General features: G+C 38.4%; 4 protein-coding genes across 4 annotated transcripts in view; 3 read left to right on the top strand and 1 right to left on the bottom strand.

The window, feature by feature from the left end:
* Positions 1-40,377: 40,377 nt before the first annotated feature.
* On the top strand, positions 40,378-49,941 carry LOC140234037 (uncharacterized). The gene is made up of 5 exons (XM_072314118.1): positions 40,378-40,426; positions 42,127-42,293; positions 45,266-45,748; positions 47,607-47,709; positions 49,338-49,941. Exons 1-5 carry the CDS (start codon positions 40,422-40,424, stop codon positions 49,939-49,941), a joined length of 1,362 nt encoding a protein of 453 aa, XP_072170219.1. The 5' UTR covers positions 40,378-40,421.
* A 6,546-nt stretch (positions 49,942-56,487) lies between these two features.
* LOC140234096 (uncharacterized) lies at positions 56,488-116,488 on the top strand. Its single transcript, XM_072314177.1, has 4 exons — positions 56,488-56,955; positions 104,837-105,451; positions 111,422-111,566; positions 113,864-116,488. The coding sequence occupies exons 1-4, from the start codon at positions 56,859-56,861 to the stop codon at positions 114,378-114,380; spliced, it is 1,374 nt and encodes a 457-aa protein (XP_072170278.1). The 5' UTR covers positions 56,488-56,858; the 3' UTR covers positions 114,381-116,488.
* Positions 116,489-120,792: 4,304 nt separating this feature from the next.
* On the bottom strand, positions 120,793-131,873 carry LOC140233779 (cysteine sulfinic acid decarboxylase-like). The gene is made up of 13 exons (XM_072313872.1): positions 131,854-131,873; positions 130,866-131,026; positions 130,481-130,606; positions 129,559-129,649; positions 128,729-128,835; positions 127,570-127,685; positions 126,524-126,603; positions 125,591-125,645; positions 124,632-124,892; positions 124,045-124,247; positions 123,139-123,190; positions 121,810-121,899; positions 120,793-120,972 (listed from the first exon to the last, which is right to left on the bottom strand). Exons 1-13 carry the CDS (start codon positions 131,871-131,873, stop codon positions 120,793-120,795), a joined length of 1,542 nt encoding a protein of 513 aa, XP_072169973.1.
* A 6,797-nt stretch (positions 131,874-138,670) lies between these two features.
* Positions 138,671-144,179, top strand: part of LOC140233778 (aqualysin-1-like) — a 7,272-nt gene continuing 1,763 nt past the window's right edge. The window contains exons 1-5 of the mRNA XM_072313871.1: positions 138,671-138,796; positions 139,196-139,333; positions 141,275-141,425; positions 142,003-142,118; positions 142,675-142,810. Of these exons, the coding sequence (XP_072169972.1) occupies positions 138,671-138,796; positions 139,196-139,333; positions 141,275-141,425; positions 142,003-142,118; positions 142,675-142,810 (667 nt within the window). The remainder of the gene's footprint in view (positions 138,797-139,195; positions 139,334-141,274; positions 141,426-142,002; positions 142,119-142,674; positions 142,811-144,179) is intronic.

The following is a 144,179-nucleotide window of genomic DNA, read 5'->3' as shown; positions in this document are numbered from 1 at the left end:
CGAATGCAGATGTGTATAAATCTATGATGATAAAGTGCGTTGGCAGCTTTTATCTTATAAAACCGACAGTTTCTCGGTTGGACTTTTATTTTTTGTAATCCTTTTATCCATTTATTAATTCCATCCTCCACAGCCATCAACCCTCCTCCCCACCCCCCAAAAAACCAACAACAACCAAATAATAAAATTATTGAAGAGTTTTTATCTGAAAATGAGAAAAGTCCATTCTTAACTTGAAACATTTGCGATTAAACCTGATAAAAAACCTGAAACTAATAAGAAAATACAACATGATTTTAGTAACAGCTTCAAAAATATTCCTTGTTATGTTACAAGTGTTGAATTGCTGGAAAAGTTTTAGTTTGCTCTAGCCGATGATGGACTTACTTTAGAATGTATGAAGATGGCACTTAGTCCATTTTGCAATGAAACTTTCCAAATGAAAAGGAAAATGTGGTTTCATCTCTATGGCTGTCTATGGTGTACTGAATATATAACAGCAGCTCTCAATTCATAAAAACGCAAGGAGCAAGAGCAAATTTAGTTTAGGCAATGCCGCTCCGATTGACCACTCACTTGACGTGGAAAACGGAGCAATTTACAGCAACAATACAACAATATTTCACGCATTTTCGCCAGGAAGAAGATACCACATGTTTCTTCGTCATGTAATTTTGACGATTTCGGTAATTTCGATGTGTTTGATGAAACAATCAGGGTTCAGTTTGGGAAAAACGTTCATTCATAGAATGATTGTTGTCATAGTAATAATAACTATAATGATTTGAAAAGTTATACAGCGCTTGAGACAAACATGTTTCAAGGCGCTTTACAATTATCAAAAGAAAAATAAACATAAGACAACTGCGGATACAAATAATCAACGATTCATTGAAAATGTCAATGGATGTGGGCGGCTGAATATTTATAGGGAGGTTCTTCCAGAGAAGGGGGGGGGGGGGCACAAACGGAGTACGTTTTGAATCTGTGTAGCAGCACTTTACAATTCTTTAACAAATTTCGTAGAAACAAAGCAGAGGTATTGTCTATCCTGCTACTGTGACAGCAGCCGATAGATTTCAAAAGCCAAGGGCACATCTACAACGCGAGGGAGAAGCAACTCCTTTTCTTTGTAGTCTAGGCGATTGCCAAAGAACTTTTTTTTTTTTCAATTTGCTGCTATAAACTTTTTAGATGTCACTGAACACAAATGCAAATAAAAGACCAGACCATAAGAAATCATGATGTAAACTTTAGCTGAAATCGACAGAGCGTATGCAGTGATAGCTGCGGAGTTACGTCTGTTTAGTATTCAGGGAAAGGTATTTTCTTCTCATTTCTTTCTTTAAGACTAATTGAAGAATGATGGCACACTATTTGTTATCATCTGCAATAGCAAAATCCGTTTCCCATTCAGTGATCGCAGATCATCGCTTCATCCTTCAACAAGGAATAATAGACACCAGGCCTAATACTACCAGGGTATCAATTTCAGTCACGATGCTTGTTAGTAGGCGAGGATGGGTGTGTCTCCTAGTGTTGGTGCATCTCTCCTGTTGCTTGGCAACCAGTCCGACGATGTCTACAATGACAGTAACTGTAGTAACCGACACCACAGATGTTACATCGCCACAAGAAGGGGGGACAACAATTACCGATGGCAGAACAACCGCGGCACAGTCGACTAAGGCGCCATCGACAGAGGCACCATCGACAGAGGCGCCATCAACCGCGGCGCCATCAACAGAGGCACCATCAACCGAGACACCATCAACACAGGCACCATCAACCGAGACACCATCTACCGAGACGCCATCAACTGAGACACCATCAACACAGGCACCATCAACCGAGGCGCCATCAACAGAGGCACCATCAACAGCGGCGCCATCAACAGAGGCACCATCAACCGAGACACCATCTACCGAGACGCCATCAACCGAGACACCATCAACACAGGCACCATCAACCGAGGCGCCATCAACCGCGGCACCATCAACAGAGGCACCATCAACCGAGACACCATCAACACAGGCACCATCAACCGAGACACCATCTACCGAGACGCCATCAACCGAGACACCATCAACACAGGCACCATCAACCGCGGCACCATCAACAGAGGCACCATCAACCGAGACACCATCAACACAGGCACCATCAACCGAGACACCATCTACCGAGACGCCATCAACCGAGACACCATCAACACAGGCACCATCAACCGAGGCGCCATCAACACAGGCGCCATCAACCGAGGCGCCTTCAACCGAAGCGCCATCAACAGGTGAGATTAGCGCAACTGTGCCAATTTCCACTGAGATCTAGCCATATACATGATTACTCTTCATTGCCACCAGATCAGGTGTGGGTTTAATTGCCCTAGTATATTTATGAAATGAATAATGTAACCACAGGTTTATAGACATGTAGGCCAGTGTATATGAATATGTGTGTATGAGTGTGTGTGTGTGTGTGTGTGTGTATGAGTTATGAGAATTCCTGCTGCTTAAGAATTCACCGGCTTTAACAAAGCTTAAGGTAGTTGCACTTGCAATCAAAATTTCAAATTTGATTGGTTGAGATTAGGAATTTGTAAAGATCATAATATTCTTTCATAGGTTGTATGTATTCTTGTCCTGCAAAGGCAAACGACACGAATTAATTGACACTCTGAACTAATATCAATAACCCCTACAAAGAATATAAATATAGAATTACTATCAAGTTTCAGGGCATAGTATTGGAAATTAAATTAAAAAAGTATGAATACTTGAAGGAAACCCAGCGCAAAGAAATCAGTCCATTACTTAGAGACGCATTGAACGACAATCCTTTTCTCACTTTGATTAGTTGTATTTATTGAGAACTCCAACCATACAAAGATATGGCTTAGTGAACGTAAAAGGCAAATGCTTACAATGTGGGATTCCCAAGTATATAGGGTACTCAAATGTCAATACCATGGCGTGGGTTGGCTATCAGAATAGTACAATTTACGGTTCGTTTATCTCTTTAATATACTGAATAATGCCGCGAGTATTTTTTTCTACACACACACACACACACACACACACACTGCACATGGAAGGAATTGAAAGAATCATGTTGAAGTCACACTCCTTAGATGAGTGGCTATTGAATGTTAAAGGAAAGTATCTTTTTGTCAACAAACGCTAAATATTCCTGAACGATGTTGAGAACGTTGCTACAGGAAAAGAAGACTTCTTTTCTGGAGACAAAATTGGAAAGGATTTTGTTTTTGCGAGCATGAAGAGATGGTAGCTCTCATTGTCCTTATATTTCAAGTACACAATCAGGCCTTTGAAATTCGCTACTATCAAACGAGGAAATTGTAAAAAGGGAAATCTGCAAAAGGAATAAACACCTGATTGATTTGCTTTGATTTAGTGTCCTTATTGTATTATTGCTTCCCCAATCTGTTGTGTCAACTGACGTTCATTGTTGACAATCATTGTGGGAACTACTGGGTAAAACATCTGGGATGGGAAAAGAAGAAGAAGAAGAAGAAGAAGAAGAAGAAGAGGAAGAAGAAGAAGAAGGAGAAGGAAAAAGAGACATTCAGCAATCGAAAATAACTGTCTGCAAAATAAAGAGGCAAAGTTCACTTCGCTCCCATTTATTAGTAGTCATGCTGTCGGGGATTTCAGTCAAGAATTTAACGCGGCATTCCAGTCAGTGTTTACAGAGATTTCCATATTTTTTGCCCCGAAACTTCCCCTTGATAGTCAGTTTGATCATGCAGCTGCGTCACACTGATATACATGCATGAATGCAGTCGCCAATCTTGCTTGTCGCCTATTTACGGCTATCTAGGATCGGTATTTGAACATTAGCCTAATTATGTATTCAATTTCACATTAAGCTTCCTCATACGTATTCTTAAATATATCTTTGGCTCCTTTGAGTACGAGTACGACAGAAGGAGAAGCAATGCTAAACTAATGAAGAAGAATTGTTTAATAGTCATCATAATAACAATAATGATAATTAGAAGAAAAGAAAGGAGATGGTGAGAGGAGAAAGAGAGAGAGAGAGATGGGGGGGGGGGGGGTGGAGAAGGGGACAGGATGGTAGAACAGCATGATCAACAGGGGGATTCTTATCAGTTGTTCTTGGATGTTACTTTGGGATGAATTTTTACTGATTACTTCTTGTCGCTGAGATTTTGGACAAGGAAGTTTAGATTAAATCTGCGCTTATGGGGGGGGGGGGGGTGCATATATTACCTCTCGTATAAAATCGGTTCATCAATGTCACTGAACTGCACATATCAAGTTAATACTGCCACTAAAATCTACTAGAGTCGGTTTTTTTTTTTTGGCAAAGTCACAGATGAAAAACACTTCATGAAAGATACAGGGTTTTTTCCTCTTCTTTTTTGGGGATTCCATTACAATTGTGTATGTCAGTTTCGTTACGTTTAGAAAATTATACGATTTCAGAGATTTGCGTGTGGCAATTTAAAGGACCTGTTCACCTAGCAATATTTGTAAAACACATCATTGAAAGTTTGAGGATAATCGGACAAACCGTTCAAAAGTTTTTGTGCAGTCACCGCTGGATGAGAAGACTACTGCAGTGTATGATGTCACATGCGTACAACAATATAAGGAAAATATAAAGAGAATTTCACAAAATTTCATCTCTTGAAAAAAGTACACATTCCCCTGACTAGTTACCGACATATGTTATGGGTAATATTATTCCCATTGCCTTTAGAAAGAGGCAAGTCAAGTGCTCTTTTATTATGCGAAAAAAAGTGAAAATATGTTGAATTTTCTTTACATTTTCTTTAGACTGTCGTACTCATATGACATCACGAGCCTTAGTAGTCTCCTCATCCAGCGGTTCCAACACAAAAATTTTAAAAATTCATAACCTTTTCATCGATTGTCCAATTTTCCTCAAACTTTCAATAATGTGTTCTAGTAATATTGCTGCATTCTCTCAATCCTTAAGTTTATGAAGATGAACGTGTCCTTTAAAGGACGGATTTACGAATCTTTAAGAAATACGTATGGTTTAAGGATGATAAAACAAATAGCCTATCCATGTCCCCTTAATTACGTATAACTTTCCTTGTCTGTAAAAGTGTCAGTTATTCAACACAATTTTAAAGTTGCCGCGAGCAGCCATATGAATCGCCATCATATATTCAAATTGGCAGAGTTGATGACGTCAACACCTCCCAGCCTCAAATTGAGCTGTTTACAATATCTTCGGCATTTTTTTTTTTCACATGAAATCAACAAATATAAGCTGCATCCTTCGTGTCTAGTCATTTTAGTTAGTGTTGTAATAACCGAGCAAATGAGACTTTAACGAAAAAGGAAGTTGGTATTGCTAAACTAACTACCAAAACATGATTTAAATGACCTTTTGTGTATAAACCAAATATGGAGGAGGTGAAGCGATAGTATCACCGCTTCCAGTATGCGTGTATTCTGTGAAATCATGTGGAACTTACCATTCCATCGCATATAAATTTCTCATTTCAAGTCAATTTTGATGACATTTTTCTACCATGTCTACAATTCTGTTAGATTTTATCCTATTTACTGAAGTTAATTTTGAACGTGATACAAAATTGTATTTCATGAGTAAAACAATATCAACAGGCCACTGCAGTCAAAACAGCTATAAAAGAATTGGACTGATATGACTGAAGATGCAAAGTTACAAAATAAATTTGATATCATGCTCTGGAGTAGTGTACAATTTTACGAATTTTGCTTTTCCCCACAAGGAAACAAAATGGTAGAAATTCATTGAGCTAAAACATCTTAAGCAGATGACGTATTTCCGGAGCAGGTATGTGTACTACGGGCCAGATTTATACTCTCTGGAGTTTTACATTTTTGATAAGTTAATGAACGGCCAGTATTACTTTCTCAGTCTCACGGCATAAAAAAGAAAAGAAGAAAAAGCAGAGCCATCTTGGCTTATGATACATTGAGGAGCAAACAAGAAACAAAAAGGAATGCACCTAAAACACAGTCATACACAATTTGAATATCTGATATACAATGCATTTTCACATAAACCAAATATGGAGGAGGTGAAGCGATAGTATCACCGCTTCCAGTATGCGTGTATTCTGTGAAATCATGTGGAACTTACCATTCCATCGCATATAAATTTCTCATTTCAAGTCAATTTTGATGACATTTTTCTACCATGTCTACAATTCTGTTAGATTTTATCCTATTTACTGAAGTTAATTTTGAACGTGATACAAAATTGTATTTCATGAGTAAAACAATATCAACAGGCCACTGCAGTCAAAACAGCTATAAAAGAATTGGACTGATATGACTGAAGATGCAAAGTTACAAAATAAATTTGATATCATGCTCTGGAGTAGTGTACAATTTTACGAATTTTGCTTTTCCCCACAAGGAAACAAAATGGTAGAAATTCATTGAGCTAAAACATCTTAAGCAGATGACGTATTTCCGGAGCAGGTATGTGTACTACGGGCCAGATTTATACTCTCTGGAGTTTTACATTTTTGATAAGTTAATGAACGGCCAGTATTACTTTCTCAGTCTCACGGCATAAAAAAGAAAAGAAGAAAAAGCAGAGCCATCTTGGCTTATGATACATTGAGGAGCAAACAAGAAACAAAAAGGAATGCACCTAAAACACAGTCATACACAATTTGAATATCTGATATACAATGCATTTTCACATAAACCAAATATGGAGGAGGTGAAGCGATAGTATCACCGCTTCCAGTATGCGTGTATTCTGTGAAATCATGTGGAACTTACCATTCCATCGCATATAAATTTCTCATTTCAAGTCAATTTTGATGACATTTTTCTACCATGTCTACAATTCTGTTAGATTTTATCCTATTTACTGAAGTTAATTTTGAACGTGATACAAAATTGTATTTCATGAGTAAAACAATATCAACAGGCCACTGCAGTCAAAACAGCTATAAAAGAATTGGACTGATATCACTGAAGATGCAAAGTTACAAAATAAATTTGATATCATGCTCTGGAGTAGTGTACAATTTTACGAATTTTGCTTTTCCCCACAAGGAAACAAAATGGTAGAAATTCATTGAGCTAAAACATCTTAAGCAGATGACGTATTTCCGGAGCAGGTATGTGTACTACGGGCCAGATTTATACTCTCTGGAGTTTTACATTTTTAATAAGTTAATGAACGGCCAGTATTACTTTCTCAGTCTCACGGCATAAAAAAGAAAAGAAGAAAAAGCAGAGCCATCTTGGCTTATGATACATTGAGGAGCAAACAAGAAACAAAAAGGAATGCACCTAAAACACAGTCATACACAATTTGAATATCTGATATACAATGCATTTTCACATTTTCAAAATTGGAGATTTTGATAGTAACGAGTAACCTCCCATTATTCCGTTTAATAAAAGTGAGAAAGTTTTGTTAAAATCGGACAGAAAATTAAAAAGAAGGTTTGGTTATCGTAGTTATAACATTTTCGTATTTTACATGATTTCAGTCGTAATTACTATCAAGCAAATTAGCTGAGATGATAATACCTCTCAAAATTCTCCCTGTTATTGAACATCAAGCATTTTATCTATGATTATCTCTGCTTTGAATTTGCAGATGTGTTTTTTTTTCCCTAAGATATTATAGTAGCTCATTTATTACACCTTAAGAAAACTTTGATGCAAATAATGCATATTTTACCTTTCTATTCATTCACAGGAGGTAAAAAGGTAAAATGAAGACTTCTCAGCTTGTAAAGGGACATTTGTTGGCCATGGCACCATCACTTCGTCTAATTTGTATACCATGTTAATAATAATGATCATGACAGCCATGTACTACTTATTGAGTTCAAGACGTAATCACCGTCTATACGCTTAGCAACGACAGCAACGTTAGAATCAGATAAAATGATAGACCGGCAGAAGAACAAAAATATTGTGCAAACTATGTGACTGCCACATACCACTCTGGGGAAAACAACAACAACAACAACAACAATGTGGAACTTTGAAATTCCATATGGAATCCACATTTTGTTTCAATCTGATCTCAAGCTAATAAAGTTTATACGGAATCTATAAAAGTAACTTGAACATGAAGTGACGTTTCAATTTAAGAAGGTAGCAAAGTATTCGAAGTCGATTTGGCAGATGTCATCATTATCAATTTATTTTTACGTTAGGTTGATTGTCAAATTGGTGAATGTATTTTCCCCTCTCATTAAAGGTGACACAACTGAAGATGCAACAATATTGTTACAGACATCAATGACAGATGGCATAACGTTGCCACCATCGACAACAACAGATGGCACAACGTTGCCACCACCGACTACGACAGGTGACACGGTCACAACGATGTCCGGTACCACAGACCGGCCATCCACAACAACTTTACAACAGACCGAAGGTGCGACCGATCCACTGGATAACTCAACATTTACAGCATATTCTACTATAATCTTAACGTCGATTGCCGACGAAGAAGGGACAACTGATGATGTAATATCAGGTTCAACCAAATTGCCTACCACAGCCGAGGAGGTGAATTCAACAGAGGCCGGAGACCGAACAACTCTGGCAACACCGAGTAAGTGTCAGAATGCACTGTTTTGTAATAGCCACTTGAACCTATACCTGTCTATATGGTGTCTCGTGAGAAAGATCCAAGGTGTGCACTTAATATAATGCAATCTTACTTTTAAGATCAAGACATAACCATGACAAAAATGCGGAGGAAGAGAAGTCGTTCCTGTAGTCTTCCAACCCCTAACGTAGTTGATGGTGATTATTGTTTAAAGTTAAGCACTTTGATAAAAGCAGAATTAAGCAAAACAAAAAGAAACATGCAAACATCTCTTGGGACTCATCCAGGAAAAAGAAATCTAGCCAAGCTTGCTATTAACATTATTCATTCGTCTAGTTACATACAATTATATAATATTGACTGGCCTTGAGGGAGATACCAGGAGATACCGCACTGAAAGAATATTGCCCGAGTCGAAGACGAGGGCAATATTCTTTCAGTTTGGGCTATATTTTCTGGTATCTCCCTTAAGGCCGGTCAATATCATAATTATTGCCTATCCCCTAGGTAAATTAGGAAAATATGTGAATACGGCTATACACTATGATATAGATCAAGCCACATTTGACTTACCTGTAGATCATCACCAACATGTCGAATAGTTGCAAAATTGTTCTTCAATGTACATCATTTACCTCCAATTTCCAAAATACATCAAGGCGAACTTCAAACCTCTGAACTATTTACACTTTGTTTTTGCTTCTGTTTCAATTTGGAGAGTTGTAATAACTAATGGCCACTGTGCTGTAATTGAGCACAAATGGACTCATCAATGTTTGACGCGTAGTGCTGCTGGAAGAGGTCGACCTTGTATGAGTTGATTTATTGGCGTTCTTCTGCAGTGCGTGTGTCCCGGATTTGTGAATGTCTCCTCTTTGTGATTGACCGGAATGTTTACATGTAAAGTGAATGGCGAAACCCGGAAGAAGGATGATACCCACTAATATTGCCCGCTGACCGATCAAAATACCAACTACAATTGACCGCAAAACTACCTCATATAGGTAATAATTCTGGATCTTGACCAGACCTGAACGAACGTGCACGGACTTGGTCCGGTCCACATCCGGTCGCAGAGCCGTAACAGTGCGCGTAGTGCTCTTTAATTTCGTGCTCTGTGCTCTGAGATGAACGATATTCTGTTTTGACTCAATAAAAAGATGAGTGATTGTCAAAAAGATAAATTGCTTTCTACCAGGCAAACGATTTGTGAAAGACAAGTAATTCGCAATAGGAAAAATGGTTGTAAAAAGACAAACAGTTTGTACAGAGATGACTAGTTATAAAAAGATTAATAGTTTTCAACTGTATAGACGAATGGTTTATAGATGACAAATGATTTGCGAAAGGGAAAATTATTATGTATAAAGACGAATGGTTTGTGAAATGATGAAGAGTTGGGATATAGGCGAATGAACAAAAACACAAATGTTAAATGAAAGTGGATTCTCTTTCTTGAAAGTTAAATGATTTTAAAAGAAGATATATTATTGATTCACTCTTGGTTTCCCAACCAATCTTAAATAATACTGGGTGTGTTTCATCGTCAAGTGAAACACACACTCTTCTCCTGTTTCCAGGAAATAATCTAGATTTATATAAATGACAGAATTGATATAGAATGCCATACTTTCCCAATAGCAAGAGAAGACTATATTATAATATAGTGTTGATAACCTTGCGAAGTCTCTCGCCATAATCTCGCTACTTCCCGAGAATGTATCCCAACACTTGAATGGCTTGCTTTGCTGTCATTATGCTTAGTTAATATAGTTAATATCATCATTAAGTGCATACTTGCTATGTTGGCTTGGTTGTTTAGGGTGTAGACTAACCTGTATGAAACTGAAATCACAACCAAACTCAGTTGTCATTATAGTTTCACAGTCTCCGACAAACCACTACATTGTAGGCCTACATTCAATTTTGTCGGGGGGTCGATAGCATATCATGTCTGTTCTTTTTGAAAAACTAATTTCAATTAACACTTATCGGAATAAATGCGTAACACCTCATGAACAAGTCTGGACATATCGAAAACCTACAAACCTATAATAAATATATCGTACTGTTTTATCTGCTTCCTATACCTTTGTGTAAGTTCATAGATAAATAATAATATCTTAGATATATTATATATATGAAGGCTTTGTTTGCAAAAACCGATAAGTCCATTTTTGAAGATTTTGAAGTACGATCTCTGTCATAAAGTACAAAATAATACCTTTTGAATGATATATTGGTCACTACATTATAAAGGTATATTTTTGAAGTTATGGTCAAAAGAAGCAAAAATGTTCTTATTATTCTCTTTATTATTCTTGACCTTTAATCACAAATATCTCCATTTGGCAAAAAACGGACTTATCGGTTTTTGCAAACAAACTCTTCATATATATATATACAGTCTATATATATATATATATATATTTACATGTATTATTTTCCAGTGTATTAGAGGTTTATTAGGTGGGTTACGGGTTGTGCAATGCCATCATTTATTTCTATGTGCACCTTTAATTTTCTTACAGCCATACCTTAATCATCTGTCCATTGTGTCACTTTCTTTACCGTAGACACTACCACCGGTGGAGGAGATACAGGTAAGGTGTTATCTTATAATTATGTTTTTGTAAATGGACGATGAAGATAAAAATGGGGTAGGGGGAAGGGGGGGGGGGGGGGGCGAAGTGAACACCAGAGGCGGGGAAACAATTATTGTGTCTCTTTTGAACTATACAAGAATGCTTACCTCCGGAATGCAACAGTGCTGTACATTCAATAATTTTCAATTAATTCATATTCATATCTATTTTTTTTATTAACATGTAAGCATGGCGCAAACTGACCATTTTGAAATTTCAAACAACGGGTAATGAAGAGTACATGATAGCACAGTGGTCAACTAAAGCCAGCCAGTATACAAACCCTAATATGCAATCTGAAGGTAAATGATACTCAATACGGCATAGGAGAGGGAGATTTTAGAAACAAAAAAGATTGAGAAAGTTCGTATAAAAGAAGTACTTTAGCCAGACCATAAAAACAGACAAACAGTGGAATGAACCCAGCCGGACAAATTTTGTTCTCAACATTACGATACGACAAACCTGGTAGAATAATTAATATTGAAAATTCCCCTGTATTAGTAAACGAGTGAAAATATTGTCATGGGAAAAAATCACCCCCGAATCCCCTGTTTTTGTTGTTGTATTTTTCCGCAGCACATACCTCAGTGTCATGATACAATTTTCCAGACAAAAGCTATACAGTGTTTGATGATTTTCAAAGGAACCATAATCTGCTCATGCTTATTCAACAGAACAATGGTTGGTATTTTCCCCGCCCCCATAGGTCCCAAACATGTAACAATGACACTTGGCTATATACAGGGCTTGGAAAAAAATACACATGCAATTCATTCTGTGCGTTTGAAAGAAAAGCAGACAAGTCAGTCTTGGTTTTAATAGATTTCGTACGATGGGAATCGGCCTTGTCCCGACATTGTTAAAGAAGATAGGATTTATTTTCTTTTGTTTTACTTTTCATATCTATTGTAGCTACACCTCTTCACCGGAGAAAAGAATATCTTTCACATCAAATTGTTGTAGAGTTAAAGCGATTTAACAATTAAGACAATGATGATTTCTTAAGGCTTTATACATATGTGGAGTCATTGCTGATGTATCTATGAACAAGCAAAAATACGTAATTGTGTGGTTATGACACCGATATGACACCGTTATGTCACCTCGACTGGTATCACCTGTAGGAGAAACCTAGATTACATAATTTTCGACTTTTTTCATTCGATATTACTTTTTTTGTGTGTATAAAAGCCTGCTGCAACGGTAATGAAAGTTCCCTTTTGAATTCTGCTGGATGTATCGATGAAATGAATAGAAAGAACTATCATGAAGAGTTGTTGTTGACATTGTTACGATGTCATCATTGTTATTATCAAGACTATTATTTTTATTCATCATCTCTGTGTAACGATCTTGTGTACATTTTTTTTTAATGAGCCTCGCAAAATGTCGCCATTCACTATTGTAAATGTAGCATTGATGTAAATAAAGCGACTTGAGAGCATCATGGTGTAGTCTACAATCCAAACAAAACAAGCCTACACATGATAGCATGCATGACACACTAAGGCAGGGTGAACAAAAAGTGCGCCGAGACAGCCAAATAAGTATTTTCAGTCCGTTGATATTGTTGCCTTCTAGTACGCTCAAGTAGCCATTGTCGGGACTGCCGCTACCAATATCATTACAACAGAGTCAGCTACTTACCGCTATTCCCTGGGCTCCAAACCTAGCTACTATATCATATAAATTGCAAATCTGTCTCACAACTGTGAAAGCCCAATTTGATTGCCGAAAATCGATGAACTGGTTGTAAAATGTGATAAGACTTCAATTTTTTTTTAACAATGTTTTCATTGTCCCGCTTTTGTATTTGCACAAACCTATTCCCAAAACCATGCAGCATAAAGGCAGGCTACAGTTTTGAGGAAATAGGCGCTGAAGATGCAGTCAAGCATGCGATGTGTATGAGATTGTACATTAAAACACCACTCTATGACAAGCAAAAACAAAAGCCCCCACTAAAAGTCTGATATTCGGAGACATGTCTAGGCATCAAAATCCGGACCAGAAAAGGGAATTATCAATTTTTGCTATACAAGACTTACTTACACTACTTTACTAGCTTCTGCTAATCATACTAATGCTGCCTCTAACTACAATTACTAATATAAGCTACTCCAACGATCTCTGAAGCGATCTAACAATTCCATGCGATAACAGACCAATCAACATGCTGCCCCAAGCTATTAAGACCTCTAATACATATACAGTGTATTACATATACAACACGTTATGTCAGCGTTAGTCGTTAAACTTTTCTTTTAATCGTTGAAGACATTTCTATTCATCCGCTCTTTTTATATCACGTTTTGTTAATGTAGTGTGCGGGACTAAACAGTGTGAATTTCTTTATGTCAATGACTTCTTTTTAATGCCCCTTCCTTTCTCTTTCCATTTCCCTTCCCCAGAGTTTCAATTCACACCAGCGATCATCGCCGCGATCAGCATAGGGAGCATCATGGCGTTGGTCCTGATCGTTGTGCTCGCTTTCTGTTTGGTGCAGAAGTGTAGGACACCGTAAGTTAACCCCAAAGCCTCGTATTCCCTATATCCATGATATCACTGAGTCATGATATCATGTGCATTTAATCGCTATGGCATTCTCCTGATGTTGCGTTCTAGTTTTTTTTTTCTACCACGTTTAGTAACCCATCAAGTCCCCCAAATGTATTTGTGCGATTTGGTGCTATATCATTTTATAATGTGATTTTAAATATTTATCGTCAGAGCTTATAACACACGCAGTTCACTAGATGAGTTTTCAAGTTTTCATGTTTATCACGTTTTCAAGTTATATTTTGAAAGATCGAAGTCCCTGCTTCTTCATAAAATGGAAATTTTGTATCAATTTATTTCTGAGTTTGAACGTTAAAAATTCAATCTTGAAATTTAATCACTCCCACATTTGATATTGTTCAAATGTATAAAAGATATTATGCAGTGAAATTCACATAACAAGTGACAAGATAATAATCATTGTAGCAGAACTATTCTTGGTGTTGGATTTGATCTGAATAGTACAAGTTGCATGAAATAAATATGATAAATATTTGTAGTTGTATGGTTTCACACTTTCGCTGAATAATTATATCAGTGACAACCGGATAAAGCAAAATAGCTGAGGTGAATGTATCATCAATTTACTGCTCTCTACATTATCTTCTGCGTAAGGATTATGAATAATCATAAAGACCATTTTTAGGGTCTATAAACCTGCAACAATGTTGACATGGGGTTGAACAACGCGTCATCAACGCAAAGTAATCTTAAGGCACAGTATTTTGACGCGAGGGATACAGGATATTGTTTTTGATTTCATGTAAATAGAATAAAATGTGAAGAATGTGAAGAATTGACAAAAAGCTTATCAGTTGCACTTTGGAAGGCATTCATTTGCATATCAATTTGCTCCTATGAATTTTTATCTCGTGAAAAAAGTGAGACTATAAAAATTCCATGTCTTTCTTATTTAGGTGCGATTTATTTTGTTTGCATATCCTTTTCTGCATTTATATATATTAATGACAAATTTAACTTTTATAATGTGGTACATAAGTTGTAGAAAAATAAAAATTAAATCATAAGCAAACAAATTTAGCAATGTACACACATAATTACATCCAATACGAAATCTTGCTTGAAAGAGATAAAAGCAATGAATAGAGTGAGATGTTGATGACACCTTTACCATTCTACTTTAGTTTTGGATATTGATCAGACGTGGTGGACAAAGTAGAGTTTTCATTTGAAAATTTTGATTTGTGAATTAACAGCATTTTTGCGGAATGATTTTAGCTACTTTTGTTTTCAGTTGTTTTCATATTCAGTTCAGCTTAGTTTAGCTCCATGCAATTTATTTCAATCATAAAAAAAAATACATAAAAGTATACATACATCGATTCATGAAATTGAGCAATTTGTAAGAAGAATACAGACCCTGAAGTGAAATACAATATATTATACTATATGTATACAGATAATTATGTAAGTGGAAAAACAATGCCCAAGTTACAACAGTACGCATATTTTCTATAATAGTATTCAGTATGATGTTGAGGAAAGGATTGAAAAGCATTGAACTGAGACTGAATTAAATCATCGCAATATACTACCAACTTGTATTCAGAATATTCTTTAATCAATGCGATTTCTTTAACTTTAGAAGGCATAGTTCAGGACGAGAGTCCGTCATCATGAAGGAGATACAAGACTTCGAACACGAGGACCTCCCGACAATGGGAGGAAGTCCCGATGGCGGCATCGACAATATTCCACTCGTCGAAGTCGAAGACGAAGTCGAAGACGAAGTCGACATCGGAGTGAAATCTCAAGCAAACGGCGACGTGACGAAGAAAGGTGGGTGGGTCAAAAAATGACAAAAATCGGGTCGGGCTGATATTCTCTTTTAGTTAAAAAAAATGCAATCAGCAAATTTTGTAAAACGTTTACATAATTATTTTGATTGATATTACACAGAAATATGAAATAATGATATTCATGGAACCTCAGATTCTCAAACTCAGAAGATCTATTCTTGTCACTGAGAAAAAAACAACAACATTTACCACGTTTGTCGATTGATACACACACACTCTTTCCCTCTCGGTTTGTTTGAACAGGTTGTATGACAGACGAAGTTTAAAAAAAGTTTGGAAGAATTTGCAATTGAATAAAAATTGAATTGTGGACAAAGCATGCTTTCAATGACTGAAATTTACATTTCCCTTATACGAAATGTAATGATAAAAGAAAAAAAAAGTGAAACCTCACTGAAAAGCCTTTCCGGTCTATATATCTTTACTGTTTGTAAGATTATTATCTTCAATGAACTGTTTGCAAGTTTGTAAATTGGTGCTCTTATCATTATTTTACATTTTTATGGAGTATGATATTCTCCATGAAATTTCAGTCATTCAGAACGAGCAGAGCATATACTTCCCTCGCCAGCTATCTGTTTTATCATGGTAGGACATTCAAGCACAAAAGCTGTTGAAAAAACCCCAACAACATACATAATGGTATTTGTTTATGCCAGATGACAAAGATCGACAGGGAAAAACAATGAGTAGCGTCAGCGGGGTGGAGTATACTGATATGGGCCAGGAGGCTGGTGGCGGTGAAACCAGTCAGGGAGTTGAGGACTCGGAGCCCAAGTCGGATGACAAAGCACATGATAAACCAGAGGAGGAGGGCAAGAAAGATAAGGAGAAAGAGGAGGAGGAGGAGGAGGAGAAGAAAAGTGACAACGGAGAACAGGTTGGCAACGAGCAGACCACTGCGGAAGAGACCGCAGTCAAGGAAACGAAACAAGAGCCGGAATCAGATCCTTCGGGTACAAAGGAGGGAGAAACTGTGGAAACACCCTCGAAAGCTGAAAACCTGGAAGGAGGGGAGGAAAACGGCGCCAAAACTCTCCCCGCTAACAGCGAGCCGGCAACAGACGCCCCCAGCGACAAGAAGAATGATGGAGCGGAAGATGAGGCGAAAGGAGAAGATGTCGAGGGCAAAGAAAAGGAAGGGGAGAAGGACGAGAACGAGAACGTACAACCTGACAAACCGTAAGTGACCGCATGATCTTCACTTTCTCTTGCCAAGAGTAAGCATTCCTAATTGTCATGGTCTTTAGATGATTAAAGGAATTTCCACTTTCACTTGAAATAAATGTGGACAACAGTGCTATGTCTTTCTAATCTATATTGCGTGACACAATCAGTAATTGCATTCCCTTGATAATTTGGGCAAAGTGACTGTGTGAGAGTGAATGTGCCAGCAAGAACAAACACCAACAAGATGAAGGATATCAAACGGATAAAAGGATGATATGATGAGTCAACCAGACAGAAAATTAATCATATTGAGTAAGGAAATCTAGCTTTAAAGATAATTTCTTATCGCAAATAGGATTTGTGTTACTATGCTAACATCTTAAAGTCCTATACTAACACCTTAAAGGAGTTATAACAGGCATTAGCCTGAGAAGATATTGTAACTCTAAAACAGTTACTACCGATCAGCATTGATCAGTGCAAACAATCGTAGAAGTCAATGCCCATGCCATATTTTCATTAGCAGGGTGCGTCCAACACCGGTCCCCAAACCGAGGACTGTTCGAACGCCCCAGAGTAGCCTGGCCGATATCCTTGATCCCTCCCGAAAACCATCAACCAGTACAGCGCCCTCACATGGCAACGACACCCCTAAAGAATTTCTGGAAAGCAAGGACGGTAATAAGTCCAGTGAACCAACAACTGCAGAAACTATAATGCCCCAGAGCAGGCTAGCCGATATCCTTGATCCCTCCCGAAAGCCATCAACCCGTACAGCGCCCTCACATGCCAAGGATACCCCTAAAGAATTTCGGGAAAACAAGGACGGAAATAAGTCCAAAGAACCAACAATTACAGAAAGCCTAGCGCCCCAAAACAGGCTAGCCGATATTCTTGATCCCTCCCGAAAGCCATCAACCCGTACAGCGCCCCCACAAAAGGATACCCCTAAAGAATTCCTAGAAATCAAGGACGGTAATAAGTCCAATGAACAAACAACTGCAGAAAGCATCATCCCCCAAACTAGGCTAGCCGATATCCTGGATCCTTCCCGAAAGCCCTCGACCCGTACGGGGCCCTCACACGGCAACAGTGGCACTAATAAGACTGTGGAAAACCGGGACGGTGGTACGTCCAACGAATCGACAGTCCCTGGAAGTCTTAAGTCCCAGAGCAGTCTAGCCGATACATTTGATCCCTCCCGAAAGCCACCAACCACCAAAGCGCCATCACACGGTAGTGTCGGCACAAAGGAAACATCGGGAAACAAAGACGGTGACACGCCCTCTAGCGAAACTACAGATCCCGAAAGTCACAAGTAAATGTGGAACTACAACATTTCTGGCGTTATCACACACACACACACACACACACACACAAAAAAAAAATCAATGTCGTCATCACCATCATCACTATCATCACCATACATATCATTTTTATTCTGATAGTGATTGGACCCTTTAGATTTACACTCTCTAAAGATTTGCGCCAGCACCGAAGCGGAGATCATTGCATTATTAAGGAAGGCGAGAATGACTGAACGAATTCTTTTGTCATTATTTTGCATGCGATTCATTCGTATGATGTATTGCTACTCTTCATATGCCATAGGGCCTAATTGCTATATTTTGCACTGTGTGTTAGAACAACAAAGTCTGATAGAAGCAAAACTAGTTATAACATTACATACTTCTTAGTGAGCCTCAGTACAAACTCGTCATTTTATATCATTGCACATCAATTTGCTACATTTCATTATCACTTTATTTTTATGGTTTTTTTTTTTGCCATGGCATTTAAAAGTATCATCGAAATTTAAAGGAAACCTCCGGATGATTTTCAGATTTTTACATTTGAACAACTATAAATTAGTCATACTGAGGACAGAGTTTCAGAATTTGTGATAATTGGGATGAAGAATAAGAATATTTTCAAAATTTAGAACAAATTGCAATGAAAAAGGATGATGACATAGCAGAGTCACCATAAAAATGCATGAGTTGGGGCTCAAGGAAGCAGAACAAAAGAAGAAGGCATGCATAGATTATACACAGGTGAACTCGCAAGCAATCGGTATTGTAATGGAATTACACTGCTACATTGCTTAAATATGTGAACCTCCTATGTCATCATCCTTGTTCAGTGTAATTTGTTTGAGGTTTTTCAAAGTATTGTTTCTCTGCTCAAGAACCACAATAAATTCCAAAAATCTATACATGGAGTTTTCGATTTATGTACTACATGATGTGAAATTATGAAAATCGTCTGGAATGTCCCTTTAAGTTCATACTGAGATTTTTTTCGGATATATGGTACTGTATTTTTGAATATACATTGCTTTTGTTCCTAGAGTGGTTGATATTCGGGTTCGAATTTCAGTCGTTGTAGCTGACTCTATAGATTATGCACATGATTCTTCAATATAGACGCTATTCAGTTGAGTACTCGCATCACTGATATAGAATCACACTGACTATTTGAAATATCAATAGTAATAAGGAAACGTTGAGAGGCATGACAATCTTGGTGAGACTTTTGAGTCAGGAATATCAAAGCAGTCAATAATTCTTTCATGTTGTCAAAGGTGGATAATAACATTCCAAAAATGATTTGTATGTGTGTCCAGTGTGTGTGGCTGTATGTGTGTGCGTGTGTGTGTGTAAATTGTAATGCATGTCAAGCAATCAAGTATGGAACTCTGCATGAGTTGTTTCAGAAGGCGAACTTTTTGGGATTCATATTGAAAGAATGGTAGACACGCTCACACATAGGAGTTTATAGCATCATGTTGATCCTATTCCTCATTAATCTCATTCATCGTATTTACTGCCATAATCCCCAACCACTCCTGTTCTTATGATTTGTTTGTTTCTATCATCATCAATAATGTCACTATCCTTCTCATAGTATTTTCAAGTCAATTGTAAGTTTTCCCGCCCAATTTCATCAGATTTGCTTTCGATTTTTATAAGACGCGAGATCATTAAGTTCAAACTTGAATGACCACCGAGACCAACGTTCAAGAAGTAAACTAGTTCATTCAATTTGATTTCATCAGCATTCTATGTCATGATTTCCACACATGAAAGTGTAAAAAGCGAGTTCAAATTCAAATTGCAAGCAAGACGCATTCGAATTCGCATCAGCACCGCCATGGTGAACGTTACGGAAATTAAATTCACGAAAAGGCAAGCATTTGCCACATTTGAGCATTTTTTTTGTTTTGTTTTTTTACTCTTTGAAGGAATTTATCTTTTTTTTAACAAATGATGCAAACTTACAGTACTTTGAAATGGGGCATTTAACTTATACTGAAATTCCTCGCTCCTCGGACAAACCGTCATCCGAAACAACAGTTTTCATACGCATACATGCATGCATGCATAGCTGAAGCATTTGACAACCAGCGAAATTGACTGTCGACATTCTTTTGGAAAAAAGCAGGTGTATTCATACAGTTGGGTCGAGCAACGTATAATGTAGATACGAGGAAGGTAAAAATCGACCAAGTGGACAGGTCTAATATAAATATGGATCTGGACGTGTAAAAAGAGAGAGAGAGAGAGAGAGAGCTATGACCATTCCGTACCAAGCGCTATATCCATATTGGCGATAATGAATAAGATGAATCTGGGAGAAAGATTAGAAAGAAGAGAAATACATAAAATGTGATTGAAATTAACTGATTAGATAAAAATTTGTGATGAAGATGAAATTACATAAATCATTTAACAGTGAAAAATAGAAATTTGACGTGTATAAATGCGGTATGAATCACATATAACAGACCTTGTTCAATGTTGATTTAATTCGAATGCTTAGAGTTCGAAGTTGGTACTGGGGACGAAATTAAACATCTACCCAGCTCGCGCGAAATTGAATGCCAACTTTGCGTTGTTAATTTGAACGAATTTCTCTCCAAAACTGAGTGAATTTGAGTCTAAAAGGAATGACATGAAACAAATTAGAATGATCGAAGAATTGAAATGAACTATGAGAAGAGAGTGTTGACGAAAATCGCTTGCATTTGAACGCATGCTCATTAGAATTCAAATCTGATGAAATTGGACGGGAAACCTTTATCAAACTCTTAACAATCAAATTCGTGAAAAGGACATTCAAATGAAACAACTTACACTTAGCTTGTCATGTCTGTCGATCTTTCAAATGTATACGTTCACCAAGCAGCTTCAAAGCCAAAGACAAATTTGAACTCTGATTTTTGCTTGCAGCACACATTCTGTTTACGTGACATATTCAATTGAATAATAACCAATTTGAAATTAAGTCTTATCACATATTTATTCAATTTTGTTTTCATTGTTATTATTACCATGATTGTTATTCTTTTTTCATGCGATGATATAAAGAAATCAATTAAGCTGGGCAGCCAAACACGTTGTGAAGATCTCTCTGTTGTCAAATCCATTATTTCACATGGGCATTATCGTTATCAGTTCTGAATGTTATCTCTGAAGAGTTAATTACGATCGGCATACAAAAATGCACAATATTGATAATGACATATTCCATGTACACTCGTACGTATCTGTGTGTATGTATTTGCATTTTGTAAATAAATCAAGTCAAACCATACCAAATCTATTTTTGTTTTGTTTCATGTATATGTCTGGATTTTGTGAATAAATCAAATCAAGTCATATCAAATCTAATTTGTTTTGATTTCTTTGTTTTTTTTTTCAGACCCAAAAGGCAGGGGACGCGAATTCCACGAGACAACCCGGCGGCTGCTATGCTGGCAAACGTCATGCTCAAGCCGAGATCCACTGACCCGTGAAAGTCGGTGACTTTTAAACGAACGTCTCATGCAACAGGAGCTATGTCTCGATCCTCTAACCCGAATTTAAGACTGCCATCAACTATTATCGGGCTGGATCTATCAAAAAAAAAAAAAAAAAAAGCTCGTTGTGATAACAGTAAAATCATGTCTAATAGGTTTATCTTCGGACATTGATAAAGACCTTTTATGAGACAGCTATTTTCTTTTATCTTCCATGGTTAGATATTCAGATAAATGTGCATTTATATTATGAACAAAAGCCAGAAAACCATAGACTATTCGCAAAATGCCGAAGATTAATGTGGCAGATGTTTATGGTAAACAATACTGCATCATTTGATTTTGTTTTCCCACTTTAAGAAAATCATTTGCTTTTACATCATCGTCGATTCATTGTTCAGCCGTGAATTATCAGTAAGGATTTGATTTCTATTTGATATATCTATCACACTTGGAGTAACGTATTTTCTATACTTCCATGCGTTCATATTTCTTTTGCTGGTATAATTTGTCTGATGATGTCGATTGAAGTATAATTGAGACACTAAGTAAAATTTCATTTAGTTGTCGACATGGTATCTTGCAGGGCGTTTGATGGTTACAAAGTCTGTTTGGTATATTGAGTTATTTATGCTCGAGGTATTGGTATATTTCCATTCATCGTCTTTGTAATCAGCTAATGATGTGATTCTTGTAATTCATTAGTGTACATCCTCATACACAATGTAAGTTTGTTTTTGTATCGTATTGTATTGTATATCCGTTGGGAAATCCATGTAATGAAAAATACACGTTATCATTAATAACGAGAAACGGCTGGATTCCGTGTGAAGCAATTTAAGGAATACAACGTTTTGAACTGTTGATGCATACGACAATTACAAACTTCCAGCAAATAAGATGACGTCATCCACACGAAATCAAGATGATGGATAACTTTATCAAGTCAAGAACTCGACGGCAAGTGAAGTTAAAGTCTCAAAAGACTCAAAAGTATATTAAACTTCTCACCTTGGCTTACATGACATGTTTGGTTGGTTCAGAACAATGGCAAAGACAATGGCCGTATGCCTAAACGATGCTGAGGGTGGAATCTTTGGATGACCGCTGCACAAAAGACATACTGTGACGCCGTGACATCTCCGATAAATGGGGCCATCGAAAATTAATCAATATCTTATAAGTGATAGTCAGTGACATACCCGCGACTGAATCCTCTTCCTCCAACCTTAAAGCAATCTTTAGATTCTCCAGCTATACATTTGCATTCTTGAAGGAGTCTTGCTGTTCAATTAGCAAACTGTAGGCTAACCAATCGCGACGTCCCCTAGGTTCCATCCACCTTTAGCAGATGCATCAGGTGATTTTGCTCTACCATCAGAACGGCCACTTCTACTGGCACATTGGGCGATTGCAGTGATGAGGAATGTCTGAGTTATAGGGTCACCTGTTTCGATGAAGAAAAAAAAATCACAAATTATCAAATTATAGAAACACCCAGATGGCTCGAACCAATCTTTCATCAAGAGCGCGACACAAACTAAGTAACAGCTGCAGATGCCATTTTACCAGAACAGAGTTGTAAATGTAATATTGTTACCCACCGAAAGGGGAGAGATTTAGCTTAGTGGGAATGCTATGTCATCTTCGTAAAACACGCCAAATGATGTCTTTGGCCTCTCTAGTAGTAGCGACGTACAGTATGGGCTGAAGCCAGCCACCCACACCTCCCATTATCATGGAAAAACTGATCAGGAACGGATGCGTCATGAGATCCAGAAAGAGGTAGAGAACCCAGCAACCGTAGAATGATGATGTGATGAGGAAGACCGTCAAGATTCCTTTCCTCGGTATGTGAGTTCGAGATATCCCTCGAACCCGCCACTGATGGCGCGGAGCAGCAGCTTCGTCGGCGATATCTACGCGACGAACGTGCCGCCATGCGAGCCGCAGGAGTGCAGCGTTCACGCCGGTGACGACCACTGTTGCGACAGCGGCGGGGATGGCAATCCCGATCCTCTCGAAGGCGACCAGCCACATGGGGAAGTCCTCCAGCGTTCTTAAACCCATGCAACGGTCGGCAAAGAACCCGTAAAACGGAAGATTTGGCCACGGCAGTTGTACCAGACAGAAGGGCACCCAGACAGAAAATGTGGCTCCAAGGATTAGTTTCACTCTATTAGAGGAGGACTGTAGGAGTGCGTGGTATCTCAGCGGCCGAGTGATCAACATGTATTTGTGAAGACTAATCAGACACAAATTGAACATTGTGGCGATGAGAGAACCGTAGGTTACGAGTGGGAAGATCGCGTTCGTAATTTGGCAAATGTCCTCCCTTGCCGACTCGTACCAGAAGACCAGCCAGATACTCCACGTCGCGTGCAGCGTCATGTTGATCCAGGCGAACGCGATGTGAAGACAACGTGAGAGATACTCGAGCCCGTCCTGTCCCCGCAGGACGGCTAGAAGGAGAGCGCTGAAGGGCAGTGTGAGTCCAGCGTTTATCAGAGAGGCAATGGCGACTGGGTGCCAGTTTCCAGCCGCACTGTCCGCCAGTGACATGCTCGTGTTCAGCATGGCTTGCTGTGACATGGTTAGGTATCAAAAGAAGGCGGTTGAGTCAACTTCAGATTCTCTTCACAAATTGATGGCAGCTTTGGTATTCGTCTGAAAGTGAAAGACTTGCAAGAAAATTTGAATAACTTTTCACCATCAGTAACGCCATTCAGTACTACTGGTTTATGTAACGCGATAATAACTCTGAATGTTAATAACTCGCATGTTAGTCTTGTTATGATGAAGTAGTTGTGAACATTGTATCACATAAGCTGCCTGAAGTTCGTATCCAGCATGCTGTCTTATATACCAGTTTGATCTCTCTTTCCCGATAGCTCTCCTTATACATCTTATATCTTTATATAACGTCATTTTTTTAGGTACATTATATGATACAAACCGACAAATTCCCAGGTTTGCACCCCAATTTCCAGCATGAAAGCGCAGAAAACCTTGAACCTAAAACGAGGCCAATGTAGTAGTGATTGCTACACAATCAATATACTTCAACAGAATAAAAGTAACCCTCACACACACACAAACACACACACACACACACGTAATAAGCCTGACCAGGTAGATTTTTTTTTTTCATTGTAAGATCTCCTCCAGTTGTACTAACTATGAATGCAGGATTACCGCAGACATTTTAAATCTAGCAAAACCAGCCCGAATCATTTTAAGGCTGGAGTAGAATATGATTCATGTATTCATTCCTCCATGAAAGCGACCCAGATATTACTCTTCAGAATTTCAATCAATCTACATTCCCGTTTTTCTCAATCATCTCCAGCATACACGCGACCCAGATATGACTCTTTTAGAGTGTCAAGCACTACACAGTCTGGTTCTACTCGTCACATCTTATCGATTTTCTGTCATTACTTATTGCAATTTTGTTGTTTGTTTCAGTCGGGTAATGAAAGAGTACATATGAATTAAAGAGATTGATGAATAGTTCAAGTCTGGCTTGAACTATGAGGAATTTTAGAATTTTATTGTTGTTTTATGAGGAATCATCTCTCCGGGAAACGTGAAAGAAAGATAGATGTACAGAGTAATATTTGAAAGCATTAATCTTGAAAAGATAGATAAAAATGAATACTCGAATAAATAACGCATTAAATCAAGTTAAGAATGAAAATGAAAGAAATGGCATCATCAAAGGCAAAAGATGAATTAAAGAAAAAAAAACAGATATGGGATGATCATGTTATTTCGGTATAACTGATTTAATCAAATCACATTAAAAAACAGGTTCAATATAAATTGAGAATACTAGTTCTTATGCAACATCCATTGAGTTGAGAGAAGGTTTAAAAGGGATTGTAGAGCGTAAAATTTAACTACATGTAAAGATCAAGTCCTCAAATATTTAAAAAATGAATAAGAGATCAACAACAATTAGAAAGAAAAAGACAGTTGAACAACATGGGAATCATAACTGCGGGCTCTTATTTTTGTTTTTCAATTGACAATTAATCTAATGTGATGTCTATGCAGAAAAACGTTGTGCTATGATCTCTGCTAAAACACACAGACACACAGACACACACATACATACAAAACAGAAACGCATCGGAACTCGTCAAACTCTGTGAGAAAGTCTCGTTTATTAGAAGGAAGTGATGAAGTGATAACAGCTGTGATATTGCGCAATGTTTATATACTTTCTTAGAAGTACACGCTTGCTGTCTATTTACTGGTGGTTTGCGTTGTGATTATTATCATAAATATTATGGTAGTCATTATATATATTTGGTTTGGCAGACGGCTTGCAGTACTTTGCCACATAAGTCATGAATTGCGTGTCGTTGATGTTTTTATTAGACGTATATTAAAAGAGGTAGAGGTATCGAATTGTACTGCTATTTAGATATTATGTTGGCATTGTCTGCGCAATTATGCGTCATCATAATTTTATTATGGAATATTTAAAAACATGTTGTGTGACGTCGCTGTGAACTGCTGTATCCTCATGTATCGTACATGTATAAGCAGTCTCCCCGGTCAAGTACTATATTCACAATCTGCAATCCAATAGGGGCATGTATACTTCGGTAGGCTATTAATCATTGTTATCGTAAGATCATTTTGTTTCTGCAGCCCTTGTGAAATGTAAATATCTGGTTAAAGTTCATAATCAAGTCTCGGCACTGGAGGATCATTTCACGCGTTGCTAATGTTACTTCCTGTCCTCAACGAGTTAAAAATATGGAACCAGACGATGTATTAAATACTTACTCTCAAAACAGGTGTGTTGTATTCAGGTCTGACAGAGACCAAACTAGAAAGAGCTATAAAGGTCGGAGCCGGTCCTCCGACAGATCGTTTGACCATCGTCTTTGACCCATCAAATCCTAGGGGAATATTGCAGCAGAAATTATCTTATCCTCCTCATATCGGCAAGTATGAACTAGCTTAGAATCTGTATCAGACTAAAAAACAATAAACAGTTTGAGAAAGAAATGAAGAGTTTGTTTGCAAAAACCGATAAGTCTATTTTTGAAGATTTTGAAGTACGGTCTCTGTCATAAAGTACAAAATAATACCTTTTAAATGATTATATTGGTCACTACACATAAAGGTACATTTTTGAAGTTATGATGGTCAAAAGAAGCAAAAAATGTTCTTATTATTCTCTTTATTTTTCTTGACCTTTAATCGCGAATATCTCCGTTTGGCAAATATGGACTTATCGGTTTTTGCAAACAAACTCTTCAAATATTATATTTGATCTTCTTACATGTATTGCACTTAAGGAATGTTGCGATAGTGTAAAGTGCAATGGCGTTCGTGTCCGAACAGTGTTTCAACCGCGCAGCATGTGCATGGTATAGGCTTGATCATATCGATGTAGAGAGCACAGAATATATTTTACACTAATAGACGTTGCTATGTTGAGGGCGATTATTACTTATCTACGGTTTTTGGTGGTAATGTGAGCGTTGTGTATCTTTCTAGCTTACACAAACAGATATAAGCACGCTTAAACCAATGATGCACTATGAAGATACATGTGTATTTGCCAATGTCCTCGATAAACAAGTAATATGTATTCAAATTCATGAAATTCTTCCGTCGAGATGTTTTTCATTGCTACTGATTGACAAATTGCCGGGCCTACATCAACGTGAATAAGCACTGAATGATCAGTGTTTTAGTAGTAGCCATGATCACGTCGATGTAGGGCAATTTGTCAATCAGTTGCAATAAAAAACATCTCGACGGAAGAATTTCATGAATTTGAATAATTACGTAGTACCCGCTGCATGCTATAAGGATTAGAGCCAACACTTGCTGTCGGGCGAAAGATCCATGGTCTAGTGGAAATGACGCCTGTCCGGTGATCAGGACATCGTAGGTTCGAGTATGTACGCCCATGATTTTTATCATGGCTACTACTAAAACACTGATCAATTCAGAGCTTATTCACGTCGATGTAGGGCAATTTCATTAATTGTCAATCAGTCTGTCATTTGCAAAGCAATATATAATTATATATAATTATATACAATTATAGTGCATTCTTACTCACGATAGAAAAAAAAAGCATACTTATTATATTAATGTTATTTCTCAAACATCTTTTATGGAGTTGATGGAGATCTTTTATGAAAGTATGAAATGTCAAAAGCGGTACGTACAATAAAATATGATGTTTTAAGATGGATGATCGCTGTGAAGGTTTGCCGTTCTCACTGTCGTCAAAGTTACTGTTTTTCGAAGGGGTTCAACCCAAGGAAAAAACAAACAAACAATGCACACACATTCCATAGGAAGAGTTATACAAAAAAAGCAACAACAACGATTAAGCAAGAAATGCGTAATTTAACTGAAACAGTAAACAAATAACAACATGCGCGAAATACATGTAAGCCAAAGAACTCAAACAACCGAGTGAATAACTCAGAAAGAGAGAAACAAAAATGAAGAAGAAATAACAACCAAACAAAGATAGCAACTCATACAAATAAAATCAAAATGCTATAAACTCAATAATGTAAGACATTCAGTGCTATTGGGTTGATATTCAATTGACGTTTGAAACTCTCTACAGAGGCAAATTTAGCAATACTTAAAATGCTTAAGAAAATAAGAGACATCAGAGACGGGCATGCGACACCATCTGAAAAAAATTGAACCGTGGTTGAAATAACAGTTGTTGTTACCTTCTACTCCAATTGGCGCTTCTAAATCCGGTGTTGGAGATGTTTAATATTACAGCATCTTTATTTTGATGATCTATGAAAATATTTTCATTCTCATCACTGATTCCTCGATGTATGTTGAGGGACGAAAGTGATATGTTTTTGTTTTTGTTCTCATACCATACAGGTTTAAGTTAAAAAATGATTTCCCGTTTTCAATAGACCATGGTATTGACTCATACAGTACAAACTGTACGCGGTTTCAAATATCAAAACCTACATGCGCAGTCACCATTTATTTATTTAAATATCATTGTGTTCAACTTCAATATATAACTATCACTGCTGAGTCCACCTGTTGCGAGTCGCCTTCGTTTCCACGTTCCTGATCGTTCGGTTGTCGAAAAGATGACTCGCGAGCTGTCTTCAGCTCGTCGTTGATGTCATCGTTAAATGCTATTATCAACTGATTATTTTGATTTTGGAAGAACGAATATTTACATAATATGAATATACACTCAAGGCTAATTGTATATTGACACGGACAAACCTTAAAAACATACATAGCAGGTATACCAGGCCTATAGGATAGAGCCGTTTTGAAGTTATACCTCGTCGTGAACAATAATTCTCACACAAAGATGATATGGTCTTGTACGTGGTAAAATATCGCACGTGCCTTTTTATTGTCACTGACTACACCTTTAAAAATGAAACATTAGGGTGTAATCCAGTTTATTCCCTTACCAATTAATTCTGTTTAGCTTAATGTACAATGTTGTTGCGTGAATCTAGTCCAATTGATTAAAGATAGAAAAGAATTTATTATGAACATGTAATATTCAAAATATTTGAACATTAAATGAGAGCAAGAGATTATTGAGCAGAAGGGTGAAGGTTGAGGTGTGAGTTTTCTTCAATTTTGTCTCTTTCTACAAATTTTATGTCAACAAATGTGACCCTGCATCACAAAACCAACAAATAGTCGGCAGACATGGATTTTTAGTTAAGAGCAGATTCTGAAAGAGCAGACTTTCAGGTTATGATGTATAACTCAATTCAAATCGATTCTCCTAATCTATCCTATCTATATGATATTGGAAAGAAAGCACACACTTTTTAAAAGTGTGTACCAAGAAAACAGGGTCTGAAATATAGGGTCTATTCAAGCCCTTAATCTCTACCAAGCTGTGCAATGAATGGGACGAAAACAGGAAGTCAAACTTCACCAACAACAATAAAGGGATTATCAGACTAGGCTTAAATTGAATATGCTTTATAAACACATTCTATCATACCAACTTTCAAAGCAGTAACAGCATCCTTTCAAAAGATATTACAGCTGAAATTGAAGAGTGTGGAAAGGATCTTAAAGAAATCAAAAGGGGCCTCTAAGACATTATGTAATCACATTATTCTACAAAAAGTTCTAAAGCTGCTAAAAATACAATTTCCCACTTGTTTTATGATCATAAACTTTGCAATAATGTAACATATGAATTTCTCTTTCAGAAAACGAAAAACTCAAGATTGACTGGGTTGAATCATTTCACTTATTTTAAGTCCTCACGTACAATCACGGCGTGCGACTTTTTGTTGGTTTTGTGATGCACAGTCACATATGCAAACAGTTTGAAACGCCCTTCATAGAATCGGCATCTATCAGAGCATTGTTATTAAGTTTCCGTTTTCCTAACTTACCCAAAGCAGATTACAACGAACCGCCATTTCCTCGAATTCTCTCGCGGCCCTTTTCTTGGAAGAGTGTACAGGGTTTCCAACAGATGACGCTTCAAATTTCAATTTTGAGGTTATTTCCTGATTAAGGTCATTCACCAACGGAAATTCTGTATATAAAAAAGTGTTGCTGCCGTGAAGTTTTCTTTAGGAGACTCATTTAGATTAAACTGTTACACATTCCTCAATCAATTTACGGTTTTCTCGATTGCAATATTCTTGGGAAAGAAATTATTTTGTTTGTTTGAGGTTTTATTTTCCTTCATCATTTTTGCAGTAATAATCTTTTGTTTCATTATGGGCCAGGTAATTCAGTTCTCCCAGGGCAAGTATTTGACAATGGGGTATACTCTTGAATTATTTTGATTGAAATAAATCATACATTTATAATAATGTACGGATGTCACGGAAGAATTATAGCAAAACGTAGTAAAAAAAGATATGTACAGAGGTACTTTGTAGTCGGTATGTCTGGTCTGAACACATTCTAAGGTAGTAATTAATTTATGCAGCCACTGCAAGGACTCAACCTTAGCGTTATACTTGGTGCCGAGTGAAATTCGCAAGTATCGTGGCCAACAATTTTCGATAACTACATTATGCAGTCAGGCTCGTTGAAATTACAACTGTACCTCCATTTGTTTTGTAAAGGTTATGAGGGTTACTAAAATGTCGATGCCGCAATACCTCATAAAATATTGAAGTGTAAGATACATATGCCCCTACCATTTCCCTTTGGCTTAAGTTATGTATATTAAATGATCCTATTGCTTAGAAACGCATATGGTTTTATATAGTTAACATTGCTGTAATATGAAAATATTTCCAGTAAATTCATTATGCAATCTATTTGTCAATTGCTTGTAGAGCTTCCTTTCCAGCAGACATGCCGCATTTCCATTATCTAAGAGCATGTATAAAGTCAATATCTTTCAGAACACTATTGCTGTTACTTCCGTTTTCCTCATGTTCACACAGTATACAAGGAGATCAAGTGAGAACAAATATTTTTTGACTCTACTTCCTCGAACCCCCACGAATCTCTATTCTATTTTAAAAGGCTTCCAACAGAGAACGTGACAAATTTCAGTTTTAAGGTTATCATATTTCTTTTTTTGGTTAGACATGTTAGAGTTATTCACCTACAAAAGTTGTGAAAGCACGAAATTGCCGAGATTTACTGCTCTATGATAGACTATCAATTAATTCTCATTTATTCCTCAACTAAATTACTTATTTTCTTTATCGCCTGTTCACAGAGACGAAATCTTTTAGCTTTTCGGGGGTTTAGTTTTTTCTTCAGTGACATGATAATATTCAGTTTCTTTATAAGTAATTAATAGGTCTATTCAGAGAATGCATAGAATGCTGGGTTTTATGCTTAAATTCTCTTAATATAAAGATACAAGGAGACATATAGAAGATTAACGAGAGAATAAGGAACTTTTCAATGAAAGACCAGGATAAAATAATAATAATAATAATAATCCCAGGGAAGGATGGCCTAAATGATGATGTTAGCAGGAACAACGCTGATGATCCCCTTTTACCGGTGACACAACCTGCGGATGGGTCGATAGTACTGCAAGATTTAAGACAGAAATTACAATTCTTACAACATTGTACGTATTTTGACTAATTAGCCTTTATGTCAAGGACTCTTTTCGCTGTAGTCACTGCAAGAGGGGCGACCGGCGAGGACAGGGCCTATCACGCAGATATGTCAGGGGCAAGTCCCCAGGAGAGTAGCGGCGAGGTTGACCGCTCTCTTCGCTAATGACCGTCACTGATAACACGGCCTTGAAGGAGGCTATACCCACAAATATTATGTTGAATAACCAAAGACTCTGTTTGAAAATGGCATGAATTCTTATTTCTTTCAGTGACGCTCATTTCAAATTGGTTTACCACCTTTTGAATTCAAGGGCGCGAATTCACGAAGGTGGTTTAAACTTAGACCATGGTACAAATTTAGACCATGGTTTAAAATAAGCGTTAAATAGGCGTACCAATACAATCTGTCATGTGCGCATCAATGCACTTTTTTTTTTTTTTTTTACTGGATGCCTGTTAGCGTACGCAATCTGTCAATCATGAGATCTACGCAGAAGAAATGTACATAAACCATGGTTTAAATTTAGACCACCGGGTCAAGAAGTATAGACATTTTTCCAAATCAAATTAAAGATATTAAATCTGAGCAATCGACTTAAAGGGAAGGTAAACCCAAAGAGCAATGTGGATTGAGTGAAAGCAGCAACATTATTAGAACACATGAGTGAAAGTTTGAGAAAAATCGGACAATCGATGCAAAAGTTATGAATTTTTAAAGTTTTGGTGTTGGAACCGCTGGATGAGGAGACTACTAGAGGATATGAGTGGACAACAATACAAAGAAAATATAAAGGATATTCAACAAAAATTCACTTTTCTAGAATTATGAAAGAGCAGTGGACCAAACGCTTTCAGAAAGAAGGGGGAATAATTGCTACCCTTAACATTATGTCAATATCAAGTTGATGGAATATGTAATTTTCATGAAAAATGGATTTTTGTAGTATTTTCTTTATATTTTCTTGATATTGTAGTCCACTCATACGTCATAACCTCTAGTAGTCTCCTCATCCAGCGGTTCCAACACCAAAACTTTAAAAATTCATAACTTTTGCATCGATTGGCCGATTTTCTTCAAACTTTCACTGATGTGTTCTAATAATGTTGCTGCTTTTACTCAATCCACATTGTTCTTGGGGTTTATCTTCCCTTTAAAAAAAAACCAGTATAAAAGTCCACAAAGATATGGTGTTCAAACAAATGGGGGAATGAATTGTCCCTCGGATAGGGCATAAAATGGAGGTCCCGTGTATGAGAGAGTCACAACTCATGCACGTAAAAGATCCCGCTTCATTCATCCATCGCAAAGAGCAGGGTGTTTAACCCGGTGAAGTGGTCCCACCTCACATCCAACTGGACCCCATGGAAGACCAGCTTAACGTAGCTGAATATGGGCTATCCAGCCATCTTCTTAGATGGAAAATGAACAAACAAACAAACTCCTCATCTGATCAATATTATATATTACTAAATACTCTCTCTCTAATATATATATATATATATATATATATATATATATATATATATATATATATATATATATATATATATATATATATATATATATATATATATACATATATATGTATATATATATTATGTATATATATATATATATATATATATATATATATATATATATATATATATATATATACATATATATAAATAGAGAGAGAGAGAGAGAGAAGGGGTCCCGACCGTGTACCCAGTGTAGCTCCTTCATTATTTATTCAGTGCGAGAAGGTAAGGGCATTCACCGACGTAGCTAGTTCAACGTATAATGTAATTCATTCCCAATCTTTCGGTCTTTTTAAGACCTTCGTCAGGGCTGAGAAGCGATAAATAAAATAACTCACTGGTATGAATATTGCACTCATTAGTAGTATAAATCTAACTAACATGAGTCTATAGTGACCATATAGGATACATACAGTATATATGTATATATGTATATATATATATATATATAGATAAGTAACAAAACTGGAACAAAGTTCATGCTGTATCACCAACGGTTTATTTCTGCACACAAATTTTCGAGCGTCTCGCCGCCCTTTCTCAAGTGTTATATATATTTTTGTGTGCAGAAATAAACCGTTGGTGATACAGCATGAACTTTGTTCCAGTTTTGTTACTTATCTTTTTATCTTGCCAACACGTGGATTACCTAATCAACATGTATATAATTATATATATATATATATATATATATATATATATATATATATATATATATATATATAATTATATACCATATTCGGAGCCACTCTGGTAGGTTTTTAATTCTAAATAAAGAGTTTGATCGCAAAACGAGTTAAGTCCATTTTTGTTAATCGGAGATATTTTCGATTAAAGCTGCTAAGTCCAAAGGAAATAGTAAGAAGGTATTGAATGTTTTTTTTATTGTTCCATATTCCACATTTCAACAAATAAATAAACCATAGACATAACAATACAAAAGCATGGATGAATTGTCAAATACAGCATTTAAGACAATTTAACATGTGAAATATGAGGAACCTTCATAGAAGCATTGCTTGTAGGGTGTTGATTAACAGATGCTGATGTGAGATTAATTCTTACTTGATATTTACAATTGAAAGGAATGACAATTTGTGAATTGGGGAAATATAAACGTCGAAGAATTAAAAAAAAAAAGACAAAGAAAAGACAACGAAAACAATGACCGCAGCACAGAACTTCTAGAGAGTTGCGTGATCACCCGATTTTTAATCATAACTTCAGGAATCTTCTTTGTTATGTAACAAGGGGGATATCACAGGAAATGTTTTAATCTGCTCTATCTGTAATGATTGACTACCAAGAAAATGTTTGAAAATTGCGCCTGCCTCTATAACCCACTTTGCAACCAAACTGTTCAAATTTTTACCAAGCCAACGTCGGGTACTCGTGAACGAGTATGATAATGTTAACTGTATGATGAATAAAATGTACCGATACCAAGCTATGAGCGGTTTGCTTTGGCGAAGTTGTTTCCTCTTCCCGGAAATAAAAAATTTAGTTCTTAAAAAATAAAAACAAAAACAAAACAAAGCAAAACAAAAGCAAACAAAACCGGATCCGATTCTCAAGTGGTCTGTCATTCCTAAAGTAGAGCGAGTCATTGCTTAGTCATCTGGGTTTTTATTTTTCAGCCTCATTAATCACCAAAGTCGACGGTGACGCAGAATTAAAATTGAGGAGAATTAAAAAGATTCTTACACATTATTGACTATGGTGGTAGGATTTCCACTCCCGTAATATTGACATTATACAAAACAGTCATGAAAAGTGCAACTGGTTAAGCCTCGCTAAGACGCATTTTGCGTCAATGGGGAACCCGTGCAAGGTTATCATGGAAAACATTCTGCCTAAGTGTTCAGGTGAGAAATGTGCAGCGAACGCTGTGTGCAAAATACTAGTATTACTTCATTCAGCTATAGAAATAAAAGAAAATAACAGTTACAACAGTAAAGAAGTGAGTATTAGCTCTGAGTTATCGAAGTGGATGGGAAACCGCTATTCTCAGTCTGGCCATGGCCTGATTAAGGATGCCGTGCACTTCATATTCACTACAAGTTCACCTTCATAGACATGTGGGTTGAATGAATGCAGCTATATTAGTATACCCACATCAGTGAGAGATTGAGGAAAATCGGACAATCCGTTCAAAAGTTATGAATTTTTGAAGTTTCTGCTCAGTCACGGCTGGATGAGAAGACTATAGCTTGTGATGTCACATGTGTGCAACGATATAAAGAAAGAATAAAGAAAATTCAACATATTTTCACTTTTCTCGCATAACAAAAGGACACTCGACTTCTTTCTTTCAGAAGGCAGGGGGAATAATATTACCCATAACATACATCAGTGACAAGGCGAAGAAATGTGCACTTTATTCAAAAAGTAAAGTTTTGTGAAATTCTCTTTTTATTTTCCTTATGTCATTGTACGCATGGGACATCATACACTGTAGTAGTCTTCTCATCCAGCAGTGACTGCACAGATACTTTAAAAATTGGAACGGATTGTCCGATTTTCCCCAAACTTTCACTGATGTGCTCTACTAATATTGTTGCCTTCACTCAATCCACATGTATATGAAGGTGGACTTGCCCTTTAACCCTATTAAGCCCAAGGGGGGGGGGGGCACATTGTGCCCCCCTGCCATATTTTCGTTTGCCACTCCTACACCTTTAACTCGATTTCAACCAAATTTGGTGACTTTTCCTAAAATCTTATTGCACACATTTTGATATATAATTTAGCTATGTCCGATATTGCTGGTTGCCATGGCAACCGTAAACTGACAACCATGTTCGTCAGATTTTGCATGATTTTCTGTTCAAATTTCAGTTAACAATATAATAATGGATGAAATGGGGGTTTTCTTGGCTATTATTTGCTGAAGGACCAAAATGTGAAGTTATTATGGTTGTGAATTACCCTGAAATGGTCTTCTTATTATTTCCTTTATTTTTTATATGACATAGGCATCAAACAATAGACATAATAGAAATAATCGAAAATACAGCATTTTCCAAAGACTACCCTTTTATTTTGTGTTATCTTCACACAAGCTTTGCCTGTAATATCATTTCTTCATCATATTATCAATCTGCAAACTCAAAATTTCAATATTTTGGAAATATGGAATATGATACCAATATATGTACCCATTCCAAGCAATACATCATAGGTTTCATATATTTCTTTATATTGTATTGAATAGCGCCCCCACATGTTGACCTTGAGAAATTTCAACAGTAACAAATAGTGAAGGTTGACTTGCTTTTCCTTTGTGGTAAATATGAAAATGATTGATATGAAATAAAAACATATATACTTGGGATAAAGAAATAAAAAGAAAAAACATGATTTTAGCGTATTTCCTATGTATTTCTTTGTATTTTGGTTAATAGCGCCCTCAGTGGATGACCTTGGGAAATTTCAAATGTTGGGTCTTGTAGAGTATGAGTTGCTCTACCCATGTGCCAAATATGACGGTCATACATCATATAATAAAGAAGTTGTATAGGGGGGGGGGGCACAATGTGCCCCCCCCCCCCCCCCCCCCCCCTTGGGCCTGGAAGGGGTCAAAATAGCTTGGGCTTTATAGGGTTAAACATTGAATTGAAAGTTGAAAAAAAAAAAACCGCAAAGGAACAGAACTGCTGAAGTGAAACAGGATGTAACGTTAGAAGCAAACCAAGATTTAAACATGAAAGGTGATCAATTTATGAAGTTGTACACGGAAATAAATATTATAAAAAACAATGTTTCTCGTAAATGAATGAGTAATTTCCCCCTGAACGGCGGTGAAAGGTTGTTACAATACACAGACGCACCCACAGAATATGATCCAAAACACAAAACTTTTTTTTTTTTTTAATCCTGACGGAAGGCTGCGCAATTCCATTACTGTCCTATTTAAGGTTCGACCTCGGTGACATATTTACCTTTCCGTTTGTCTGACTTGAATTCATTTGTCACTGTTAACATGAACATGAATCGCAATTTAGGCCGTGAAATCTAAAAACACATTTCTGTGGTTACGTGTCGTATATCTTTGTAGAATATTCAGTTCTTATTATTTATTGGTTATTTTTCGCATGGTACAAGAGTAAGTATATTAATACTGATATCAATTTACAAAGCGCAAATCATAAGTACATATTCTTCTGCTGCAAAAGCTTCTAATATGCTTGACAATAATGCACATTTAAGTGAAAAAAAAGAGTGTTTTGAGTCTTGATTTAAAGACAGCTGCAGTTGGGGATTTCGTGACTTCTAATGGTAAGTCTTTCCATAGTTTGGGAGCTGTACATGCAAATGGTCGGTTCCCCAATGTTATTTTCGTGTTTCATATCGGGATTTGTAAAAGAAGAGTGTCTTTAAACTGCGCATATCCATATCATGAGTGTGGTTATGCGATTTAAGCACTTCTACTTCCGTCGTAAAACTAGGGGCTTGACCAATGAGTGCTAGCATACAATCAGCAAAATCTTAAAGATGGGCCACCCCTTTTGCATTCCTTCCCAAATAGCACAGAACATGCTATGTTCCACCAGAAAGACAAGACTATTGTAAAGCTATAACATTTCTGTGATATTTGAATGTTGATAGCCGTTAAAATTCAAATAATGCTCCAAACGTTCACCGTAACGTATTCTTCGTATTAGGCACAACTGCATACATTAATCCTCCTGTGGTTGTAATATGATATTTATACTTCGAACAAAAGATATGCATGTTAAAGCTGTCAGAAAAGAAAAATTCACGACCTTCTCTTACTTTGTTATCGATGGCAACTAACAACACACCACTTCCATGAACTAATTTTGCAACTAAGTGCATCACACAGGTCTGTAAAACTAGACTAGTAAGTTTAATTTTGTAATTTTTTCGTAGTACGAAAAAATTATTCAAATCTTAACGGTCAATTTAACTAAACAAATAAAGACCCTCTTGAGTTCAAATTTTTTTAGGATTTATTGCAAACATTTTATATGGTAGGAGCTTTTTCGATACAACTAACCTACACATGTGCATCGGATGTGATATCTTGGAAAAAATTTAAATCACTGCTCCTAAAGGTAAACAGGACCTTTAAAGTACACGGCTGTACACGTTTCCTGGAATTCTATGTTCAGGCCGGTATCATTTCCCCCTGTTTCCGGGAAGAGGTAAAGTGAAAGTGCTCATTCATTATGCTAGAAAAGAGAAAGTTTATAATAAATATATTATGGTGAATTCTCTTCATTTTTTCTTTATACAAGTATCGTTGTCCTGCACTGAGTTGACAAACTATTGTAGTCTTCTCATCCAGCCACTGGGGCACTGAATAAAGATTTTCTTATTTATTGCTGCATTCCTGAAATCCTCATTACGTACTTACGTAGTTGGGTTTCATTCTCCTTTCAGTGGGTTTGTATAGTACAGGGTTAAGGTTTCTGGAAAGATAACTTTGTATCTATAGGAGCAGTAACAATATTGAGCAAATGATTTGGTCAATATGATATTATCGCACCTCCCTGTTCTGTGCGATGCTTCTATTGCCTGTTGAGGTCACTATAAAGCACAAGGTGAATATAGAGTCCCGTTTTTATGCTGGACTTGTATATAGTACGCAGTATGGACGCATGTGGTACACGCCCATATCATATTCAAGTGGCATCTTTGTGCTTCCGTTGTGCTTGCCAATCAAGGGTATGGTATCCAGTAAAAGGCACTTCTCTCTGCGTACTTCATAAAAATCCTGTCGAATAAACTCTGGTAAAGATTATAACACTTTAGATCATATTACCTCCACCCCTCGAGATTAAGCCAGGGTTGTCTTTGCTTCAGCTCATATCTGGATAAAATAAAATTGAATGAAATCTAAATCTATTGTGTGAATGTTTCGCTTTGCTTGGTAACATTAAATTGATTGTTGTTAACGCTGAGTGCAATCTCAAGTTTCTTACTTGAAAACACTCATAACGTGCTCTCGCATCACATTGTTTCGAAGTTAAGAGAGAGAAAAGGAATTGACCGCGTAACCGATGACAGTGTGAGCAGATCAAGTTGTTTGAAATATTGTGTGGAGTTTATATTTCAGCTTCCTTGTTATTGCAGTTCAAGTCATGTATTCTTGGAGTTACGGAGGAATACATTCAATGCATCACAAACGAAAGAGGAAATGGCTGAAGATGAGGAAAAATGCAATAAAATCCCATACACAAACAACATTTAATCCCTTAGATCTGCTTTAAAGGCTGATGGCATGTGCAAAAATGTACAGTATTTTTATAGGCAGGACAACTGTCAATGTGTGCACGCTTGTCTTTAAACGAGTGATTATAAATATTCACTGATAAATGAAAATGGATCAATGAGTCTGTGTGTTCATCGCACGGATTTTTGTCTTTCTCCGTCTGTTCTCTTTGCAAAATAATATTGTGCACTATCTCCATTGCCCAACCCAATGATTGTAAAGAGGAGGATTCATTAGAGGCGCTATGAGGCTTGAAGGATGAAAACACTTTAAGACATTTTAAGACAATTAAGACACTGCCTGGTATACACGATTACATCAAGAAGACTTTAATGGCATATCATAAAACCAATTGTTAATCGTAAAATATATTATTACATGTAGATTTGGTTGGCACGAATGAAAAAGTATGCGTCTGAAGAGACAGATCTACATATTTTTTTATTTTTTTTTTTTTAGAAGCATCGTCATTTCTTTCCATATATGTGAAATCCACAGTATAGATATATCCAACTCATCAATACCTCTCTGAATATACATATGGACATGTGTTCAAATATAAATGCTCACATAATTATGTCCTGTTTGTATGAATATGAAGACAGTGAAGCGCAGTTACATGTACTCTTTAATATATCCTGTTTCAAACATTTGTAACTGATACTTAATACTTAATGAGTCATCGTTAAACGGAGGAAGAGCGCTGAAACATCAGCCGAAGTAAAGAAGTGGCCTGGTTTCTTTTCCTTCAAAGCGCGGGGAGTCATGTGACCAGCTGAGTTTTTTTTTTTTTTTATACCCACGTGACCACGGTTAAAAAGAGTCGATAGATTGTGGTTCGAGGAAGCTACAGACACAGTGCGGCATCCACGACCATCGTCACTTGCACCTCAGGACGCCATACTCTGGATAACTCATCCCCGCGCCGGACGCTCCCCAGACCTATCAATCCAAGACTTGTTGAAGGAGATTTGAAAGCATTCTGTTGGCAACCTTTCCACCAATATGAGGTGAGTAAAACAAACAAACAAGTAAATAAACAAACAAAAAATATTTGAGAGCTAGGCCTTTGCCATTGAGCACTTTGGAAAGCTTAAGATCAAAATGCGAAGTGTTCGTTAACTTAGTATGCCTATAGACGAGAAAGCTGAGTTAGAAAAAACCTTTTTAAGTAATAGTACTTTTACACCATTTTCCCGGCGGCCGCGGCAGCCCCGCTTGCCCGAAACGTAGTGCGCAGTGCATAGATGAGAATGATATTCTCCTGCTTTTCCCCTACATACAGTGACACGTTCTAGTCATGTTCATTCCAGTCCTCGCTCCGATGAACACGTAACTATCAGACGCCGTTCTTACGGCGCCTGATCAGGCTAGACTACATTTTCCGTCGCGTTCCAATACGGACTACCGCCTCAAAGGTTTGTTCCGGCCTATTACATACTGTCATGTTTTGTTGCGTTTATCCCGTTTTAACAAGGTCTACTATAGTTTTCTCGTAAGCACCGGGAAATGCCGTGGCATTTTTTTTTTTTTGACAGTTTAAAATCTGACATGGCATCCATGGCAATCACGGCCTGTGTAACGTTTGCCCATCCCGTCCCACCGCGTTGTCTCACGTCTATCACGTGTATCCACGGTGATGGCCTTAAAACCTGACTGCAGTGGCCGCCATTAATATGGTATAAACGCAGCATGAGGTATTCAGATTATTTAAACATCATACTTTGTTCAACCCGCAATTCAAAGTATGTATTATATGTATACTAGTAATTACCTGTTAACTTTATGTATGATCATACTAAACTCTTGCATAATGTATTGGCTCAATACGTCAATTTCACAGGTTCTCAAGCGTGTGATCTGATGTACCCTTTCGTAAGCTATTCAGATGTGTAGAACGGTATGTCTTTTTCAGCGTGTATGTAACTGAACTTTCTGAACACCAACACATTAAAGGGAGAGTACAGTTTTGGTTGAGACCTAATTTCAGGTTTCTAACATTTTTGGTGAGATAATGAGAAACCTCTTATGAAATATGAAAGAGCATGTAATTCTATGAGGAATTCAACGTTTATTTGATGAAAATTGTTTTGAAATGACTGAGATACCAAAAAAAGAGCAATTCTAATAAGTGTGGGACCCACACTTTATTACGATCGCTTTCTTTTACTTTGTTTTTGGATGTTTCAGTCATTCCAAACCTGATTTTCATCAAATAAACTTTGAATTCCTCTTAAAATGGTATGCTCTGTACTATATCACAAGTGTTTTCTTGGTATTTCTCAAAAAGTTAAAAGCCCAATTCTCATCTCCACCAATACTGTACCATCCCTTTAAACCAAGTATGAGGAGAAATAGTGAGAATGAGAGTGAATGTTAAAGAGAGAGAGGGAGAGAGAGAGAGAGAGGGAGAGAAAGAGAGAGAGATGGAGAGAGGGAGAGAGAAAAGGAGAGAAAGAGAAAGAGAGAAGGAGAGAGAAAGATCTAACGTAATAAAGTTGTGCTGAAGAGCGTGAGAAAATTGATTTACGAGTGCATAAAGATATATTCTCAGATCTCGGGCTACATCAAGAGGGAATTATCACCACGCTGTGTCTGGAAGCATTTACTGATGAGTGTTTAGTTTTCATTTCATCTCTTCGTGTTACCATTCCTTTCAATGAGGCCAATTAATGAATATCTTGTTCGGTTTCTATTTGACTAATATCAGGAGGATTACGCTAAGCACAATCGTCGCCGTGATTTGCACGTCGGGGCTTCTAGGAGTGTCCCCATCGACCGCCGCGACCACCACCGCCGCTCCTGTAAACGATACCAGAACCGTCGTAGTGTCACCACCCCTCACCGAAGCAGTCAATGCATCTTCGACGAGTGCATGTAAGACATTAAAAGCAAAATCAGACAATTTACCATTAAATTTACAGATAAAACAAAAGCCCAGCTTTCGTGCTTCAAATAGTTCTGAAAATGTGAGTTAGGGATAGGAACAATCAATGTAAATTGAAAATGTTGATCAGTATAATCAATGTTAAAGGGTGCGTACAGTTCTGGTTGAGGTGAGAATTTAGGTTTTAACGTTTTGCGAGATATTCAGAAAACCCGGCACTCTATGAGATGTCAAAGAGCATGCAGTATAAGGGGTATCAAAAGTTTATTTGATGAAAATCGGTTTTGAAATGGCTGAGATATCCAAAAACAAGGTGAAACAAAGAGATCTAATAAAAGTCGTGGCCTGTCGCCTTTTATTATTATCACTTTTTTTGGATATCTCAACCATTTGAAAACTAATTTTCGTCAAATAAACGTTGAATCCTTCTTAGAATTACATACTCTTTTATATTTCATGAGAGGTTTCTCATTATCTTACCTAGGAATGTTCAAAACATGAATCTCCACCTCAACCAGTACTGTACAGTCCCTTTAAGTATTGTTGAATATTCAAAATGTGACCAATAGTCATAATAACATTGGTTGTACAATAAACCGTCTACAGCTATAGCTTAGTCAAAAAAATTAATAGTGATATCTCCTCATATTTTAGGCTTTATTGCGAAATTTTTATATGGCAGGATGTTTTCTGATACAACTGACCTACACATAAGCATCAAAATAATGTGATAACTTGAACATTTTTTTTTTTTATCACAGCTTCCAATGGTAAACAATACCTTTAAACTTGTCCGCCTTATATTCATTTATTTATGCGTTGTATTACAGGGGTGATGATTAGGATGCTTGTAAATCAATTGCCGATTAGAGATTCTTTAAACCACACTCATCATTCATATTCATCGTCTTACAGTTCAATTTGGAAATTTTGTAAATGTTGTAAATCTTTTGAATTGGTGATAATTCAATTATTAATTACTCATTTATTTATATTTCTTGTAATCGCTTACGTTCAAATTCGACATAAGCCTAGTTGTATTTACACAACTTTGTGTGAAAGTCAGCTTTCCCATTAGTGACGTTTTATGTGTCCCATTCCAAAACCTGCACTCACAAAATTATTATTTAGATTAACGCATAGTTTGTGATTTTGATCTGTCTTGCTTCTTTATTCAAGTACTAGTATGTCAGATCATGAAGAGGACAGTTGAATCAGAGGATAAAAATGGCATAACCAGAAATCCACCAGCGGAAGGCATTCAATAGAGGTTAATTTTCAAGATTTGTATTAATGAGTTCACAGTAGCTTTACCTTTATTAGATTTGCTTGATATCTTTTTTTTTTTCATTATGAATGAAGTGGGAGGAGGAATGGGTGAACGGCCTTTAGTGGTCATTTGTTTAAAACCTAAATAGTTGGATAAGTCATTTGCATCCTCAGAAAAGCGTAACTATCCACACACTGCGGTTTGACCAATACAATCAATGCCTAAATAAACCTTCGATCTGGAGGGTCATGCAAATACAGACGTACCTCTGACAAGGACAGATACTCGTGACTTGTGTAGTATCCACTGTCACACATATTTGGATTAACCCTTTCTCTGTCAATGAGTCAAATGCGCGCAAATTTCACACAGCTTCCTATGGATAGGGAATTACCGTGGTATGCAGAGGGTTAATCATTATGAATTGCACTCAACTTTATATTTGTGTGTAGAATTTTCAAAGCTATTACTCAATATACGAATGCTTGTCTACATTACATATTTTAATTATTGTTGATATTAAACACCTTTGTTAATTGATAATTTCAGTTCTGTACTGCTGATCAGTCTTGTATACCAATAAATAGCTGATTAACTCAATAAAAAATTAAGTAAGTGCAAATGAAATAGACTGAAATCAAGAATAAGAAGAATAGCATAAGAACAGAGGATTTCTTTAAAATTAAAGGTTTGCTTTTTTTACCGCTATAGATACAATAAATTGCACGTTCAGAACGATTTCAAATGCTCGAATTTAACGAGTGATTGAGTCAACAAACTACTAGTACGTTCGCCATGACTCGAGTGTTAAATTTGCGTTGTTAGTAGTACATAACAAATTGTGTATAATCTATTAAGAATAATATAGTGCATTAGCATCTACACAAATGTCCCATTAAGTCACAAAGATTACCAAAGAATCATTGAATCAGAAGTGTGGACACTCAGCCACGCATAGCATTATTATTATCATTTTTGTTGTTGTTGAAAGATGCAGAACTAAAATAAGCTACAACTATATGATTACATCCTTGGAACATTGTACAGGGAAGTGAGTTCGATCAACACCAAGAGTATCTTGTACACGTATAGGCCAAGATCATAAGAACCATCTGCGCGTATTTCCGTATGGTTTTGGGCGTTTGCAAGCGACGGTGGTAAAAAAAATGTAGTAGCAAAAATGCTGATAATAGGACGTAGGTAGGGAGGTAGGAAGATAGATAGATAGAAAGATAGATAGATAGATATATAGATAGAAAGATAGATAGATAGATAGATAGATAGATAGACAGACGGATAGATAGTTAGATAGATAGGTAGGTAGATAGATAGGTAGATAGATAGATAGATAAAATAATAGATAGCTAAAAAACATAAACAATGATAAAAACTACAATGACACTGCTTTCATAAATGCGTAGCAATGTCAGTAATCTTTCTGGTCTGCTTCATGTAATATTTTAGGGTTAAGGCGATGAAAATTTTCTATGTGGTTTGTTCTAGATCGAAAAAAAAAAAACACGCTACAACGTTAATTGCTCTCACTAGCTGCTCCAACTTTCTCTTGATTTACACCTAACGTTTTACTTGAGAAATGGAAAAGAAATTCAAATTGATATGCAAAAATGACATGGGAGCAGAAAGCATAGTACATCTTCTTATCACTAACATCTACACTTCATTCAACAACAGCTGCAGCAGGCGATGTGACGTCGTCTACGGCGGGATCCACGGGCAGCCCAACGACTAGAGCGAAGGGACCAACAGCAGCAATGGGCAGTACCGAGGGTCCCGGAGTTGTAGTTACAACAGCGACTGCCTATACGACGCCCCCAACGTCCACACCATCCCGCAACGTAAGTTCCTCCACTCTGCTGACGAATTCTTCAGAAACGGCAACGTCATCAACTGGAGTCACTGACCACACGACAACTACGACAACACAAACACCTACCACCGTGACGGAAATAGCGACAACAAACTCATCAGCAGTTGCAACATCAGCGTCAACAACCATGATCCGCGGAACATCGCCGCCTGATTTTATAGAGCCCTCAACATCGAGCAGTATCAAGCTGACTTCGTCCACGACTGATCGAGAATTACCCTCGTCTAGTGCCGGCTCACAGACAACTTTTACTGGAACACAGGCTTACATTTATCCGACTGATAAAGGTATTGAAATGAGAATCCTCTCTTCATGTTTGTTCATGATCAACGTCAGCAGCTGCTGCAAATGAATGTTACGGTATGAGGAATTACTTTCACATATTTTGTGTTCTTGAGGGAGGGGGTGTTAATTTTGGTTTCATTAACTCGTTTCTGATTTAGTTTGGTTTAATCAATGCAGCGATATCATTTTGTTCCTTTGGGTTCACAACTCTGTCGTCATCCCTGAATTCAATAATTATTTGTAATTGCGTTTGACGAAGCTGGTGGCGAAAATAGCTTGACAATAAATGATAAAATGATAAATAATAGATGATAAGAAAAGTAGAGAGAATAATGATTTCATCGAGATGGAAAAAAAAACACCCACAAAAGTTACTGAATTTTAAAGTTTCATATGTTTTCACCAAATACGTGCAGTTTGAAAGAGAAAATGGAGGTCCATGACCATGATAAGAAACGGACTATTGGTTAGAACCGAAAAGTTTTCTAGAGGCCATAGGAAAATAATCATGTGTTCAATTTGATTTGTTTCGCAAATGTCTATGCCGAGTGAATTATAGCGGCAAAGCATCAAAACAACAAAAATCACTTATTCATCCATTCACTTTTTGACTGTCCAGAGTGATAGAAATGGTAGATTAGTGATTTTCTAGTCGAGACGGCACTCAACCACAGTAACTTGTTATAATCACGTGTTCTTTTCGATGCTTACATGAAAATCTTGCAAAATGCTGATTAAAAAAGTGAACTCAGGCTTCCCACAGCTTTACACAGTTGGTGGGTTTGATGACTGTAGTTTGCTCAGATTTGATGTACCTTTGCTTCCCTGAGCTGTGTGTAGTGATGTCCAAATAGATAGAGAAACACTCTGACATGCACAACTTTTGACAATAAAATACACTGGCACCTTCAAGATGTCTTTGAACAATCCCGACAATAATATAACCAGAGGCTGCAAGGCCGATTCTGAAGTACGTTCTGTCACTTCTGTACCTACGGTACATTCGGTCACTCACAAATTGCAAATAGGTCAGTTCCAAGGTATTAATCTGTTTCTTCATAGCTTCAAATTGGTTGGTTTTCTTTTCTTTTCTTTTCTTTTTGTAGCACATTGATGTAAACTGACAGAATTGGGGTGCGGGGCAGCACTTGGACTCACGCTCATTATATGACCAAAAAAAAAGAAAAAAAAAGAAAGAAGATCAATCTTTAATTTATTCATGACGCCTGTCATGTTGTTTGAAAAGGTGTTGTCTTATTGAATTTCACTGGTTACTAGATAATAAACGCGAAACGGAAAGCTTGGTTTGACGAGTTCTTATCCAAGATGATAAGAAAAAATAATAATTTATTTTATTAGAATTTTTGTGGGTGTGTCCAAGTAATCTGAAGAAAAATAGCACAAAAGCAACTTTAAAATTCATGGCGCATATCTAGCTATTCTTTTAACCATGATACTATGCGTGATGATTAGGGTATTATGAATCAATACGAGTCAACATGAATTTGCACTGCGGTGTCCCTCTAAAGGGATGGTGTAGTTATGGCTAATATATGGCTTCAGGCTTCCAACTGTTTTATGAGATAATGAGAAACCTCTAGTAAACTATATAAAAAAAGCACACCATCCTATAAAAGAGGATTTCAAAGTTGCTGATGAAAACTGGTTTTCAATACCGATTTCATCGTATAAACTTTGAAATTCTCTTAAAATCGTATGCTCTTTCGTGTTTCATAAGTGGATTCTTATTATCTCACAAAAAAAGGTGAAAATCTGAATTCCCCATCTCAACCAAAACTATACTATCCCTTTAATATCATAAAATAATCCATTCTGCTTTCGCACTTTCTTTTTCTCCAGATGCCGACAATAGGCAGACTATCATTCTCGCGACATTGTTGCCAGCATTCTTCATTCTACTGGGTGTCGTACTAGTTGTTGCCTACTACAGATCAAGAAAGAGGCAAGTGTTTGACATGTCAAAACCGAACATTCTAAAAATGATCTCTAGGCATCCGCAAACCTTTCTGGCTATGAATATGTTGAGAATGACAACTACAGGGCAGCGATGCAAATGATAACTGTGTGGACGGTCCTGCTGATTTCCATTAACGATGATACTGCATAGATGGCGAATACCATTCTAATATGTAATAACAATGATACTACTGCCATTACTACTACTGCATACTATTCTACTACTACTACTACTACTACTACTGCTACTACTACTACTACTACTACTACTACTGCTGCTGCTGCTGCTACTACTACTACTACTACTACTACTATTACAACTATTACCTACTACTACTGCTACTACCACCACTACCACTGCTACTACTACTGCTGCTGCTGCTGCTACTACTACTACTACTACTACTACTACTACCACCACTACTACTACTACTATTACAGCTACTATTACCACTATACTATTCACTTATGTTATTAGTTATAGGCTATTATTACTACTATCACTTGTAGTATTACAACAACTATTATAAATTGGGTTTTAGAATCTCTGCAATCTGACTGGTCAAATGTCATGCACTGATTTTTACTGATCCACACTGAGACATGCGTCCGGTAAAATCCGAACGCATAGCTCAAGTCTTGTATAGTGTTGTAGGTGTACCGGACGCATGATGGGGGAAAAATAGTTGTATTTCATGAATTTACGGGCCCATTTTATAACAAAAATGATGCACAGGCCTATTTCATGGATTAGTGAGAATTGGATGCTCTCGTTTAACTTTGGAACACTGTAAAACCCACTCGCTGCTCTCGTGGGTTTAAACAGTTCCGAAGTTAAACTCGCGCATCCAATTCTCACCGAGCCATTCAGTCCTGTGCATCATTTGTATACTAATTCATTATGATAACACTAATAATAATCATAATCATATTTGTAATCAAAATGATGGCAATTTCTATCATATGAATATAAAAGTGGCATAATTTTCGCGAACTAAAGTGTTAGTATAAAAACGAATTCAACGATTCCGGCAACCATCAGCTTTGCCAACAAATATTAGAAGGAAATCATAACTAATTAAAATTACAAGTAAACTATAAAACAAACGAACGAACAAATTGAGCAAAGAAACAAAAAGGAAATCCACCATGATAAATGTCACAAACCGGAATATAAAGAGAACAATGTATAGCCTACACGATATACGTTAGACAATTGTTAAATATACATGAACTTAGAATGCGCTTCAACTTCCACCTCAACTTGATATCAACTCGCAGCTACATTGACTAAACGGTGACAGAGGAATTGAGTTGAATTTTATTTATTTCATTTCCATTTGCAACAGAAAAATGAAGGTTGGTAATGATTGTCTTTTTGAAAAGATTTTTCGTTTATATACGTGCCTTTTATATATATCTCCAAGTTCTTTCCAAGCATGAAAGATATAGGTAAGTGCATGCATGTAAATTATGTATGTGTGTTTATGCGCATTTTCTTCTCTCAACTTCTTTTTGATTGATTTGATCAATAATGATCAGTTTGATATGTAGTTTGATATGGCTATCAATTAGCCCGTAATTGTTGCGTGTTTATTTTCTTTCACGCTATAGGTCGTACAAAATCTCGCAACGGATAATCCGCATGTCGGTCATCGTGGACGATGACGACGACGACAATGGCGACGATGGCCGCGGCAACCAGCACGATTATTTCCTTAACACGGATAATTGTAACGGCAAGGAGGACGGCAGCCAGCGAGAAGCGAATCATGCTCCTACAGCAGGGGGGAAAAGCGAAGGACACTCCGGAGTAGATTCGAAAGATGTGGCGCTCGCTAAACTTTCGGTCATCAACGAAAATTACAAGGGTGACAGAGAAATAAAGGCAGACGGGATTGAAAAAAGTGAAAAGAAGTGTGATGAAGAGGTGAAAAAAGAGAAAGAGATGGAAAAGACCGGAAATGGCACGGGGGAAATGAGAAAAGAGTCAGGTGGAAACTCAGTGGCTGATGAAGAGAAACTCCTGAGAGAGGCCGAAAACTCTACCAAGCTTGACAATAAACTCCAGAACGGCGAATCAGTGACAAATGATTTTATCAGTGGTGAGAAGGAGAGCATTGACGAGCCAGAGACGAGGGAATCAAGCAGCAGAAAGGAAGAGAAAAACAACACCATGGAAGAAAAAGAGGAAGAAGAGGAAAAAGAGGAATATTAAAGAAGAACAAGAAGAGGAGGAGGAGGAGGAGGAGGATGAAAAATATATCTCCAGCGGTGTGGATCCTCAGTCTGCGTGCAGTTAACGTTGAGGGCGGCACTACTCCTGACATTTCATGATGTGACACTTGACTCGCTGTGTGTCAGTCTATTCGATGACCTACACTACATGACGTGTATGGAAGAGAGTGTTCACATTCCATGGATGTAGAATAGACCTCTGCGGTGTTAAAACACTGTTACTTATGTCGGTAATGATTGATAGGGGGGGGGGGGGGGAGGGCACGGGCAGGGGGCTTCCAAAATAAGAAGGAAAGATAATTCATTGAGTTATGCAATAAGTCATGTACATTGCTATGTCAGTGGATAAATCAACTATTATGAAGAATACTGAAACCTTCAGTTATGGTTGAAATAGTCATACAAAAAGCATCCAAACCCAATGGACTTATTTCCTAAAGAGTGAGACAGTTCACAGCAAGTTAGCATTGTTCTGCAATGACCTCTGAAACAAGGATTTTTTAAAACGTGAAAATATAATGTTTTGATTGGAAGAGCAGTTTAAAACAGCCAAGAAGAAAGTGGTATATTCACACTTGAGTGCTTCATGAATGGCATCTCTTAATTCTGTCAGAAAAAAAAAATACAAATTCATCTGTAAATTTCGATAGGCATTTATTTCAAACATAGCTATTTGATTTTGTAACATATACTGTATATAGTTTTTTTATGAAGTTCTGTCCAGTCTTTCAAATTCTTCAGTTACATGTCAATTCCAAGTCTAGAGAAGGTCTGCAATGACTCGTATTTGAAGACTGTATCTGTGAACTGGACCAAATACGTTCTTGAAAAAGTTTCTCACAACATGTAAAAACACTAACAACTAGTACTGATAAATCAGAACAAAAAACATATAGCAAGAGAAAATCGCTATATTCCTTTAAAGTTGTGAACAGCCAGAATATAGTCACATGACAGCCATCACTTTTTTTTTCAAAAGGTGCTCTATTATCTTTTTTTCCTAAGAAATGCAATGATTCACAGTTCAAATTATTTTCCTGCAACATTTATGGGACAATTCGACACATCTTTGCAATATTATAGTCTGTCTGTTTTGTCCGTCTGTCATTGGATTTGTCCGTTTGTTTTGTATGCTAGCTTAGGAGATGTGTAACCAGTATGACCAATCGATGCCAGCACACGACTGGGAGTTTTACTTGGCGAAGACATTATCTTTCGTCAGATTAACGGCTGCTTTATGTAGCCGCGGTCACACTGGCATAAGATGACTGGCTTTAAGATCTCGAAGTTTAGCCAGTGTGAGAGCAGCTTATTAATCAGATATCCCTAAATGATTTGTGGGATTCAACAACAACAACAACAACAACAACAACAACAACAACAACAACAACAACAACAACAACAACAACAACAACAACAACAACAACAACAACAACAGCAGCAGCAACAACAGCAACAACTGCAGCAGCAGCAGCAACAACAACAGTAAAATAGCAAATACAAAACAAAGCAAAAAAGTGTTAACAAGAGAAAATGGCTAATGATATCACAATAATTATTGTTCTAATTATTGATTTATCAATGTTTGTAAATGCAAAAAAAAAAAAACCCAAACAAATTAAAACATTTTACGAAGCAAAAGACCAGCACACGAAGGCAACATGATGCTTCCACAGCATTCTTCAGGAGTTACAATTCATTTTGATTTCCGCATTACACGAATGCAAATTTTATAGAAAATAAAAGCACAAATATGATGTATTGTGTGGCGCTTGTGCTTATTCCAAAGTATTCTTACTAAGTTTAGACATTACTGCACGCATTTTCGTTCGGACAGTTGTTGTTGTTGGATTTTTACTTTTCATTTACAACTATTATGTTTCGTTTTTCATGGCTAAATTTCCTGCTTTATACAGCACTGCAGATAATGTTGTGTCAAGAATGTAATATGAGAGCGCAGAAGTATAGAGCAAGCTGTGCAGAAATAGAGAGAGTATGATTCGAGGGTGTTGAATTCGTTCTCTTTCAACTTCTGTAAAGCGATCTTCTATTATCATGTGAAATATCTTTAAAGCCTGTTTAGCTTTATTGGCCAAATGAACACCGATTTTCCGAGAACGCCATCACACGAAAATAAGCTGACATACTTTCTTTCTTACTTTCTTTCTTTCTTTCTTTCTTTCTTTCTTTCTTTCTTTCTTTCTTTCTTTCTTTCTTTCTTTCTTTCTTTCTTTCTTTCTTTCTTTCTTTCTTCCTTCCTTCCTTTCTTTCTTTCTTTCTTTCTTTCTTTCTTTCTTTTTTCTTTGTTTAACTATGTGTTTAATTATGTATCTTTTTATTTTTTAAATCTATTTCAATACATCTAAGGCCTATATTTCTGGACTAGTAACGGTTTGAATGCGTCGTTGTCATGCAGGGGCATTAAATTAAATTTGTTCAAGTTTTTGATGAGGTTTCGAATTTCTCCAACCTGTGCCAACTTCTTTCTAGACTTCATGGGCATTTACTTCCTCTTCTTTCCTACTCCAAACTTTAAATATTTCCAATGTTATGCACTCCTTATAACAACCGCTGCGGCGTTGCCTCTCGACCCCCCTCCCCCTCCCCTCCCCTTCCCCCTCCCCCACTCCGTGTCTGGACTGGACTGGACTGGACTGCAATCTTCACTCGCCTTCAAACTCCACACAAGCGATCGGGACATCGTTTCATCAAAGTTGTCAGTCCTCACAAGTTGTTAGTCTCTGACATTGTATTACCATAGTAACAGTTACTGACCAGAGCTTCTCAGCCAATCAAAACCAAGGATTTTCTTTTTATTTGTGTGTGTGAGAAAGACAGACAACTTGGCACGGCTGACAGCTTTCAAGAAACGGTGCCCGGGGTCAACATTTCTGGTTGCCATGGTAATGACATCGTTACTAACCAAGCACATTCCGTTTTTGCCTTCCTCCACCTCCCCCCACGCCCCCCCCCCCCCCCCCGACACTCTCTTCGGTTCCCTCTGTAATCCTTTAAATCTGTACGTTTTCTACCCCTTTTTATAATGATGAAACACGGCTTCTTGACCTGATCACGTATGCTCCGTTGAAGACTTCTGAGATAACAAGGAGCAGAGGTCTCATATTGTGATCATTAGAGAGGAGGGAAAAAGGCAAGCAGAGGTGCCGTGCGATATTCACAATGTAACCAAAAATGCCGAGCATTATTAAACAGGATCAAGATGAGGAGTAAAAAAAAAAAAATAACAGGCTTCTTCATTCTGGCCTCAATGACCTCAACAGTGTCTGAAAAACGTTATACACTCTCTTGGCAGAGTTTGAATGTTTTAATGACCGTCTGGTGAACATGACACCAACCTTCGGCACCGTCTATCATTATACAGTTGGAGCAAGTGGAATAACTTGTTTATGTGTCCATGAGGTATATAGTTTCTTTCTTCTTTTTAGGTGTAACTTGGAATTTAATGCATTCTTCACTTACATCTAGAAAGCATCTCTTAGTTCATACAATCCTTATCTAAAGTACTCCAGGAACATTTTCTAATTAGTGTGTATTCCTAATAATTTGAAGGTTAATATAATTTGCAAAGTGTATAGACCTATATACGAGTAAATTCTTATTATTGTTCATAGCTTCCTAGTTTGTTTTGTAATGTTTGCGTTGTTTTGAACTGTCGGGTTTTGTCAACTTAACTGACATTTTCATGATCTGCCTACACCTGGGTCAGCTACTCACAAGAGCTTTTCCTACATTCATTAATGCTTCCCCCACCAATTTCATTACGTCTTTGCTTATGTTCATATGCCTCAACATTGTTTTATATTGTATGTTGTAATTAATGATTTATGAACTTTGTGTTGTATTATCTCATCTTGTCATGCCTTCGTGTTGTTATTGTATGTTCTGTATTTTTAATGCTTGGTGAAAAATAAACCTAACTGAGAATACTACGTCTCCACGGTGATCATGTATCTATCTATCTATCTCTCTATCTTTCTATATATCTGTCCATCTTTCCATCTATCTATCGTTTATCTATCCTCTATCTTTCTTTCTATCTTTATATAACGTACAATGTATATGTCACTGTTAAAGCAGACTTTAGAATGCACCTTCCACTATTGACTGAGCATAACTTACACGTTTCTCGTCTCTCGTTGTACAGTACAGTAGAGTACAATGAAGTACAGTAAATACAGTACAATACAATACAATACAATGCAATATAATACCAATGCAATACAATAAAGTACAATACAATACAATGCAATACAATATGATACAATACAATGTAATACAATACAATACAATACAATACAATAAAATACAATACAATACAATACAATACAATACAATACAATACAATACAATACAATATACAATGATTACATCTGTACAGCGCTCTTACAAACTAAAGTTGTTTCACAGCGCTTTTCATCACATCATCATCTATCATTATCTATAGCACAGCTATTATAAATACATGTATATAGGTCCTACTCTGCTGGGCTAACCCTCATAAAATCTGCTTAATTTCTCCTTAAATTGTAAAAACCCGTAACAATTACAAATCTAAAAGCAAAACAACTTATCAAATCGATACACCATTACAAAAACACGAGGATTGTGCAAATAAGACAAAGGAAAGAGGAATCCCTTATACCAGCACCCGTATTACCGCTGCAGGGCAGAGATACCTCTGTTCCGTCGACATGGGGATCTGTATGTGTAAACAGGTTCCATGACCTATTTGCGCTTTTGCGACAATTGCTAGCTCCCATGAAATATCTGCACGCTATTAAAGCCAAACATTAATACCTACCCACAAACATAACCCTAACCTTAATCCTAATCCTCATAAAACATAACCTATAAAGTCCCAATCACTTAACCCTAATCCTACAAGTCATTTGAGAAAACAAAAAACCGGAGCACATTAGTAGCAGGAGCAAATGTTGTATCCCGTGTGAACAGTGCCCCGTGTCAGCGTCATATTAATCGTATTAGTAACAAGGAAACATGATAGTTATCAAATTCAGTTGAGTATCCATTGTTCTGCCTTTGGATATAACAATAAGCTACTTTATCTGGCACCCTTTATTATATAATGCATGAACAATACTTTGATTCTTTTTGTATGCGTTTTATTTAGGACTACATAAATTGTACTTCTCTGTCTGGCCGATAACAGGACAAGCGTTCTTGTCGATAGCAAAAAACAAAACAAAAACAAAACAAACAAACAAAATAAAACAAACCGAAAAAACAAACAAACCACCAACAGCTTTGTAAAAAAAAAAGGTAGAGGTAAGTATAAAATGTGAAAATAATACATTTCATTTAGTACACTCATTCAAATAATATCACAAAACTGCACTATGACTTTGTCCTCACTCCAGCCATCGTGAAGTATTCAAAATCAATTTGTTTTGAGGGGACACGATCGGCTAGAAATTTATATAGACCATTGCCAAGGAAAAAGGATTTTGTTTGTTTCTAAAATTGACTTTCTTGGCACGAAAAGTATAACAAATACACCTATTAGCAATTAATCATGATATTCCTAACAATTTTTTTTTTTCCAGTACTGAACGCCGTGCAAGGACACAACTACACGAAATAAAACAAGCCACGTGCCAAATTGGCAATCATTTATTCAAACTTGGCTTTGCAGTCCCGGAAAAGCAGTACAAGTCTGAAAGCTATACCTAACGGGAAGGTGTCGTAGCAAAGTACGAGCGCCTATGTCGACAAAAAGGGTGAAAAGCAACAGAAACGCACACTCCCTTTGTCGCATTTTTTTTTCTCTCCCCCACATTGAAAAACCTGACATTTGAATTCAAAGAGAATCAGTTCTAGTTTGGCTGATCCTTTGTGCTGAAATGAAGACAATAAATGCTAGCTTTGGGACGTAGCTATTGTAGGGGTTCCTGTATTTGTGCGATCACCTAACCGAATAAAGTGCATAAAAGGACCGACAAGAGATAGAGTGAACAGGGATAGAAGGACAGATGGAAAGACGTATAAGGAGAAGAGGAGGGAGAGCTTATGGAAAGAAAGAAAAGGAGAAAACTAAGAGTGGAGAAGAGAAGAGAAACTTAGAGAAATGAAGAACAGGGGGTAGAAAAAAAGAGAAGAAAATCGAGATGAAAAGAAGAACAGGGAGTAGAACGAAGAGAAGAGGAAAAATAATAGAAAAGAGAAAGAAGAGAAAGGGGGAAGAACAGAGAATCACAGACATGGGTACTCGTCTATTTGCGAACAAGACCATTGAATAAAGGTATGTTAAGTGGTTTAACAATTTCTATGCATTTATGGCTAGTCCATGGGAGGCGATCGTAGGTGTACCGTGACGAGAGAGGGAGCGCGCGCACATGCGGAGTTTATAGGGTCCTTCACTTTTCTCCGAACATGTAATGCGCAAGTGGGCATGAAATAAAACTTTTGTTGTCGGAGGACACAAGAACAGCGTAACCCATTTCTAGGACTGCTCGGCTCTCACGCACGTGCAGACGACAAGCTCTGAGAACGTGGACTTTGTATTTGATACGTCCGTTTATCAGCAACTTCCAATCTCGACCCGTACTTTGTAGACTGTAGTCAGTCGTCAGTAGGACCCTACTAGGATTGAGAGGTTGAAATCGCTTCTTCGTGTGTGTCAATGTTTGACATAGCTTTTCGGATTGCGACCACCCTAATCTTATTGACTTCTGCCGGAATTCTATAGATTACTATTGAGCCGCATTGTGCCAACAGGACCGCTACGGAACGCTGGCGATCCGCTTGCCCGTTACTCGGGGCCAGTTCTGCACTCCTGTTGGGGACCGCTACACGGAGCCGACGTATCTTTACAAGGATTGGTACTGTTTCTTGACATTCCCAAACTTGTTCTCGTAAATGAGCAACAGGATACCCACCATGGAGCATAAAGGATCATTACTTACGCAACAGAGGGGATTCGCAATGTTCAGTGTCATTGGGGTACACCTATTACGTAAGTGATTGCTGTATCTTCAATTTGCCTTCGTTCATGCCGTCGCTTATGTACACATATACGGAAAGATAAAGGAAGGATTTAACCCTGAATGCTTAGTAAGTCGGTTGCAATCATTGGAATTTTAAGCGGAATACTAAGCATCTAAAAATTCATGCTTATCGCTAAAAATGGACATGCCGATGGCATGTTTTCAAATCGCATGAATAGTTTTATAGTCCCCCCTAGCAACGAGACGTACGGCTTGCCAAAGGTGTTGCAGAATGTAATATAGTCTACGCGATCAAAATTGATTTAGGATGGCAGGGGGCCGGGAAAGAAACTGCATTGAAACACGTAGGTATACAAAATGAGTTGCTCATTACGAGCAGTTCGCCTTTAACGTGAAATTAAAGTCCCGGCCCAGTCTAATAGACCAGTTAATTAACACATTTATTCAGCAAGGTCAACATTGATTTAAACTGTCAGAATTTGCACATCGCTGTATTCTTGCTTGGGTGATCTATTAAAGCAGGGAGATGGAAACTGATCTGTGTTCATATTCAATGACTACTGGGTATCATAGGCCTATATCTGTTGCCAAGGAGATTGTACAAACATGACTTGCGTGAAGTCAAGTCCCTTGAATCTGCTATTTCATCGCTGCTCTCATTAGTATACCAGTATCATTTCGTTACTTCGGTCTAGAGTTGAGTTTCTTCCGCCAGTTCCATTTTTCGGAACAGTTTGATGAACAGTTATAATTTTCGTTGCCGTGTTTAGCTCTCCATCTTGTACGTTAGTTGGGTAAATCAGGGTTTGCCACCGCTATCATAGTAGTCTTAGTGAGAGAATGTGATATAATATATTTCCTCTTGTCTCCTTTTAACATGATATTTTAAGGTACGTATTACCCTATCTCGGTAAATATTCTTGCTTATTATTTCAGTCTAAATGTGCTGAAACGTTAGTAGGATATATATTATATTCAACAGATAAAAGTTGAAAAACAAAGGCTACTCGAGGATTTGAATGTCCATGATGCGTTTTTTTTTTTCTTTTCAAACCATTGCACAACTGAATATGGTCTCGTATAACCAAAATTACTCAGCGGTAGATTAGCTACTATTGATTATGATGTCTGTGAAGGTGTGGAAAGATACCATTGTGTCTCAGAAAACAGAAAAAGAAACTTTTTTTTTTTTTGCTGATTTTAGGATAAGTTTTATTTTGTTTTTAATGAGAAACCCGTTTATGCCAATAATCGCTCATTTTTCCATCTGTCATCGGGACATCTCAATCTGGTATAGGAGGTAGCTAGGCCCCTTCACCTTAAACGACAAAAACACGCCAGCGCCTCCTTCGTCGGTTCTAGCAACAGTCCTGGCAGTGGGGGACCCCTATGACAGAAGTGTACATCTCAACTTGACATTTTTAGCGGCATCATTAGCGGCGAGCTGCACCATATGTCAAACCCATCACATAGCTATATCGGCCCATTTCATGGCTATTTAATTAGCGCCCAAAACTGGGCAACTGCTCCTATAGGTCCCTACATGCGTGGTATACCTGCTTTGCCACTTCACGCATGTATACCACTCGTCAGCGAGGCCAAGTTTATTATGACGGATTGAGCAGACTCCGAACGTGGCGCTTGGGTTCGATATAATAATTATTTCATACACTGTGTCTAGTGTCCAAAGTGTCGTACTTAGGATTTGCAGAACTCTTTTTGTGTTTCCTGAAGTGAATTTTATTATTCACCTTCTTGAAGTTTATTATGACGGATTAAGCAGACTCCGAACGTGGTGCTTTGGTGCGATATAATAATTATGTCATACACTGTGTCTCATGTCCAGAATGTCGTACTTAGGATTTGCAGAACTCTTTTTGTGTTTCCTGAGGTGAAATAAGTGTGAAATATATCTGTAAATATGTAGCAAGATGTGGTGCGAAAAAAAAAAAGTTTTGTCGGCTGAACACTAGCTATGTCACGTTGAATTGTCCCTGAATTCGCCCTTTATGCGATGATGAGATCGTACTTTTAGATTAGGCCTATAGTTTCTATATTTCCTTGCCTTTGGCGTGTTTTACCAAGTCTATAGATATTTTTTCCCCCTACCCAGTCATAGTCGTTGACGGTATAGTATTGCAGAGACTGTTGCGAGTTGTCACAACTGTTGTGGGTCCATCGATGGTATATCATGTGGAAGTTGTGGTTTTGTTTTGTGGTATAAAAGCACGTTAATTTTCGAAGTCCTTGATTCAAATGCGGATTTTCCATGCGGAAAACCATGTTTGATCACATAATGTGACAATGTAGTGAACCAGGTAATTCCGTGAGGTTACTTTGATACCATCCGGATACGTTATACGTTCTGGCAATATCCTCTTGGGAAATCCCTCAGATATTCTGTGGAATATTTGTTGATGAAGAGTACATGTCGTTACATAATTCTGGTTTGTTTGTCTTTTTCATGGTGTTGTCGTAAGAGGAGGAATATCGTGCAATGGTTACGCACAACCGCGTACGTAACTGAGATTTATTCATACCCTTATCATGCCTTGGAACTAGGCTTTGGTATGTTTCTTTATAATATACGGATTAGTTTTATAAGCGTAGAAATCAGAGCAAAACCATGCATTGCCAAACTTAAGGTGAAGAAAAAAAAAAACAAAACAGAAAAACAAATACAGTAACCAAGGGTATCACGGTGATATCGATGGAACGGGACAAAGAACTTCGCGTGGCGGATTTGGAAGCAGAACGTTCCTGATCGCGCTCTCTCTCTCCCTCCCTCTCTCTCTCAAAAAAGTGTACAGGTGCAGTATTATCCATCGCTCCTGTTATAAAGGGATCGTATAGTTTTGATTGAGACCTAACTTCAGGTTTCTAACATTTTTTGGAGTGAGAAATAATAAGAAACCTCTTATGAAATGTGAAAGAGCATATTCCAAGAGGAATTCAACGTTTATTTGATGAAAATTGTTTTTGAAATGGGCTGAGCTATCTAAAACAGAGCGACCCTAATAAAAGATGGGACCCACCTTTTATTACAATTGCTTTGTTTTTCTTTTTTTTTTCATGTCTGAGGCATTCCAAAACCGCTTTTCATCAAATAAACTTTGAATTCCTCTTAGAATTTTAGGCTCTGTACTATTTCATAAGTGGTTTCTTGGTATCTCACAAAAAGTTAAAAGCCCAATCCTCACCTCAACCAATACTATATATCATCCATTTAACTCCTGATTCGATGGAGCGCCCCAACTGGATAACAGCAGTGGAGGTCTAGAAAAAGCTAATGGCGAGGACAGCAAAAGGAATAGAAAGGCCAGATGAAAGGATAGAGATCTACAAGCAATGACAAGGGCTTAAAAAATGGGAGAGAGAAAAATCAAACATGGCGATCGAAAACAGCCTCGATAAGTTCTCATTTATGGAAGGGAAAGGACGGACAATCTCTTTCGTGCACAGTATATAGCTGCAGAGCCTACCTTTTCTTTACAAATCTGATGTCAGAAAGTTCTGTCTGTATAAACGTGGACCAATGGTTAAAACTTTGCGAGTTTTCTCAAGTTAATCTCCATACAGCAGCAGAAAATGTGTGATGAGAACCAGCTATAAACAGAGAAGTACAAAAACCATGTGACACTAAAGATCCACGAAGTCCAGGGACAAAGGCTTGCGGAGAGGACTTGTTCCCGCAGTTGAACTGAATACAGATTCACATCGATTCAACCACACAGGACCTCACCCCACCCCGCCCCTCCCTAGTCAACCATGACCTACACTGAACAGGTGTATCGATCTGAACAATGACTGCAACGTTTGTCGATTTGCGGCATGTGCAGTGCTTTTTATAGCGACCCGCGCGTGAAGATTAAAGGGTACGAAAAACTTAATGTCGTTAGCTATTTCACGTAATTTCGACCTTAAGAGTGAAAGAGCATAGCTTTTATGAGCGTATGAAATAAAAAAAAAATAGAAGGGGAAAAAGGCAGGGGAAAAAAAAGAAAGAAAGGCAACCCCCAACAATATCCTTATATTGTCAAACTACGCAATGTACACCCCAACAATGTCCTTATACAACATTGTCAAACTATATACGCAACGTACGCTGAAAAGTAACAACAGGAGTAACGTTTACGTTATTAGACTAAATTGAGCATGTGAAATTATGTTGTTTCATGACTTTTCATTGAACATAATCATAGGGAGATTGTTGTCTACATTTTCCTTTACACGAGTTATGCGTCTTTCCTCTTTCGTAAACCTTTTTCCTTTTCAGCGGTTCTGGTCTCGTTTTTTTTTTTTTTTTTTTTTTTTTTTTCACGACCGTTTTCTGTTTGGCTGTAGTTCAATGGAATAAATATATATCTTGCCTGATCCACGAATTACATGAATTTCCTGTATTACTTTTTGTTTTAGATATTGATGCGTACACTTAAACCCGTTGAAATTCGAAAAACGCAATGATCATGTTAATCGTCAGGAAACAAAACAAAACAAAACAAAACAAAACAAAACAAAAAACCGGTATTTATAGTCTCCCCGGCATTGCTACGTGTTAATCGAGAAGGAAAGTTAATCGGTTGTATTCCACAGACTACTCGTGGTGTACCATATCCCCTTGCTCTGTCCAGCGGTCACGAATAGTACACATTGTGTGCATGACAGTTAGCCCATCATAAAAGGCGTCTTTACTGCTCATTTCTGCTGGTGAAACCAGTTACTATCACTTTCTGCTCGAATAACGAAGCCTTTAATTTGTTTGTATTGTGGTGTTGAAAGTGCACACCTGGCATTTCAAGCGAGTTTGTTTCTTACTGGACACCGTCAATAAAGCCAATTCAAATCGAGTGCATTCCACTGGGATAATAACATCAACAAGTTAACAATAAAAGAGAGAAAAGCGGCAGACACAAGAATTTACGCTATTATGAAAAAAAAAATAACGAAGAAAATACAAGACATACCTTGAACAAAAGAAAAGAAAAAGAGAACCGCAAATGACAGGGCAATACGAAGGAACAGGTGTTTTCACCGCCTTTAGTCTCTCCCCAGTCGCCTGTACCCATTAGACCGCTTTATTATGGAGTCCCAAATAAAATCATGGCTATGATCATAATATTGCCTTTTAGAGGTGTATAATGTAAGACTTTACATCACCAAGGGAGTTACATCTTCCCCAAAGCGGGCAGCGCTGAGGGAAAAATATTGTCTTGAGCGGACTGTCAAGTGTTACATAGGCCTACATGTAGATGGGCACGGCAATATTTGCTAAATCATGATATGGCTACATACATCTACATTTCATTTTAGCCCGTCGCCACCAAGTCAGACTCTTGAATAAATTACATGGTATTTATGTGACGTCACTGTTTGCAATAATGTAACGATTTCCTCATTGCTGCATCAGTCACATGATTGCATTACCGACCCCTGTATTTGTGAGACCATAAATATCAAAACTTGAAACGTTTGTACAGTGGTATAGGGTCCTACAAGTGAAACATAGATAGTTCATTAACAACTTTACAGATGTATGTCTGATGCTTTGATAAAGTATGAAAAAAATATGGCATGGTATTGTATGATTTTGCCGCAAACAAGGAGGATAAACATTCAAATCGGGGGAAAAGACAGCCACATTCAGTAATTGCCAAATGGGTAAAATGTATGCGACATGCGCGACATGTACGACTTGCACGAAGATTACCCTGTTTGTGTTTACTTTGTAAGATGGGGGATGTTTATGGAATTTTCCCCGACGTAAACTACTTGCTTGACGATCAACCGCGGCTGAATGAGCAACGGAAACATAATTCACAATACCTGTAAGTGTGTGCTGTGAGCAAATTTTGCATACAACTGCATACAAAAGATACTGTAAGAGAAGAGACTTTACCTTGAAGTGACAGCCGTATTTTAACAAAAGCAGTGTGTCCATGCCATGTTGGAAGCGAATGGACTTATATCATGGAGGTGGGACCACCCGTGCTATACGATATTCTTCCACACACATTTCTCAGTAGGGCATGATTTTTATGTGTTCTAAAAGAATTCTTATTAGTTTGTGAGCATCGTTGAATTGATAGATGCATATCTGGCTAAAAGAAGAAATTGTAAATTGATGCTAAAAGAATGAATGAATAAAGAAATAGATTAAAGAATAAGTAAAAGAACAAATGATAGAGTGATGAATAAAGTAGGCCTAAATTATGATTCAATAAATGAGGAATATATTGCAATCTGCCATGTTTTATTTTATCATATATCAATATTCATTGCCATCATGCAAAAAACAAAAACAAAAAACCCACAAATCTTTTTTGTTTTTGTTGTTCTTTTCATTCTGTCCTTTTGTGTTTTATCGTATTTCTCAGGTTGTACCCAGAAAGTTTTAATAAAACCGTCAGTTTGCAGGTGTGGATAATTCTTGATGACAGGATTTACATCCAAGTGTAAAATTCTTTACGTTTTGTTATTGAGCTTCGCACATGCTGTGTGTCATTGGGGATCATAGCGGAAGTTGCGTATTAGAAGCGATATCCGTGCCATCATACTTGGCAACCAGTGTCAATATTCATCATGTCTTACTCGAGACGAGAGCTTTCGATTTCAGACTTGAATCGAAAGTGCGCTAACCTGTCCTCAACCACTTGAGAAGTGAAGCAGGGTGCGATATAGGCCCTGTACCATGACTATACATACATACACTTCCGCCTCTACAGCGCCCCCCCCCCCCCGACCCTCCCCTTTCCACAAGCTATCCTATGAAATTCGCATGAGATTGATGTTGGTGTCCATACCTTCACCGAGGTGGTAAGCAATGAGTTTCAAGCTCCTTGTGGAAGTGCGGTAGTGATTGTGGCAGTGGTATGCGTTGTATCATGGGGAGGGGGGGGGGGGGGTGGCACAGTAGACCTTTTCATTTTTCTACCAAGTTCTCTACAGGAGAACTCCAAACATTGAATGTTGCATGTCTCCTTTTCAAATGTCACGTACGGGCTAATATTTACTCCCACGAAACAAATGTGACTGAATATGAATATAATATGTACTACATGTAGGTCCTACAAAGTCTTAAAGATATAATACGGCTATATTGTCCTATTCTGAGGAGACGTTGAGGCGTAAATCTAGATTTCGGTCAATGACAATGGTAAAGAATAATCAGTACATGTTACCCCTTTTGTGCATACTCTCTCCGTAAGTCCGTTGTGTTTGTGTATGCTGATGAACAAGAACTATAACTGCTGGCATTGTTAGCAGCTGACAACATAGAGAAGCCTCGTCAACTTTGCACATAGGGTGTGTCTCATACAGTAACCATTGTTATTTGCATATACCGACATGTATAACGACACTAGAATCGTATATACATACATGTAATGTACACCTTGACATTAAAATGATATCTCAAACATAATCATATCGAGGAGCCACTTGAACACGCTACGCAGGCGCTCAAATTCACACATCCGTGCTTGCCATAACATACCAGCCATCAAACCATAAAACCCGGTGAATCTCACGAAGTCATGATGAGTTTAGAAAAAAAAAATGCACATCAAAATATTGCATTTGCCATACATTCACATTTAAGCATTGCGGAGTACATTAAGAACAGTGATGTCGGGAAATGTTGCCTCTAGAGAAATCATATTTGAGAACTACGCGACATGTTTCAATATAACTGTGTAATCAGGGAGGTGGAAAGAAATAATTTATTCTACCCACCTCCCTGATATAATGTATAGAATGCATAGTGTGATTTTGTCATGCTCAATGTCATTTAAAGGGACTGTACAGTACTGGTTGAGGTGGGGATTCATGTTTTGAACATTCTTAAGTGAGATAATGAAAAGCCTCTTATGAAATATGAAAGAGCATGTAATCAGCAGAGAGAAAGAGAGAGAGAGAGAGGGAGTGTGTGTGTGTGCGCGCGCGCGTGCGTGTGTGTTTCTGCCACACAATTGCGAAGTTCCGTTTCGTGTTCAAGCTAAAAAATGAGTAAAATCGAAATTCAAACACATCGTAGGCAACGATACGTTTTTTTTTTTTCTTAAACAACATTGCCTAATGACTTTCTGAAGTCATTAATCTAACAAGTGAACATCGCTACTGGGCCTAACGTAAATAATATGGTGGCCATAATCATCCTGTACAGAGGCTCTTAAAGGGATGGCATATTTTTGATTGTGGGCCTAATAAAAGGTGGGTCCCGCCTTTTATTTTATGACCACTTTGACTGTAGATATCTCAGCCATTGGGAAACCGATTTTCATCGAATAAAACTGAAATTCCTCGTAACAGAGTATGCCGTTTCATATTTCATAAGTAGTTTCTTATTATCTCACCAGAAAAAAAAAAAAAACAACAACAACAATCTGAAGCCCCATCTCAACGGAGACTATACCATCCCTTTATCGGTTGAAAGGGACAACCATTAAAGTATACCCTTTACTGGAGAGTTGCAGGCTTTCGATATAATATACCCTCTCGAAACCCGAAAGTGATTTGAAACTCAAATGTCTATGTGTCAGCAATTTTGTTTAGCATTAATTAATACTTCTTTCAGACGAAGAAATTGAAAGGCAAGCAAAGTCATCCTCTTGACTTGAGTTCACTTCAGTTCAGTTCAGTTCAGTTCAGTTTTTTTATTTCTGCATTTCAAAATCAATACAAATCAACAAATCAACAAAATACTTACATAGTCATTTACAGAGCTAATGTTCGTAACGTTTGGATCATACATACATTTTTTTTTCAAGAACGAATATTATATATAAAAGGAAGCAATAAGAAATGATAAAAATGAAATGCAGGGGACCATCATCATAAGCTAAGCTTGACGAGGAAGATGGCCCCAGGTAAAGAGATACATAAAGACAATCTTGCCACTCACTGAGTGGGGGGTAATTGTGCGAAGGGCACAATAAAGAGATACATAAAGAAAATCTTGCCACTCACTGAGTGGGAAGTAATTGTGCGAAGGGCGTGCGGTGCAGTGCGGTGTGCATTGTGATGGGGGTGAATCTTGGTTTGTACGTTGAGTGTTATTTGGTGTATCAGTGTGATGAGGTGAATGTTACTTCAGTTATGACCGTGAACTCATTGTTTAGGGTGTTTGTTGACCAGGTGGTATGAGTATTTATGTATCAGAAGTGTACTGGATTATGAGGGTGTTTTTTAGTTCTCGTTTGAAAATGTTCAACGACGTACATTGTTTTAAATTAGGGGGTAAAGAATTCCAAATATCTGGTCCATTATGTTTTAATGATTTTTGAGCTAAACTGATTCTGGGGTTTTCGAGATGGTAATCGGACGACTGACATGTTGGATATGAATGAACGGTGGAATTTGGAGTGAAGAAGCCATCAAAAATTTTTGGAAGACAATTAAATGTATATTCATACATAAAAACAGCAGTTTGAAAGGTGTGAAAATCCTCAATTTTCAATGTTTTTAGTTAGACGAAATAGGGGATTTGATGGGGATACGTATCGGGAATTGTTACTCTGTCTTCTGATTGGGCTTCTAAACTTTTTTTTTTATCTGACTTTATTCCCAATCTTTTTTTCCCTTTTTGCATCAGTTCATTTTCTATTGACATTCTGTACCTGAGGGGCCCACATTCTACAAGCACTGCCTTTTTAGTGGGTCCCCCCATTTTTCGATATTTTGTGTGATGTTATATCGTCTATATCACTTCATTCAATTTTCATTACAACATATTTGTCACCCCAAGGTTCCACAATTATGTTTTCTCAATTTACTTTGTTTTGATTATATGCAACCTTATTCTCTGTTACCAGAGAAAGTGAAATGTTTATGCTTTTTTTTTTTCGAAAAATGAAATAAAGTTTGAATTGAATTGAATTGAATACGGTATTACAAAGCATATATATACCTACTTTGATCACTATCAACGGGGTACGGTAGCTTATAGTTTAGATTTGTCTTTGTGTTCATTTAAGAAATGTAAATAATGTATAATAAAAATATAGACATATATATATATGTATATATATATATATATTACATGGATATATACATATACACATGCATTGTGACGTCTTGTTGGGATTATCAACTTCTTCCTCTTGCTACCATTTCAAGTTGTATTCATTTAACTCTGCAATGTTGATACACGGGAGTTAAAAAAAGCCCCACACATTTCCTATTAATTTCATGAAGATCGTCAAGATTACAATGATTTATAAAGGAGTAGAATCAAATAATGGAATAACAAACGGTTTGCTTTATATGACATGAAGTGATAATAGGAAAGATGATGGTAATGTTTTCACTAAACAGTGGAATTGGTCACGATCTCGGTACAAAATATATTCTATATTATATTAGATGAAGTGATGATCTTACGTGGAGACAATAATCTTCACTATCAGCAGACTATGACTGAAATTCCCCAAAGCGTGTTGTCACTTCCGCAGTGAATACTGCTTTGTTTTTAATAACCTGTTATATACGGCATATTTAGTGACTTTTAGGGGAAGTATTTGAAACCAGTAAATTTTGGATCGGAAACCTTATACATAACACGTTTGTGTACATATTAGCTTTAACGTCATGAAAGTGATAACAACATCACCTCTTCTACTTTTAAAAAATATGTTTATGTTTTACCAATTATAGAGTTTTTAATATATTTATAAAAGAGTAGATTGTGTATGATCTCTGTAGTTGCGACGAATATCTCGGCTTTGTATACACATTGCATGGTAACTTTAAGATTTTCATAATACTGCTCCCTCTGTTCACTGTGATGAACTCATGTTGCTGTTAGTAGTATTCATATATATTTGAATTGGAATACTGGGAGTGGCATTGTACTTAAAACTTTGTAAAGTGTCTGCAGATAACAATGATGCGTTGTTCATTTTGCTGGTTTAAATCAATACTAGTCATAAACCTGATATAACGATTTTTTTTTTTTTTTTTTTTTTTTTAGTTAGTGGATCATCTAGACAATGGGTTGTAGGACTCAATTGCTTTCATTTTAGAATGGTACAAGCAGACACCTCTGATCAGGGTATAGTGTATGGTATAAATATAGGTGTACGACGAAGTCAGCTTTCTTGAGGTGCGAAAGCGCGTCAATGTCTTGAACATCGAAATCCCATTAAAATTTAAAGCTATAGAATGAGTAATAATACTCTGAGTTTGCTTTGAACTTGAACTTTAGACCGGATATGAACGCGCAATGAAATATCGTTCATATCAATTCCACTTCATGCGAGGGAATGATAGCTAACGATGAGGTTCAAAGTGTGCTCATATGTCACCATCAGTAACAATGGTTCACTTATACAACGGTGACGAAAATTGGGGCTCCGATATTTACCGACACCTAATTGCTGCTGATGTGTATGTGGTACACATCATTCACATTATACACCATGGTTCATCAATATATCATTCACATTCACATACAAACACACAACCGTAGATTCAAACACAGATGTAAGTGGGGACTATGTGAATTATGATATTTCCCATGTAGTAGGCTACATATCAAAACAAAACCTGGAACTCATATCATACATCATGTTGTACGCCGGTTTGGTCCAAAGTAATTCTGTTATATGAAAATATCACCTGGACCAAGGCCTTCAGTCATATTATCCGTGTAGTTACGCGTCCCTATAGTAACTTATGTCAATGTCTGTTTTAGTGATTTCGTCCACCAGTAGAAAGTAGTTGTTGAAGATATGGATATAGGATATGATTCTCGGCTTTATCTTATTAATGCCATTATGACGTTTGGCGAAGCAGTAGTGTCGTACATAGTTAGAGCGGAAGAAGAAGAAGTCGGGTAGGAATTGCGTGTGCGTCATAATTTCGGAGAAGAATAATTTCTTGGCATTCGAACGGCTTGATTTGGTGGAAGGGTTAATTTGTCTTTCTTTTTTTTTTAAATTCCCGAAAGAAATCTTTGGTCATTTGTTTCGAGTATACACGGGAAGTGGCCCGTTATAAGCTAATTAATTGTTAAAGACGTCTGTGCCCCTTCGAAAACCGGTTGCATTGCTTAGTTACCACGCCTCTAATTACCCGTTTATCTGTGTGATAGGGGTGATTGTAAGTGAACGTCACGACGAATGAGTATGACATGTGTGGCTGACTAAAGATATTTCCTGGACAAACCAACCCCCAATTAGAAATAAACAGAGAAGAAAATAAAAACCTAAACAAACGAAAACCTAAACAAACGATAAATGCAACTTCCATCTATTCGTCATGACAATTTGATGCCATGTTCTTCCAAACCCGAACCATGATCGCACATGGATGATATCCACATGAACATATTGTAATAATCATGTTATCTGCTTAAATAACGTGGCCACATTTTTTTTTTCATGTGTCCGACTGTGACACATCAGGACATACGCTATAATGACATTTATTTTGGAACAAAATGACTGCATAAGTCATACACCCACGTCGAAGAACAGAACACATTGATGTACAGTTTCGAGCGAATTGTGAATCATATCAAGTCTTTGAAGCGTTTAAAGCTGTAGGCAGGGAGTGGAAGAGAGAGCACCACCCTACTGTAAGTGTGCTACTGTCACAATCAACTGATCAACGACAATTCATCCTTGATTATGTGTATAGGCGATAGGCCTACATTGCCAGTTCTGGTGCATATATCGTCTCTATAATAAAAAATAGACACTGAGCTCCTCGACCCGAAACCGTCATCGTGGTAGTTTTACCTCATTGTGGCGTGGACATTGCGTCCCCTTTCAAACTGTTGCGACCCTCGGTTTCACCATGGAGCTACATAGCTCGATGGTTTCACTCTTTTTTTCTGAAGATTCTGTTGGTACCCTTGACAAAATTGAACAATATCGGCGCCTCAGTTGACAGGCCCTGCCCCTAGAACATGTGTAAAGAATACGTATTTCATATTGACATTCCCTCCTGCCTGGAGGCAAAAAAAAAAATCAAAAAAAAAATCAGCAATTCTTGTCAAAAAGAAAAAAAAAAAAAGGCAAATACCCCACCAGAACTGAGGTGCTTCAATGAAAGGCAGAAACGAAACTAAATTGCTGGCTGTCGCTATCAAAGCAAACAGAACGGATTTAAAAGATTATGGGAAGTTTAAGAATGGTCTTTTCATTTCGGAAATAAATTACTTGAAAGCGCAATATTCCTTCGGTACAAATCACAAAGGTAAAATAAGGATAACAAACATGCATAGTTTTATAGAAGCAATGCAAAGATCATTCATATTTTCCAGATCCATAGTATGAATAGTAGGAAGTGTAACAAAATCATTGTCTGACTGCGACCTTATCTCACCGATCTTGTGACATTTCCGGCAGAAAAACCCCGCAATATTTTAATCTTTTCCTTTGATTTTGTATGTGTATACTTGTTATAACACCCATATCAAACAATGTAGAATATACGAGCTTGCCCTTGTTACAAAAGCAACGAAAACACATCTTTTTGATCATTTTTGTCGTGTCAAGAAAGATTCATTGGGGTTTTGACCCGAAACATATACTATAGTATTTTCTCCACGTGTTTGCGCTATATTATAGGCGAAATGAAACATTTCGCAATGACACTAGTTACAAAATCAACATTCCTTGTTGGATTTTAGGACAAGTTTATGTTGCCATCAAATTGTTTAGTCTGGATAATACAAAGATTTCCTTTTTGGAATTAAAAAAAAAAATACAAGCTGTTTCGGCTGAGTTTTTGGACAGTATTCGTCTTTAATTGCTAGCCTGTCCTTTACAAAATGATTAACGCTTGAACTATATCGTATAGAATAAAGTGGTGGTGCATGGTTACCCGTAAGATAAAAAGATAACACATTCAACGTGTCAGGAATGCATAGAACCTTCTTTAACTATAATTATGTCAGTTGTTCGAATTTGTTGAAATTTTTACCGATCTGCTGCATTTGTCTCCCACTGCATTTAACTATATATAAAAACCACTTTCCCTTGGAGATCAATTCTCTCAGAAGTGGTTGATTTCCACCGATGTGTGGATAAACTTTTTCTGCAACAGAGATGGAAATTGGAAAATTAAATCAGGTAGCTATAATTAAAGTATAACAATGACTGGGAAGATATTACCTAGTTACATGTTTACAATTTCAATCAATATTGAGATTTTTTATTAGACGCTAGTGCAAAATAGTGTTTAATCAGTTTTGGCTTAATTTCATTTCCTTTTAGCTGTTACCAATTTCACTTTGCTGTAGATGTGAAGGGAACAGAGAACTTAATTCGATTTCCCATTGGCTGTTGCACATTACATTCTTGCTGTGGTCTTAAAGGGGAGGAGCAAATTGTAATGGGCGTGTCCATTGACACTCCCCATTATTTTGTAAAGTTTTTCTCGATATGCACAAAAATATTCCTTTAAGATACAGTCATATATGGAATGGAGAGTATAACCGAGGGCGAGTGAGATATTTTCTGAAATGAGTCCCCTAAAATCCATTAGTTTTTATACCTTAAAATGATTTTGTTTGTTCATGGTTTGTGTGAATGTGTGTGTATGTATGTATGTGTGTGTGTGTGTGTGTGTCTGTGTGTGTGCAGCGTGTTGTGTCTGAATTCATACATGCCTTTTTTTATGATGTTATCTTGCTAGAACCTGGCAACGTTTAATGACATTGATGAGAGGGAACATGGTCAGTTGGCATGTTAATTTCTCTAGGCCCCCATATCAGCGGCACCGTCCAGTTTCCTTAGATCCGCTTGAATTGACGATCGTTAGACACCAAATTATTGCATCTGTCGTCTAATGTAAGGAAGGCACGTACGTAGGAGCCTAGGCTTGATTACGAAGGAGATATCAAACGCTATTAAATCATACACGCGAAACAGTGCCGCCAAATTGGCAAACTGAATATAGCGCAGAAAGCATTGACGCCATTCCCTTATGTACATGTATGTGAACGTGAGCAAATGAATAAATATGTATTACCTTGCGATTGATTTAGTCCATCTGCTTTTCATGTTGGATCATTATCAACGTAAGGGTATAGTGCATGTATGTCATGATTACTAATTCTGGCTGGGTTTTTTTTTCTCGTTTCTCATTTCTATTCGGTCAGTGGCTTGTTATTTGCCCTCTTGTCGATAGATCAAACTTTTGTTCGCTAATCGATTTTGCAATGAACAGTCTGGTTGGAAAACCAGTGAAATCAATGTATCATTGATTCCTTTTGAATGATTGTCCGATTCATGGATATTCTATTTTTTTTTTTCTAGATATATCTATTGCATCCCCCCCCCCCCCCCCGAGCGGCTTGTAATTCACAACCAGTGAGATTTGATGCGGTGTTCTTAACGCGCTTCATAATCACCGGGGTCCCGGTAATTCATGTGGCTTTCCTGGTTAATAAAGCGAACAGAACTAATAATTGTTCTCAATGTTACGACATCGGATGCGTTTACTGTAGACCATCAATTCAATAGAAGGAATCTCAATCTGGCTTTCGTTTGAAACCACGTGCTCCGTACAAAACAAAGGGGAGAGAAGTCGCCCTTCGATATCAGTCAGTGGCGTTGAGAGAGTTCACTTCTGAGAATTCGTAGGACTGTATACTGTCGAACTTCTTTGTTGCGCGTGTGGTCGTATGTAGTCTTCAATGGAAATCCTCGATTCTAGGCTGGATTAGTAATGTATTAGAATGGTATAAAGCGCGGGAAATGTCGCATTTACTCGCTCGAGTGTATCAAATATACAGAGGAGCAATCGGCTCAGCTTTTTGGATTTCGATAAGATTACGAGGGAATCAGAGTCTAAATCCGTGGAGACTACTTTCCGTAATGCGGTGTTATCATTTTCTGTGTTTGATACATTGCCTATTGTCTGTTCCTGAATTCCTGTAGGGATTATTATTATTATTTTTTTTTTTACCAGACGAAAAAAAGACAGTGTTAAAATCCAAATCCCTGTGTAACAGAGGCGAATTTTAGAGGACAAATGAAAACTGAATTTCCAAGTAATTGTGTGACGTCAGCATAATTACCTACTTACTGTAAACCATGTCAGGAAATGTAAAATGGCAGAATGCAGGCCCTATATAAGATGAGAGGAAAGCGAGATAATTAGGCCTACTAGTATAATAAGAAGTCGATATCGTAGAAAAATGAAAACAAAGACTACATTGTTATCGCTTTATGTCGTCTGTTATCTTCTTGAAGACACCGTTAAGGTCACATTCCTCTCGTGCTAGTTTCCCCTTTTCCTTGCCCTTGAATGTCACGCACGCCACCTGTCCACCTGTCGTATGCTCTCCCTGGAAAGCAGTACCCACTCTTTGCGTTCTTAACTTCATTTGGGTTTAAAGGGATCGTATAGTTTTGGTTGAGACTTAACTTCAGGTTTTTATCATTTTTTTGGTGAGATAGTGAGAAACCTCTTATGAAATTTGAAAAAGCATGTAATTCCATGAGGATTTCAACTGTTATTTGATGAAAATGGATTTTGAAATGACTGAGATATCCAAAACAGAGTGATCCTAATAAAGTGTAGGACCCACATTTTATTACGATCGTTTTGTCTTACGTTGTATTTGGATGTTTTAGCTATTCCAAACCCGATTTTCATCAAATAAACTTTGAAATCCTCTTAAAATGATATGCCCTGTATTATTTCATAAGTGTTTTCTTGGTATCTCGCAAAAAAGTTAAAACCCAATTTTCATCTCCACCAATACTGTACCATCCCTTTAAAGGGAGAATATACGCTAGGGAAAAAGCAGTTATTTATAAAGGAATTCGTGCCGTATAGGCTCTACATCGGTATTATTGTCACAGGACCGAGAACACAGTGATTTGATTTGCCATTGTTGAAATCACAATGACTTGCTGTACCCAGCTCAAGAGGCGACCCGGTTCACGGGGCAATTTTCTTATGTTTATCACTGTCTGTTCTGTCACAAACATACCGACAATCTTGTCACATTATAACATTCAAATCATTTCCATGCTATATGGAGCTAGTGCTGATAATCAACGCATAAAAAGACATCCATATATTATGAATGACGGCTTAGACAATCAATTCTTATAAGATGTAGATAATCGAGGAACCTTTGTAATTTCCCTTATTGCTTATCTAGCGGACGAAATAACAAATAGCTCATTATAGTAGATCTTCCTCTTTTAATACATTTCTTTCATGGATTTATTGTCGGACAGGGATGCACCTGTCTGGAGGCCAATATCAGTTTTGGCTCGTGAACAATCTGATACGATGCCAAAATCAGTTGGCATAGAACTTACGAACGAAACACAGCGTATGTACGTACGTCTGCATGCAAGTATACTTGCACCCATGTGGCTACATTCATACATGCATGCCTAATGAGATATGGATATACATATATTCGTATTTCAGTGCATTTGTTTTCTGTTTTTTCCGTCAATCACTTATTGTCCGACACCCGTGTCTACATAATAATTATGTATTATTTATAATATATTATCTATTACACTTTTCAGTTCTGCAGCGCATTTATTTCATTGCTAACATTATGACTACACGAAACGTTGGGTTAGCTCACAAATTTAATGGGAAGGGAAGGGGTGGGGTGGGGGCGCTGTGGCATAGTGGATAAGACTCCCGACTCCCCATCGGAGGACCTGAGTTAAATTCCTACCAAGTGCTTACGTCCTTGGACAAAATGTTTTTACCCACTATGCTTACCATCCCGTTTCGACCCCAGGTTTATAAAATGCGTACCTGGCAACGCTGTAGGGTACCGAGTAATAATAATGGCAGGGCCCTTTGGTAGAGCCAAGGAGGTAGTACCTCCTTGGTAGAGCAGTGGCAACAATAAAGAGGCTACCCTGGATAAATAAGACATTCTTCTTCTTCTTCTTTTTCTTCTTCTTGTTATTATTGTTATTGTTATTATTATTATTATTGCTGTTATTATTATTATTATTATTATTATCAAACAGACTACAAGGAAAAAGCATGTGTATTTCATACAAAATAGATGTATGTTGTTTTCCGTGTGGATATAACAGATCGCATCACAATAATTACCGCCACATCACTGCCATCATGTGAATCACAGTGGCTGCTTCGCGCGTAATTTAATATCCAACACGTCCAAATCAAGCACATTCGATTATGAGAACGGATATTCTGGAAATCTGTTTAATAAAGCGAGGCATTGTGTTTTCGTGAGAGACCTTGAATGACTGACTTGATTAAGGGGGGGGGGTTGCTCAGAGGAGAAACAGAATCAGAGACAGACAGAGACGCAGAAAGGAAGAGAGAACGAAAGTAAGAAAGAAAGAAAAAAAGTATTTTCTTCTCCAAATTTGCGCGAAGAAAGGCTTTTGACCACGGATGTCACCCCAAGTAGCCCCGGGGGCCCATATTCCATCACCAATTATGGCACAATCAGGCCGGGGCTTCAACGCTCGTTAGGAGCGGATTCCCTCAATTAAAAAGGATTTGAAAAATACAACAAGGTCACGATTGACTACTTACGGTACCTGCACAAGGATACACTTACTATATCCTCTGCATGTTTTGTGTGTGTTTTTACATCCACCTATATAAGCCACACACCCAGCCAACAGAAAGAAGTGGAAGTAGTCTACTCGGTTAAAAGTCATATTTCCGATGAAGTGTCGTTTCAAGGGCGTCTGTCAAAGTTTTATGAGTTCTCAACCATTCATCAAATAATGAATAGATAGGCTTTGGAATCGTAAACAAGAACTCCTCGGAGAGCAGTGCTAACGAAGGATATTTGATTATTGCTTTTTTCTTTATCATTTTGTAACAATAATTATGTGAATATAGACGTTTTGATTATATAGATGTGATGTATAATAGGTTGCAAAATAAAATGATTCTAACCACAAGACTCGAATTTTGAAATGAACAAGAGGAGGAAAAAAGAATAACTCTATCTGGGTAGGTATTCCTATTTCTTATTGGGTGGGATGGCGAGAGGGAGGGCTTATTGGAAGTAGGTGTTGTCATGAAAACGATATAATTAGTTTTGAGATGAACGAGATACCATGCGTTCATTCTCCAAAATCATGTAAATGGTCACATACCCACATACCCAAAAATCACATGCTTTCCGTTTTTCTTTTGTTAAAGATAATCGACCTTTTTTCTCATGACCTGTCTTTATACCACCAAGTTATCATACTGGCAGCAACCGTATTGTGATATTTCTGATTATAATATTATGATTAGTTTTCTGAATGGACTGGGCCATGACTGCTAGCAAAGAACACTATACGCAAAACCTAGCTAGACGTTTAAAACACATGTCTGTATTCATTCATTTATTTCTTTGTTTTTATCTATTTACTTGTTTATTCAGGCCCTATCCATTTGTCTTTTTATTCATGTATTCATTCATTCATTTATCTATTTTATTCTTTCTTTCTTTATATTATCCTGCAAGTTTGGCTTATTCATTTTGTACAAAAGTGCTTTCCAAACGCGCCCTGCAGTTTTACATGGATTCATGAAAATACATGGAACATTATTCATGAGTTTCACAAATCAAGTTAATCAACAATTATACATGTATCATGCAGACGCAAAGTCAGAATATCAAATATCATTGTTGAAGCCGGAAGAAACTCAGATATCTTAATCTGCATATACACTTAACGAAGGCAGAAAAAAAAGAAAGAAAAAGAAGATGAGAAACTCATCTAAATTCGTTGAATGCGCGCGCACAAAATGTGCTCGTTTCCTTCTTCAAATCAAGTAAAGTTCTAAAGTTTTGCAGTTTTTGTTTGTTTGTTTGTTTGTTTGTTTTTTGTTTTTTTTTTTAAGTATGGACGCATTTATAACGTTATAGGTTCCCCAAGAGGAATTTCCGATATATCTCATGAAATATACCGTCAGGGTCTTTATAAGCAAACAAACAAACAAGACCTGGAAATTGGCTTCTTAAGTTTAAAACATTGTCCACTTTTGCCCTCTAGATTCAAATGAGTTGTGTCTTTGCGATGACCGCAGATAACCTCGACTTGTATATGTGTTTTATTTATTGTTCGTATGTTTCTTTCGAATATGTCAGTGCTGTATATCGCAGTCATACATGTTATCTTTTTGTGTGTGTGAAAGAAGCGACAGGAAGTTCGGTCACCTTTAGTGTATCGATTTTTTGAAAGGGGGAAATCGACCCATAGGCATGTTGCAAAGAAAAAAAATGCGGCGGAGTTAGAGGATGGTATAATCCTACTCCCTTTTGAGTGTAGATTGTAAAGAAGATTCAACGTTTGTGGTATAATTTGGTACATCAGTACCCTCAGATAGATCGAAGTGAGAGTCATTCTACCTTTCTGGAAACACAATAGACCAGGAGAGTGCCAATGACCAGACGTTGCTGGTGTCAAGACACATTACTGTATTAAATACCATTACCTAAATCATACAGTATCGCAGCCCCACTGATGTGTTTTGATTGCCCCCCCCCCTTTTTCCGTTAGCCTTTTGTCAAGGCCCTCTGGCTGTTATTAACGGGCGAGCGCGACAGCGCGCAACCCCACTCAGCAGGGTCCCCTTCACCATACAGCGAGAGGGCCTTTACAAAAGGCTACCTTTCCGCCAAATCACATGTGTTGGCATTCTTGACGGATAGTAGGAACAGTTTATGTGGGAGGAAGGTTCTTTTTGACTTGAACTGAGACTTGGGTATAAAATGTGTCTTTTCTTCGATACTTCGGATTTTTTAGTATCAAGTGACTGCGCAGCGTTCAGTGATTGTAATATTTGTCTTGTAGTTCTATAATCTTATAAACTGCAAAAATACACTGGTGTGATAGCCGGATACCTGTACATTACCCGTCTAGCCAGGTATGAATAGCTATAATAGCCGTCATACCGTTGTACAAGGCAGAGCGAAGATGGCAGGGCCCTTCTAGTTTCAGAGTCCTGTTAGACCTATATCTTCTCAAGAAGATATTTTCACACCTGGTTTTTTTTTTTCTTCCGAGTGTTTTGTATCATTGCCACAACTCTTGAATTCATGATGACAAAGTTTCTTTGATTTTGTATTTCTTCCTTAATTGCCAAATCGACTTCATGTCTGCATTTCTCTCTGTTGTTCGGCAAACGTGCGGCCCGCTGGAAAACATTATTCAACAACGATGACGTTGACTGCGATTTGTGGTTGGTGGTCGTGTTGTGGTTTGTGTATGTTGAGCTGTCATGAAATATTATGTTCAATTTATGCCATTTTATCTTCTACTGGAAACAAGGAATGAATTTGGCACATCATCTGTACTTGTTCTTGAAAAAAAAATATGAGCTGACCGCAAGCACGCATTTACCGAGAAGTTGGATCGACGTGAGCTGATCCGCGTTACGGAGCGGGATGGCCTCTTATTTGCGGTAAGAAGAGAAAGTGTGCCGTTGATTTACTGACGAAAGGCCACTTTTGCAAATGAGGGCAGCTTCACCTTTATATCCACACTTATGTAGTCATTAGGTCCTGCCCCCCCCCTTCATTTCTTTTTTTTTTTTGTGGCGAAGGGGGGGGGGGGGGCGTACAGCGGCAAGGATGCGCAGGTGAGCGGGAAGGTATCGTGGTGATCTAGAAACGCTCACTGCAACTCTGTCATCGTTGCCGAGGCGAATGCCGCGATGGGTGAGGGTGAATAACCGCAACGGAACGTCCAGATCAACAGCTTAGGGGTAAGAGCGTTGGCACAGTAGATATACATAGCTCATGGAGATATATCTACGATATACTGCAGCTAATGTAGCTCCTGTTCCAGCCTCGAGCATTGCTCAACCCGCCCTCCTGTCAGTGCGTATAGGGTTTCGGCAGCAACGTCGTCGTGTATCCGGTTGTCTGTTTGTCTGTTTCACGCGCGTGCCGATGTTCCCGCGAGGGACAACCATCAGTGATCACATCAGGATAGCCAGCCCCCCCCCCCCCCCCCCGCCCCGCCGTAATAAAACGGGCTTATTGGGGATGTGAGCTATTTATATCTCAGCTGTCAAGTTCACTGTCAAGTGTCATATCCGTTCACAAAGTTCGCCATGTGTCGTGAGATCCATGACACACGATCTCTAGAACCTCTTCCAGTACATCATCCCTCTTTATGACATTATTGTCAGCGAGGAACATCTCATTGCGCGACGTGGGGACGCAGTCGCGGGATCTTAAATCTACTTGAAATCTGTCATTACAAGGCTATCTTTAGCTTCCCTCTTTCCCGTGGTGTAATTCTCATCTTTTTTTCTTTCTACCGTGAACATGACTGATTTTTCCTGTTGTGAACCATTGCAAATCATCACGTCCACTGCGATAACCCTAATATGAGATCCACGGCCCTCGCTGATGCTATCTCCATGGCGACAGCTCAACAATTATTTTGATTGTTTAATGGACTAAACGCTCGCTGGTATATACAGCTATGATACAGACCTAAGGGGTGTAACCAGGGAGGTGGGCTCCCACCATCCTGTAACCATAGAACTACAATGTACTCATATGCAGTCGGGTTCAAGAAAAGTCCATTCAATAGAATAACTGATGTGGCTCAGTGGAAAGGCGCGTGGGTCGAGTCCACTGGCTGTGGCAGTTGTGTCCCAAGGCGAGGCGTTTTATCCTCATTGCCCAGCTCTTCGGATGGGACTTACGGTTACAGTTCGTTATTCCGAAGGTTCTCTAGTCCGAAGTTTCGTTATTCCATAGGCTCGTTATTCCGAAGATTCGTTATTCCGAAGGTTTGTTAATCCGAAAATGAAACAAAGCTTGTTATTCCGAAGGTTCGTTACGAACCCTGTTTCATATTTTTCTGATTAACGAACCTTCGGAATAACGAACCCTATTTCATTTTCGGATAAACGAGCCTTCGGAATAGCGAACCCTATTTCATTCTCGGATTAACGAACCTTCGGAATAACGAACCTTCGGGATAACGCCACAAATGTTCGGATTAACGAACCCTTTTTCATTTTTCGGATTAACGAACCTCTGGGTATAGGGAATTTGTGTGTTTCGGATTAACAAACCTTCAGAATAACGAACCTTCGGAATAACGAACAGCACTCGGGACTTACAGCCCGTGGTTATTTGCTTTACAAGCATTAGGGGCCTATTTACTCCAGGCTAGTAGTAATAATGAAACAAATTCAAATACAAAAATGTGATACATCCATAAGTTTGTGTAATTAATAATCATTTTCAATGTGTACATTATACTGTGTACATTGTATTTCATGGAAATATTATGCGACGTACGCCATGTCTTGTCAGAATATTTATGCTTGTTATACGTCAGGCGAAAATAAGATTATGAAATGGGGGGGGGGGGGTGGCTTTGACTGCTCCTTACATCGTTGGCAATATTGTCGTGACTACTGTGAAAATGTTTAAGTGGATGATATTAGCCATTATAATAAGCAGTTTATATGGGCCAGTGTCAAATTCGTGCTTGGAAATCAATGAAGAGAAAACTATTTTCTTCTAATCTAATCAAAGAAAGGGGATCCTGCTTTTCTCAATCTGTATGTGTGTATGTGTGTGATGGGGTTTGTTTCCTTTCGTTGTATTTATATTGTATATACACACAATTCCTCCAGCTCTAGAAAAGTCTTTTTGATAGTTACTTCCCAGCACTCCCGGGGAGTTCCCATGGACATAGCCCTGATCTCTGACCATTTGGAAGTGCACTGGAGTTCAAACAGCAAATGTTTTAGACATCAGGGGCGTCTTTTCACCAATCTTTTATTTGACCTGGGCTTGAAAAAAAGAAAAACACAAATATAATATTTCACAACGGGAATTCTAAAGAAGTTTATCGGAGTTAAGTCTCTCATACTTTAATTTGGAGATCTGGGCAATTGAGATTTTGATGAATCGTTATTTCTCTTGCTGTCTTATGTTTTGGCTTGAGATTTGAGAAATAAAGCGTGTTTTTTTTTTTTTTTTTTCACGTGGGTATATTTTGAGCAAGTTATATACGCACGAAGATCCTTTAAACAATATGGATGGTAAATGTTGTAAATATTAATGGCTATTTACGACACTTTCATTATATTTGTGATAAATAATATGTGCAAGAGAGAAAGATGGAATATTCAACAGAGGCGCATTTATATTCACTTTGACTGTGCTACGGTCACTGTTTACAAGCAATTTTGCCCCGTTCTGATCGAGGAATGTGATCCACGCATATCAATGGTATGCCTACAGAGTTTGAAACAGATAGTGAGATTTGTGAGATAGTGAGCTACTAAAGACGACTCCTCCTGGGTTGGCCAATGGAAACAGCTGTCTCGCGCATGTGCAGAACATGATATTGCCTATAATCTTATCCATGTTATCATAGCGTTCGCGTCGCAGAGCTAAACTTCGCTATGTTCAAGTACATGAAGTAGGGAGGCGGGAAAATCTCCCTCCTTCTTGCACACAGCCTAGTCGCTGATAGAATTTAGTCAATAGAAATGGGAGCTTCCAGAAATGATAATGGCAGTACAGCTGCATTGTGTAAGAAATGTCATGGAGGAGTGTGAATTTCAATTGTGGGAGCGCAGACGGAATTAGGCACACTTGGTTTACTGGTTTACTGGGTCAAATGATGTCCACTCCAGGCTTTATTAATTCGCATTGTACGTCAGTATTGTCTGAAATGTGGTTTGCAGAAAAAAAAAAAAACAGGATTGCGAAATTGCGAATGAAATCCCTCGCATGACTGGGCAAAACGGCTCGTAGAACTTGCTCAAAGGTTTGCTCGCGAGCGAGCGCGTTGGACACAATACGGAACGTGATTTCGTGGCTTCTCCGCAACTTTTTTCAGACTCCTAATGAAAGTTATATCAGGGAGGTGCCACCTCCCTGGTTGTATTATGCACCACTCCATTCAAAGTCGCAATGTGTAATGAAGACGCCGAACATCACAAGGCCAAACAAAGCGCACTTGGCACCGCAAAATGTAATCTGAAGGTTACAGCATGGAGCTACATGGTTACAGCGTATACAGTCAAAAACAATTTGAGTTGCGGTCTCTTCACTTTACCTTGCCTATCTTGGGATCGGCCTTCCTCTCTTACTACGAACACTCATAGTACTGTCTGTCTGTCAGTCTATGTATGTCGTCATATATCCCTCATCTATGTCACCTTCTCAATTCCTTAGAATGTTTGAAATGGCAATTTGAATTGAATTAAATTGAATTGAATTGAATTGAATTGGATGTAAAAGATTATGGTCATGACGTAATCATGATTAATTCTTATCATACAAGATTATGTTCAGTGGTTCTTGTTGCGACTTCAGTCACTCGTTCTTTCAATGTGCTCTTTCTTTTTTTCCCTCAAAATCTTCTATTGACCCGCCTCTTTCTTTGTTTAATAGTCTTCCGTCCTCATCTCTCTTCTCCCCCGCTCTCTCTTTCATCGTCCGTTCACCTGTTGCTTTTCCCCTCTCTCACCACCATCTCGTTTCTCTCTCATCATCGTTTAACATCTTCTTTTATGCCCCCCCCCCCCTTTTGTCATTATTTTATTCCCATCACATGCGGTACAATGAGCATCAGACTAATGACATCATTTGCTTGTTTAGTTTGTGCGCATGTTTCATGCTTGAAATGTGCTTAAAAAGGTGTTAAATACCCTCGTGCATATAAGTTCGTATCTGCGGATATTTCTCAAGTTGGCCACTGCCTTTGCCAAGCCCATTTAATTCTATCTTTAAACTCAAAATCGATGGTGACGTCAACAGATTTCTTGGAATCTACTCGAAAGCGGACGACGAGTACATCATTTATAATCGATTTATTGAGAGCATTATAGACAACCACGCTGGATCTTCAGTGCACAGTCACTTTTTACTCTTCCTTTTTTTTCCGGGGGGGGGGGGGGAGGGGGCAGCAAGAGAGTTGTTGAATTTCGTTGTCAGACTTACAATGCATGTGGATACATGTGAACATTTTTTTTTTTGGTGTGTTTTTTACTTTATCTGTATTTCCAGCCAGCGCGAATAATTTGCTTTATGATACAGGTACCATCGTTAATATGCAAATACTCCCATTGGAACGTATCCTATATGACATTCAAGCTCAATGAAAGCAAGATGAAAGTACGGGGCTTTAAAAAAAGCTACGTGGTAAAATCAAACAAAACGTGTCACACGTTCAATTGTATAATATTATCACTATGTGATCTGTGAATGGGCTATTGTGTAGCGCTTCCCTTTCAAGTGATCTTTTCGATTGTTTTTTTTTTCCTGTATTCCAAAGGTCTTTCTTTCTTTGTCTGGAAGTTTGCCAGGTTGTGATGAATCAGAACGACGTAATAGAAATATCAACAATTATTGTTCCGTCAAAGTAAAGTCGACTCCCAAGATTGAACTGTGGGACATTTCGGTATACCATGCGGTATGATAATTATGACAACTTAAGTTTAGATGCAAAGTCCAGGTGCGTGTATGATATTGGTAATTAGTAATAGCGCGTAATCCCATTTCTCTGCGAGTGTTCATGTTTCGCAAGCTTGTAGTAGTGTGGAGTGTTATATGCGCTATCCCGTATAGTATTGAAAGTAACTAACTTTAATTCTTTTAGTCCCACGGGCCACCTATTTCAGAATGCCTAAGGATTTCAAGCTTTTCGACATGAGACGGGTTTAAGGAAATATTTTTTTTTTTTTGCTATAAAGACACAAAATAGCACTACACAGACATGCTGTCATTCATAAAATTACCTCTCTATAGCATTCTCATTGAAGGACTTGAATTTGAATTTTATACTCTAAAAGCCCCTGTTGCGTTTTTTTTTTCAAAATCTTATCACCGCTTAGTCATATTTCTAAAGTTATTTTTAAGTATATAATAATATGTAATGCATTGTTACTTTAGTGACGTGTCACCAGTGGGCCTTCAGTGGGGGAGTCGACACGTTTTAACTGTCTCGTTGAAAAGCTTTTTTTTTTCTTTTCTTTTTTGACGATGAATAGTTTTCCCATTGTGCATTGTTCTTTACGTTTGATCTACAATGATATAGAGACATTCATTGCTAGCCGAAAATCAAACAGAACAGTCAAAGACCTCGTCTTGTAGTTAAATACCTAAATCATTTATGAGGGGAAAAAACTTTCGTTAAGAATATGGTGTTGACCATATTGTAGTCTACGTTTTTGGTCTGTGTGTTTGTGTGACTTTGAAATAACGTGTTCACTCTACACTGAGAGCAAGTACCGCATGTAAGTACTGCATCCCACGATCTGACCGTTGGAAAAACAAAACAAAACAAGCAAACAAATTCCCCAGAAAAAAGGTATTGGATTGTTCCTTTTGTACGGGGCGCTGTGCGTTGTCACCTGGCAAGCATAACACATCAACAATGTGCAAGCGTCTGCGAGGGCGCTGTGTTCTTGAGGGGGCGCTAAATGCGTTGGCGCGTCTTCAAATAGGACAAAATCTTTGAATAACATTTTTGTCCCCCAATATCTAGGTCAACAACTCCTTTATAGAGATATCCACACAGCACAGTGTTTTGTTTTTTTTTGTTAACATATGCTTATTTATCGAGGAAAAAAAAAAACGTCGCGAAAACAAGATATCTTTCATAAAGTTTTCTCAGCGCAGCATGCGGCCTCAGCACTGGATTGCATTCTGCTTCCTTTTGTTTGTTTGTTTTTTATTTCGTTTAAATTTTGTTTAAAACGTTAGATCATACTAAATGTTGCTCAGAAAGAGTAACTTTTGCTTGGTCTGTACGTGTATTGATATTGCGCATATTTTTCGCGTATCTCTGGTTAAGTCTGTAGTTGCACTGTCCGACGATGGCACGACTGTGCTGGTCAAGAAGAGTCATGGTCATGGACGTGGAGGGCATGTCGAGAAATTTTCAAGCGTAGATTTATAGCTTTCGATATATATGTCGTAGGTGGCGCCCTAATGAAACGTCTTATTTCAAGGTTGCTCTTTACATCCTTCGCTGTCAACATCATTCGAACCCTGCTAATTTCATTTTAAGTGTTAAAAATCCCCCCCGGATTATCCTCTCGTTCATCTTTTCTCTGCAACTCTCACTGACAAACGCGTAGCATCAACATTTCTCACCCTTCCTACAACCAAACGTTCATTCATTTATTCATTTATTTTTTTCCATTTCCAACAGAAACATTATACAAATATATTACAGAAATTGAATACATAGATTTCATCATAATACAAAATAAAGGATAAGTTTACAAAAAAAAAATAGTATACGGAAATCTTGAATATGAATGACCCTTCGTTAGGCAAATTTAGTTAAAAAAGTGCACACACACACCGTAACGGTTGAGATAGATGATTATTAAAAACATTACATCTCTATGGCACATATTACGTTTCCCAATAGAAAAAGGAAGTATTGGCAATGGGAAATCATTTCACATTAAGTATCATCGTAGAGGAATTGAAAAAAAAAATCTAAAACAAGAGGATGGACAGACCATCCTTTTTCAGTGATGTTTAGTGACAAAAGGGATTGAATTCATGCTCATGTCGCAAGGAAATACCCTTATACCACACCCAATTTGGCTCAGTGTGGCTTGATAATGACTCAAGATTTATTAATAATATCGCGGCATTTGATTCGCTGTTCTGCGTGACACGGAAATTGAGTACTTCAAGGTCCTTGTCTTCGACGTGTTTAGTTTTTAGTGATTGATGTAAACCCTCTTGGTATCGATCTCATGTTTGAAGCTGAACCCTCTATACTGATAATAGCTGAAGTAGTTGTTCTTTACGATGAAGAATGAAGTCTTTTAACAATAAAGACGATATACTGATAGAAATGAAAGGGACTTGGGATAGCGAACAGCATAATGAATCGGCAATAAATGGAATTGATGTCAGGATTATGATTTTTTAATCTTTTGTACTCTTCATTTTTTCCCTTTTCTCTGTTTAGTTGCTGTTCTTTTTTATGGTGGGGGGTGGGTGAAGTATACAATGCTATCAATAGGTTTTGATCTCATTATCTTGTTGGCGATCGTGTGATCGATACCAAAAACCTTACGTAAAGAGTCCATCACTGTACGTCGCTATATGGATTAGTTACAGCCGAGGAAATTGATACATTATTGAAAACATATTAACTTGTTAGTCCTCACAATCCTAGGTTGACACTTAATCCATTTCTTCCTTGTAGAAGGCAGGCGGAGCACTTTTTTCTTCCTTTCCAGAGATCACGACAGACTGTATAGCAATGTCTGTCAGCGGGCGACCATAAGCGTATACCTCAGAATTTCATCACGCCTTTGGTGCACTATACATTTGTAACAGTCATAGACTTGATAGATTATATTATAGGTCACCGAGTGCGCGTATTCATTCAATCTTGCATTATTCTACAACGTTTTTGAAGTCAACCATCAAAGAATATGGAACTTATGGGTTTCTTCTCCCCTTACAACGGAAGAAAAGTCAGGACACAGCATCGTCGCACACCTGTAAAAAGCAAACATATGAAAAACCCGATTTTGATTGTGCGTTATTTTGCAACCAACTCAAAGCCTTGGTTAGAAGAACGTAGGCCTACCTTTTAGTGCTAGGAGGAGATGTGCGTGTCATGCATGTTCAGTTAAAGAGGATGTCCGAGAGAGGAAAAAATGCCTAGATTTCGACCTTGTGTCTAACTCTACAAACAAACATAAATTGTGTTGGCTCCTAAAATCTATAAAGTAGGGCAGAAAAGCAAAGTACGATGAACTTTTTGATTGCTTCCCACACCACAAAAAATAAAGGAGAAAAAGGAAGATTAAAATTAAAACTTAAAAACGATGCATGTGCTTTACGGGTATATTTTCAATTCGATCAGTGACTTCAGACCATGCAGTTATTTGGAGTAATGGTCTTTGGACGTGCTGTATAGTTTACAAGTAGACGACGCAGCGAAGGGAGGATACCATTCCTGGTGTCGGGGTGGGGGGGGGGGGGAGGGTTGACAAGCATATTCTAGTATGGCACAGGGTCAAAGTTGGGGGTGGAGGTGGTGGTGGAGGTGGTGGTTGTTTGTGTGTGTGTGTGTGTGTGTGTGTGTGTGTGTGTGTGTGTGTGTGTGTGTTGTGTTGAAGGCAAATTCACGTGTCTCCAGGCATGAACGCATTTCACGCAACGTGCGAGAGTAATCAACGTTTGCGATTACGAAATGTTGGGAGAAAAATAATGTCTCAGGAAAGTTCGCTCAGGGTTTGACTTCACCCACCCTATTAGCTCGAGGGGTTGGAGAGAGAGAGAGAGATAGAATTGGGGGGGGGGGGGATGTAGAAAGGCCGTCCTGTCAATACCATGTGAGAGTTCAAATGCGTTGGCTGCATACCTAACGCTTTGGAATGGCAACTTTGACCTTACATGACCGGAGCTCGTAGGGACACTTGGCAGCGTGCTCTGACTGTTTCTAGTTGTAACCTTCTTCAAGACGTATGCATTATTTGTTGTATTTCATGTCTGTCGCCTGATGCGGCCGCTCACCTGATATAATATCTATCCAATTTGTAGCAGTGAAATAATTGTTACACATTTATGTAGCTTTGTGGTAGATATGAGTGTCGAGATGTTTCCTTCCGTGTTTTGTGGGTTTCCAGCATCTGAAAATGAAACTAAAAATGGCAAAGTAGTTATTTCGTGTGGCATAGTACTGATAACTTCTGCAATATTTTGAGTTTGTAGTAGGCCTATCAGTTACTATTCAGAGATATAATATCAACCGACGCGTGTTTATGTGCGTGTGTGCATGTGTTTGTGTGTGTGTGTGTGCGCGCGCGCGCGCGCGTGTTTTACGTGTTATAAAGGAACATCGCCTTCGTTTTATTTTCATAAGTTACGGGAAACAACGCTTTTAGATATTCTGAATTGATGAAGCCGTTTTAATGTCTTGGCTATGAGGATATTGCTCAGTAGAAACACGCTCTAACCCCCCCCCCCCAAAAAAAAAAAAAAAAAAACAAACAAACAAATAAACAAAATAACAAACAAACAAACATGTCGTAGGTCATGTCTTTGTCTTGACTAGATGTCTTTGCAAATCCTTACGTAGAGAAAAAGAAAAGGACCTCCAAGTGACTTACAGACACTGAACTATGTTAAGAGAACCGTACACAAAAGAGTCCGATGACTCGTTTCATTGAGTCTTCAGTTTGTCCTTGTAGTGACACGCAGTTATGTTTTCTTTTTACCGAGTCTCCTACATAAATACGCCTTGTTTAAGACTAGCTTATGGCGACCTACGACTGTACGACTGTATACGAGGCGCGCTAAGTTCTATTTCGAGAGATGCGTAACTTTCACTGACTGCAGTGTCTTCATTTCTCCATGGATTGAGCTCCATGGTTCCTCCATCTCCATTGACCGACCAGCCTTGCTGCCTCTGACTTGAGCACTAGAATTGGGTCTCGTTGATAAGATTGCAATCTTCAAGTTCAGATCTGATTATGAACAATCGCAGCTCAGTGCACAAAGGTGCTGCGCCCCTCCGCCAGTCCGTGTAGGTCTTTACGCAGTCCTTGACGGAAAGATTTGCGAAGAATCTGGACTTGACGAGCTTTGACAGTGTGAAGGGGATAGTCTCGGTGTACTCTAAAATAGCTGGGAGCACGACTCAGGTAAGCCGATTGACCTGACGCTGAGATTATCTCGCCTATGTTTCTATCGTTTGGATTGTTTTCTTCTATTCTATAATCTGCCTCCTTCTATCCTGAAGATTATTGCTGATATCGTCTGGGTGTGTTCACATAAAAGAATAATGTGAAAATTCAGTTTTTCACTCGTGCACCTTTTCATAAATTATGACTGATGCGCTGTCATCCTCCAATAGGCCTATCACATTAGATTAATTAAAAGGGGGCTTTGAATTTCCTCATTGATTTATGAATTATCAGTATGAAGATAAGTTGCTCGCGCATTTCACCTAATTTCTTGTGATTGTGTTCAATTTCGTTGGACTCATTTCTTCATAATATGTCGCAGCCCTAAGGAGTCAAGGAGGAGTTCGGAAGAGAGTGATTAAATTTTTTTTTCCATCGGATGTGAATGCATTTGCGGTTAATTCAGGAGTGCATGAGTTAAAAAGATCCCAGCATATTACGGAGGTACTAGCGTGATGGTGATGATGATGATGTCGATTATTGTTTAATAGTAATTGTAAGAATGATATTAAAATGATAATAATGGCAGATGATATTATTTATTATAACAAATTATAATGTAGTAACAAAATCTAGTGTTGGACTTGATGCAAGTAAAGTGATGATGGCTCACAAATCACTCTTTTAATTATTCTTTATAATTTTGGGAGGAGCATGAGGTGAGATGCCTCGAAGGATTACGTCATTTCCAGGTTGCTGACAAACTTACCATGATGATCAGTAAGATGATGTTAGGTGACAATTGTCATGTGACATTTCCAGGGGATTCGAACGGATTTCCTCTCCACGTCAAGAACTTTCTGAGAAGCCCAATCATGCACTCATGACAAAGGCTGTGTGAGGTGTAGAAAAAAAAAATAACCTCTGAAAGAAGAATATTCTCTGCGTTCAAGTCTACTTTGTTTTCGATTATTTTGTTACCTATAAAACTGCAATTACATTCAAACATTTGAATACACATGATGTCACAAACTCAGCTACATCAATGTGTCAAGGAAAATACTGGGAAGTGAAATACAATAGATGTTGTGACTTTTATGTTACATACTTCAATGACTAATACGTTCATTAAAAGAGATTGCCGTCGGGCAAGACGATCACAGATTCAGTCAACTCGGACAAGTCTAGAAAGATATAATATATGAAAATATAAATGTTCACACTTTGGCACAAATATGGATACTACAGGCATTTTTACACAGGTACTATTATGCAGTGTCGATGGCGCCTTCTTGAGACTGCAGGCACAGTGAAGCTCGGGACCATGGTAATAGTGGTGGCAACATGCTCATGAATATGAGTGTATGGGACCAGCCTGTTGCTGAAAATTTGAGATCAAACTTACGTCAGAAAATTAAATTTAAGTCTGTGAATTCTCAATGCTGATTGCCCGACTCCTGACTTATACGTTTGATTTTCTGACTTTAGGGCCCGAATTCACGAAGGTGGTACAAATGAAACCAAAATGTCAATCTCAAATGACAAAATGTCTTTTTCGTTACCGAAATTATAATTTTGTGGACGAAATGTTCATTTTAATTACAAAATATTATCATTTTGTTACAAAATAATCATTTCATCGACGAAATGACTGATTTCGTAACGAAATATTCCATGCGACACTTGGCGCTCCATGGTTTTTGTCCATGGTTTAAACCATGGTTTCATTTGTACCATCTTCGTGAATTCGGGCTAATGTGTTTAATTGCATAAGTTTATTCAACATGGCCTATATAGGGCGACTACTGCGAGTATGTGTGCGAAGTAAGATATGTTTGTATATCGCATTAGTTTTTTTTTTTTTTTTTTTTTTTTTTTCAAAGAGCAATTATGCTTGCGGTCAGGTTTGGAGTTACACATTATATTACACAAGGGAAAACTTGAGCTGCATCTTGAGATTTTCAGTACCTTCCTGGTACACATTGAAATCAGTGCCAAATAATATTTTCACCACTATGACCTGTGGGAACATTCAGGGCGTCAAGAGGTTTGGTATTGAAAGTCGTGTCACGGTCCGTGACGAAAGAGTCGTCGCAAAAAAAATTCGGGTACAATGCACGGCTCAGACGTGTATTGTTTTCATGTTACCGCATTAAAGTGCATATTATGTCCTACGTATTATAATATCAATCCGCTGCCCCAGCTCGTTCCCACGCATATCATAGCGCGTAAGACGCCGCTGAGCTGCGATTTGGCGACGTGGTTGCGTCATACGGGGCTCGGTCGTGGTTTTTACGGCAGTAATGCATTGCCATGGTAACGGTGAGTGGATTGTTTGGATTCGGACGTATTAACTGAAATTTTACTCTCGTGTACTGGAATGTCAAATGTTCGTCCAGTGTTCAACTTTGTTGCACTGCTTAAACTATTAGGAAATGATGTGATGTATTATGTTAGTTGTAGGTGTCGATTCCGGTAAAAGCAAAAAAAAAAAATGATAAGAAGAAGGAAACAAACATATCTTTTGGCGGTACTGAGTATGTACTGGCATAGAGCTAGATACACGTCTCACGGAGATTTCGACAATGAAGAAAGAGGGTGAGGCGACAAAGAAGGAGAAGAAGTAGAAGAATGCGGATAAATGTGTTGCGAAGGAAAACATGAACGTAACAACAAGCAGAGGGAAAGATAAGGACATGAAATATAAGAAGTAGAAGAGATCTGAGAAAAAAGACATGAAATATAAGGAGTATAGAAAAGGTAGAAGAAAACAACATGAAATATAAGAAGTAGAAGAGATGGAAGATACGGACATGAAATATAAGGTATAGAAGAGAGAGAAGAAAAGGACATAAAATGTAAGGAGTAGGAGAGATGGAAAAAACCCCGACATGAGTCATAAGGAGAAGAAGAGGTGGAAGAATGAGATATGAAATATAGGGAGCATAGACCTAGATAAAAGAAATGGAAGAAAGGGACATGAAATACAAGAAGATAAAAAAGAAGAGCAAAGACAGGCACAACTAAGCACCGAAAGATTAATGGTTTAAGACGAGACGAAAAAGGAAATAAGGATGAGGAGAATAAGAAAGACTTCGTGAAACCATTTTTGCTGGGCGAAAATGCAATACAGTGTTTGTCTGCTGGCAGGAGTCACTCCACGAATCACTCAAAATAATCACCATAATGCCGTAATTTGAGCATCCACATGCTTTTAGTGTGTTCTGGTTAAAACGGGACTCTTGATACTTAAAATCCCATCGGTAAACTGCAAGGAAGTGTATAGCTGCTGATTCTCGGCTACAGCGTTGGGAATTGGCGAACATTCTGATAATTCGCTATCAGCAGATGCAGGGCAACCAAGAGCTGTCTGCTAAATGTGTATTTGAAAACAGCCTCTCCCCTAACGCCCCACATGCACACAGAGAAAATAAAGAGAGAAAGAGACAGACAAAAAAAAACATAAAAACGAAAACAAGAGCAGTCCTTGAACAAAATAAAACAAACAAAAACAAGGCAAGGGGGAGAAAGGGCAAATATTTTTCGCTGTACGTATTCCCTCCTGAGACGCCGCTTGCCAGGGCGAAAAAAAAAAGGGTGTATAAATATCTTGATGTATATAACATTTCAAAATAGGCGGGAAAAACATGTCACCTCTTCGCACCCACTATCTTCCAGAATGTTGACACTTATATGAAAACTCTCCGCAGTGATTGAAATCTGGTACAAAATCGTTTTCACTGTGAATTCCGTATCTCAGTTCCACAGATAAGGCATTTCTATTTTATATCCTATTCCTTTTCTAGTCCGATTCTCTGTAGCACATGGCCTAAATACTTTAACTTTCTTGCCTATTATTCTACTTTGAAAGTGGGTCACGTTAGCAAAAACTCATAGCACAATGACCCAGAGGATTGTGCAAACAAATAGTCGGGGTCAAAAGCTCCATCCCCCCCCCCACACGCACACACCTTCCCTCCGTCAATTTTTCGCGAGGATCTATCCAGACAGACATCACTCTCTGACTGGAAAAGAACACTAAGTTATGCACACTACAAGGAACAAACATTTATATGAAAGTTATGGAAATCTGACATTTTCAGGCGACGACTCGTGCGTTTATTCAATCATACAGCAACCGTATAACCCCTCTACTGTTAAATGATTGGCATTGTTTCTTGGGAAGGGGTGGGGCAGCTTATCATAGTACACATTATTATTGCAAAAATGAATTATAAAGAAAGATGAGAAACAGAAGATAGAGATAGAGGAAGAGAATGTACATGAATAGGGCACAGAAAGATTAATGATATCTGTTTATTCATTCTTCCAACGATGTATGCTTTCTCGAAGGACTAAATGTAATGTCTGATATACCACTCTTGAGCTGGCTGATTTAATTTGTTTAATTTACTCTCCACATTGTTATTGACTCATTATTTTAGCAGCGGAGAAACTGTTCTTCTCATTGAATTTGATAACACAAAAAGTAAATACACGGTTGTATTTCTGTTTTGTCGTTCTCTCTCCCCGGTTTTGTCTGTGAACTGACATTTCATTTGATGAACTTTATTCTTTGACCTTAAATGGCGTTAATCTTGTTCCCCTAATCTAAAAAAAAAAGGCAGACTGAACGTTAGGGTTGGTACATTGACAATCCATTTGAAAAGGCTTTTCATTCCATGACCTTAAATGGTGCTGATTTCTTCTCAAAGTGCAGTTCGAATTAGTATAGTCTTCACACTGACAATTCGTTTAGATAGACTTTTACCTCTCTGTGACCTTGGATATAGTGCTCAAGACTCAGCTCTGATTCACGTCACAAAAGGAGACAAAGGAGATAATATTAACTAAACAACAACACAAGAAAGAAAACAAAACCCCCTGCCCACCTACCAGCCTGCAGCTGGTGAAGCAGTCCCTTCTCTGTGAGAAACCAGCACGATTGATCTCCCAGCCACACGCATACTGCGAGACATCCTTCCAACAATAGTTTCCATGGCAACGCGCTAAGGGGAACAAATCTGAATGGAGCGGATCGCGACACCATTATTGTTCTTTCTCTGCCCTCCCCTCCCCCCCCCCCCCTTCTCTCTCTCGCCGTCGGGCCGTCTCTCTCTCTCTCTCTCTAGAAAGGTGCGACGTTCTTTTGGTCTTGCATCTTCTGTAGGGCTACATTAAAAAATAGAAACAACAAACAGACGTAGCTCACACATAGAAATATTTGTCCTGTACTGCCAAACTTTAGCAGAGTGAAGCCGCGAAATTTTCTATCATATCCTTGAAATTATTTTGTATTATTTCCCGAGAGAGTTAAGGCTGTCATGCTGTTCTGGATAGACTTAATTGACAGGCTCGAGTTGTTGTTTTTTTTTTCTTTTTGCAGGCACTATAAAAACATAAGGCATATTATTCTAATCTTTAGGTAGAAGTTTCAAGCGTTATCATGTGCTGTACTGTCGTTTTTAGAGCGACAGGGAATTTGGGATAGCCTGCACTAATAACAAAATGTAGTCCTTTCTCCTGGGGCCCGTTGAATAAAAGTTACTATTATGGTAACTTTGCCATCCAATAGTAACTTCCATGGAATTCTATATTTTGATTGGCTGTTGAGAATTGTTGCCATGGTAGTTACCATTCATGAATGGCAAAGTTACCATAATTGTAACTTTTATGCAACGGACCCCAGAATGGCATTTTCTGAAACTATATACTCAAAATATGACAATGTGTATGAGTATGTGCCTGAAGAAGTATAATTATTACCCATCGATTTTTCCATTTTCCTTTAATCTGAAACGACAGTCTATAGAATCAGTATTGAGATTGGAGGTAAAGCAAGCATATCAAAAGCAGATCAGTACAAAATCCAGAGCCTTTACATAATGCATTTTCAATCTAGAAAAGTGCATCCAAATGGTTTTGAGTTTGCAGGAAGGAGGTGTGATCTAGTCTTTTTCTTGTGCTGAAGACATCCGAAGTTACTGTTTTGTCAGATGATGAAGATCGTCATGTAAACGAATGTAGGCGTATAGATAGGCTTACCGTGCCGGAACCATGTTGACTGTGTATGAGAGACCAAGGCACTTTACAACAGTGTTATTAATTTTGTCTATGTTGTGTTCAATATATAAATCAGTTATGAACTCGTGCATGTTTCTTGACCACAGACATGATGGTTATACACTCCGTTCTTTTGTTCTGCACATAATTATTGTGCGATGGTTTCTTTGGTTTTCTTTGTTTTCCGTGTGTTGCGTATTTCGATTGCTGCTTGACCTTTCGCGCTCGTTATTCAATTCATTTCATTTTAATTCAATTCATTTCAATTCAGTTCAATTAATCAATTCAATTCAAGTCAATTCAGTTCAAAAGACGGTGTGTCTCATAAATATGAATGAACGTGAAGGCAAGTTCACTCTAAATGGTGTCATTCATGGCAGATTCTAAACCTTTTTCTAAAATAAACAGAAATATGTTTTCAGCGCACTGTGTATGATTTTTGGGGGCATCCAAAACACTTTTTTTTTGGGGGGGGGGGGGACGGAGGGGCACATTGAGTTCCTGCTTAGCATAAGAATTATATAGCCAGAAGCTTTGCTATAAGGTGATGATATCACTTGTCGCTCAACATCAATTTATCATTATCATTGATCAACATCAAATCCGACGTGAAAACAATTCAACAAAAGAAGAAACAATCTTGTCTAAATTGTGGCTATCAAATGCGATTGCAGATGGTGATATAATCATTATTAGTGCTGAAGCCCTGAAGTCGGAAGGAAAAAAATATCTTCGTATTAAATCCAGAGAGAAGAAAAAAGATAGATAGATAGAGAGGGAGATATAGGGAGGGAGATAGAGATGGACAAAGTAGAAAGGGGATCTTGGTTGCTATGGCGTCGTGGTTGTTTCACGTAAAACACATCCTGAATTATGAATCTCAAAGGAAATCGAACTAAAATGATTTTCACTGGACAAAATATCCACTCATTGAAATGCGCAGCTCAGCTGTTAGTGCCATTTTTTTTTTTTTACATTCCACAGATTTTTTTTTAAACTCTTTCTTTTGTGTCGTTTTAGTCTCTGAACAAGTCACTTCCGAAGTACTACTAACCACGGTAAACGGAGAGCCGTCGTTATCTTGAGCCCCGACACTCTAGCTGTCGAATACCAGGGATACTCAAAGAAATTAAACGAAATACAAGCAATACCGGTTTGATAATAATGGACTTGCTCTGGTATGAGGGGTGAATTCCTTTACAAATGCAACTCACTTTGAGGGCTGAATACACTTTACTTTAAATATCAAGGGACAATGAATTTTATTTTAATGAAGAAACAAGAGGTTTTTGAATGGTGAAACCATATCATACATGGATTGTAGTCTGCTTTTAAGGACCTCTTTACGGATTTTTGAGAACAATCCCTTGCCAATTTCAGGATTATGAAACACATTAGTGTATTTGCATATTAATATACAAAGAGGCAGTGACTGGTTTGTGTGTGGCACAGAATTTGTATATTACATCTTTTTGTTATTATTTTTACACGGTGTCTCCACTGGGAATTATTACAGTTATTCGAAGGGAGGGTGCTGCCACGCGCTATAAAGCTTGAAATGGCACGTGCATGCTTGCAGTCGATGTAGCATACTACACATTGTTTCCGACAGCATTCAAGTTGTTACGTTGCTGATTACTCGTAGCTTTTTTTTTAATCATTTTTATCCATGACCTGTTGTTTCTCGGGTCTGATTTCGATAGTCTTCGGGTTACATTTCCGTTGTTTGTTGGTCACTCGTCATTTCCTGATTGGTGTGAGAGTAAATCACGAATCGACCAAGCCTGCGTGGTGACCCCATCCATTCACGTGTATAAAGTTTCTTATCTTTCTCGACCAGATTGTGGAAAGTAATGCCTTTCAGCCATGTTGCTTACCACTTCCCAATTGTTCGAAAGTGGTGGTCAACCACTGCCTTGAACCGGAAGCATTAGAACATGCCACTTCCGGTGTAATGTTCCACGGTGATACTGACCAAGGAAGTTTTGTAATATCAGTTTACCATTGTTTTAAAGAAATTGTCCTTATTGAGCAGACAAAATTTATAATTCATTGTCTAAGGTGCTCAGTGCCTGAGTTTGCGTAATTTCTTTATGTTTGAAATGTTTGGAGTTTGATGAGATCGCAAAGCTTAAAAGGACAATAGTTCTTAAATATCTCTGCAGGGATCGCAGTCTTCCTGTATTGCATAGGTTGAACTGGGATAGTTTGGAGTCGTGCAATTCGAAACAACCGTCTATAATGATTTCTGAGAAGACGTGTGAATTAGGAAATCAAGATAGCGAAAGTATGTTGAAAATATCGTTCATCGCGCAAAGCACGGAAAGTGTAATACTAATAGCAGAAATAATTCATAACGAAGTTTGATGATTAGTCCTATGTATATCTGTTGAAGTTCCGGCCGTAAGAGCAGTATTGGAAACATCTCACTTCTGTAAAGTATGGTTCATTAATCTGGGCCGACTTTGATATACGGAGCAAAATATCGCTGAATATTTTCCTACATTTATTGGTCTTTTGTGCTCTGGTAGTCTTCTAAGGTCAGATGCATTTTCGTTTCTTCGTGATAAATGTACCGTCAGACGCAGAGACTTGAAGAAATTGTATTTCCGTTTGGACCCCCCCCCAAGAAAACAACAACAACAACCAACAACAACAACAAATGAAGATAGTTTTATCTCACGTATAGACGCCCCGAGCAGTGAGATGTTAGACCCTTGACGTCACCCTCTAAAGACACGAAGATGAATGATTCGAGAGGTTCGAGAGATGCCGCGTTGATTGAATATCTGACATCTACTTCCGTGGCTCAACGAAACTGCTGTAGGAAACTCGTTTAAGTTTGAGGAAATTATTGTGAATTTTAATTTGAGAAAAAAAAATACAATAGCAAACAAACAAGCAAAACAACAACAGTGCAAGCGGCCATGTGGTCTGAATACATCATGTAGCTCGGATATATGATAAGAGATGTTTCCAACGTTATACTTCAAACTAATAAAAACAAGTAAACAAACAAACAAACAAAAAAGAGAAAAGCTTGAAAAGTCAAAATGACTAAAATGAAGAGCAATCTTACCCCAGTGGGAGGTGGAAACAGACCTTCCACCTCCCTGCTGACCTGGAGACGAAACGGAATTAAACACATTCCGATTCTCCTTTTGTGATTGCTGCAGTAGTCTGTATAGGTCGAAAACTTATATACTGCCGAATCGTGGGAAAGAAAGCACGAGTTTTGCCAACGTCTGAAAAGGTGTGTTGTAATGTTTATTTCGTCTGATTTGCGTGGGAATTTTTTTAGATCGCCACTTTTTAAGGGAACGAGTTTAGGCCGATAAGTTGAAAGATACGATTAAAGAGATTACGAGTTGAAAACGTAGACATGGTAGAGGGAGCGAGTCGGAAGCAAATGAACAGTGGATGGTCGGTTACAGTCTGGAAAATTGGAGCCAAACCAGGATGAAATCCGACTCTTCTTGCCCTTAACATTCGCTGAACTGCACTCTAAAGGTGAATCTAAGTGGCAACTGTGAAGGGGGACTGTGTTCCCGAAATGTGTGTGGATTCAGTGAATGTAGAAAGATGAGTTAAACACCCCGTTTTCATTTAACATGAAGCGCATCTTCTATATCCACCTGCCAATTGGATTATGTTATTCAGCGTGACTTTTGGATGAGCTAGCTGAAGCGCTCTTTCATTGTCATCTTGTCATTTTGTGGGTGTGAGTGTGTGTTTTGAGGGTGAATCTTCTTGATAAAATAATCTTCTTCATAATGCACTTTATTTATTTATTTATTTATTTATTTATTTATTCATTCGTTTATTTATTTATTTATTTATTTCTTTATTTCATCATTTATTTATTTATTTATTTATCTATTTCATCATTTATTTATTTATTAATTTATTTATTTATCTATTCATTTATTTATTTATTCATTTATTCATTCAGTCATGTTTAAACAGCGTAGCCCCATCGGTAGACAGGTACTGTTCTTCCTGGGGGCCCTGCACATACAAGCATAACAGATGACAAAACAATGACATTTCACTATTTAGTACAACCTACTGTGCGTGGATAGGTAGTTCTTGCACTGAAACCCATACATACAATCACACAATAACTATACACTGACGTTCATAAACATACTAATCAAACTTTCGATATACCATGGTGGGCCTACATATCTATCATAACCAAAAAGTTTACCATATGTTCCATAAAAACTAAACTATCACTCACTGTGATTAATACCCCAACCTAATACCGAAGAAGATAACTCAACTAGCAATTATTTTTGTATATATAATGTATCTTTTATTGGAAAAGAAAATACATGTATTGTTGTTCTAAAGTTCGCACCGGGAGTGAGCAGCACATGGAATCAATTAAAGTACACGGGTTTAGAAGAGAAAGCCTGACATTTTTTTCAAATGTCACTGATTGTTTCGCTAACCTTTAGTCGCTACTTAAGTACACATGCAAGTTTGGGATACTTCGCCGCCATCGTGTGAGTCGCAAGCTTAAATTTGTTTTAGGGACTGTTTTGTGATGAAAGCCACAATATAGTATTCGCAAATGTCCATTCTGTTTGGCACTTACAGACAATCGTGTACGATAATGAATCAAGATTCATAGTTCTCTTCCTTCAGATTTAAGTCGGAAATTATTAAGATTGTCTTTAATCCACTATACATCCTGATAATCTACAGGCTGATAATCAGTTTAACGTATGGCAGATATGCCTATTTACAGATTTGTTCCGTGGTTGTACAAGTATTTACTTATGCTTTATGTATGCGTTAGAAGGTCAAATAAAATGCTAACAGGTTTCTGTCTATGAAACTTGTGAATATGTAGGAAACGAAAAAAAAAATAAAAGAAGAGAGAATATATTATACAAATTGTGAATGAATATATATTTTTCCCCGAAAAAGTGTGGATATGTATTTGGCTGCCCAGATTAGCAGACACAAGCAAGAACCAAGTGCGAAGTATACTACGACGAATATATTTTGACACTTGTTTGTAAATTCTTCCAGGGTCTCCGGCAGTGCGTTTTAACTCAGATTTGCCTGGAGGGACCGACCTTAACATATACATTTAAATGTTCTTAACAGGTGTATATTCGTGATAAGCACTGCCCGTGAGATCTTAAACCTGCGCTTTAATAATTCTATCTTGGGGAAGGAAATATGGTGTCAATCTTTGCTGTTCACAATTTGTTGTTGTTTTTTTTTTTGTTTTGACCCAATCAAGCAACAGAAACCACATTTTCTGGTTTCGTGTTGTATCTTTTGATTTGTGTAGAATTCATAGGTAGGTATATAGCGTAAAAAAAAAAATTATTTTTTTTCTTTATATTTGTTGTAATTGTATTTGCAAATTTCTTAAAGCCTCCTAATTACTAAATTTATAACTGATTCTTAAGTTTGAAGCATATTTGAGAATAGAGTTCCTGCTTCTTTTTTTTTAAATGAAATTAGCGAATATGTGTATATTTGTAATAACAAAGGACTATGTTTTTGTATATACAAAATACATACATGTATTTCTATCTAATCTTCTCGAAGAGAGGATGCACATTAGGATTCAGAGTTACAAATTTGATTAGGATAATTTTAGGACGAGAATAACTTGAGGAGTATAACCCCACGACCCCTCCCCATTGTGCCGCATCAAAAAACTGATCATCACTCTAATTCAAGTGCACATTTCCATAAGGGGTTGAATGAAGAGCCGTATAGTTCAAAGTATAGACAGTTACGACCTTCTCGTGTCTTGTGACGGTTCCTTCCACTGCAAGCTCCAATATTATGACAACATTTCGTGTGAAGGAACCCAACAAGAAATTGAAATGAAATAGATGCAACAAAGATACCCACAATACTACAGTGCACTCCGGTTATAACGAACACGATTATAACGAAATTCCGGTTAAAACGAAATAACGAAATAAAAATCCAGGTCGCAAAATTATCGGTTCTATTCTTTTTTGTGTGTGTGTTTATTTGTTAATTTGTAACGAAATTTTGATATAACGAAAGAAAACTGCCGGTCCCGAGGACTTCGTTATAACGGGAGTCCACTGTATACATAGTGCGTAAATCAGGCAACAAAAATCGACATCCCAAATCATGACATGAAGTCGGAGAAATGCACTGAACTTTAGGCCCTGTCGTTGAGATAGACGACCGTCTCACGGACGGGTGAAAATTGTAGTCGCAGAGCTGGAGAGAACGAGAGCTAACACCAATTTGTAAAATCACCCCACCAACGCAGTCCCATTAATGATACTGTCAGCTCCAATAAGGCGTCAGGAATTGTTTGCTACAGAAAGTCGCCTGGGAGTGCAGGCGACTTTTCTGAAGAAAAAAGAAAGAAAGAAAGAAAGAAAGAACTGACGGCAAAAGGGTGAACCCTTAACATAAAGAAAAAGGTTCGAGATTAAATGTGGTATCAAATAACATTTTGTATCAGTAGTACACGAATCCAAGTCCATAAACATGTTAAAAGCGAATTATGACATTACAAAACAAAATTATGACGTATGCAGTACTTGCGAGGCTGTGAAAACGCACGGAGTAGATAACGAGTATTCTTGTTATAATTTGAGTAATATTGCGTTTTGAATGTGTAAACATCAAATTTTATTGTGTACTGCTGGATGTCGACTACGGCCTATACAGTTCCTGCCAAACACTTTGCTTTCAAGAATGCCTAAAAATGGAATAAAATTTACAGTTCAAGTTTGTCTCGTAGTTGGCCTCTCTCCGTCAGCCTCATTTCCGTTACCATAGCTACCAAGTGCGATGATCGCATCGCGAAAGACTAATCCGACCTTAACCGGTCATCACCGATGAACGAAATATCCTCATCCTCCGTCTACTACACTGCACTTGGCACCGTAAAAGTCTATCTGTGTGTGTGTGTGTGTGGGGGGGGGGAGGGGGGGGGGGAAGTGGGTGGGTGTGGAGGTGGGTCCCAGTGGGGATGAGGTGTCAGCAATGTTCCCCCCCCCCCCCCCGCAGAACCCTCGAAAGTCATGGGTTTTCTTGTCTGTCTGTTTTTGTTGATTTTATTTCGGGTTTTATTTTTCTTCAAAAAGGCAATACCACCTCCCCACCTCCACCATCTCCCGGTCCCTGCGTGGTGTCTGTGTGCATGTATGTATGCAGTGAGGTGTGGGAGCGACATCTCTCTTTTGTGTATGTGTGCTCTTACATTCTGTACTGCTTGAGCCTACACCAGACCAGAGTTCAGAGATATTGTTTCTTTCGCTGTAAGATAGAAGCCTGAAGCTCCTTGCTGTAAAGATGTTCCGATTGATGAGCCAGAGCGAAGTTACATTCTGCGATGAGCAGATAATGGTCATCTGAGAAAAACGACATAAGACATAAAGTTGTATATGCGAAGTCATGGGCAGCGCCTGAACGGAGTATTGATGTGTTTTGAATCTATTTGTTGTTGTTTTTTCCTATAGATGGCCATGTTATCAAGCTATTATATCCACCTGTGCGTAGATCCTACTTTATAGCACTCTTCAATACTTGGATTCAAATAGGCATGGTTTAGTTGTTGACCAGTGATGGGCGAGCTTACTGGTATAAACAGGCTGGAGCAACTCGGGCTATGAATAGAATATGCTTAATTTGAATATTACTTTAAAAAAAAAATAAAAAAAAATTGTTAATGCCCCAATACAGGACAAGGACATACCGCCAGATTGTAAGACAAAATGAGGATACTTAGTATACACCAATGTATCAACATGTCTTCTTCTTTTTTTTCTATGTGTTAAGTTAAAGGCATAATGTTGATTTCCTGTTTAAAACAGGGTGTGTGTCGGAGCGGTAGTTTTGAAAGTCACTATATATAGTCACCAGTCAAATTATACAATGTTCACGATAGTATCGAGTCAGGCAATAAATTTACGGCTGGTAACAAAAGAACCCTGGGAGTCTCCCAACAGACCGGGTGTAATTAAGACGCATGCAGATTTGAATGCGTTCTTCATCATAATCTTATCTATAAAAAAATAAAAGAAGTTCCTCAAAACTAGAAAGACCACTGGGCGTTTACCCAGCACCTTTCAAGTGCATGCAAATTAGAGTTCAAGCACCGAAAGGAAAGAACGCACGAACTGATAAATGAATTGTTTGGAGTCCCGGTTAGGGAGGGGGTATCGATAAATTTGAATACACTTTGAATAGACTAATAAGCCTGATTTCCGCCATACGCATGATGGCAACGAAAGCAATATTTCGGGTCGCTGAACAACATTAATGTTGTCGGTATTGACTAAAGATACCCGGTATAAATATAGTTTCCACGTCGTATCTTGCCACTTTCATATCCTGAAATATGCTAATTAGATATGCTATGGCGTACAATGATAATGCAGAAACCAACAAATCAAATCGAATCGAATCGAACCAAACCCAAAACAACCCATCCCAACCCAACCCATCAACCCAACCCAACCTATCAACCCAACCCAACCTAACCCAATTCAGCCTAACCTAACCCAAACCAATCTAACCTAACCCAAACCAACGTAACCGAGTCGAATCGAATCGAATGGAACCAAACCTAAAACAACCCATCCCAACCCATCAACCCAACCTAACCTAACCCAACCCAACCTAACCTAATCCAAACCAACCTAGCCTAACCCAAACCAACGTAACCGAATCGAATCGAATCGAGTCGAGTCGAGTCGAACCAAACCAAACCAAACCAAACCAAACCAAACCAAACCAAACCAAACCAGTTAACCAAACCAAACCAAACCAAACCAAACCAAACCAAACCAAACCAAACCAAACCAAACCAAACCAAACCAAACCAGTTAACCAAACCAAACCAAACCAAGCCAAACCCAACTCAACTATGTGTGTGAACTCACATGATAATTCGCAGTTATTTGTCTCAAAGCGTCTCAAAGTTATGGGTCACTTTCCTCAGAGGCCTGATAACTATAGCTTTTAAAGGGTTAAAATTTAGTTTTTCATTCTCATACTTTTAAAGGGTCAGAATTAAGTTTTTCATTCCCATTCTGTTGCCATTTCTCTTGTTGTCAGGGACGACCTTCATGATATGGAGGAATATTGACGTTCTTAGTGAAGTTAGTAAATTGGTCTGATAGAATGGCTGATAGAAGATTAATAGCTGTTTCACATCTTTTATCATACTTCTTCTACACGTCGTCGTCTTCACCCTTTTCTTCTTATTTTTTTCTTCTCCCCCTCCTCCTCCTCCTGCTGCTATTCTACTGCTACTACTACTACTTCTTTAACTACTAATACTACTACTACTACTGCTACTTCTACTACTACTACTACTACTACTACTACTACTACTACTACTACTACTACTACTTCTATATACTTCTATCATATTTCTACTACTAATATACTTCTACTATATATACCTACCGCTACTACTACTACCTCTCTTTTTTTTCTGTCACTTTTTGCCTGTACTATATTTTTCTCTCCTTTTCTCTGCTGGCGAGACATTCACATCAAATGAGAAGGTATATTCCGAAAAAAACAACCTGTACCCCGTCTTGCCGCCGGCACATTATTATCTTTGCACCAAACTTTGAGGAAGTAATTATGCAATTCGAGTCACGGCTCGCGCGCCGGAGAAAATGTACCGAATTCATGTCGAAACTATTGATCGATCACACAGCCGCGCCGAGGAGATTCAACCCAATGAGGAAATCAATGCTTCGAAATGATAGATACAGACATGAAGGATTCATGCGTCGCATTGCGCTCCTTTTCTTGACGGAGAAATCATTCATTATCCTTGTGCGTATATATATGCAGGATGAATTCTTATTTGGCTTGCGTGTAGATCCGCATGTTCAATGTTCAACACGCTTGCCAGAAGACAGGATTGTAGATGTTATGTTTATGTTATTCTTGTGACTGTCCATGTTATTGATGATCATAATTTTACGCTTTTGTAATCACACCGCTCAAGATGTTCGCTGGACGCATTATTTAACAAGGTAACGAGCTTTATTACCGTGTTGTAGTTTGATCTGTGCGTCATGTCAGTTCGTCGATCCAAAGTGCGAAGTTTCGTGCCATCTTACATCTGGGTAGCAATAATAACGAGCCGTGATTATTACCGTGCACTACTCGGATGAGCGCCCAGACCGATGTATTGTGGTGTTTGCGCAGCCTAACATGACTAATGACCGTCCATACCGTATGCTTTTCTTAATCATACAGTTCTGCTGTCGACCGGTCTCGCACAGACGTCGACGCAACCAGCGGAGAGCGGGAGGGATCTTGCCAACCAGACCACTGTGACGTCGTCGCCTTCGTCGATATCAGCAACAGCATCCGGATCTCCGTCATCACAGTCGAATTCAACGTCGGCACCAGCGTCGTTTTCTCCATCCTCCTCATCCTCCTCATTCTCCAGCTCACCATCGCCGCAGCCATCATCCGCACCATCGACAGTCGTCAACTTGTCTTCCACGCAGGTCAGTAACGGGACGACGCAATCGCCGAACACGTCCGTGGTACTCGAGCCCCTTGTCACTCAGGGACCGGAAGCGAATGGTACCAGTCTGAGCAGCACTAGTCTTGCCTTTGCCGACACGAACTTGACGACGTCGGCTCCCGGCTCGAACATGCCAGTGCAGTTAGGTACAACGCTATCGTTCTCAGCATCGACTTCAAATGACACGTCGCCGTCGCAAGGTTCATTCCACTCGACATCAGTGATGGCGAATCATACGACAGATAGATACAATCTTTCTATGACGACTAAATACGTATCCTGGGGTAATATCGACAGCACCTCTCTCCACCCTTCCACAACAGAGGGACCTTTTGATGGTAAGTAAAGGAATGCTAGCTCTTTAAGGCTTCATCTCCAGAAAGTATACAGTACATGTTTGTTTTTGTTTTAGTTTTTTTTTTAAAGTCGTAAACCGATAAGGAACACTTTCAATCCCTCCAGATGCCCATAAATGACCATGAGAAAATGAAAATTGTTTTTACGCAAACATAACCTAGAAATCAGTGGGTGTGAACTTCATACTGTATATATGAAATATTCATGGTTTGCCTTAACCCGTTCCATACTGAATTCTGAAATGCCCATAGCCTTTAAATACGCAGGCCTCCAGGTTCCCCCATGGAACGGGTTAATTTGCATGAAACTATAATTATATCGATGACAAAACAAGAAGAATTCAGGGGGATTTGTGTCTTGTGTGTTGTGTTCTTCACTTTGTTCAACATTACATTCACTCTATATAGCTTATATTGTCGCTCTCTGCATAAAAGATTTTAAATAGATTTTATGACCTGCTGTTGTGAGATTATAACGCGAACATAAAGTTATATGCTATAGCATTCATGTAGTTCATGTTCTCAAATCCTGTGTAATACCTCTGGTATTCAGTGTTTGGATAATTACAGGGTTTGAATGCCATTTTGCCTCATCTTAATCAGTCAATCAGCTTTGTGGCGATGGCCAGAACAATTAAAAGTCTCTGCCCTGTAAATGGAAAGGAAACTTAAAATATTTATCCTAAATCTCCAATAGTTCAGAGTAATATCAAACTTTCTCACGGTCCGCAGAGGACGACATTGGGAACTCATTTAGTTGGCGATATGATAAATATCGTATAGTAACGCACGGTGCATTTTATTATTGGCTCGGAAGTTGATGCCTATAGTTGCAAGTCCATTTCGTTTTCATAGCGCAATATAGAACGCTGCTCCTCCAGTGACAAATCGTGGAAAATTTTCAAGCTTTGCAATTGTGCCTGCTGTGGGGATTGGGAGCAAGACAGGAAAAAAGATAAATTCATTTCTTTCCTTTTTTCACCGTGAATGCCGAGAATTCGTGCAATGTTGTCCATGACAGCTGAGCGAAACGTCATCAGCGCGAGATGAATGATGGGCCGCGCGCTCGCAAATCGGCAGAATTGTCGGTTCGCGTGAACGGTGCCAATTATCACGGAGCATGCAATGTACCCGCTTGCTCGAGAGATCGGACACGAGGGCGATCATGGTTGGTCTGTAGCAGCTTTTTTTTCCCCATGGCGATAGTGTTCATGTCTAACGTCTTGTTTTATCAATTCGTTGTCGGCGCGACAAAACCATGTATCTCAAAAATATCAAATGTTCAGGAAAGCAAAAAAATAAAAGATAAACAAACATGGCGGCCAATCAAAGCACTGTAATAAATTGGATAATCTTTCCTTTGTTTCGACATACCGGTGGTGGCTTTATTTTGGGGGGCAAAACAACTAGGATTTGGAAAAGACATCTCTCAACTGATAATCTCACAATTAAGCCAAAAAAGGGTAATTTTTCTCCAACATCTGGGATAAAGATCTTGTCACCCGAGCGACGAAATACAGTCATACGGACAGATAGACAGACCAGGAATATGTACCCACCTCCTCGGATAAACCATGAACGTCCATGGTTAAACACACTCACAGACACACGACTCAAACTTGCTATGTTCCCCCTTCCTCTTTCGATGTATAAAGAGAAACATAATTATTATGACATATATAAACTCCACAAAATAAATTCTGCAATTAAAGTTTGATATATTTCTCTTTTGAGGAGTTTATTTGTATGTATGCGCATTGTCCACATGAAATACAGTAAGTAATAATATGTTGCACAGTTATAATGTACTTTAATGAGAGAGAGAGAGAGGGAATGAGTGACGTACACATACATCCATACATATCTGTAGATGATGGATGCGGCTGCGAAGCTATTCGCAAATCATCAGGGGTGTCGTTATAGGAGTCATGACCGCGCCGTGTGTGGATTGCAGGATTTGCCAAGACAGCCCTGCGATTTGATGTACGACAACAGCCACTCTGCGTTAACACGTATATATTGCCCCAGACGCTGATGTACTGTATAGACTCCCATGTCTCAGCGCAAGGAGAGAAATAGGGGGAAGAAGAAAACACACCAAATATCGAGTTTATCCTTTATCTTTCGATTGATCTTGTGTAAAAATATCGTCTGCAGAACCGCATCACTTGGAAATGGAGAATGAGCGTCTTGGCATAATTAGAGGTGACGAAGGATCTGCGCGAGCACAAAGGTTTGCAATTATAGTCCATTCATAGTGTAGTCTTTATCCACCCTTCAAAAAGTTGAATACAACCAGACAAAAAGGAGATGAGAATAATGCATTTCTTAATCAAGCTTGTCATGCAATAGATGTCATTGCCCTCACAAAGTTTGGTATATTGGTGGTATTGTGATGGTTGTACGGGTTGAATCTACAACGTGTATGTGACCATACAGAGTCAACATTCCGATCACGAAGTTTTAATAGCGTGATCCTTTTTGTCTGAACTTCAGGTAATACTTAATTAGGATTCAGTGACTTTTAACGATCGAATTGGCGAGTCAGCGTAGCGTCAAACCGTTAATGGTGTGTAACGTTAGATTTAAACAAACCGACCAACCCACCAACAAACAAAACAAAACACAAAATTGTGTTCATATGCCATGAAAGGTAATGTTAGACTCTCAGAGTGCAATTTTACTCCAGCTTTCAAACATTTAAGCAGAGTTAATTCTAACGAACATGGTGAAATGTTGAGGGAAAGTTACAGATTTCTAAAACTCATGTATCTTCCCTGAAAAATATAATATTGGACACAGTGACTGATACTGATATCACTATCTGGCAAAGAAGAAGAAAAAAAATGAAGTAGGGATGTATTACATGAATGTGACTAATATAATTTTGTTAAATGTGTACATAATATAATTTTGTTAAATGTGTACATCTCTAACGTTCCAAAACGTTCTTACTTTAGATCCGATTTTGGTGAAACTTCTGTCAATGCGGTCGTCTGACCTTACCCTATCAATTACCGCAAACTTGAACACGGTATATAGTAAAATTGCCCTTTAACGATGAAGCGTCACTGAAGGAAGTGTTTAGATAACTGCTAAGGAGGGATCGTATTCAGTAACACCTTCTTCTATTGCGTCGTCGCAACGAATGGGGCCAGTAAGACAATCTGGGTGGAATTCTCGCCCCACGGCCTCCCGCAGGCTTCTCAGAGCAGTCCTCAGCTATCCCCAAGCTATCATGGCTATGGACTCCCCTTTGTACCAACACGACCTCACTGTCTGTATAGGTTGGGAGAGTATTATACGCGGCTAATTGTATGAAAGAGCAGGGAGGAGCGAAACGCGATAGAGGAAGTGGGGAGGGGGGGGGGGGGTATTAACATAGCAATGAACTTGACAGTCGGGATCAAGAGGTTGTGAAAATATTGTCAGGTGCTGGGAGGTCAGCACACATTATGCACGTTTCTTCTGTCAGGGTCGAGTGTTATAAAGTACGTGAAATTTCACTACGTCGAGACAACACAACACTGATTAGCCCGACAGTCACATTAATTTTCTGTATCTGTCAGTATACTTTTGAGAGGATTTATTGATCTGGTCAATTAGAAGTAATATCGCTTGTAACGCTAAAATCATATGTGATGATAACGTAAATGATGATAGTTGTAAAGTTCAAAGTTCAAATTTATTTTCATTTCCATCATAAGCAGAATGTATTTGTAATAATTGCACAAACGTAAATTAACAAAATACGTGTGACCTGTGAAAATGGGTAAAACATGAAGAAAACATATTATAACAATATCACTAAAAGATTTTAATGATAATGACTTGTGTAATAATACTTGCTGTTATTATTTCTATTATTTTTATTGACATATCATCGTCATCATCATCATCATTATTTTCATAGATAAGCGACAGTTCGATAATCAGTTCATTATTATCGCCACTGTTGTTATTTTTACTTGTAATTCATTAATTTTCTTGTTATCATTAGCAATAGTATTACAAGCTGTATCAATCGCATCAAACTTGACTATAGCTGTTGGCGTAATTATTTTCCTTCATACTATTGTGTAATCGCAGTGCTGTTATTGAAGATGATATTGCTATCATTTTCACCCTCATTGGTATCAATGACCACATCAGTGAAACCCGCGGCAGCCTTTGCATCCATCTCGCCTTGTATTCAGTATGACCCCCCCCCTCCCCCCCCCCCCCAAAAAAAAGAAGAAATCAATAAAAGAAAGAAGGATACAATCGGATTTCGCGTTGATGACTTTCAAACTAATTTAGCAATCTCTACTTCTTACCTACATCTTGCAGAAAACCCCAGTCAAATTGGTTAAATGGTCACAGAGAAATCATGGATCATGGTAAAGCATGTCATGGATCCATTTCTTCCAAGTTTAACACTGGGATGCTCTTGGCATCCATAAAACACAATCATGACAATGGTCTAAACTTGGAGGGGAGGGCTTCTGAGCATGCTCGACAAGGAGCGCAATTTCTCTGTGGCAACTGAAGCGAATCGGATAGGGTTTTCTGTAAGATGTCGGTAAGAAGTTATACAGTTTCATACCCTGAAATTGCATTTTTGATTGATTCACTATTTTAATGATTATCGTTGCAGAAAGACCGATTGTATTTTCTTTTGGGGGACGTACGGTATAGCGTCATGTACTGTTTTACTGTAAAGCGGTCAGTCCAGTGGTTGTTGCGTATGAGCATATTTTGATTGTCTTCCCTAACGACTGGCTCTTAAAACAGAATCCGAAACTCCAGAAAGATAATTAGCGTATGTCGATGCGTAGTGTGGTGTATAATTCCACACGACATCACTTCAATGCGGTACTTGGCAGCAGTGATGACCCTCTGAAGTGCAATTCATCCATCTTCATCCTCAAATCTAGCCAATCCATTTTCTAAAGTTTGCCTTTAGTTGACTGGATCGATACTGAGACAAGTAGGATGACGAAAGTTTAATCAATATCGAATATCTAATAAAAAAGTAATGTGATGATGAATATCAATCATGTCAATGGTCATGCTTTCACAAACTAATGCATTCATTTGTCCCAATCGCATGATCATGCTTAGTTATGACATGAAGTTAATATGTCATCGCTGCATAAATCACCCTTTACCCTGCAAATCAACAGTCGTTGAATCCCTAAATTCCTAGTTTCTTAATGAATCTGACAAAAAAAAAAGAAAACTTGTATGACCCATTTTGCTGTGTAGTCATCAGCTATAGCAACGAGGACCATATAGGTTTGCAGTGTGTTGCTAAGGTATGGGCGGGAAAAAAGAAACCCCTCTTTTTTGCACAAACTAACTGACTAAGGGAGCGACGTTTGGAGGTGATGATATCATCATCTTATTGAATATGCATGAAGTGAGTGCACCAACATCACAGTGGGTTGATAACGTGTGAGTTGAAAACGTGTGGCACTTTGAATTTTCTACACCTTATTGCGGATTTTCTGTTTAAACTTCCTCGATTTTTATTCTATTTCTCATTTGCAGAACCTGGAAAATGGCATACATCACGACGAGCAAAGCATTCAGTGCACAAAACAGTAGATGGTGCATATAACGCACACACACATGATTGTACTCCGTGCAAATCATGACACTTTATATCATAAATTAAAAGTTTGGATGAAGTTGCATGGGCCATTTATTTATGCAGGCTTTTCCTGGCTGCTAGAAGAAATGTACCGGCTGTAACCATAGAAATGAGACAAAAGCAAAACAAAACCGAAACAACTAAACGCGTAAGCAAAAGGAACAACAATGCCTTTGTAATGTTATAATATGGTCGTTTAAGTCGAGCCTGTTCATTCAAGACAAGCAGAACAGTTTCACTGCCTATGTGGAATTGCACTCCAGCGAAGATAGTAGTGATGAATATTCAGACCGATCTCTCTCTGTATCTTCCTGCAGAATCGCTCATCCGCCTTCTCATCATCGCCGGCGCCACGGCGGGCTCGTGTCTCGTCCTGCTCATCCTCGTGTTCGTCCTCGTCTTCTGCTGCCACAAGAGGCGGCAGAAACGGAGGAACGCCCGCTACTACGAATTCAAGAAGAAGTGAGTATAACTTGGGACGATTGTAATAATCATGATTTCGAGAATGATCATTTATGAGGACAGCCATGATGAAGAAATGATACCGAGAGCCGTATCAAGGCAATTTTCCCCCGAGGGCAATTACCCCCGGTGAAATACTGGTTAGTGATAAGGTTAGAGTAAAGATTAGGTTTAGGGTTAGGTTTAGGATTAGGGTTAGGGTCAGGGGAAGGATTCGGACCCGACCATTCATGAGGACAGCCATGAAAAAGAATGATACCGAGAGCAGTTGTGATATCAGTTGTAATGAGTGATGATAATAACACTCATGACTGACAATAAATGTAAGCAATAATTCTATCATCATCATCATCATCATCATCATCATCATCATCATCATCATCATCATCATCATCCTCATTTACATCCTCATCCTCATCCTCACCCTCATCCTCATCGTCATCCTCATCCTCATCCTCATCCACATCCTCATCCTCATCCCCATCCTCATCTTCATCCTCAACATCATTCTCATCAGCGTCATCATGATCTTCATCTTCATCATGACTTTGTATGAATCCTTTCGCATATACCAATAACATTGATATTTCATTCACTTTTATAAATCTATGTCAGCGTTAAGCTTTATTGTGATATGACTTGTCCGCCTTGGACTACTTTACATAACCAGAACAGTGTCCGAATTTCAGAGCTTGGGTATTTTTTGAAGTTCGTCATGACTGCCAGCAACCAGGGATAGCCTGGTGGTATAGTGTCGCTGCCCGCAAAGGAACTTGCACTGAGCAATGTTGTGTGTAATCATAACGTCCCCTCTAGCATGAGGCAAAATACTCTGTCCTTCGGATAGAACATAAAGTGGAGGTCCCGTGTGTGAGAGTCACAACTCATGCACGTAAAAGATCCCGCTTCATTCATTCATCGCAAAGAGCAGGGTGTTTACCCGGGGAGGTGGTCCCACCTCACATCCAACTAGACCCCATGGAAGACCAGCTTATTACAGCAGAGCTTAATATGGGCTATCCAGCCATCTTCTCAGATGGAAATGAACAAACAAACAAACAATAGACGACGCATTCGATTCCCGCTGGTTCCTTTTTCCGACATGTTTGTTAAAAATTGTGGATTAGCAGTTGCTATCTTACACATTTCATTTGTACAGAGGGCAGATAAATTGAAGAAAACGCATACCACAGATTCAGCTTTCACTGTGTCACATAGTTCGACATACAATTTGTAGGAACAAGTAACTGACAGAATGAGATCAAATGAACACAGTGATGATAACCGACATAGTAAAGATTGGAAATGAAACTTTTATCGTTGTTTTTTTCGCATTGCTGAAATCGAAGATCGACCTATACAGCAATGTGTAAAGGGAGTTCCCACCAATAATGACCTCAATGTCCTCCATTATTTCGTATATACACTGTACTTTGAACTTGGATTGAGCGTGACATCGGAAATTTCATACGTGTCGACTCCTATAAGTAAGGTTTCATTGCACTCACATAACAATCGGAGATGTTCGCTTTATTTCCTTTCACCTTCATTGAGCTGTTTTTAGAAACAGAAACCCGTGGGATGGTTTCTTGTTTCCAGTGTACTATCTGTCAATATGTCAACATCCATATCGTTAATGTTTGGGAAAACCACATTCCGACAAAAGGCATTTAAGTTCTTTTCGTTCGAAATTCCCCTCGTTACTTCCCATGATTCAGTCAAGTTGTGATAGATACTCAAAAGAAGAAAAGAAAAAAAAAACAAACAAACAAACGTATGATGACGCATCATCCATTTACTTCGATATCGACCACTGACGTTTAAATAAACGACTGCTCGACCGCATTCACTGTGGCGTTTTGCGTATTATTCGTGAAGTCGATCGTCATGAGTTCATAGGGAGCTTTAGATTTGCGACGGGGAAGTGTAAGACGACGAGTGTATTGGCCGTTCTTCTCTCTCCCTGCTAACGTCGTATGGAAAAGTTGCCTTAGATTGCGCGAGGACGCAATCTATGAAAAGTAAAATGGCGCCCTCATTATGATAGGTGCATCAAAAAGCTCTAGCGGACGAAAAAATTGCCCAAACCGACCGTGCAGACGACGCGAGATCGATTTCTATAAGCAAATTTGAGCATGCGCAGAACAGCTTTGTTTTTTTCCTCTGAACATCCGCGTCGCGAAAATCTAGAGCTCCCTATTACCAACCATCAATAACAACAAGGCAATGTAGTAGGAGCATGCAGTCCACAGTTTGTAAGATTTTGCTAATTCAGGTCATGATCTTCTTCCCACCAGGAACTACAATTCCAAGTATGAACGTGTGGAGCAGAAGAACTCTCTGGCACGAAAGGGACAACCAGAAAACACGCCCATCGGCGGCGGCTGGGTCTTCGGCGGCAACGACTACCACGTCGACTTCGATGACGGCTCCACGCAGAATGTCGCGCTGCGCTCGATCTCGCCAATCCCCGTGGCCACGCCCCTCCTCAAAGTCGACACTGTCGACGACCCGAACGGTGTGCCGGACTCGGGGCACGGCGGGTCGATCCCGCCCGATGACTCCGCCATCGGAGTCTCTCCCAGCCTCGATGACGACATCGAGATGGAGGTGAACCCTCTCTACATCCCATTTGGCGGAACATTGTCGACTGGGACCGGCAGTGAAGCGCGCGACCACAGCTACATCGGCGGTGATTCGGACACGATAAGCGAAGGGAATGAGCCGGTCGTCGCATACCCAATCCGGGATGTTCAATTTAACTCATTCGGTGCTGGAAGCAGGGTGACTGGTGAAGAATCTGTGGAACTTTGATCACCGGAAATGGCTCTGAAATCCACAGAGGGAAAACGGACCTCGTTTTTGCTACGCTTTACATAGATTTATTAATATCGGCTTTCAAGCTTTCGCACCGAACAGGGACATTACGAAGATGTTACAGTGGATATTGCCGTCTTATGTTTTTTGTGACATGTGGACAATTTTGCACAATGTTGAGGTTTGTCGGAGTCGATGTTGTAGGAATCGCTCGAATCATTTTGTTGAAAATGTTGCCAATGTTGATTTTAAGTTATCAGTTATAAACAGTCACGTAATAGCGCCAGCATAAAATGTATTGATGTCTTATTAGAATGAGGATGCTCGTTGATGTAGGTTGAGATGTAGACCTCGTATCTGCGTGTGATAATAGTTGAAAAGCAATATCGCAGGAAAACACAACAGGAGCAAGTTCAACCAGTCATGACTTGAGGTGAATCCTTTTCAAGGATTATGATCGTTATTTGATCATTGGATTATCTATTTTGTAGTATTTCAGATGGACCATAAGATCTGGACCATATTTCGTAAAAAGTTGCTATGATGGCAACTCATGTTGGAATGACAATTGTCATGACAACGACAAGAATTCAGCTTCCTGATTGGTTGTTGCTACGGGAAATTGCTATTCCAGCAAGAGCTGCTATCCTAACACGTTTTATGAAATGGGGCCCTGGACGCCAGCTTTCGCCCCCAAGCTAATAGAGCGGGGAAGGAGCGTGCAATGGGTATCAGGCAGCAGATCTGTAGGTCCCTTGCTGTGAAAGCCAAAAGGAGTATACATGAAGTCAGTCTAAAGCTTGCCTTTTTAACTTTTAATTTCTGTGCCAACGACTTTGGACAATGTGTACAACGCTATAGAGTTTTCTGCGCCAGTGGGCACTCAAAAACACACAAAGGGTGAATTACTCTGTAAGAAACAGTATTGATATTACGATTAGGCGGAATGCTCGCCCGCTGAAACGTCTTTATCAATAATATTTCTTTTATTGTGAAGAAGGACTTGCTCTGACGCACCATCTCTCTGTGCTATCTCATTCGTTAGCTATGAATTTTCTGTGAAAAACGCATCACAGAATAAACGAAACTGATTAATGATGAAATCCTATATTGTTTGGACGGAGAGTTGACCTCTTTGAAATTCATCTGTATGGATTCATAGGTACATATTCTAGTGTACTTTATAGATAGTACCATTAAGATATTCTTTCAGTCTTGGAAGCATCATGGTTTATATCGCACTTTGTGTATACATTTTTGCGAGGAGCTTTCTGTGTTCTGTAAAATGTCGCTGTGTGCACCAAGGTATCAGTGTTCTGTGAAGAATCAGGTCATAAGTGATGCATTATGAGTTTCAATGTTCACCTTGATTCATATGCAGCACACTCAACAATGAGTTTACTTTATTTGTTTTGTCGCATTTTTGTGTTATATTTTGTTTGATTTTTAAGCCCGTTTTACACAATTCTTGCTTCGGAACCGTCAGCATAAAATCTAAGAATATTGGTATTTCACAGCTGATGGTGACGTATCGTGTTTTCAGAGGTGACTGAAGACAGTTACACTCAGCAACGTATAATATAACACATGACATTCGGCAAATGGTATTCGCATTTACATTCTCACTATGATTATCAAGAGGAGAATGAGTTAAATGTGAATTGTGAATCATGAATGGCAAGAAATATGGACTAAGTTTACGTATATGGATCAGCGATGAAGCTGTACACAGTTCGTTACGGGGATTCCCGAATATATCCGAGTCGGGCCAGCTTTCCCCTTACAAGGTATCCCTGTGTTGCCAGGTCTTTCAATTTGCACAACGAAAGAAACTGTGGACAAGGATGTCATCGAGTCCTCATTAACTTGTTCTTTACAGAAGAACAAATTGGTGATATCCGTTATTCCAAAGATTTGTTATCCCGAAACACACATTTCTGTATACTAGATACTAGATGGTTGTTAATCCGAAACTGAAATATTCGTTATTCCGAGGGTTCGCTATTCTGAATGTTCGTTACTCCGAAGATTCGTTATTCCGGAAATTAAAAAAAAAGTAGGACGAGAAGCAGCAGAAAAAGAAGAAGAAGAAGGAAAAGAAGAAGAAGAAGAAGAAGAAGAAGAAGAAGAAGAAGAAGAAGAAGAAGAAGAAGAAGAAGAAGAAGAAGAAGAAGAAGAAACGTGCCTACGTAACGAACGTTCGGAATAACGAACCTTGTTTCGTTTTCCGATTAACGGTCCTTTGGAATAACGAACTTTTTTTTTCATTTTCGGAATGACGAACCTTCGGAATAATGAACTCCAATAAAACAAAAGAAGAGGGGTATCCTGATACATGAACTCTTGTTATAACAAACTTTTAATATATGACCAGTGAAATCACTGGGATACGATGCGATTTTTTTTTCATCAGGATATGAAACAGAGTAATATGCAAACAAACCTTGTACTTTGGGGCTAGATACTTTCTTAAAACGAATTTGTTATGTCAGTATTCTTCGAGGCAAGCATCATCACTGAATTATCAACGATGAAATTACTTTCAGAATAACATAAGATATAGGCCTAGTGAGAGATAGTAACTTTGCCCAGCTTTTTCAGTCATTACGATTTCATTGTAACGTACTGGAAAGGAGAAAAAAAAAAGCATCAACAAAATCAAACAACGCAGGACATTCAATCATTTTAACCCGTTCCCCGAGATACAGTAGTATAAAATGCTCATAGAGTTTTCACACAACCCGCCCCGTTTCCGTAGTAGTGGATGGCTCAGCCGCTGCTTGGCCCACCCATCACAGTGTAGACAAAGTAAAAAAAATGATGTGAAGTGAATAGGTCGGGTCTTTTGTGAATGATGTTATCTCATTTGATAGTTGCTGTTTTGAATTAGCTTAGGTCGCGTTTAATGTTCTAAGGATGCACACTACGTCACACAGTGTATGCGCTTATCATCCCTTGGCTGAGACGGTTAACACCAATTTACGGTGTTAACACTACGGAACTCACAGCACGCGTCAGTCTTCAAAATGTGCACCAACGAGAACACTCATGACCAGTGTAACACACACTGATAACACTACATGTGATACATGATAGGCCTATAGTCACGTCGTCCAGTGTCAATTTTCATACACAGCGTAACACGGAGTAATTCTGTTTGGCTGTGTTGATCCACTTGACACGAAAAAAATCCTGTAATACAACATACATGGATCCTGTGAGATAGTCTGGATGTAAATCGAGAATGAAATGCGAGAAACTAGGCTAAGGGCGCTCGAAGTTGTTTGTACGTGTAAATATTGTATAATCTTTTATCTTTATTATTGTAATTTTCATTTGCATCGCAATAAAATACGTGCCTTCAGTAACTGAGACGAAAACCATAATGATGAAGTTTTCTTATCCACAATAGATTGTGATGATATTATGACGAATGTATAGTAGGCTCAACCAAACAATAGACAAAAAGAGTCAAAGATCGAAAGTAATAAATGTAGTGTGAAAATAGAGAGAAAGAAATAAAGAGAGAGAGAGAGAGAGAGAAGGACTGGGAGACTCAGAGAGGGAGAGAGAGAGAAAGAGGAGGGGAGAGAGGGAGAGAGGTTTCAAGTATAAAGGGAGAGAGAGATAGAAAAACCCACTTTTTTCATGCATTAACATGTATTGTTACCGTAGCAAAGAGCAAAAATAAACCCCAGAGCAAGAAATCACAACTGGACTGTAAAGCTTTATCAAATCAAGTCGTACACCGTATGATCTTTTATTGCCGTTCACTCAAACATGTGCTAATATATCACATTTCTAGAATAATGATGAATAGCTATTCAATTAATGCTATTTTGACACCATGACAAAGGAATATTCATGCAATATTGCAGATTACGAAATAAAGCGAGTCGCTGTTTTTAGAATGCCTTTTTTTCTTTGCACTGAAGTGAGCATACACAGGCGCATTAGCAAAAATAAAAATGATAAAAACACGGTGAGTTAAAACGAATATGTATAAATCCAACGAATACATTCGTCATAATTTCACCTCAAAAAGTAAAATTTTGTAACAACTTCGTTCGGACCAATAGGAGTCTTGTGAGTATCTGACATCACGTCATTAATTTGCGTAATTATGCCATTTTGACATAACAAAACCGTATGTTCAATTTCAATTCTCACGTTCAATTTGTTTCATTTAGAGTACACTTTTTGACCATGCAGGCACTTATAGAGCTTATTTATTGCATGGTGGTATTTACCCGTACAATAGATATCAAAGCATTCTAAAATGCTTTGCTTCTTTCTATGTTCGGTGAGTTGTTCAAATTGCAAAGTATAAAATAATGTTATATTCTCTTTAAAAAGAAATACTGTAGAAATACTGTAAATGAGGAATCAAATATGATTATTGTAACAACACACAATGACCAAAAGAAGCGCAAGGAATATCAAGGCATTGCTAAGGAATAAAGCAGTCGAAAAGTACTCGTTATAGTGCAGCCTATTTTTATTTGTGACATTTACCAGTAAGTCATGCTGTGTAATTCCAATCAGATTTCATGACACGTGCATGACTCACATAAATCTTACATCTAAAAGGACCAAATACCCGTCTGTACCTTGTACTAGTATACGCCAAATACAATAGGCACATTCTTTCAAGCGATCATGGCCTTATGTCGTTATTATTCAAAGTATTTTTAATGAATATATAAAATATAATATATATCTTTCTCTATTTTTTCTCAATTAAAATTCTAAGATTCTCTGTAAGTATTGATGCATAAATGAATGATATACTAGCGCGTTCGTTATACAAAGTAACAAGACATTATACATGTAGTTTCCAACGTTAACCTGGAAGCCAATGCAATACTGGTGTATATTGTGTATATTGAGTTCATGTAGGGTACCGTGTCAGGGGCTCGACTAACCCTTAGAAACTGATGTCGAGCCACTAAACTTTCGAAAAGGTTACCTTCTGCATGGTGACAAGATAGGGCCGCTAAAATTCATAATGGATTATTATGTTTCCTTTTATTTCGGACCACTAAATTTATTATTCGGGCCATAAAAGAATAACAGATTTTACTATTCAAGTGCCCCGAAATGGCTACCAGAGGGGAAAAAGTTAGTCTGGAGCCCTGTCTTTTGGTGCAGCTCTATGCTGGATTTTATGACTTGGTCCACCGAATCCCACGGTTATAATGGCCAACGAAAAGTAATATAACACCCATTCACAGAATAGGCGGAGTAAAAAAAAGAAGAAGAAACAGAATGAACGCAAAAATGCATGCGAATCGCTTATGAAGTGAATAAGAGACATGGATAGTGATATGTATAGTAATATAGAGCATTCTTTCTTATCAGAGGCAAATTGGAAGACTTATTAGAAAGACTTGTCCAATATCGTACAATGCCCGTACCATGGTTGCTTGCATAATACATGTATTCACTCGTAGAATCAGGATATGCGTCACGTCCAATATTGTAAACATGACCTCACCAAAGACATTTGAAGAAAATATGATAAACGCAGGATAAGAAGTATGCCAGTTTCAGTTTTGATATTCACGTCAATTTCGAAGCTGCGAAAAGAACAAAAAATCTAGCATAGAACGTGATTTTCCTTAACGAAAAGAAGAAGAAGAAAGATAGAAACAAGAAAATTTACCATAATGCATGATGATGTGATACAGATATTTACTGACATGGCATACCAGTAGTCTGCACAAAAATTCGACATTTACTACGAGAAACACAGTTTGTCAAGTTTCCCGATACAATCACATTCACAACTTCTTGCACATATAACGATGGCATTCTTTATGGCAATGAAGTATATTCTTGCATGGATGATAATAAGAATCTGATTGAAAACCGCCAAACTTTGTGATATCACCAGACTTTTGGAGGATCATTTTGAGAGATGACGAATGTAACTCTTGGCAATTAAGTTCGGCATACATAAGATTTGCATTAAGAGAAATCATCACCGCTGCCAACACGTTACTACGATCAAGAGAAGCGGATAGGAGGTACATTATATAGTAGATAGACAGACAGACAGACAGACGAACAGAAGAATAAAATGATAGATTGTAGACGGACAGATAGATAGATAGATAGATAGATGGATTGATTGTAGATAGATAGATGGATAGATGGATAGATAGATAGATAGATAGATAGATAGATAGATAGATAGATAGATGGATGGATAGATGGATTGATTGTAGATAGATAGAATAGATAGATAGATAGATAGATAGATAGATAGATAGATAGATAGATATAGATAGACAGACAGAGAAAGAGACAGAGCTAGTCAGACGGACCGAAAGAGCGAAAAAAATTGATATGTCCTAGCTACAAACGGTTTTTCCATTCTCGTGATCGTTTTTTTTTTCTTTTTCGATCACACTTGGATGTCTCTTCCCAAACGGTCGACTTCCTCGATGACCTTAGCGATGCTGTCGTTGGTCATCCTAGCGTTGCCGACGCCCACCTTGAAGAAGTTGACCTTGGTACCGTTCGGCTGGTACGTAATGAGCATGGACCCTTCTATTGTCATGGCCTCCTTGATCGCTGGAGCCACCTGCAAATTGGCAACACGCGACGACAGACACTCGCATCAAAGTCTTGTAGAGAATTAATGAAGGTCTAATGCAGGCCCCCTATACTATACTATACTATATTAAAGCTTTGTTTTAATCTTCAGCTGTGTTGGTTAAAGAAAAAAAAAGTAAAATAACATCTTCATGCGGCTAAACTTGATGATTTTAGAACATTATGGACATATCTTGACACTTCACTAAAATTGTTTGATGCTCAAGGGTGATATAAACTTGGCATCATTATTGTTATTACAAATCCTTTAAGCCGATATTATGATGTTGTGGTAAGTCTACACGATAAACAATGATAAAAGCAACTGGGTGAAAGTTAGGCAGACAGAATGAATTATATTGTATGAGAGAACATACTTTCGAATCGCTTCCTACTTATTCCTACTTATAAGTGAAAATGTTCATTACTAGGCTATACCCCTTTCATAAACTCAATAATGCGGATAATATCCGCAACATTTGGTCGTAAAATCGGAGCGGGTAAAGAATAATGCGCATTATTTCGACCCTTCTATTATCCGCATAATAGCAGCATCGGGACCAGATTTTGAGTTTATGAACGCAAACCCAAATAATGCGGATAATTGCCGGGGTGCGGTCAAACATCACCTGTCTTTCCCGCAGGAGGGACGTGTGCAGTCACCATGACGATTATCCGCCTTTTTCAGGACGGACGCTCGTAAAAATAATGCGGATTATTTTCAGAGTTTGTGAACGCATTTTTTATTGAATTGTCAGCATTATTCTTATGCGGATAATAGGAGGATGAGTTTATGAAAGGGGTATAAGTTACCATGGTAACCGACCTTGTGCAATCTTTGCCAATACTCGGGTGTCCTTTCTTGACCTCGTAGACACTTCGGAATGTACCAGAAGCAGATGTTTGTGCACTCCGGCTAAGGGTCGAACACAAGATATTCTCTGTCAACTTAAACAACAACAATTGGCTAAAACAGGTATATGTGAGGGTGCCAACGTGCGTGTGTGTGGGTGAGCATAATGGTTTATGTTAAAGGAGACTTCCGGATGATTTTCAATTTTTTACATTTGAACATATATAAATTAGTTATACTGGGTACAGAGTTTGAGGATTTATAACGATTGGGATGAAAAATAAGAATGTTTTCGAAGTTTATAACAAATTGCAATGAACAAGGATGATGACATGGCAGCCTCACCATAAGAATGCATGAGATGTGGCTCAAGGAAGCAGCACAAAAGAAGAAGGCATGCATAGATTACACACAGGTGAGCTTGCAAGCATGCGGTATTGTAATGGAATGACACTGCTACATTTCTGAGATATGTGAGGCTCCTATGTCATCATCTTTGTTCAGTGTAAACCTGTTTAAGGTTTTTGAAAGTACTGTTTCTCTGCCCAAGAACCACAATAAATTCTACAAATCTATACATGAAGCTGTTGATTTATGTACTACATGATGTGAAATTATGAAAATCGTCCGGAATGCCCCTTTAAAGTTCTTTCCTGTCACTTGACTATTTCAAATTATAAAGAATGTTTGTGCTCCATAAAAAGCACGTTTTGTATTGTGCCTCGAAGCAGTGCAACGCAGATAACGAAACAATTACTGAGCAAATACCCAGGTGCCAAGCCGTAAGGGGAGTGTCACTCGTGTGCAGTGCACCGGTCTAATGCGAATATCCAGGTGATCGCTGCACTGCCATGAGGTGCGATCAGAGCATGATACACGTCTGAAAAGGATCATAGGGCACGCTTAAAGTCGAGAAGAATTCTGAAAGTCATGGAGAGACACATTGGTCATAAGAATCTTTCTGGAGCATAGTTGAATTTCAAAGCTTACAAGAACCTGCAGGACGGGGTTTGATCACTTACACTCATGCCCGAACTCTTTGACGTGCATTATTTGTTTTATGAAATCGCAACGCAGAATTTCGTCATCATGTCACTGATATACTCAATACTGTCCGTAATCAGGATTCCCACAAAGCCGCGTCAGAACAGCTCCCCCACCTCCATAACCCACAGGGTGTTTCTGTATTATATACTTGCGTCTACGGTCGAAAGTCAAAACAGACAGACAAAATAGATATACAAGTAACTGGTAAAATGTGCTGCCCCGTCTTGATAACATTTTCGTTTGTTCCACGCTTACCTCCTGCACTAGTTCGAAGCCCTCTGTTTCTCGGACCAGTTTTGCTAAATGTCTGTAGTGAAAAGAGAGATTAGATGAGAATAATTATGACAGTAGAATGTTGCAGTTCTCGCGGAATATGAAAGTGATAATAGCTACATCTCATCATTCATCCACCAATAAAAGGTCACACTGACTTGTCAATACGGAATACGGAATAACGGAACTTTCATTTATGGAAGTTATTTCTACTGCCCTCCACCTGCTGTAAAAGTGATACCATCCCTCAACTCCCCCCTCCCCCCCCCCCACACACACAAACACACGATGAAACAAACATTTACGTACCATTAATTGATTTTGGTTCATAGCATCAGGCAAGAGGACGGCTCCTTGCTTTTCTGCTTTCAAGAATCTGACGTCTGCTACCACAAGAATAGGTGCCTACACTCAATGTAACCAAGTACTGTGATGTACAATTATCATTAGCAACCAGTTCTAGGGACAGACATTCCAAAGAAAAAATGGTCAGTATTTGATATTTCTCTTTATTAAGTCTTCGAGATCTCATACAAGAACTACCGCGACATTACATCACTGGTTACTTGACTACACTAGCCTATACGAACGAACATGCGCACACGGACACAGGTCACCGGTGCACACGGTTACACTACACTTCTTTGCAAAACATGCACTGGGGTACCGTTTCATAAAAGTTGTCAGCCCTGACAAGTTGTCAGTCTCGGACAATTTCTGTAATATACTTGGTTTTGATTGGCTGAAAAAACTCTGGTCACTGACTGCTACTATTGTGGTTGCCAGAGACTGACAACTTGTCAGGGCTGACAACTTTCATGAAACGGTGCCCTGGACTTCAGCGCTGGGCCACACAACCACACATCTTGGCAAGGGGAACCAACCAACCTAGACACGGCGAACTTCTGGTCGATCTCCGCCTCGAATCCGAGGTTTCCCTTTGCCCTCCACATGAGCCACAGCTTGAAGACATCCACCTTACGACCGCACTGCAGCGTCTTGTCGCCCGTGTCGTACGACATGTCGTAAAACTTGTCCTGCTGGAAGAGGTACTGCGCATGCGCGCTCATGCACTCCTTCATCAGGGTTTCCTACAAAGGTAATGAATAGTTCAAGTTCAAAGGTTGAAGTTGCGTTTACTTCAGCTAGTTTGCCAATTCGATGTTCCTTGAAAGTGCACTTTCTCGTCATCCCATGCAGCAGATCTCCCCCACCACTTAAAATGCTCATTAAAAGAATTTTGTATTAGGACATACAAAGAATTCGTTCCATAACATTCCACAACATTTCAAAACAGATGGAAAAATCATCACACAAAAAATCCTAGCATCGTTACATTTACGAAACTTAAATATCCATTTCACGATATATCATGTTCCCTTCCTTTCCTAGGTTTTTCTTTAATTTCTGCAAAGATATGATCTGATGAAGAGGTTTTTAACTCTAGAACTTTAAAGGTGAGTTTTCAAACTCACATTGCCGTTGACGAGGAAGGATGAACACTGAAAGGGCACCCCCATCATTTTGTGCAGACACCATGTGACCGAGTTTACGCGGTGGATCCCATGGAGCAGGTGGCGGTGGGTGCGGGACACGAGCGCGCTGCCACCCCAAGCCGCGTCCACGTGCAGCCAGATGCCGTGTCGGCTACAGATGTCCGCCATTGAGTCGATGGGATCGTAGCTTCCTAGGACCGTCGTGCCAGCCGTGGCGGCTACCAACAACGGGATTTCCCCCTGAAAGTGTGATGTCAGACATGGTACATCAATAAAATCGGTAAGATTTGTCAATCAGATGCAATGAAAATAACTCAACGCAAGGATTGCATCAATTTGAAATACCCGCTGTATAGATCGAAAAAGATCTGGCTGTCGGGCTGAAGCTCGGTGGTCTAGTGGATAAGACAGCTGTCTCGTGAACAAAAGGTCGTAGGGTCGAATCATGCACTGGTATGTATGCCCATTATTTCTTTTGTCATGGATACTACTAAAACAGTGATCACTCCAATTCTTATACGTTAATGCAGGGCAATATGTTAGTCAGTTGCAATAAACAAACAACTCGACGCAAGTATGTCATCAGTTTGAATAATCGGTAGCTTGAAATCAAAGCCCATTACAATGTATATGTATTAAATAATATTGGTATGTTATAAATCCTAACAGCATGGGTTTGAGGCTTATATGAACATGAATGCTAATTCCACTCCCTTCCCCCTTCCATTCCCTCACTCCCCAGCACAAAAGGAAAAAGTACACAAAGCGTAAGAAAACGTATGACTGCTTAGTGAAAATGAGCTGATTGTCGTCTTCAAAGACAATTTATTCGTTAAAGTGTAGAGGCCCAATTTGAAGTGTTCTCAAGGATTTGTCAAGTCAAACATCCCCTATACAAACTCCCCATTCCACCCACTCCACCTGTTCATGTGTCTTACCTGTTCTTTCGCTGACACGATCGCTTTCTCCAGCTCCTCCGGAATCATTTTACCTCTGCAAAAAATATTAAATACATGGAGGAGAAAATATAACGACACAGAATTGAGAATATATGAATGGACATGAATGATGAATATAAGTTGCCTGAATGAATGAATGAATGAATGGATCATTGGTTAATTGATTGATTGATTGATTGATTGATTGATTGATTGATTGATTGATTGACTGATTGATAACTTGGTAACTTGATCAACTATGCGAGTGAATAACTGCATGAAAGAGTGAATGAATAAATGAACCGTTACTGACCATGGAATGATCTAAATTTGCAGCTGACAGTGGCTGAGGAACTGAATTTGTAGTCAAAACTTGGGAATATACTGTTTACTTATTGCTTGAATACATTGACAAACACAATTTTATTTACATATTTTTAGTGACTCGTATTGATTTTTCATATCCATTTTCTGAAAGTACGGCGTGTTTGTACTTGTGATGTTTTGTTTTTTTCTTTTCTTTTTTCTTCCACGAAAGTGGGACAATATGTGATTTTCTACTGAAATAATATGCTTTTAAATGGGGACATCACTTTCACATTGTAACTCCAGCATATCGTATATGCACGAGTAATCGGTGCAAAACATGACCATCCTATAATCAGCAGCATTTTCATATTCAATTTACTATCAATTTTTTTTTTTTTTGACTAAACGTGCGTAATAATTGATATATCACAGGTATCCTTAATAAATTCTTCAGAGCACGTATAAATCAATTATTATTTCTAAAATATTTGTAACATGTAATTTACATTGTATGTACAATTCTGCCTTCGGTCAGGGAAACTTGATGATTAATGAACTGAATTGAATTGAATAATGGATTTGGGCCAAAGAGACGCATTTGATTTTGTGACCAACACCAGTTACCTCTCGTCGGTTTTCACGATGACCACATTCTCTGTGCCAATGCCCATAAATGCGGCGCCTTTCTGGAAAGAGTAGTGGCCCTAGGAATGTAGAAGGTACAATAAGAGGGATAGAAAAGATGGCAATACTTAGACATACTCTCAGCAATATGATGTAATATGATAAAGAAACTTTCGCGCGTATTTAAGAACATGCATCACTTGGTCAAATCTGGCTTAGGAATCCATAACACATCGCAGTAATACACAAAGAGATGAAACAGCACAAGCGCTTCAATGGACAAAAATGTTTTGAAAAAAAAAATGTTAACGCAAAATCGAATTCCATGGAACGAATGGATAAACAATTTCAGAAAAAAAAAATGTTTGATTTAGAGCAGCAATCGTATATATAAGAATCACACAGCTGTCCGACCGAGACGTTATATTAAGTAGGCCTACATGCCCCCACACCCTCCCCCCCCCCAAAAAAGAATAATTATGGTAAAGCATAAAAACAAAACATTGTATTGTTCATCTTTGTCTGCCTTACAAAATTGATGACAATGCATGGGCGATATCTCTGCATAGCACATCCTTACGTTGTCTGATATAGTCTTGATAGTGGAAGACAATTACAGCCCGGCGAAAAAAAAACAACAACCTACCAAACTGATTTCGTGATTTTGCTATGATTGCAAAACTCGAAAATAGATGTATATATTTCATCTGGTGAAAAACCATTTTAAATTTATGAAATTCAAATCCATCTAATTTATGCAGCATGTTACCATAACACCATTTTTTTTCTTGCATGTTTTTGTAAAAAAAAAAAAAATGGAGCAAAATACTATTTAACATTATGACATAATTGGAAGGCATAGAGTCTGGAGACTAAAAATTTCACAATCAGGAGATCAAAATTATGTTAAACTAACATACTTTTTGATCAAGAAGTCACAGAAGTCAGTACACACATACATATTTCTATATTATGATAAAGTGCAAAAGCATTACTGAGCATAGAATAACAAATGTTATACGCCATCCCAGGGTACAATATCATACCTGGTCAGATACAAATATTTTGAGCGGCGCCGAGTGATAGTTCCCCTTGGCACGAAAGTTCGGGTCCAGTTTATGCCTCGCTAGGTTTACAGCAAACATATTGGCAAGGGATCCACCTGTGAAGGAGATCAGAGGTGATTTGAAATTGGCACAGACTTGAGCTATGCGGGCAAACTAGTGTCCCACACTGTTCCATTACTCGCGTCATCACCGAACAGCGGTTGTTGATAACTGGTTATAGTATTTCTCCAGTCCTTTTATTAGTGAGTTTTAGATTTTAGTGACTGGGACGTTCAGAGGGGGAAAGAATTGCGCTGGGCTAGGAAAAATCGTGTAATCAACAAAAGCGATTTTTTTTTTAATTTCTTTTTTTTTGGAGTTGGGGGGGGGGGTGTTTCCTTGTCCGCTCAATTCACGACGCAGAGAGCTTCTTGATGCACTGATCATAATGGGGCGCCATTTTATTTTTTATAGGTTGCGTCCTCGCGTTCTCAATCTAAAGCTAGAGCTATCGAGGGAGAGAGGAGAACATCCAACGCAGCAGCCGCAGTCGTCGTCTCAAACGTCCGCGTCGAAAATCCGGAAACCCTACTAGTCTCTGCGCCGCTGGCTGCAGACGCCCCCCCCCCCCCCCCACCCCAAAAAAAAAAAATACTAGCAAACAAACAAACAAAAGATTAAAACAGACAAACACATAGAAAGACGTATGTACAATAATATGGAAATGTTGACCGCACGCAAAATGCTATTTCTATAATTATGCCTTTCTGCGCTGAAATGTGAATGATCAATAGGTTATTGAATTGATTTAGATGCGTGAATAGAAAATTTGATGCGTTTTCAATATCAATACGAATGAAATTACTTTTTTTTCCTTCTACCTAGCGGCTTTCTCATATAGTAATGGATATAAGTGACCATAAATTGAATTTTACTATCTCGACTAGTCAACACAACTCTTTCAAATCCTGAACAGCAAACCTTTGCCACCTTAAAAAGAAAGAAAAAAAAAAGACCATAAAACAGTGCGGTACAAGCGTCCATCACTGATGCACTAGAGGTCTTGTGAGTTCTTCCTCATTTCGCCTTTGTCTATACTTTGTTTTTTTGAAATAAGAATAGTGTGATGAGAAATTGATATAAGCAGTAATTGACTTACCGGGACAGAATATGCCATCCCCGCTCTCAAAACCACATAGTCTTCGTAGCTTTCCCAATGTTTCACTCTCCATCAAAACAAATACAGGACCAACTTCAAAAGTATATCTAGAACACGGAAAATCACAAATAATAGGAAGCACATAGATGGAATGAGAATCATAGTATACTAAACCTCGCGAAATCTCATGAATAGATACTTCTGTTCCACCACTGTATTCTCTTCGACGAACATCGATTGTGAACATCTCAAAACTATACATTGCTTGTATTCGACCATGTTTTCGTCCAGTTAAAACCACGTTCAAAACGCTTATTACTATCATCAATTCCGAGAGAAGCGACGCACATCTGTACAATTAAAAAAACAAATAGCACAAAACAAAGTATGTGATAAAACATAAAGAAAACAACTGAATATATTGATGTAGTCTACTAAGACCAACATGGTGGCATATCGTACTGACTCTATGCCTTACATTATTATAAACCACCATTTCCGCTTCTGCTAGTGGTTGTCCTCATTCCTAACTCATACACAAAAACACATGAATGCTGTTTATAATTGATACATAATATATAATATACAATGTATAATGTATAATATATAATATATGATATATAATATATAATATATAATATATAATATATAATATATAATATATAATATATAATATATAATATATAATATATGATATATAATATAATGTTTTGCATCAAAAGAAATGGACATTATAGTTGAAACACTGTACTTGACCACTTCTGACACCCAACGAATACTCTTTTGATGAGATCAACGTTAGGATTGATAGAAACAGACATTATTCTTACTGGCTGGTATTTAAAACGTCAGTCATCCATGATGCGGCCAGTCCATATGGGTCTTGACCGTTGAAATTCGTATCGTAATACTGCGGGTGCGCTGTGCGAAGAAAAGTGGAAAATATTTATTACTATTCTTATCATCACTCTAACCATCATTATTGTTATCATTATGATATCATTCTTATCATTTATGATAATGATTATATCTTTATTATCAGCGTTACAATCAGTTATCATTGTTGTTTTCTTTTTGTTATCGATATTATTACTTTGACGCACTATTTGGTAAGATTATGGGTTCACATCGGCATTTGATATACTGCAATATGAGGATTGGCAATTGGCATTGGGGATGGCGGTGTGGATGGTGCTGGGATCGGGATATGAGATGGTGGATAGGGATGAGGTATAGTGAGGGTGGGGGATGGGAATGGGAGATGAGATGTGTGGGGAAGGGGGAATGTTAATGGGGGATGTTAGAGGGGGTGGTGGATGGGGGATGTTGACGGGGATGTTACAGGGGGTGGTGGATGGGGGATGTTGATGGGGGATGTTAGAGGGGGTGGTAGATGGGGGGTGTTGAAGGGGGATGTTAGGGGGGTGGTGGATGGGGGATGTTGACGGGGGATGTTAGAGGGGGTGGTGGATGGGGGATGTTGAAGGGGGATGTTGATGGGGGTATTAGAGGGGGTGGAGGATGGGGTTTGTTGATGGAGATAAAGGATGAGGGTTGGGGATGGGGAATACTGCATTGTGGTGGATGGTTGATTGGGACAGGATTGTTCTGGGGATGTGTATTGTGGAGAGAGGGTGGAGATGGATGATGGGGATGCCGGATAAGCTGATGAAATTGGAGGGATTTAGGTGGAAAAAGGGGGTGGGATAAAGAATTGGGAATTGGGGATGGGGATGGAGGACGGGAGCTTGCCTGTCTTCACGCTGTAGTTGAAAGTCTCCTGACAAAGGTCGAGAAGTCTCTGCGATGTTTCCGGCTCGTCGCGGATTTTAAAGTCGAAGGAAGCTTTCAGATCTTCTGGGTGCTTGAAGTCAACGACTGTCATGAGAATAATGACAAAAACGACACGATTACATATCTAAAGTAAAAAAAAAAAACAACAACAACTAAATTTGAATAACTGTTCTTAGATTATGACTCGAGAAGTAAAAAAAAAGAAAAAAAAAGGATGATTTGATGCCACTTGATTTATGAAGAGTTTCCACATTTTGATGGACAATAAATAAATGAAATAAAGTTACGGATTTTGATTACGGCAACAATTGCCAAACTATATTTAATTTACGGCCACACTCACCTTTACACTCGCCTGACAACGGTTTCCTGATGCCTTCTTCTAGTATCAACGCGAAGACCTTGGCCAGAAATTCCACTTCCTCGGATCTCTTCGAAGCCATCAAGGTACCTGAATATTCCACCGCGTGGTTCTCCATTGTGGTATTGAAACTCTGGTGTGATCTACATGCCGGCCAGACAATGAAAACCAATAGTGAATCTCTTTGACCGATGAACAAAGTCAGGTTGAAGTGCGATGGCCCAGATGCATCACACACACGCATAGGCACAAAATGCACATGACACACATGCACACTACGGGCACATATACAACTTCAAAGATTGACTATCACTAACAGAAATACAAATGCCTGACCACCTGTAACTTCCACGCGACCTCCTCTATACAATTAAAGTTTTAAAGTGATATTTTACGTTTTCTAGAGCTAAACACAAAGGACTGGGGTCAGAATCGAACAAATTGACGCAACTCCCGAAGATTTCGTTGATAACGCGGTTTGCACTGGCTGTTTAATACCTGCCGTGGACTGAATTTCGCCTCTCACGCATGGGTGAATCAAGGAAGAACAGACTAATATTTTTTAAAAACACACATCATAAACAGAGGGAGAGTGAGGGAGAGAGAGAGGAAAATTAAGAAAGGTTGGTATTCAAAGGGAGATTCTCCCACTCTGTGGGCTAGCTCTTTCAAACCGTTGAAAAAGAGCCCAACAGATCTCCTTTATTACTCTTTACCAGTTTACGACAGTACGATCAGAGTCTATAGATGAACCATTACAAATTTGTAGAGTATTATTGTGTCGTATATTACAAGATTATGCCGTCAAGGGGGGTGTGTGTGTGGGGGGGGGGGGGTGGCGAGTGTATCCCGTGGTGTACAGAAGCGTTTGTAGTGTAGAGTTTGTGACAGAAGTATACGGGTTGGAGTCCCTCTAACGCACCCCTGACAAGAGAGAAAGAAAGACTGATAGGCGAATATTCAAGCTCACCGATGAATCAAGTACGTCATCGACTTTGATGATCCAGGGAGGTGGCGATCGAGGAGAGAGACACACCTCCCTGCTTGATCCGATTTATACCAAACTCGAAACCTGTATTCAGCGCAGAGGAAAGCAAATCTGCAAATACGACAAACGTAATGCCTGGATTCACGTTCTATATATCTACGGTATAGTCAGTGCAATAAATTACCTTAACGAACGTTTGCGGATTACTGTGTGATATATACCACGGAGGTGAAATCAACCACTCTGGATGAACCGTGACTAGTCCCACACGTCACACCGCAACAGAGCCCGAGGAGCCCCTTGTCTCGCTCGCCGCTGGCGCTCAGATAGATATACGTTTAGCTGTCCGATGTCACAATCAGTACCCGGGAAAACAAACGAGTAACGTTGCGTGGCTGGAAGCGATCACGTAGTCGATTTTCCACATTCACATCACATTTTACCCGGCAGTTATGTTTGTCCACACGATGGTTCTGTACACCCGCAGAGCTACTGTACAATATACAGTACGTATTGAATAGTAAAGACGGTTCGTGATCACGGTAGCATAGACAAGAGTTCGGATCAAGCCTGTAAGGTTTATTCAGTGGTCACAATCAATAGTACCAGGGTATTCTGCGAGTGCCATATCGGCAGCTGTTTATTGCTTAGCCTAACTTCAAGGCTGTGAAAGGGCAGATCTACGGGCCCGTTGCATGTAAGCTGTTGTTAGGGACATACTACACCACAATAATATGAATGAAACGAGATTATATTACATTCTTATTTCAAGGAAATTGTCTCATTCAGTATTCTGTAAATTGACTGCACAGTGACCTCTATAATCGTACCCTTTAATGACCATCGTTGCTCACTCGTTGTACAACAATAATCATGTTAAACTGTATGCCACTAAATGATTCGGCACGTTAGCATCCTCGAATACATATTTGCATCTTCTATTTTTGTTAACCATCACCGTAGAAAAGGACAAGAATCCACCCGCCGCCCCCCCCCCCCCCACCTCCGACCTATGGGTTCAGCCGCTACAGCAAGGGAAGTCGAACAGGGAGCCTCCTGATCGATCTTATAGGCAGCCCCTCTGTAGCCAATGTAACTTTTTTTTATTAACCCTTTTGGTGCCAAGAACTTTCGATAGTTGTCAAAGGTTACGGAGTTTTCTGTGTCAATTGGCACTCAATGAAGACGCAGGGTTAAATGTCAATGAAATGCATTCATACTGACACTGTTAAAAAAAGAAAAATGAGGGTCCAATATTGTAAAGCTTTGCTTCTAATATTTAGGGACCCTCCATTTCCATCCCCATCCTTAGTTAACTTGTATGTATGCATATGTGTATAAAACAATTGTGTTTTCTTCATCTGTTACTCATTTTCATGTGTACTTTGTGAAATCACATTTTGCCATTATTCTGCACATACATTGTATATAATTTCTCTGTTTATTTGATGAAAATGAAAATAGATTTGAATATTTAATCTTGCATCTTGAAAAAGTCCGCTGCCCCCCCCCCCCCCACGGCCTCTACGTAGGAATGAGATCCATCAGAATGTGAGGTCTACTTACGATGATCGATGATACACAACGGGAAGGGTTCCTGCCTGTACTCCTCCAAGAGACGTACGGTGGACTAGAGCGTTCGTGACTCGACCTGCAGATCGGCTCGACAATCGAGGGACATCACAGACCGCGAGTCCAGCGGAGGGAAAACGTCTGGACACCGCTTGAAACAGCCGAGACCAGGAGGGCATTATGAAAATGTTGTACTTTCATACAGTCCGGTCCTCTGTAACGTGACGTATTATTTCCACTGTTCCCTGCCCTAAACTGAATAATGTAAACGAAGATATAAGGTATCCACTCATAAATCTTTTAGATACGTCCACCCATTGTAAATACCCTACGAGTTTGTCTACATAAAACACAATGAAGAATACGTATATTGTGCATACAACAAATTTGTCTAGTGTACTCGTCTCGCGAGCTCTTGCAACTGCCTCTTACGGTTCTATTCCGGTGCAGGTCAGCATGGCAAAAAACGCATTGTCTTGGTATTTGTTTTAGTTTATGGTAGTCGGACGGTGCAGTGGTGCACTGAGCATTCTTTCCTGTGAACATTGACCTTGGTACGATGATCAACTGTGGGCAAACTACATTAGCAGAAGGAATAAAGCATACACCGTCTACTGGGATAACATGGAAAATCGCTCCCCTTATTGGTTGTATCAGGACACTGATCGTGGTCACATGATGGCTTATGGTGGACTTATAAAAGGAGAAGTCCAGACGATTTCCTTAATTTCCCATCATGTTACATAAATCGACACTTGCCTCCATTATAGATTTGTGGAATTAATATTGTGGTCTTTGAGCAGAGAAACCCACTCCGGCAAATTACTCTGGACAATACTGATGACACATAGAAGGCTCGCACATTTCAAAAATGTAGCCATGTAATTCCTTTACAATGCCACTTGCTCAACAAATTCACCTGTGTAGAATTTATGCATGCTCTCTTCTTTTGTTCTGCTTCCTTGAGCCCCAACTCATGCATTCTTTATAGGTGAATATGCAGTGTCATCATTCTTGTTTATTGCGATTTAGATTGTGAAAACATTCTTATTCATCATCCAAATCAATACAAATTCTTGAACTCTGGACCCAGTTTAACCAATCTATAGTTGTTCAAATGTAAAAGTCTGAAAGTCATCCGGAATTCTCCCTTGAATGCATTATTTACCATTTGCAGATGAAACAAAGACCCAGATTTAAATAGTGCTTCAAAATAGTTCTAAAATGTGAGTTAGGGATACAAATAAACAATGTAAAAATTTGAATCAGTGTTTTGTGACACAATTGACCTAAACGTATGCATCAAACGTGATATCTCGAACATTGTTAAATCACTGTCCCTAATGGTAGGCCTAATACGTAAGGCTGCTTTCACATAAAAGTATACTATTCGGGTATTCGGGCTCGTTTTTCGAGGGCACGCGAATAGCTTGAATCGAACGATAGGATTTCCTCACACCGGTTCACATAAGAGGGCACTATTCGAAAGTACCGAATACCTGCGAAAAGTATAGCAAAGTGGGAATCGAACTTGTTCGATTTTCTTGCAGCGTATACCGTCTCTCGTTTATGAAATAATTACACTTTTGGTCTGGATTTGCCCGTTAGCAAATATAAGCATGTAGACCGACATTCTGATGCAGTTTAGAAATTGTTTATAAGATTCGCTGCGATGTAGGAGGAAGAAATCCTCACTACATGGGATGGTGAGTTGACGGTGCGGGTGATGGTGTATTCGGTGCTCGAATAGCGAATAGCGAATAGCGAATAGCGAATAGCGAATACCGAATACTTCTATGTGAAAGCAGCCTTAGGCCTACTTTTAACCTCCGCAATTTGTGAATGCACTGTATGATTAACAAAAGACATCGGAATGCACCTTCCTCGAGACTGAGCATAACTTACATGTTTTCATACAATGTCTTTTGAATATGCTACAGTGTAAGTTTAGCGGAAAGTGAATTCCAATGTCTTTTGGTAAAGTAGTAAAAAAAATTATACAGTAAATGACAGGTATTTAGATATTTATTTGGCCACATACATTATGATGAGGGTATATTGCATTTGTATTGCATAGATTATGTATGTCATTCAATTAAGAGATGACGATGAAAGAACACAGAGCAGAATAAATTTTTCATTTCGTTTTATTTCATTTCCGACGAAAGTATACAATATGACAATTGTATATAAACAAAGTAAAGTACAATATAACTTTTACATATTCAAATGAGATTTAAATGCACGTCATTTATTTACAATGAGACGAAGCATACAAAAAATAGTGAAAATATGACATGATATTGTTAGTTAGGGTGTTTCAAATTTTATTTCAGTTAAAATAAGTTAACACAATTTCTTAACTGCAAAAAGATTCTCCATGCGACGTGTATGTAATAAATTTTTTTCTAAATATAATTATTTGAAATGAAATCAAACAGAATAAAATCTTACTGCAGCAGTGGCTGAATATTGAAACTTTGACATTTTTTCTTCATTTTCAGGCACAATGGATTCGATTTTGTAAAGCAATTATTATATCATCGTAAAGAATGGTCTTACCATGATTTACGAACGATCAGGGAGGTTGAAGCAACTCGGATATATACGGAGAAGAGATTCCACTGTAGAGTTGGCATTATTGTGCCTGCCGCCCTCCGCGTCGAATGTCGGGTCAATATAAATAGGCACTTCAGACCAGTCCTTGGCCGACGAACGTGACGGAGGTATTAACGATTACAATCTAGGTGCTAATATACGAGTGCATGTTTTTTTTTTTTTTTTTTTTTTTTATCTAAATGCATTGTTATCGCTGAGTTTAGCGACCTCAGGAAAACCTCTGGATAGCTTCTCCGATTGTGGGGGGGGGGGGGGGGGAAGTCTTCATTATAAAAATGGTTATGGAGGGAGGCAAAATGTTTTAATAATGTAGACAATTAGAAATCAGAAATAAAGTGTTGAAGATCGTGCATTAGCGATGTGAGTTTGATAAGCAGCATCAATTTAAATCTGGTTTCATTTAGAAGAGAACGTGAGTTGGCTCAGTCGGAAGCGCGTCTACCTCCGACCCAAGCGACCCGGGTTCGAATCAAAGATAGTAGAGATAACAAGATACCAAGGCGCGCCATAAAAATGGACACAAAATGGCTACCCTACATGACGATACAAAAGAGAGCTAAGTACAAATTCAGTACACCTAAGAACATCATTCATTTCCAAAGGTAGTGGTATTTTTATTATTTTAAAAAGATTTAAAAATTATAGTCGTAGCTTTTTTTCGATTAAGGGGATTATTTTGAAGAACGAGATTTTAAAGTAATAAGGATTATTTCGTGGAGGAAAAAATTTGGCAACAACATGATCTCACAATCAAAGACGCTTGATAAACAGCAACATCTTCAAAGACAGCGCGTCTCAGGCAAATCTGGAACCCCCCCCCTTTTTTTTAATACACACTGTAAGTAAATATAGCAAGTTTGATAGATGTAAATCTCACAGTTTAATCTTTTAATTTCTTTAAACGTTTGTAAAATGAATTTGTTGAAAATGAACGAAGCACCTAATCTAGTTTGAGAAGTTATATGCTGATCTTTTTGTTTTGTTTTTTTAAGAGCTAGTCAACTTTAACATCTTTGGTACTTTCGACACTGATCGCGATGTCACTGAATTACATACTAATACATACTGACTAAAATGATAGCAGCAAGAACACAACCAAAAGTAGAAACGAAAAAAAAAAAAGAAGGAGAAGAAGAAGAAGAAAAGAAGAAGAAGAAGAAAATTGTGCGTTTAGCATAATCTATACCTGTATACGTGAGTTTATTGGCCTGCCATGATAAAAAAAAAAAATAGTGGTACATCTCCACATCAACCAACAATTCCGTACTACATGACAACCTCCATTATACCACCTGAACATTGTTGTCAGGTAACATTAATCCAACGTTTTCTATCATGCAAGAATGGAACGTGCGATTACAGGGGTCCAGTACTGCCATGGCTGGTGTATTATCTTTAATATAGATAAGATAATTCGAGAGGGAACTCGACAGATGTAGCGACTCGAAAGCAAACAAGCCGACCGAAAAGGAAGCGCGGAATATGATTATGATGTGTTTATCTTTTGTTATTTCTCATTTTTGCGTAGACATCGTAACGTACCTTTTTCGACTGGTTCTGCCTCGTGTTCAAGTCAAGAGGACTGTTGCGTCATAATCATGTCACCATTGTGTCTTCAAAGCTCGTAAAAGAAGAAGTCATATCATATCATGCATATGACATATTTATTTACATCTATCACCCAAGACTATGATGTGGTCAACAATAAATGGTTTCCCAGGCAAGGACAACTCGATTCTCGTCTTCAGAAAACTACTGATATATTATAGTCCGTCGTGTCTACTCATCATAGAGAGCCATAACCACGATAACGAAGATTTTAGATCGTGGCGGGCACTATTTTGGCGAGGAGTAGGTTGATGCAAGCACCCGATTATTGTCTATTTTGGCGGAGCTCGGAAAACGGTCGAAACCGGAGAGAAAACTTTTCCGTTTGGTATATTCGTGTCACTAATCCAATGAAATAAACGGGCTGTTCAAACAACATGTGAAAGAAAGAAACCCTATTAGCAATAAACTTACAGACGACTAGACGTTATAACATAGCAACAAAATCATGACATAATCCCCGGTGTTGATTTTCCTGTTTTGAACATCCGGTCTCAAATGGGAATGGTATGCTTCAAAGAATGAAGTTAACATTCATGGCATTCAAGTATTACAGCAGTTCTTGTTATCCGGTCTCAAGTGGGAATAATATGATTCAAAGAATGAAATTAACATTCATGGCATTCTTGTATTATACCAGCATACCATCGCATTGCCTCTATAATTTACATATATTTCTAATCTAATCTCAAGAACACAAGCACTATAATCATGATAACGAAGGACATGGCGGCAGTCAACTGACCAAACAAGTATTTTTTTTTTCTTATGTCGTTGTGTAAGCGGATATATTATTTCGCCACATGAAATCGCTAGGAATAAGATAACGGTATACGGGAGGAGATCACTGCGACAGTTCTTATGACGTGGTAAGCACGTGATGTGCCTGTATTCACGCGTCACACTCTGGAAGCACGACGGTGATATCACAGCTGTGACTTCGTTAGAGAACCATTAAGCCTGTTATCATATTACATTTGTTGGTGTTATTGCGAACACCATGAAGATCTTCATCGTTGTCGCCTTCATCGTCACCGTCGTGGCTTCCGTGGTCGCCGATCGGGAGCTAGCCCCGCTTCGGCGGAATCCGGACAAATTCAACGATCGTCACATCATTGTTCTGGAGGTAACCAGATCAAAATCTAACTTTAACATACTTCAACTGAATGTGTTTTCTTCTCTTTGTTCTTCTTGGGTTTTTTTTTTTCCATTATCCAACATCCAAGTGAATGTTACTGAGTGTCCGTGTTAGGTAAGAATACATTAATATTATTGTCTATTGTTGGTAACAAAAAAGAAATGAAATGTCTATTGTCTTGCATTCCAAACTTAAGTCTATAGTATTTGATCAATGGAAAAGAATAGGAAGAAAAGAAACGAACAGGATCTAGGACACAAGATGAGCAATCTACATGCAGCAACAATGATAATGATATCATAATAACAACAACCTTAGGAGGAAAATGCATGAAAAACAATGTTGATTTGTTTTTTAGAAGTTCTGTTCTCAACAATTTACTTCAAGAATGACATAGATGTAGACGCGTTCGCCAGTCGTTTCGACACGGACTCCGGCCTGACAGGAAGGACGACTGTAGTGTGGAAACTGAGAACGGCCGTCAAAGCAGTCGTCGCCGATCTGGATCCAGACACTGTAGACAAGGTATGCTATTTCTAAATCTACCTTATGACAGCCGCGCAACTGTTCGAAACTGTTTTGGCCATTTTTTTTTCTTTTTTTTTTTTTTTTTAGTGGGTGGCGGGCACAGCAGTTGGACTTAAAACACGAAATGATCTCGTGAACGGATTTCAGTTAGACTGAATTTCACTCAGTTTACCGGGAAAAAAGAGGAAAATCCAACAATTTATTGTCATGAAGACTCTTAGTACTACTATTGTAACTCCTTAGAATAAGTGTCTCAAATTGCCATTTCCATCATTAAGACCCATATCTTTACAACAATTGTGACAATGATATATCTATAAACCGAACAAAAAAGAAAAAGAAAAGAGGTTTCACTGTCATAAGATGGCGCAATCAGGGAATGTGACAAGGGAAACATGATGGTCATGGGTAGGTCCATACACTCTTAGAAAAAAAAAGGTTCTTTTGAGCACCATTAAATGGTTCTCAGCATTGCCACAATAGCGACACCCTTTTTGGTGCTCGTGAGAACCTTTTTTCAATGGTGCTTGTCGGCACCTTTTGCAAAAGGTGCCCATTAGAACCTTTTTCCCGATGAAATGGTGCTCGTGAGTACCATTTGAAAGGTGCCCATGGGCACCTTTTTGACTAAAGATGGGCACCTTTTTGACTCTTTTCAAAAGGTGCTCATGAGAACCATTTCATTGGAAAAGGTTCTACTGGGCACCAATGTTAAAAGGTGCTGTCAGGCACCATTTAAAAAGGTTCTCACAGGCTCCAAAAAAGGTGTCGCTATTGTGACAGTGCTGAGAACCATTTAATGGTGCTCAAAAGAACCTTTTTTTTCTCCTTTTATAGAATGTAGTATGTGAATTAATGTCTGTGTATTTTTGGTGTGTTTCACATGCAGTGCTGGTAGGACCCTCTGATGGCAATACAATGGTGGGTTGTGAAATACACGCATTCACTTCTTGCTTGGTGATATTGGGTGGGGCAAGATTGATGTTCTTGTTTTGCTTTGTTTTGTTTTTTCTTTTGTTTGTGCTGTGTGTATTCTTGATATACATGTATTTTTATTCATTTATTCAATTTTTTGTTAGGGTCACTATCTCGTCAAACTATTCTGACACGCTGCGGGTTTTTTTTTCGTAGATGTATCTTGCTCTAGACTTTGTGCAATATTTAAAATTAGATTGATCACCAAAAAACTGTGTGATAATCAACTCGTAATTTTCTAAACATCATTTTTTCTACTCTTTTTCCTTCTCCTCCCCCTCCTCCTTCACCACCACCAACACCCTCATCTGCATCATCAACATCCAGTGCCACCTTCAGTCGACTTTACCGCAGCCTGTCTCTACAACACCTCCAGAAAATGAATGGATTCTTTATGATATGCTTCGGTCCTTTTTTATATTTCAGTCATTATCATTCATTCATTCATTCATTCATTCATTCATTCATTCATTCATTCATTCATCCATTCATCCGTTCATCCATTCATCCATTCATCCAATCATTTATTCAGTCATCAATATCCATTCATTCACTCATTCATTCATTCATTCATTCATTCATTCATCCATCCATCCCTTCATCCATTCATCCAATCATTTATTCAGTCATCAATATCCATTCATTCATTCATTCATTCATTCATTCATTCATAGTATTCACTCACTCATTCATTCATTCATTCATTCATTCATTCATTCATTCATAGTATTCACTCACTCATTCATTAATTCACTCACTCACTCACTCATTCATTCATTCATTCATTCATTCATTCATTCATTCATTCATTCTTTCTTTCTTTCATTCAGTCATTCACTCTTTCCCTCTATCTATCATCTATCGATCTCTTCCATCTGTCCATTAATGCCAGATGTTTGATGTCGACCAATATAATATAATATTTCTCTTCTTTCAATCTTCGATCATTGGCTCCGCTCTCAGGTACGATCCTTACCAGGGGTGCGGTTTGTGGAAGAGGACAGAATGGGGTACGTCGACTGGGAGGTGGGGTCTTCGGCAAGCGGCGACGAAAACTGGGGTACTGATCGCATCAACGAACGCGAACGTGTTCTTGACGGTGACCGCACAATGCGTGAGTTCGACCATGCTACTTTGTCGGGCCATGGAGGAACGTATCTCCAATGGTTGAGTCCTATGAACTTTGTCTATGATAAGCGCGTGACCTGTCGCGTTGGTATAATTGTCGTTTGCAAAAAAAAAAAAAGAAATATCAACTTCAAGACTGCTCGAAGTTTTATAGTACTCTTTGCATAATCTGTGATAATTCCACGGGGAATACCCATTAGGCCTATTTGCTTCTCAGTTGGTATAACTGATACGGAAAATGTCAGCGTATCTCTAGCAACTTCTAATACTTTACATGTTTGATGTGAGTTACTGGGTATAAGACAACATAAATCTCTAAGTAATAACCGTACTGTCTGCCTACCTTGTATCCTCTCCCCTCTCTTTATGTTGCTCTCCCTCCCCCCTTTCTTTATCACACACACACACACACACACACACACACACACACACACACACACACACACACACACACACACACACACACACACACACAAATACACCATCTTCCTCCTCATCATACTGTCCACACATTCCCTGCCTCATGCAGTCTCTCATAAATTCCCTCGACTCCTTTGCCCCAGCAACCGGAGAGGGCGCTAACATCTTTATCATCGACACTGGAATACGAGTGACCCACACCGAATTTGACAACGGCCGTGCGATTTGGGCGAAAAACTTCGCTGATGAAGTGATAAAGGTTAGTGTATTCTTCCCCACCCCCACCCCGCTCTCCCTTCCCTCCCTCTGCCCCCTCCCTTCTTCTTTTTTGGCCCTTTGTGTCTTAAATCCATTAGAAAAATATGAAGGCACATACATTGCAGATGCCGAGCCCCGTGGATAATGAAAGCCCATAGTACGTGTAACAAATGATGTTGTCCTCCTTTTCAAAGAAAAAAAAAATGAAAATGACAATTCGAACCTTGTTCTAAGGTTATAAACACGGTTTAATTCCTTTACATCTTAGTTGCAAGAAGTGCAGAAATATCGAGTGAGAGAGAGAGAGAGGGAGAGCTATACTGCTATTGTATGCCTTTAATATATTTGTTTCTTTTTAATGTCTTTTTTTTTTTAGTCTGTTTTGTACTGTGATCACTGAGGAATTTCTCGTCGTATCTTTAGTATACATGAACCAATGTAATCGATGAGCTAATTACATGATGAAATATGATATAAAATAAAGTAATATTCACGAGCGCACACGCACACAAATAAACCACCTACTCGCCATTTCCTCGAAAATACAGAAGGACGAGGACTGTTATGGACACGGCACTCACTGCGCCGGTATTGCGGCGGGAGCGCGTTACGGCGTAGCGAAAAAGGCGACGGTGTACGCGGTGAAGGTATGCGATTGCCGCGGCGCGTGCCCTGGGTCGTCAGTAACTGCAGGTCAGTGAGAGTGTCCGTGTTAAATTATATCATTGCTGCTCACACTAGTGTAAGACCCAAACTTGTGTATTTTCCCCGTTCCTTACATCCCTCTATCAAAGGTATTGTTTACCATGGGGAGAAGTGATTTAAAAATGTTCGAGTTATCGCATTTGATCCAAATGTGTAGGTCAGTTGTATCACAAAACATCCTACCAAATAAATATTTCGCAATAAAGCTTAAAATATAAGGAGATATCACTATTTTTCTCAGTAAACTATAACTGTAGACGGTTCATTCCAGAAACAAATTCATAACTATTGTTCACATTTTGTATATTCAACAATACTTAACATTGATTATACTGATCAACATTTTTACACTCTTTTTTCTATCCCTAACTCACATTTTAGTACTATTTTGAAGCACTAAAGCTGGTTTTTGTTTTATCTGCAATGGTAAAAATAATGCCTTTAACGTCCTCCTTGCAGCACCTCATGACGCACTGGTTGACATGTATTTGGAAAGTGGACAGTTACCCACTGACCACACTCCACCCACCGCTATTAATGTGCCCCTTTGTTTGGGGCTACCGGCTAAAACTTGACCACATTCCATTGTGCTGACAACCACCAGAGAAGAGCAGAGTGGTCATTCCTAAATTTGACCATGGTCTCAGACCATTCCTCTTCCCAAGTTTGGACTGTTCCCCTGATAGATATCTATCATAATATGTATGGGATAATATTTTTTTCCTTTTCTTTATCGTGTAAAGTATCAGGTATATTCAGAAGTTTATTTCTAAGTATAAATGCACCTGCCAACATGTGATCTTAGTTCTTCTTCATCCCGAATTCTGGTATTGACCTCTTGCAACCCGGCAGAGGACATCTTCATCCATTCACTCCAGCTCGATTGGGAGCATACTAGGAACTGTGTCAAGTGCTTATCGTTGTATTCATCACATCTACTTTCACGTTTTCCAACTTAAACTTTATTTTTACTTTTTTTTTCCCCAACAAAATGTACGAAAGAATATGTGAAATGAAATTGACATGCGTTTTGTCGGATGTTTACACAGGCAGCCATTAATAATAACATGGTCATATCTATAATGTCTATTTCCATATTCAAAGAATAACAATTTAATACATACTGGTTGAACTGGACTCCAATAAGTGTGGCTTTGCATCATTTTGACATCGAGAACTTCTGCTGTCTTATTGATACTCCTCTACTAGATCACGTACTAGTCAACTATTAAAAAGAATGTTTGCATAGGGGGTGCGTTCTAGATACTCGTATACGTAACTGTTCTTGCTTCAAGAGTTTCATGGCTTTATTTTTAAGGGACTGTGGAAGGGGTTGATTAAAGTTTTTCGAGTTTTA

Source organism: Diadema setosum, chromosome 10, assembly GCF_964275005.1.
Source record: "Diadema setosum chromosome 10, eeDiaSeto1, whole genome shotgun sequence".
Classification (NCBI taxonomy): Eukaryota; Metazoa; Echinodermata; class Echinoidea; order Diadematoida; family Diadematidae; genus Diadema; species Diadema setosum.
Note: the sequence above shows the minus strand (reverse complement) of the source record. Positions and strands in the feature narration are given on the sequence as shown.

Excerpts from the sequence above, each read along its gene's own strand:
- LOC140234037 (XM_072314118.1), top strand. Across the intron at positions 45,749-47,606 it reads CATTTATCCGACTGATAAAG|ATGCCGACAATAGGCAGACT; the intron begins GTATTGAAATGA and ends CTTTTTCTCCAG. Across the intron at positions 47,710-49,337 it reads TACTACAGATCAAGAAAGAG|GTCGTACAAAATCTCGCAAC; the intron begins GCAAGTGTTTGA and ends TTCACGCTATAG.
- LOC140234096 (XM_072314177.1), top strand. The coding sequence starts at position 56,859 with ATGAGCAACAGGATACCCACCATGGAGCATAAAGGATCATTACTTACG. Across the intron at positions 105,452-111,421 it reads AACAGAGGGACCTTTTGATG|AATCGCTCATCCGCCTTCTC; the intron begins GTAAGTAAAGGA and ends ATCTTCCTGCAG. Across the intron at positions 111,567-113,863 it reads TACTACGAATTCAAGAAGAA|GAACTACAATTCCAAGTATG; the intron begins GTGAGTATAACT and ends TCTTCCCACCAG.
- LOC140233779 (XM_072313872.1), bottom strand. The coding sequence starts at position 131,873 with ATGACGTACTTGATTCATCG. Across the intron at positions 128,836-129,558 it reads GACGTTTTAAATACCAGCCA|ATATACTTTTGAAGTTGGTC; the intron begins GTAAGAATAATG and ends TCCGTGTTCTAG. Across the intron at positions 121,900-123,138 it reads GCTTCGAACTAGTGCAGGAG|CCGGAGTGCACAAACATCTG; the intron begins GTAAGCGTGGAA and ends TTCGACCCTTAG.